The 144,179-nt window shown below is 35.3% G+C and overlaps 3 protein-coding genes across 9 annotated transcripts; 2 read left to right on the plus strand and 1 right to left on the minus strand.

Moving 5' to 3' along the window:
- Positions 1–16,870: 16,870 nt before the first annotated feature.
- On the plus strand, positions 16,871–36,220 carry rtf2 (replication termination factor 2). Its single transcript, XM_028447724.1, has 9 exons — positions 16,871–17,048; positions 17,256–17,350; positions 18,531–18,624; positions 19,877–20,016; positions 20,677–20,755; positions 33,905–34,015; positions 34,164–34,206; positions 34,459–34,515; positions 35,924–36,220. Exons 1-9 carry the CDS (start codon positions 16,980–16,982, stop codon positions 36,112–36,114), a joined length of 879 nt encoding a protein of 292 aa, XP_028303525.1. The 5' UTR covers positions 16,871–16,979; the 3' UTR covers positions 36,115–36,220.
- On the minus strand, positions 23,938–70,428 carry gcnt7 (glucosaminyl (N-acetyl) transferase family member 7). 4 transcript variants are annotated; one of them, XM_028447720.1, is made up of 6 exons: positions 70,373–70,428; positions 30,860–30,990; positions 26,645–26,918; positions 25,175–25,916; positions 24,911–25,003; positions 23,938–24,453 (listed from the first exon to the last, which is right to left on the minus strand). In XM_028447720.1, the coding sequence occupies exons 3-6, from the start codon at positions 26,900–26,902 to the stop codon at positions 24,161–24,163; spliced, it is 1,386 nt and encodes a 461-aa protein (XP_028303521.1). In that variant the 5' UTR covers positions 26,903–26,918; positions 30,860–30,990; positions 70,373–70,428; the 3' UTR covers positions 23,938–24,160. The 4 variants fall into 4 exon arrangements, with proteins under 4 accessions (XP_028303521.1, XP_028303524.1, XP_028303520.1 ...); XM_028447723.1 differs by lacking the exon at positions 70,373–70,428 and having other exon boundaries at positions 25,175–25,641; positions 30,860–31,193; XM_028447719.1 differs by lacking the exon at positions 70,373–70,428 and having other exon boundaries at positions 30,860–31,193.
- A 1,520-nt stretch (positions 70,429–71,948) lies between these two features.
- tfap2c (transcription factor AP-2 gamma (activating enhancer binding protein 2 gamma)) lies at positions 71,949–85,760 on the plus strand. 4 transcript variants are annotated; one of them, XM_028447131.1, is made up of 8 exons: positions 71,949–72,053; positions 75,278–75,739; positions 77,620–77,671; positions 79,388–79,459; positions 79,904–80,126; positions 82,464–82,582; positions 84,188–84,329; positions 84,460–85,760. In XM_028447131.1, exons 1-8 carry the CDS (start codon positions 72,024–72,026, stop codon positions 84,752–84,754), a joined length of 1,395 nt encoding a protein of 464 aa, XP_028302932.1. In that variant the 5' UTR covers positions 71,949–72,023; the 3' UTR covers positions 84,755–85,760. The 4 variants fall into 4 exon arrangements, with proteins under 4 accessions (XP_028302932.1, XP_028302934.1, XP_028302931.1 ...); XM_028447130.1 differs by lacking the exon at positions 71,949–72,053 and adding an exon at positions 74,489–74,825 and having other exon boundaries at positions 84,460–85,759; XM_028447133.1 differs by lacking the exon at positions 79,388–79,459.
- The last annotated feature ends 58,419 nt before the right edge of the window (positions 85,761–144,179 follow it).

Here is a 144,179-nt window from a genome sequence, read left to right on the forward strand (position 1 = left end):
ATCTAGATGTTTTTTTTATGTATTAATTCATCCCCTGGCTGGTGTAACACTTGAAACGTTGGTTTCATTCCCTTGCCGACCCTTTGTCTTTGGTCACACTAGCAGAAAGTTAAAACTGCTTATACCTACAAACCTACAGTCTATGCACTCATTTGGACCTGTGTCTTGATACTGAGGCCATCAGCCTATTTGACCTAAAAAGGAAGCTTTCAGCAACACATCATATCCGTATTCATAAAGGTTTAAAACAATTGTTATGGAAAACTGCTTATATCACACAACAAAGGCAATGTTTTTATGTCTTTTGAAACTTCAAAGCTACAACGAAAGAAATAAAATGGAGGAACTAACAAATAATTTTTCTTATATTCAACTATTAACTTTTGTTTGCATTCATTGTTAATATTAAATGTAAATATCCATCCATCCATCCATCTTCAAACCCGCTAATTCCCGTTTATCAGGGTCGCAGGGGTCTGCCAGTGCCAATTTCCGGCTTAAATGTAAATATATTCTTTCTTTTTTTTTTTTTTTACCACCATACTCCACTGTTTGTAGTCCGCCAAGGAGGTTATAGTTTCACTGGCATTTGTTTATTTGTTTGTTTGTCTGTTAGCAGGATCATGTCAAAATCCAAAATTCCATCATTGGAATGTAATTGATCGATCTTTATGAAATTTGACTCAGTTATGTTGGCTTGGTTTGTCAATTAGTCCACTGAGACCTGCTGTATGGTTATTAATAGGGATACAAATTTCTTCCAAGCCTCTAAAGTGAAAATGATAATGGTATCATGATCAGGATCACGGATCCAGATAACAACAAAAATCTGTGCTCCTGTTTGATTTTAGTTTTTTTTCTTTCTCCCCTTAATATGGTTAAAGTAAGTACAATTTCATAATAAAATTAGAATAAATAAATCTATAAAAATCCACCCTGTTCTTATTATTTTGGTCCTAGATCATGCACTGTATTATGACTGAATTCTAACATAATCAATTCGCTAGAGCGGACATGGGCTCGTCTGTAAACGGTTGCATTTACAGACCTGAACGGGAAGAGATTCAAATTCTGATGTAGCTGGTTATGATTTACAGTCCGCATGAACAGGACTGAATCATAACATAACCTAACCGCTAGAGCAGATATGGGCTCGTCTGTGAACGTTCGCATTTACAGACCTTGTAGTCGCTGTTAGCTTACCAACAAATGGGAGGATATTTGTCACCTTAACAATAAGTATTGACTAGGCCACTGGGAGTGAGGCCCAAGGCCAAGGCAGGCTGACTTGATAATACTGTATCATGTTTTTCTGCAGTCAGTGCCTTCTCCTCCCCTTTCTCTCTCTGCTCTGTTTCAGGTGTTGTGAAGCTGGAGTTGACAGTTCCTGATCTGTGGTTCACGGCTCAACTAGTCTGGGACATTCTGATGTTCTATCTCTCTATCCTGTTCTGCTGGTCCTTCTGTTAACTAACCCCAACCAGTCGAGGCAGATGGCTGCCACCTCTTAACCTGGTTCTGCTGGAGATTTATTCCTGTTAAAAGGGAGTTGTTTCTTCCCACTGTCACTAAATGCTTGTTCATGTGGATCTTGTTGGGGTTTTTTTTTGTTATTATGAATTTTGTATCTTGATAAATGCATTGAGATGACTTTGTTGTATTTTGCGCTATACAAATAAAGTTGAACTGAATTGAATTGAATTGTTTGGGTGATAAGCAGTGACCACAATGTTTGACGTCAGTGTTTGGACATCTTAGACCTTTCAGGTACTTTCCATCTGTGCTCCTTTATCCCCTTTTTCCTCTTACTCATATATGGTTCATGTGTTGCAGATTTCCCCAAATTCCAGTTTCTGGACCCAAATCCTCCATCGTTTCCATTAAAATAGTTTGCTGGTAATCCCCAAACTGGATCCCACCTTAAAGCACCCAACACCATTATAGACTATTATAGATATGTGATATTTGTAATTTGTGTTTATTTTCAAGGTGCCAACCAACTCTGCACACACACAAAAAAACACACACACACACACACACACACACACGCACACACACGCACACACGCACACACGCACGCACGCACGAACGCACGCGACTTCCGGCTTTTTTTCCTTCCTGTCTGTGGTGCTTTTGATTGACAGCGCCTGCTCCTGGATTATGGTGGAAAATGTCGGGGGTTGGGAGAATCTTGGTCCATGAAGAGGGGTGGCAAGGTTTGAGGCCACGGTGAGGGAGAGTGAGACAGAGGACTGAGGATTAGGCCCACTGAGCTTCATTAACCTGAATGTTTACACAAGCTGATCCCTCGCGATGAAACCCTTTTCCTTCCCACAAGTGTCCCCTTCAAGAAACCACTGCACCTCTTTCTGTCCTCTCATTTCAACTGAACCAGGGATGCAACGTTCACTGCCTGCAAATCATACACAAAGTCCACCCTGACAAGAGCCACTACTTAGGGTGCGTTTGTGGTAAAGTAGTATCAAGAGGTCAATGACAATTACACCATCAGAAATAATCAATAGTGCAGGCATTATTCTTTTTTGCAATAGATAATTTGGTTTGACAGTGTGGTTTGTAACAGTCACTTGAATTAAAGATACAAACTTTCAATAGATTCAACATTAATAAAGTGTCTGTTAACAAACTGAGCTGACCACTGACTTCCATCTATCTTCAATATATAAAGCTACTACCCACGATACTCTTTTATTAGAGACAATCATAATGTAGGCCTCATAGAACAATGACTCGAATGTAATTTACTCTGAAAAAAAATGAAAAAAAAGTCTAAATTGCTATTCAAAAGTTTGTTTTGGTTTCCATTGTAAACACTCTCTTATTTTACATTTTTGGAAAAGCATTGTATATATATATATACTGTATATGTATATATATATATTTTTTTTTACTTCATTCTGACTGTGCATTCTTGCTTCCCCCAAAGTCTCTGCCAAAGTGATTTCCCAACAAGTTGTATTTTCACGGAAAGTAAGGAACAATAGAGAAAACACATTTCTTGCTATGGAAGAACATGGAAGCCTTGCTTAAATAAAAAATGACAATTGAATTTTTCCAGGAAAAAGCTTTGTGTCCAACCTACTTTTCTTTTTTTTTCTTCAAATTTAACCTTGGACTACACTTCCGAATCTTGCAGTTATCGGAACTATGAAAAAATACAGGAAGCAGATCAGAATTTTGTTGGACACCTTTGTCCATAATAAATGACTCTAAGGACTTTACATGAAAGCAGAGTCTTTGATGCTTTTGGCAAAGCACTTCCTGTTCCATCAGAGCTGAAAAAAAAATCACTGCTAATTCTTTGGAGCATTACATCATAATGTAATACAAATGAACAGAAAGGGTAAAAAGTCAGAAAATTAGTGCCAATCACAAGGCACACTTCAAACACCCAAACATGTGCCTTTGTTCCTCCAAGGACCCATTGAGCTGTTCAGAGCTGGACCTGAGCTCTAAGGACAACACTGGGGGCTATTTGCTTCTCAGATTAAAGAGGCAGAGTGAGAAAACCATCTGAAAGCCAGCAGTGGCAGTAGAAAGATGAGCAGCAGAGGTTTCTCCCCCCCGAAGAGAAGTTATGCTGCCGGGATTGTTTAGCATCTTCCCAAAAGAGTGTTTTCTCTTAGCACTGAGGTGGAAAAGTAAGTTAGTGTTCACTCTGTTCTTGGCTCTGACTCTGACAAACTGAGATCGATGTGTTGACAGCCACCAGAATGCTCTCTTCAAAGGGCATTAGCTAAAGGGACATGGCTCATGCCTAAATCAACAGATAAGTCTCAAGCTCTTACTTGAATAGGCAGGTTGTGGCACGTGTTTCAAAATCACCATGACGTCAAGGCCAACAGGTCAATGGGGAGGTTCATCTGAAGGAGGGACTTTTTTTTTTTTCGCAAAATCTGCCATGTGAGTTTTATTTTTTTCCCCCCATGAATCATTGTAAATGCAACATGGGGTTTCTGCGGATCAACAACTGCTTAAGAAAAACGGGAATTCTAGAAACTGAAAAGAGTGAAATGTTGGAAAATGAGGTTGAAAAGTAAAAGTCAAAAATATTTGACAAGAAAGCCAAATCAAGGCTGCTCAGGACCAGACGTCCACACAATCCCTGACAGGAAAGAGAATGTGGGGGGAAAAGGAGGGGAACAAGAGACTGCAAAGAGGGGTGCTGTGAGGAAAAGAAAGAAACAGTTTTTTTAGAAGGACATCTGGCTTTGATTAAGAGCGGTGGTTTGGACAAGCCAGCCTTTGCTGCTTGTTTTGACTGGGCTTTTCTGTGGAAGTAGATGTTGTTTGTTTTTGAATGGCAAGTGGCTTGTTAATTGATGAATACAATCCACCTTCAATCACCTTCGATCAGAGATTTTGGATCTGATGGTGTTTACCTATTTGTGAATTTATGTTCATGTACACCCAGAATAAGTGATTACTCCATAGGCAGATAGAATATAAAATAAAATAACATATTTTCCCAAAGTTAAGGTTCACTGTTAAACCTCAGCTCAGTTAGAACCTTTCAGTCTCTTGGAAGCTCAAAGAGAGACAAAGGGCAATAGGAAAAGTTGAAATTGATGCTGCAATAGAGAAATGACAAAGACTGGAATCAAACAGAATCAAATAAACAGGAACAAAACAAAACGCACAAAGACAAAGGACAGATTTAACAAGACCAGATGAGACCACATCGGCATGACTTACAGTAGTTGTTGATCTAGTGCTGAACTGCAATTTATCCAAGAAATAGTGACGGAGGTGGACCTGGCTGAAGAAGAAAATGATTATTGTTCCAATCTTGAGGCAAAGGCAAAAAAAATTCAAACCTTCGGTCGGCCAAAGTGGGATTCAAACGTCTTCCATGTCACGTCTCTTCAGACATATTGAGTGTGAGGGGAACCTCATGGCACAGCGTCCTGCACCACTGAATATGAATAAACCATCAAATGCAGAGACTTGAGCCAAGCCAAACTCAGCACACAGGCATCACAGCAGAACCGGACAGGAGGCCCTGGAGCTCTCAACTGGAACACACCAACTGCAGCTCCGAGATTCAATTACTCATCAAAAAATCACCATGGAGCAAACTTTTCTAGGCTTTTTTGTGTTATTGTTTGGCTGACATGCAAGGGAGTGGAGAAAACTGCACACTGCTGTCTGAATAAAGAGGAACACGAAGGAATCCAATGGTGTTTCAGAATAGAAACAGGAGACACCAGCATGCACTACTAGATTTCAGAAGGCTTTGAGGTTGTGATGATGATTCGAGGTGATATCTACTTGCTAACTGCTGCTTCTGCCTCAAGGGCAGCTGTAGAAAACTCAAAGATGCTTTTAACGTTGTGCTCTGGCACAGTCCAATAAGCGAAACCTAAATTTGAATGTGATAATTGGAGATATTTAAACAGTTTCCTCATTAAATATCTTTTCTGTACTGTCATAAGAGTTTCAGCGCCAGGTGTAAATCAAATAATCACTCTTATCCTTCTTTTTTTTATTATTATTATTTTGACACCTCATCAGCTCTCAGCTGTGTTGGGTTATACCATATTGTGGTCTTGGAAAAATAGTTTGTACTGGCTATCATCGACAAGGCAAAACAGAGCTTATTTGTTTTAAGAAAAATGTGGCATATTATATAACTTGAAATAACCACCTTATTCTAGTAGAAGCTATTAAACATAACTTTCTTTGCGTGATGAACAAATAAAATACAAGCCTTTTGAAATAAGAATACTAGATATAAAAGCTCTTGTTGGTGTATTTATCATACAGGAAGTTGCATAAATAAGGTGAATTTACTGTTTGTGTGCATTTGTGTGCACGTGCACGTGCTTGTGCGCTCCATTTGCAGTGTACAATAACAACGACAGTTTGACAACTCAACGTACCACGTCACATTGGAATCATGTCTTTAACGTTCTTAACACCCGCAGTCTCTCTTCACTGTTTGAGCTCCCGTCAGGCATTGGATTCATTTTGATAATTAGGCAATTGAGCAATTTAGCACTAAAACAGACAACTGCAGGTTGGACCTGTGGCTGTCTGTCATTATCACATCATCTCATCAATCACACAAACCCACTGCCTTGTGGGGAGTATTTGCCAATAGGCATGCAGGTGAACCTTTAAATCAGCTTTAATTGGGCTGAGGAGTAACAAGCAGAGTTGAAAGGTGTGGGAAAGTGAGACTGGTGCCTGTGAACTTTACACGTTTTTGACAGAATGCAGAGCTGATGCTGTAGTGTTGACCCACTAAAAACAAAATGAACACATTTTCATCTTAAAGAATATTATCAGTTGCTTTTTCACTTCATAATCCTTTAATTGTTTTCCACTTTATGGTTGCAACCATTTTTTTGTGTGAGGTTTGAAGATAATAAGGTTTGCTGTACTATGTACAATATATATATATATATATATATATGTGTGTATAAAGATAAAATCCTACAATTATATTCACTCAGTTGACTCACATCAGAGTTGGGCTCAATTATACTTGGTAATTAATGACAATTATGACATAATTATAATTGTGATCATAGTCGAAAAAATATGTTGCTGTTATAATTGTAATTTAATTGTAATTGAGTTCAGATAATTGGCTTTTTAATTGTATTTCGCATGGAAAATATATAAAAACTGGGGAACCATGTTACAGTTCAATGGCTTACAAATACATAATTAATTATTAAAATATATATTCATATCAAGTTTACCAGTTGGTTCTCTTCAGGATCATTTTACTATTTAAAAAGAAATATAAATCTAGGGGTATACTGACTGCTCAGATGCCCACACCAAAAATATTAATACCAATATTTTTAATTGATTAAGAAGCCTAACAAGGTAACCAAGAGATGAAAAACAAATTAAATGATAAATTATATTTTTTAGTGTATTTTACAACTGATTTAAAACTGACCCGTGATCATAAGAGATGCGAACAAAAAGCTAACACAGAGGAAGGTTATGTTTTATGGACTTATTTATCAAAGGCTCAGTAATTGTGATTAATTGTAATTGAACTTCAGTAATTGAGAACATAATTGTAATTTAAAAATGTAATTGACCCCAACCCTGACTCATATACACAACCAAATAGTGCACATCATTTGTTCTCATCACACAGGGTTTCTATTGAGTTACACTGACACCTGTACAGTAGCTTACTTGTTTAACAAGATCCATTGTTTCCGTCATGCTGCACATTGTACATGTTTCTGTCTAAAAGAACTGCATTAACTCGTTCTCTCTCAGTCAGTATGCCCTGATATTGCGTGGTCTAATAACACACCTTACTCTGGTAAAAGTCAATCTTTTTGGCATCCCTGCTGTGGGTACTTCTCTCAGCTCAACACTGCAAATTTATTGACAGCTTTAAAAATGAATTTACTGCCTCATTTCCTCTCCCTGAGGGCACCAAGTCTGTAATCTCCCAACTCATTTATTAAATCATTTGTCGAGGCCTTGAGGTTTTCTTCTGTCTCTTTTTTTTTGCCCCCTTAATCATCTGCTGTTTTCACTTTCTTAAAGGTGTGTGTGTGTGCAGGGCTAAAGGTGTGTTGGTGGTACTGTGCATGCATGTACGTATATGAGCCACTTCCATGTAGATGTAAGGAGAAAAAAAGAATAAATGAGACATGGGGTACATTGGGCCCTCAGGAGAACACCCTCTCGTGCCCCTCTTCCTTTTTCAAACAGAATTTACAGCTGATTAGGCCCCACCGTAAAGCCAAGCCCCAGTTCACAGAAGGAACGCTGCAAAACATTTATGCAAGGCCAGACGCAAAGACCCCTATTAAAAACATATGTTAGTCCAAAGAGCCCTCAGAGAGACATCGAGGAGGAGAATGAATTTTAAAACCTTGCAGATGGGTCATTTTTCAGCACCCAACTGTTGCACCACAGCGTTAATGACAGATGTTACAAAGAGACACCAATAAGACCCAAAGAAATAACTGAATTGGATTTTTTTTGTTTTTTGTTTTTTTATTGTAGCACAAATTATGTATTAATCTGGGTTATTACTGTAAATGTAATTTTTTTTATTCGGTTCTCGTCGCCTCGGTTTGGGAAGTAGTGGGTTGTCCACTAATCAGAGGTTTGGCAGTTTGAAATCTGCTCCATTCCAATCACGGATGTCATCTCTTTGGCTAAACCAGTGAACCCACATTGCACTGTGCAAATGTGAATGTCTTTGTGTGAATGAATTAACTGGGATTTGGAGAGACCATTGTGTGCAAATTAGCAGCAGAATTAACATAGCTCCACCAGTTTGACTGTTGTGTCAATGGTTAATGTAATCTGTAACGTGTTTTGACAGTCTAGGAAAGTAGAAAAAACAACAACACTATGAATCCCTAAAAACACCGTAACTTTAAATTTTTACACCTTGGTTTTACAAAGCCGATGTGAATATCAAATATCAATATCAAACTTTATTTTTAGAGAGCTTTTGATATATAATATATCATCTAAAGTGCTTTACATCATTAAAACCTTACATAGAATAAAAAATACCACAAGCAAACAATCCCCAAAAAACCCCAACGACATCACACAAACTCACACACACAGACATAGATAATGGCACATGAATATGGAATTAAAAAGTTGGTAAATGTTTAACTTGTCAAGTTGAAGAGAATGGAGGATTCCCTTCTGAGAAAGACACTTGGTGGGGAGTTCAGTTGAGTTTATACACTCCAGTACAGTAGGTAGCAATATGCACCTATTCACGTTGGTTGCAACACGCCAATAGCCCAAAAAGATCATCTTAATACCAGAGCAGGCTGGTACTTAGCACAAGCTTATATGAATAGACAAAATGATATAAACTAATGTGAGCGTAACTCTTCTGAGAGCAACATGATCAATATTCATGTCAGCATTTAGAACAATGACCAATCTCAGCATTAATAAAGGGAGAAAAAAGGGTTTTGTCTTTGTAATGTTGTTTAGTCAGTTTTTAGCCATTTTGTGTGTTTTTTGGATTATGTGTGAGGTTTTTTGGTGTGTGTGTGTGTGTGTGTGTTCATGGTATAATTTTGTGTATTTTTCTGTCATTTTATGCATTTTTGTTATGGATTTGTGCATTTTTGTTATGGATTTGTGCATTTTTGGGGTCACTTTCTGTATTTTTGTTGTTGTTTTCAGTATTTTCCTGTCATTTTGTGTCATTTAGTGTTTTTGTAGTCATTCTGTTTGTTTAAGTGGTTATTGTGTCTGTCATTGTTGTTGTCATTATATGTGTATTTTTGTCCTTTGTGAATTTGTGTACTTTGTGTATTTGTGTATTTGTGTAATTGTGTATTTGTGTACTTTGTGTACTTTGTGTACATTGTGTACTTTGTGTATTTGTGTATTTGTGTACTTTGTGTACTTTGTGTATTTGTGTACTTTGTGTACTTTGTGTATTTGTGTATTTGTGTATTTGTGTACTTTGTGTATTTGTGTACTTTGTGTACTTTGTGTATTTGTGTATTTGTGTATTTGTGTACTTTGTGTACTTTGTGTATTTGTGTACATTGTGTATTTGTGTATTTGTGTATTTGTGTACTTTGTGTACTTTGTGTATTTGTGTACATTGTGTACTTTGTGTACTTTGTGTATTTGTGTATTTGTGTATTTGTGTACTTTGTGTATTTGTGTATTTGTGTATTTGTGTACTTTGTGTATTCGTGTACTTTGTGTATTTGTGTATTTGTGTACTTTGTGTATTTGTGTACTTTGTGTACTTTGTGTATGTGTGTACTTTGTGTATTATGTTGGGCTTCATATTCCTTCTTACTTCTTGAATTGCAATTGTTGGTGATTTGCTTTGGCTGGCCGCAAAAAAATCGACTGAGGACCACATGTGGCCCCCTGGGCCGCCAGTTGCCCGTGTCTGCACTAATGTAATGCAATGTATAGTAAATATACATTGGCAATTACTTGTAGTTAGAACAATTTAAAGACATTTCATTTCAGTTTTTCCAGATATTAGTTAATTGATGATTTGTGATTTATTTAAAATAATAGCTTTTAGCTAATCATTGTGGTAAGCTAGGTTGACCAGACGTCTCGATTTTTCCGGGACAGTCCTGGTTTTCAGAGTTACGTCCCGTGTCCCGGTCGATTTCCCCCAAATCATCATGTTGTCCGGGTTTTTCACAGCTCAGTCCCGTTGGTCCCGTTTATTAATAAATGAACGTCTGTTGCCGCTGACAGAAAAGACCCTGAAAGCAGCAGCGCATTTAGCTTAAAAATGTGATCTCTGTGGACTGTAAGCTGTCAATCACAGCAGTTGCCATAGTAGCGCTTGCAACATGAACCACTTTAACAGCTCAAAAGTCTTCCACGTGTTTGCAACTCAATGCTGATTGGTCGATGGCATTGACAATATTACTCGTTCGTTTCCTCACGCTTTCTCCTTCAACATGCCAAAAAGAAAAACTAGTTTTTTTTTGATTATTCAAAATAATTTTATGTTAACTTAAAATGCTGCTTTATTTTTTTGACTAATGTCCACTTTAAATTTGGTTCAGTCATTGCAATAACACATTTCATCCAAAAGGAAGAAAAAAGAAAAGTAGTTAATGTGACCTTTTTTCATTATAAATAAAAGCATATGCAAATGGTTTGTTTTGAAAATCTGTCATCTTCTTTGGTTAAATTAAGGTCCCGGTTTTGAGTTTTAAAAATGTGGTCACCCTATGGTAGCCTCCTCTCAAGATACCAAAATAACTTTGAGGGTACATGTTTGAATTGAAACTTGCAGGAATAGGTTTCAAGGGAAAAACTTTTGAAGTCGTTACGTAATTAATGTGAACGTGAGATGTACGGCAAGACATCGGCTAACGTTATCCAGACGGTTAGCGTTAGCGTTAGCGACTTGTGCTGCCAGCTACTTGTGCTGCCAGCTACTTGTGCTTACTCTGCTCCTTGTGCCCGCAGCATAGCTACACCAGTAAGCCACAGGTATGTCCCCATCTTCCCAGGCCACACCAGTCATAGCCAGGATGCTGTCAGAACCTTTTGGGTACCCCATCACTTTAATAAGATGTGACTAAGTGCGCGCTGCCAGCACAGAGGCAATTGTTACTATCCACTGATGTATGGAGACGTTTTTTCCCCAATCACAGCCATTACTCAGTGACCTTGGGTTGTGAATGTGTGTTATTGAATTACCTGGGTGTACAGACATGGTTGCTGAATGTATCTATGAATGTATGCACGTGTATATGAGTCAATTTATCAGGTTTTTTTTTTTCTTTTTGGTGTGTGTGTGTGTGTTTCTGTGGGTGTTCAGGCTGGTTCGCCACAGTGGAAAAGATAATCATAAAGTGGCTGTCTGTTACTGTTACTCACAAATGCATCCAGGTGGACTGTGGGTGTGTGGGACACCCTGTTGGGTTGGCAGGACTCAAAAAGATCTCACTACTTCATGGAGATTGTGGTTGAATTACTGCACACTTTGGCACAGGCAGTGGATTTCACATGTCTCTCGTCAGACTGATGCAAGAAAGAAAAATATCTGTGTGTGCAGTGCAGCAGCATAATAATAAGGCACACGTTTGGATACACTGAATGGACGAAAACTGATATTAACTAATGATAATTTATCTATTCATTTAAACTGTACCGGTATTTATCATTTATCAATACCTTTTACTAATTTTGGTCTTCAGAATCTTTAGACCGATGAAAAAAATGAGACCCAAAGAAAAACTCTCTCAATTCTCACTGTCGAGGAAAATTAATGTGACCAGTTATACGTGCCAATTTTGAGCTACGTGAGTCTGAACTCAAACAGAGAAAACGGTGGAAAAAAAAGGGGAAAGTAATGCGTGGTTGCCTGTTTCACGTTGAATGTGGTCTGCTTTTTCCAAGGTTGAAGATTTCTCATCAACATGTTATGTAGCCTGAGACCTACATGCACTTGCTTAATATACTGTATATTGTTTTAACTTACTCAAGTAACACTGTTCCTTTTTTAATACAACAGTATTCTATAATTAAATCAAAATCCAAATAATATAATAATAATAATAATAATAATAATAATAATAATAATAATAATAATAATAATAATAATAATAATATAATAATAATAATAATAATAATAATAATAATAATAATAATAATGATAATAATAATAATAATAATAATAATATATTTAATTTGTTACAACTTAACTCTGGTAATCGTGAAATGTCTTTGCAGCGGCCTTTTTCTTGTAAGAATTATACGTTTTATGTGTGTGTGTGTGTGTGTGTGTGTGTGTGTGTGTGTGTGTGTGTGTGTGTGTGTGTGTGTGTGTGTGTGTGTGTGTGTGTGTGTGTGATGACGAGTGTGTGTACATGTGCTTGCTAATCACAGATTTCTTTCACGTATCATGTGATTTCCAGTACAACTAGTTTATACAAGTGATCCTTCTTATAGACTTCTATAGTAAACCATTGCCTGATTAGTTTAATTATATATATATATAAAAAAAAAGATTGGATTGGATTAGGTTAATAAGAAAAGTGCAACACACTTCTTAACACATGTTTTTCCACAGAATGCTTCTGGTCTGACATTATTTTTCTTTGAAAAATGTAATTGATTGTCACAGGTCCAAACACATTTTGAGGTCAAACATTTCTTTACAAATGTACACATAGGCCTGCTGCTATTTCCCCTTTTGTGCCTTCATAAATAATCTGGTAAAGCTTTCACTTTTCTGTTCGAGACAATTTCCTCAAGGTCTATGCAGATATCCTGAGAGACTTCTGGATGGAGGCAGTATGGTTTTCCTCTTTAGAAGAGCTTTACTCTGGTTAGCTCTGGGGGCCAAGGGTCCGGCTCTATCAACTAGCGCCAATGTAAACACAGCAATTCCTCTCCAATTAGAAACGCTAAATGCATTGGACTCGGTGCAATTCCAGCACCACTCGATGCAATTAATTCAGGCTTAGTCTCCACTGGCTGCTCTGGATGGTTGGGATGGTTTAAGATGTATACAGTTATAGTTGAAGGCCAATCTTTGCATGTCTGATTGGGCAGGTTGGACTCATCATGGAAGTATAAACATGAGGTTGGACGGGCTCTTGGTGGTTGGGGTTTTCTCTGGGTCACCCGTGCTGGGTAGCTCACTAAAGGTATGTGCAGAGTGGAGGTCAAGCTGCTTCTTAGTTGTCTAAATTCGTATTGTTTTATAAAGACACAACACAGACAACACATTAATACAAAATCCTGATTTTAAATGAGAAATTTTAATGAGAAAATCAATGTTTTTTTTGAAGTTTTTTATTTATTTCTTTTTCTTTTTCTTTTATTTTCCCCCTCTTTTTTCCACTTTTTTTCTTTTTGAAGTTTTTTATTTATTTATTTCTCTTTTTTCCCTTCTTTTTTTCTCTTTTTCTTCTTTCTTTCTTTCTTTCTTTCTTTCTTTCTTTCTTTCTTTCTTTCTTTCTTAAGAGAGAAAAAAAAAATGGTCACAAAGACCAGAAGTGTAAAGAGAACTGATATATCCTACTCAAGTAGAAGTAGTGTTACTTGATCGCAAGTAAGTCATACATAAAATACTCATGTACAAGTAAAAAGTATCTGAAATAAATAGTACTCAAACTAAAAGTTACTAGTTACTTTCATCCTCCCACGTTTATTATTGGTAATAAATACTGCAACGGTAACCTTGCATACAGTAAATATCTCATGTATAAACTCTCTAAAAAATCTTGCACAATTGGAACTTCATTTATTTTCCACAAAGATATCTGTATAAAATAAAAGGTTTGTCAATATGTACAATTATCCTTTTTAAAAATAAAATAACACCAATTAATTTAATACAAAACACAAAAAAAAAAAAAAAAAAAAATACATCAGGCTCTAAGTATAGCTTAATTTAACTTTAAAACAGTGCCATGCCAAATGCGCCATGTGGGTAACAACATACGGTAATAGGTAGAAACCCCAACCTGAACCCAAGAAAATGGTTGTGCGTTGTTGAGAAATGGCACGACTAAGAACATATGAATTATGTTCAATGTGCCATGTAATGGAAATAAAAAAAATTATCACTAACGGTTGGGTGCAGAAATGTAACTAATTACTTTACTTCTTTTAAAACACAGCAAAATCTGCTTTTTCATAGGTGAGAATGTATTCTAGCTTGAATTTAAGTCAGTTCTTTAATACTATAATAAGCCAAACATGCAACTCAGGGATAGAGGATCATTGTCCTGTCTTTCTTTTGTGTCCACTGCACATTGACTCTATTGTGTATGTTGGAGGTGTAGGTTTGCACAATCAGCCTGGAGGAAGGAGGGGGTCCCGCCTGTCTCCAAGATAGTTTGCTAACAGAGCTTTCACTCCAATGCCTTTAATGAAAATCCATACGAAACATTTAGCTCCGCGTGAGAGAAGAGGGGGAAATTCAATAAGACACATAACACAATTTATAAATTGCAGGAAGAACCAATCGAAACAAAATGCAGACAAAAGGGAAACAGCGTTCACGATTTCGTTTGTTAATTCAGCAAACATTTCTGAAACCACTTCCTGTGTGTAGCCATGATTAAAAAGGAAGGGTGAAATGTGTTTTCTCGGACAAAAATCAGGTGCAGAGCGGTGTTTTTAAACTCGTTCTTCTTTTGCGCACATGATATAATCAGCCATGCTGTGAGAGATGTCTCCACCGAGGTATTCCCCAAACTAATGGTCGCTCTTGGACAGCATCATCGATAGTAAACTAATCTGTAGCCTGTGAGGCACAGGAAACAGATCTCATTAGTGCTCACTGAACTATCTTCCAAGAAAACTTTCATCTTTAGACCACTCTGACAACAGGCCTAAAAGCCATGCTAATGTCACTTACTAGTTCTTGGTTTAATGGCTAACTTAAAATCTGTCAAAGATGGATGGATGGCAAAAGAGTAACGTAATCACTCCTCTCTCTCTCTCTCTCTCTCTCTCTCTCTCTCTCTCGCCATTGTGTTGCCTATGTATTACTGGGAAAAATTTAGAACACTTTACTTGAATTTTTATACATAAGGCTGACATGTACTGTCAATATCTGTCTATAGCATGAAAAAGGTATCATGAAGGCTGTCATTAAACGCCGTTCGTTAAATTATGACACCTTTGGAGCTATGTTGGCATTTTTTAAAATTAGGTCAGGGGTCTGCAACCTTTACCCTCAAAGGAACCATTTTGCCTCATCTCACCTGGATTAAAGTTCTCTCGGGGCCAAAAAAAACCCTTCTCAATGAAGACAATACAGTGTATTCAATTCTATACAGTTAAAATTATATAGAATAATGTTTGATTTAATTTGATTTGATTCATATTGATCATGTAAATGGAAACTTAAAAACAGTATGAAATAAAATAAAAGTATCTTGCATTTTCAAATTGTTATGCATCTCAGTTTACATGAACGCAATGTTATATAAAGAAGATTAGTTTTTTAGTTAACGTATTTGAAAGGCTACAAAAAGTTGATTTTCATGATTTGATTATGTGGTCAACACATGCTAATTGCTAATTTCTTGCCATACATAAAGCATGCATTTTTAATTATTTATTTCAATAGTTTTTTTTTTTTTTTTTTAAAGCTATATAGGTAGCCATTGCAAAAGAGTCAAAGACCCATATTAGGCTCCAGAGCCGCAGGTTGCAGACCCCTGAGTTAGGTGGAGGGATCTTGTGGGGTTAGGGTTATGGTTTGGGTTAGGGTAACAAACAACACTTAATGACAGCCTTCATGACACCTTATTCGTTCTAATGACAGGTGTCCTGTCATAATAATGACAGCATAATATTAGCTTTATCTATAAAACTTCAAGTAAAGTGTTACCAAAAATGTGGTAATGTTTCACAAATGCAAATACACGTTTTAAAGGCTCCATTTTTTACTTGCAATTTGTTCTAATTCTAGTCCATTTAATGTCATTCTATCTCCTTGTATACTTGTTTCTATAGAAAAAGCAAAAACAAATGCTATTGAAAACAATGATTTTTTTTTTTGCTTGATGTTCCTCAAAACTTTAGTCTGAAAAATAGATTTAAATTTTCATTCAAAAATATTACATTCTGAAATGCTTCCACGTGCTTTTATCCATTAAATCACAGCTTGAGTGCAGGATATTAGACAGAGATGTAAATGTAAGATGTTGGTCCCTAATTTAGTTTCTCTTTTTCTCTCATGTGATAAAAAATCATGGAAAGAGACATTTAGTACATGTGTCTCACTAGAGAGTATAGTATGTACATTTTGAAGCTTTTTTTTCTCTCAGTTTATATCAAAATATATAGGCTAATGTAATTTTCTTTGGCAAACATTTGTTTTTACTTTGGCCAGATATGGAGCTTTTTTGTGTATTTCTAATATGAAGGAATGAACAATTTTGCGCATACTGGAAAATGATAATACATTTATTTATCTATTGGTTTCGTTGACACCCACATACAGTTAAGGTTTATATGCCTGTAAAGGAAATGCATTGTAAGGCAACAATGAACAGAAGATGTCTTTTATATTTTAATGCTTTATACCTGGATCACAATATATTTTCACTTGACAGAAAAAAAGTTTCCAAAAGTCACTGAACTAGAAAAAAAAAACATATTGACAGACAGACAGGTAGAATCGTATTTTTCCACTTTAGAATGTTTAATCATTCATTTTTTAGGGTTCATGATGTTTATATAGTAATTAGAATAAATATTGAATATGAAGAAAATATCAGCGTCGTAACTTCAATCTAGAAAGATAAGTATTATGATGCTGTCATCTTGTGGCCAGAACTATAAAACGCTCTGTTCATGCCTTTATTACTTGAACCACTATAGTGCGTCATCTGTTGCTAAGGAAATCTCGCGGGTTTTTTCGAACTCTCGTTGTGTGCTTCAAGTCAGGACGCTTCCGGGCTGTTAGCTGTTATTTACGGACCAAGCTAACTTTTTTCATTTCACTTTAAACATCAGAGTTCACGATGGGATGCGACGGAGGCACTATTCCCAAAAGACACGAGCTGGTGAAGGGTCCCAAGAAAGTGGAGAAGGTTTGCTACGTTTTTATTAGCCCTGTTTTTTAACTAAAGTATAGAGTCATGTGATTGCTAATGCTAAAAGGCTAATCGGTTGTGTCTTCTCTAATCGGGACAAAGCATTTTTTTCCTTTTAGTTAGAAATATTCCTTGTTTCAAACCTTACTTATAAGATACGAATCATAATCGACGTTTAATAGTTAATGTTTTGGCCTCTTACAGGTTGACAAAAACGCTAAACGAGCTGCAAGATGGAAGTACTGCGCTCTTAGCCAGGAGAAGCTCAGACGACCTATCGTTTCCTGTGAACTGGGAAGGTAAGATATGTGTGTAATGACATGTCAGAGCTTGGATTACACCAGTGGTTTCGAATTGAACGAATTATATTGTCAGCGCTTTAGTTAAGTGGATAGCAATTCTGCTTTACACAACGAAAGCCTGTGGTAGAACCCTGGTGATGGACCTGGTTCTTCTATATACACAAGTGCATGTTCTAATTCCAGCAATGTGATTTTCTCTTCTTTTTTGCATAATATTTTAAGGTTTCATTTATTCAGACAAGTGTTCCTTAGGAATTCCACTTTGATCTCCACTTTGTTTGACTGACAACTGCCAGTCTTCATCAGAGGCGTCTGTTGATCGCTTTGGTGCTACCTTGACTTCCGCATAATAATTCCAGCAAGATGATTTTTGTTTTCTTCAGTAATATGTTAAGGTTTCATTTATTCAGAAAAGTGTCTATTGATACGGAAATGTATCAATAGCCTTTTTGGACTATGGGTACGTGTAATGTGCCTGTGTTTTGTTTTCAGGATGGCCAAGTGGCTTAAGGTGTCTGACTCAAGGTTTTTTTTCCTTGTGCTGCCATGGGTTTGAATCCCACTTTTGTCATATATATATTTTAATTTTAACATATTTAACACGGCAAATTCCACCTTTAAAAATACATATATGGGAAAAAAAAAAAAAAACATTTTAGGGTATTTCCTGGGTTAGGGATAGGGTTGTGGTTAGGGATAAAATAAAAAAGTTAGTTAAAAATAAACTTGTTAAATTACAACTGACGGAACTTTAAGTCACGTGGTGCACCTATCACTCACCTAAACTGGCCAGTGAGGGGTGCTGCTATGCATAGAGTGGCAGTCTGTTGATATATATTCGTATCAATAGCCACGGCCATGAATGAAACCTTACAAAATATATATATATATATATATATATATATATATATATATATATATTTGCATGTTCTGTCAGTGCCTATGTGGGTGTTTTATTCCAGAAACTCCTTTTTTTTTTTTTTTTGCACTGCACTAATTTGCAGTCCAAACCCTAACTTCTCGTGTTGTGCTTTGCTTTGGATAAAAGTGTCTGCTAAATGAAATTGTGATTCATTGTGATTGTCATTTTTAAATTCCAATGTGTGATAGTAAGCCTGCCATAACTAACCAAATCAATGCAGCTTACCCTGAGAGCCATCTCTGTGTTGTGTTTCAGGTTGTATAACAAAGATGCCATCATTGAATACCTTCTAGATAAGTCTGCTGAGAGGCCCAATGTTGAAGCTGTGACCCACATCCGTGGGATCAAGGTTGGTTAAGTGATCATTTTTAAAAAAAAAAATAAAAATCATACTTTGTAGAAATGTTATTTGAAATATTTGCAAAGACGGACACATTAAAAAAAAGAATATATATATATATATATATATATATATATATATATATATATATGTTTTTGTTTATAAAGATAGTAACATATCTAATGTAAACTATTTTCAATGAACCAAGAAATTTTCTGGCTTTTTAAGACAGACATTTGGCTGAAAATAGGTATTGTACGTCAAATATTAGTATTACAGGGTCCCCATGGTCATGAAATTCCTGGAAAAGTTATGGAATTTGAAAAACAGATTTTCCAGTCTTGAAAAGTCATGAAATGTTTTAACTGTTTTGGAAAAGGTTATATACCCTATTTTATTTTAATGTTTAAAATATTTTAAACATCAGGCATGTTAATCGTTATCTCAAAGGGAAAGTGCTGCATATCGGCAGCATAATTGAGTGGGAATCACGAGATAATAATTAGTGATAGACCAAAAATTCGCCAGATATTATCGGCCGATTTTTGTGTTTTTTACGTGTTTCGACATCGGCCGATGCGGGCTGCTGGGTACGCCGATCCGCATTATTTACAGAGAGCAGAAATATTTTTTACTTGTTCTATATCATGTTTTTAATACTTGTTAAATATTTTTACTTGTTGTTCTACCTCACCTTTAATTTCAATAAATGTTCCTTTTTTAAAAATTGAGATTTATACTATTTGTTTTCATCATTGTGTAATTTTTATGATGTAAATTGAGGGAGCAAAAGTACTATCAGCTCAAAAAAATCAGTCTGTATTGGCCATCAACTACGGCTGATGGAAAAAAAAATTGGTATTGGCATCAACCCTAAATATCCCATATCGGTCTATTCCTAGTAATAATAATAATAATACATACATTTTATATAGCGCTTTTTTGGGAACTCAAAATCACTGTGCTTAGGTAAGATCACTTCAGCTGGCGTACTCTAAAAACCAGGAAATGCATACGTAAAAAAAAGATCTTAGCTTCAGAACTAAATCATGGAAATTTGGTCAAATATTTTGGAAAGGTTTTGAAAGATTATTGTGAAAAAAGTGTGGGAACCCTAGTATTATGTTTTTATATATGAAACATAAGCAGTGTAACTAGGCTTTTTTATGAAAAAAATGTTTGCATGCAAAAACAATAATGACTGATTTAATACATGTCCAAATTGTAATTGCTCCTGGCTTCTTATTACTTTTCTTTGTAGGACATAAAGGAGCTCAACTTGACTGATAATCCTGAATGGGAGGGAGAGAGAAGAAACACCAAAGGTGACCGATATGAAGACATCCACTGTGGCATGTTCATTTGCCCTGTGGTTGGACTGGAGATGAATGGCAAGCACAGGTACACTCTTTCGAGCCAATTTAAACTTTGTAATACTTAGTAAATTGCAATCATCATTCATTTAATTTAGATTTTAGTTTTAATTACAAATTGGAACCTGGGAATATATTTTTCTAATGAAAAATAGCTGAAAGAGGAGACTCATGGATATCTTTCATCTTTAGACATGTATTAAATGATGCAGTAGGGAAACCAAACACTCACAGTTTAATGTTCTAGTGTAGTTTGTAAAATTATTAGAAACCTGGATGTGCCCATGTTTTTACTTTGTGTATCAGTGGGATTCAAAGACCTAGTTATACCTAAACGTTAATAAATTAAAGCTTAAAGCAGGTGCTGTGACCTGGCTATGGAATGAAAAAAAAAAAGCATGATTCCCTGGATTAAATCACTAACACACTACAAGAATATATGAACAAGCATCATTAAATTATGTCATTCAATGTTCTCTGTGTTTTTGATGTCAACTCTCAACAATGTGTGTAGTATAAGTACTTTGACATGCTGAATAATTAGTCTTTGCAACAAAAGCATGTGACAGAATTGGCTGTTATCAATGAAATTCATTTGACTTAGAATTGTTTGGTGAAGATATGAAACCGTTTATATATACTGTAAATCCAAGAATCTCATGAATCTATTTGTTGTTTTCCTTTTCAGGTTCTGTTACCTACAGACCTGTGGTTGTGTATTTTCTGACAGAGCTCTGAAGGAAGTCAAGACAGAAATCTGCCACAAGGTGAGGGATTATCATCTATTTTTAACTTTTTTTCATCTCTCTCTTGATGCTTATCTTCAGCTTTATATGGTTATAAAATTAAAAAAAACATGTCCACACAAACAAGCATAAGCAATAATAGAAAGAAAATGGCAGAAGAATTAGACCTAAGTTTTAAGATTTCGGGAATGGGAGCGAAAGATCTTGAACTGTCTTGAACCTTTAATTGATGGGTTGATTCAATGATTGTTTGAAAAAAGAAGTTACAGTATTTATTAGAAATATTACATTTTTCTTGCAATTATGTTTTTCTGTGTAATTTATACAAAAAGTAGCAAAGAAACACATTTATTTTTTGGAGATACAAACAAAGTTCACTTTTCAAAATCATAAACATAACAATCACTTTAACTTAAAAGATGGATAAAATTGATAATCTATTCATTTAGATAATAATCTATTTTATGCATAGATAATAATTTTTTTTTATCGATTAGGCTTAGCCGAAGTTCCAGATCAAATAGAATTTCTTTAAACTCAAGGGGAACTTCTGTTCAAGTTCAAAGTGAGATCATCCACAGCAAAAAGAGTCGCCTTTCCTTTGTGTGTGTGCTTTGGCAGATATTCCAAAATGTGTTTGTTCATTACTTTTAATGCCTTTGATGGAAGCGGATGCATGTTCCGCTCATTCTCCACCGATTGTTTTAACTAACAAAAAAAAGTCATGTCCCCGAATGACCATGAATAGACCCACGTGGGAGTTGTACAAAAGCTCTACAACTTTATTTTCGAGCTAAAGACGGTCGTATTTTCCCAAGCAAATTCTATTTTAAGGTAGGGGCCGGCTGCTCTTCTCAAAGTATGTCACATTTGTCTATTGAGATTTTCAGAAATAGGGCATAATAAAACCATGAGAAAAAGCTACAGACTGTGGGAAAAATTCTCGGTTTTAAAAAATAATACATTTTTAGTTCATTGAGCTTTTTGTGAGGAATTTAGTTTACTGTTTGCACGATGTCCAGTGGATTTATTTATGGCTTCAGGAGATGAGCAGACATTGGTCAGTCTCAATGGGCATTGTGTTGTTGTTGTTTTTTTAAAAACTTAGCATAATTGTATTAGCCAGCAGTTTATGATATATAATAAATTACAAAATACGTAAGAAACTGACCATATCTAAGCAATAAGTGATCTTCATTTTAAATTTTCTAGGTTTTGTGACCAAATTCTATTAAAATAAAGGAAATATTAAGTCATAATTTGAGGAAAATGTAACCATTTGGCAAGAATTTTGAGTTTTTTCAACTGTTATTAGTGACGTGAACTCCCGGTTGGGAAACATTTCTCTTAAGTAAAACAAAAAATCTGCCATTATATCAGATTTGGCTTTGTTTACTCACTCCAGCAAATTTAGTTTTATTTTGCTACTCACTGGTTACCTTTTGCCTTCATACTATTATTCATCTTTTCTTCTTTAACGTCGTAATCCTACCATGTTTTATGTAATGCTCATACTTGTGGGGCACTTTAATTGTTAGATGTTAGATTGAAGAAAAAAAAAGAAAGATATTCATTCTTCTGGTTTTCAACATGTGGTATATTTTAAAAATTGTCATGAATAAGTGAACAAGTTAGGCTAGTAACTTAAGTCGTTGGTAAATCTATTTTGTGATGGGCTCTATTGCAACAATACCGTGTTTGTGTACGTGTAGATTGAAGCATTGCAGTGCACATTGTTATTTTTGGTGCTGGTATTCAACATTGTTTAAAACTCACCGGTGCTTCAAAGAAAGCATGAAGGGGTCAGAGAACAGTGGCAGGAATCCCTCTGTAGTGAGCCTCTGGTGACGCTGAACCTTGTTATTTCTGGCTCGAGCACTTTGAGTCACGCCACCAGTCATTTAGATGTAGATCAATAGAAGTGATGCACAGATATTTGTTTTTCCAATTAATATAATAACCGATAATCTCTGGCCCATAATTAAAGAAAAAAACTTTATATATATATATATATAGTACAAAAATACTTTTTGGATATTGAGGAACTAAAATATATATATATATATATATATATATATATAAGCTCCTCAATATCCAAAAAGTATTTATTTATTTTTTTTACTAATCTTTCTTACTTGCATACTTGCATACAAAGAAAAAAAATCTATCAAACTATAAGCTAAATCCACTTTATACTTTGATTGGTTTTCTTCCACATGATCAACACTTTTTCACATAAAACATAATAATGAAAACAAAATGCATCAATTAAAATTATATATATATATATATATATATATATATATATATATATAATTTTCTCCCACTAAATAAGCAATTAAGTTGTATTTGACATGCTACTATTTAACTGTTAGGCCGTAAACCAAAATGGAATTGAAAAACATTTAATCTTTTATCTACTGGAAGATTTTTACTCTTCTTCCAGAATATCTGCATTACATTTATTAGTATGTGTGATGTTTTCCTCAGACTGAGAGTGTCCCACATGTTTTGGTTAGGTTAGCGCATAGCTCGCTAGCTAAGCGGAGTCATAGGTTGTGTTTGAAATCGCATACTAACATACTACTACTCATACTAAGTCTGACGTCAAAATGGGTATGTTGTGTGTTCACATTAGCTAGTATGGAAAGATTGAGTGTGCAACAAATACCTGGATGTATACGATATTGGGTCATTTTTGAAGTATGCACGGTGGGCACACTAGTCATACTCAACCGCCCCATGACGCGTTGTGAGGGGAATGTAAAATCTTCCTGAGACCGGCATCATGCTAAAAGTCAAACAACAACTTTTCAAAACAAAATTGTTTTCCATTAGTTTTTTGTAAATAGGGCTCTTGTTTTGAAGCTAACAGGAAGTTTAGTCAGTAGAACATTGGTGGCTCTCTGAAAATCTCCAAATTGTCCGAATGAAACGCACAATAGGAAATTTGGGAGGTGGTAGTAGAAGAGGCGAATCGAAATTTTCTTGAATTCCATCAAATGTTAATGTCAAAATTATAGATCACTCGTGATGTCTGCTAGCGCGCACAGTGAAAGTTGCTTTCTATATTACATATGAAAACCGAAAAACAAGCAAATTCTCAAATGTTTCTCCTTGGCACAAACTGGGAATAGTTGAAAAGGATAATGTCTAATCAGGTTTACACCTTATATTTTCTGCATTTTGAAATGAGAGAAACATTTACCAATTTACAAAATATTTTATTCATTTTTTGCTGCTCATAAAGTTGTACAATTAGACAACATACATCAAAATAATGGGAATTTATTAAAATTTGACCAATTTCAAAGTTCTTAAATAGGAAAGGAATGCACTTATGTATATATTGTTTCATAAATATCATACAAAAACAGACATGTACAGTTTGGGAAATAAATTAACACATGCAGCTCCACAGTTCAGTCACCCCGCCCCTCTCAGTTGTGTTTTCTCCCAACTCAACAAAGACAGCCACCGAATAAGTGGAAACAGTTTGCTGCTGCTGCTTTGTGGTTTTCTCTGTGTGGCTAACAACCATGATGGCTTTATGGGAGTAGTTGCCTGGTTCAGCACCTTGTTTCTGTGCCACTGCTCCAGACAATCCAGGGCCTCGGGAAAGATTTTACTTCCAAACTTATTGGCGAACATATGGTTTCCTTTGATGATCCATGGCAGGTCTTCTACTCCATAGACACAAATATCTCGTACGTAATGTCCTAAAAAATCAAAAACAAAACTGACATGTCAGTTACTGTTACTGCCTTGCTTTAAAGCCAAAAGTTTTTTGTTGAATTGGTGAAGGGTCACGCTGAATGGAGTTAGTGACTCATGCTTGGTACAGGTCTGGCACTAATAAATAATAAACATTGTGTGGACAAGAAATAACATTTTATTTAAACGACTGATTTTAATGAGGTATTATATCGGACCCACAGTAATATTCTGACAGCTATGGACACGCTGCTCCCCCCCCCCCCCCAAACTTATTAATTTTGACATTATGAAGCACACCGTTTATATTGGACATTGATCATGGGTTACAAAGCAAAGAATGCACTCAATAAAGCTTTAATCGGGCCTAAAAAAAAGACCTGACTGAAGTGAAGCTGATTGAAAGTTAACATCACCCTTGCAATTTTGACATTGTATAAACTTTACAGCAATGTAATGTACCTTTGCATCCATTGTGGACAGATCCCTCTTGATCTCTCCACTTGATCGCCCGAATGTCTCCTGCCCAACCTCCATTGATGTAACTGCCTGGAGCTTATTTATGACATAGGACCAGACAAAGTTACTAATTAAAACTATTACTTTTCATAACAGTCAACATTGAGCTTCTGATTATTGCAAAAATGGGTGGTGGTAAAAATACATTCCTAAAGTTCTTTGCCAAGGTGTTTGTGTGTGCGTGTGTGGGTTGTGTAATAACATTACCTTTGATGTGGTTGAGCGTCACCCAATAGTGTTCATCTGGACTATAAGTGTCTTTCGACCACTCTAAAAAGTCTCGAGCTATTGGACTTTCTAGAACAAAGTCAACAAATGCTCTAGTGAGAGCGTAGTATGCTGTTCCAAAGTAAACTTGCAGATTGTGTGGTGGGGGGGCTTTTTTTAGGCCATTTCCTTTCAGGGCCACGTGTGACCCTGTGATCTCCTTATACTGCAGTTTAGTCCTGTTCTCCATAGACACTGGCTGTTTGATACCAGGCGTCATGTTTCGGTCCCTCCACTCTTTGCTCTGCAGGTACTGTACCAGTTCCAGGTTACTTTTGACTGGGAAATCTTGTCCACAAAGGTTTACCACTTTTCTCCAGCGAATCTTGGACTTCACCAGGTCCTTCATGCAGTGCAGGTCAGCTTGTAGGCGAGAAAACCCGCCATAGGTCACTCTCTCACTGCGGCTAGAAAGAAAGGCATTATCAAAGCAGCTAAGTAGTCCTTTTATGGCTTTCTGATACTCCTTTGGAGCCTTGGTGTCGATATGAATGCAGTAGACGTTCTGTGGCATGTAAATTGCCCGAAACATGCGTATAAAAACCTCCAACTCATTGTGAACCGTCACAATGAAAGCTAATGGATAGTCTTCCTCTTCTGGACTCAAAGGCTTCGTGATAAAATGTAGGTCTGTGGGTAAATTTGAACACTGCAGACCACTCTTCACAATATAGCTTTTCACCTGTGAAAAAAACATTAATGAGCATAATTTGATTGGTCGAGTTTTGTCTTTTCTTCGATATCAAACAAATGTGTGGAAATAGTTTGATTTAAATGGGTACAGCCAGCAGATCTTTAACCTAAAACTTATTATTGATACAAATTCACAATAAATTATGAAATAAATATCAAAAGTTAAAACTCAGGAGCGTGAAAACTTAAATATTATGCATTGATCAAATTGTATCCTTAGGATTGGGGTTGCTAATGATATTTGATCGACACAATTAGGGGTGTCTCGATCCAATATTGGTCTGATATTAGCCTGGAAACGAATATCTGATTCAAATTTCTGGATTTTTTTATTTTTTTAAATTTTTTATTAAATTCATTCTAAATTCTTTTATTTAATTGTAGAATACTGTAGATATTATGTTAAAGGTAAAAAATTATGTAACCAATTTGTTAATAATAAATGGGTCAGTTTTTCTCATACCTACTGTTGCTGACTATTGTTCTCCGTTTGAGTAACATCATTTGATAAAGCTTTTTCTAACATTCCACACTACAAAATAAGTTATTATTATTATTTTTTAATTAAAGAAAAGAGAGAGAGAGAGAGAGAGAGAGAGAGAGCAGGTGCTGATACGCAAAGTTGCAATATCGGTATCATATCGGAAATGAAAAAGTTGTATCAGGACATCCCTAGACACATTTAGCACATCATAAGCAAAAGAAAGAAATACGTACTTCACAATCCCTGCGGTCCCATGTTTCTTCATCTGTGCCAGGCAGAATTTCTTTACAGTCGTTGGGAAAGGCTCTACACTTATTGGTTTTGTGGCTGTAAGCCTGTGGGCTGTTTAGTTCAGCAGGCATCATTGCTTTAAAATAAATTACTAAACATATAATGATACTAATCCAAATGCACAACAGAAAATGGACTTTTGTGCCTTTGAGCAGGGACATCATAGCTCTTTTTATCTGTAGTCCCCAGTTTGGCCACATAAGGAAGAAAACGCCCCTGAAAGAGATACAAAACGGTTGATTACCTGCATGTTTACCATGGCATCTTTTTTAAAGAAGTGTTAGTAAAGTAAAGTTATGGTATTTTAGTTTGAGTTTTATAGTAGTTTTGGGTGAGGTTTCTAGTAGAAGTATTGTGGTTGTAGACTTTGGTAATAACCATGTGGTCATTGAGTCTCCTTGGAGAAGGGCAGTTATCAATGGTATTCCCCTTTTGCATATTCCCATCAAGAGCTAATAGATCTTGCTCTTTCCCAAAGTTGCTTGGATGAGATGCAGCATTCCAGAGAAACTGCTGAAGAGGAGAGCAACACGTGTCAGAGTGAAACGGAGCAGGAGGCAGAGGAAGGAAGCCTGGAGAAAGTCTTAAAGACCGACTCTCCTGTCTGTTATCATTAGCTGCACGTTTGCTCAATGGCCAATAAGATGAAGGAGCTTGAAACCTGGTGACTACAGGCCTGTAGCCTTTAGCTTCCATCAGGGTTGGGGTCAATTATGTTTTCAATTATCCATGTTCAATTACAGTGACCAGCAATTTTTTCCAATTACAATTAAATTACAATTATTTTTTGTCCTTAAAAAGTCAATTACAATGTTGTGTTAGCTTTATGTTTGTATTTCTTATGATAAAGGGTCCTAAATCAGCTGTAAAATACACTGAAAACAAATATCTATCATCTAATTTATTTCCTATCTATTGGTTACCTTGTGAGGCTCCCAATCAATGAAAATATAGGTTTTAATATTTTTGGTGTGGACGTCTGAGCTTTTTTCTGTCAGTACACCCCTCGATTTAAATTTTTTTTAAATGGTAAAATGTGGGAAAGCTTGACATGAAACATTTAATAATTAACTACATATGTGTACAACTGTACTGTACATAGAACTGTAACAAGGTTCCCCAGTTTTTGCATTAAATTATAATTGACAATTTTTATAGATTCATTTTCATGTCAATTACACAGTCAACTATCTGAACTCAAATACCATTTCATTATGATTACAACAGAAAAATATTTGTAAAACTACAATTATAATTGCACCATAATTTTAATTGATTTATCAATTGCACAATTACATTGGTAATTGACCTTAACCCTGGCTCCCATATTATGAAGACTTTTGAGAGACCCAATTGAAGGGCCAGAATGAGAACCCACATGGATGGTTCAGATGGGTACATGTGATCTGATGTGACTTTGGCATCATCCAATTATGAAAAGATGAGAGGATGCAGGTGCAGTCAGCACTGGTCTCCTGGGTCGTAGACTGGCCATGCTACCTTGGTGTGGTGCGTTGGGGGCAGGGAGCCTGAGTTTGGGATTGAAACCGGCTTGACAAACTTCTTAAAAAGCTCTGCTGTTGGTGATGAACTAGAGACAGTCCATCAGGTGGCTGAGATGAGATCGCTCAGAAAACTAAACAGTATTTTCATTTATGAATCTCACCTCTTGCACAACCTCAGGCTGTTTCAACAGAGTATCGTCAGGGTTCAGCTCAGGGCAGGACTGAAAGGAGTAGGAAGTTTTTCCTCACTGAATTATTTTATTGAGCTGTAGTAGAAATGTTTCTATCTCTATGTTTCTTTATATTCAGATATTTTTTGTGTGATGGTGAGGTTCGGGGGTATGTTTTTGCTGCTGCTGTAACACTACAATTTCCTGCAAGGATTAACAAAGTTATTTCTATTCCATAATCAGATGGATCCCTAAGGAATACTAAACATGTGGGCTAGAGCTAGTTTATACAGTCATGAATGTAGTCTATTAATAACTTTTGCTTCAAAATGTATTAGTGGAGCTAACAGTTCCTTTATTATCCAGAAGAACTGTGTGAGATTTTAACTGTTCTATTACACATTTGCATTTAAAGGTAACAGTCTGTTAATACACAAAGTGAAGTCGTGTATATATGTAGTTCTTCTGTAATTTCAAGAATGCATATGTTTCAGTGTTATACTTTTACCTTCCACTCCAGTTCTTTTTGCAAATGACTAAATTAAGTTGCGTTTCCATTACCCTCGGAAATGCGCAAAATCTAAATAGCGCAATAAAAACTGGTAATGGAAACACCCAAATTTAAAAAAAGACCACAAATATCACAAAAAAGATTTTACACTTTTGAGGAGATATTTTAGTTGTTTGATATTGAAATGTGTCGCGCCATGGAAGCACAGGACGTTCCTGGTCACATGACCACATCTTTCTGAGTAAACATGACGCAGTATGTGTGGACAGAAGAGGAGACCAGAACATTTCTTAGCGTTAAATTATTAGACAGTAAACAGCAAAGGAATACAGAGTGTTATAAGGTGGTTCTGAGCGTCCGTCTTCCTGCACCGAAGTCTCGCGGGATGAGATTTCACGGGAGTTACGAGGTTCCAGCCCAAAACAACATTCAGTGGAAACACGTTCAAAGCGTAATTATACTTTGTCGACATTTAGAAATAACTCTTTTATTTTGCGTAAATCTGTAATGGAAACCCAGCTAGCTACAGTCTTAGAAAAAATCCAGTATGAACAGTATTGTGACAGGTTTGTTTTGTCACTTTCATTGACTGTTTTCTGAATCATATCTTTTCACATTTGTTTTTTTCCACTAAGATTTACATAGTTGTTTTTAACATATTGTACGTGTTGTGGATGTGTACGGCAGAGAAAGCTGAATATTATATCGGGCCAAAAAAAAAATTGCATGTTGGTTTGCCTAATGTTAGTTTTTAAAAAGCCTAATATTTCAATATTTCCCACCGGAATTATAAAAATAATATCTTAACATTGCTTAGTTTTGCTTAAAATTGAATGTCACTGTGACTGTTCTGCTTTTAATGGTGATGCTTCTGATTTTCTCTTCTGCTTACATTTTGTTTAAACTGCTCCACAATGTTTGACAAAAAGGGTTTTTGCAAACAAGAAAAAGTCTGAAGATTGTATAAGTTATGTTTACTATTTTTTTTTTTTTTTTTAACCTAAATAGTAGACAAAGCTCAGTAGTAGTGATCAAATAGTCAATGAATTTTGGAGCTTTGGGCAAAGTACAATAGATAGCATTGCAAAAACAAGCTGTCAACTCTTAATGGGTGAAAAGCCAGAAACATTAAGTCTGAAACTTTAAGGTCTGCTTTAAATAAGTGTTTATTATTTATTATTATCTTTTCATCTAATGAAGAAATAATTGAAGCTGTGAAGCAATATACCTGTTTTTGTATAAACGCCACAGTCTGAAGTCGGTAGACAAACAGAATCGAGCAGGTTTTGCCCCTTGAAACAAGCTGGTATCATTTGCATAATTTTTGTATAATATAGGCTATATTTGATGTTTTGTGAAGCTTGGATTTGTTTGCCAAATCAGTTAAAAGCTGACATTGAACTAAAACCTGCCCGCAAAAGTAAATTTAGTCCTAGCTAAAGACTGTTACTAGTTTTGATGCAAATTTATAATACATCTAAGAAATCAAAAAGCATTTGTTTATTTATCTATTTATTTTAGATATTTGCTGCTTATCATTTTTATTCCATTTTGATGCGTTTTTACGCGCAAGGTTCATGTTTTATTTTTATAATTTCACCACAAAAATAAATGCATTACTTTGATTATCCTTTAGCAGAAGATAATATAGAGTTTAGATTATGACTAATTTAAGTATTGAGTGTTTCTATATATTGCAGTTTTCTCAAAGATAAACAATAGGAAAGTCTAGCTAGCCCTCTTGGTTCTGATGCTCCTGTGAGAAAAGAACTAATGATACCAACCTCCACTGGGCAAATGTTGTAATATGTAATATGTTTCCTAATCATCACACATTATGCTACGACTGCCAATACCGACACCAAGTGGGAAAAAAAACAGTGTTGCGTTTTATTAGCATAAAAAACTGAGCGTCTTCCATCAGTGTAGCACATGTAAACACAAGCCTGTGAACCATTTGAAGTAACTTACCTTTTAGTTGGTTCCTCTGTCCTCCGTGTGGTGAAGAGGTCAAACTTTACATATCAGCTCCACAAAGCAGTGCTGCTAAAGTCCTTTTGGTGAACAGACGTAATCCCCGTTGGCTTCATCAGTAGCATCAACTGCAACCAAAGCAGAGTGTGGAAGATGTTCCAGCTATTTTCAGTTGTGTAAACAGCATCTTAGATTCAGTTTGTTTCAGGATTGGTGTTGAGCAAACGTCTGTCTGTGTGTTTCCTAAGCTCAGCTCATTGCTGATTATAAGTCACTCCTCCCATTCAACCCCATGAGATAGTGACAGTCTGGTTACCAACAGTAACACCCTGTTTCCCGCCCTACACATGTTCATCATCATCATTCTCTCAGCGGACTTCCATCTTTGTTCTACATTGTGATTTAAACGGGCTCATTGCTTCTGTAAAATATGTTAAACATGTTAAAAGCACATTTATTATCCCATCAGAGGATGTAAATAGACACGTAGCCACATTGTTTACTGATGAGATGAGACTCGTTTACTTGCTGGTTTCCTTGGTGACCTGTTTGTGTCATTTGTGGAGTGAGTGACTTCAGAGCAGCGCTGAGTTTGTTTGCTGCTTGGTCAGCTTCTGAGATTAACATCTCTTGTGTTGAACAGAGCACATGTTCACGCCCACTGAGCTCACAGCAGCAACACACAATGACTCCCCCGCTGGTCTCTGTCAGGGGACTTTTTTCCATTTCTGTTGCATCCTTTGCATCTACAATTTGTTTTAGGAAGGCACCAACTGACACTGGCCACATTTACATGGAAGCTTTAATTCCTCTTTAAAGCAGAATAAAAGTTAATTCCTCTTTAACCTGACCTTGTAAACAGTTCCGAATTAAACTTAAATCCGAATTATGTGGCTGGTTTATTCCAATTTTAATTCCGAATTAGATAATTACTCTTTCTTGTAAACATTTAACTTGGTTAACGCCGCTTTAAGTTAATTTGGGTCGTCTTGCGCGACTTGCGGCGATGACACGCTTGTGATGTCATAATCCAAGATGGCGGCGGCCCGGACTCCAGCCTAGACTTTTCAATAAAAGCCTTAAAAGACATGGATATAATGAAAAGAGCAGACTTTCACACGGACACACACAGACTTATTAAACACACCCGATAGACATGATACATCATGTTCATCCCCCTGTCCAATCAGAGCCTTCCCAACCCCCAGACCTAAAGCAGAATTAACTAAAGCCAAATAAACCGGTTTTCCATTTAAACCTCAGTTCGGGAATTACTATTTCTATGTACACACGAAGCAGAACACTTGAATTCTGAATGATTTAATTTGGAATAACTAATTCCGGAGGATGCGTACAGGCAACAGGCTAATGTATTTCTTTCTCAGTTATGCATATTAAAAAGAGTTTAAACAAGTCCCTTTTGTGTCCAAGTGTACAAAAATTATTATGATGATACCGATTAAAAAGGGAAATAACAACAGAAAAGCCCCCTGGTGTTTCAACCAGAGTAGGGGGCTTTTCTGTTGTTTTTTCTTTTTTTAATCGATACATCACACCTCAGGGGACCAAAATCACAGCGCTGGGGGCCCGTAGGCTCAACATTGCTGGCGCGAACCCTGTAACATCATGTTATTCCCTGAATGGGAATAACTGGCATTTTTAGTGGAACATCATATGATATTTGTTCCTCTTTACTAATCCGCTCTAATTGTGGTACTTTGTGTGTGCTTCTTTAAATGTCCCAATCAATGGGATTTATTTCTGCTCAAAAAATTGAATCTGCTCTTTTTCTGTGTGTTCTATTTCTGTTGTTAATAAATCTAATTCTGTTCATGTTTGACTAACTGAATTATCCTCCTCCCCCCCTTCCACCCTGCTTCAGAGTTCACTGTGTTTTTCCAATTATGCTTTATGCAAATAAATGGTGGAAAATTCATGTGTTGCTGCACAGCAAAGATTAGTTTTTCATTGTATCAAGGTTTGGTTTCAGCAGTTTTGTTTGCATGTAAAAACATTTTCACAGGATAAAGGATCGTCCACCAAATGATTTTTGAATATTTCCATTTACAAGATAAACAACCATTGCTTTGCAAAGCAAAGGACGGCAGCCCTACTCCTGTTTTCACACCCAAGCATCACTCGGGCAATGTCCTAATGACTTTTGCATATACATTTAAAATAGAAAACACTATGATTTGGGCTGCAGGTGTCAACTATTCATTTTTAAGTATTTTATTGAAGATTAATAGTGATTAACAAAGTGAGTGATTTTTTTTTAAAAATTTTTTTATGTAATTTAAGTTTCTGAGTTGAGACAACTATGTTTATAGTTCAGTTTAATTCTCTTACCCTTAGGGATGGGAATCGAAAACCGTTCCCTGTAATCCAATCCCTAGAAATCGTTTTTTGCTTGCCTGACGATTCCGCTTATCGGTTCCTCTTACATCGCAAATACATAACGATAAACTCCTCCAGGTCCTGTATATTGTGTTTATGCTAACACTAAGTGAAGCCCCTTCCACCATATAGTTATTTGCTGTTCACCGCGGAGAATCCACCTCCTCCACCCACAGCTGTTGCTACGCTACTCACTTCTGGGTTCTGTACACTTGCGCTAAACTTTCTTCTTGCACAGACCTCGTTGCCAGTTAATGTCCTCATAACAAGTAATCAAGTAATCAGACACGGGAGACGGACTGGTACTGATTGTTGTCTTTAGTTTGATCTTTCACACTGGTGCACACACATGGCTGATGACGTCACATGTAACAATGGGGACGGAGTCTCTGAAGGTCCGTTTATAGAAATGTAAACAAAGAGAGCTGATATTCCTGCATGAAATTGAAGAGACAAATAATATAATAGAGTTAAAGCAAACAAATCCATTTGTATTATTTAATTCCCTCACCCAATGAGAATTGATAAGGAATCGAATTGATAAGGAATCGAATTGATAAGGAATCGAATCGATAAGCAGTATCTATAATGAAATCGGAATCACTAAATTCTTATTAATATTGATTCCTACATTGTTTGTTTCAGTGTGGTGATCCATTCAAAGATGAGGACCTTGTGGTGCTCAATGGCACAAAGGAAGAGGTTGATGAGCTTCAGGAGAAGATGGAGGAGAGACGAGCCAAAACCAGAACAAAGGTAGGCTTACTTAGTATTTAGATGGTGCTCTGTTTTTTTTACATTTAAAAAGTCATTGTCTCCGATCTGGTTAGATTAACATTTTTTCACAAATAAAGTAGCTTCTTTTTGTCTTATTGGGTAATTATTTTTCTTTTTTTTTTTTCAGAAATCCAAGAAGACCAAGGCTGTCAAGACTGTCCCTGCAAAAGGTATGTGTGTCAGACTGAGTTCAGACTTTGTTTGGACATAAACAAAACCAATACAAAGACTTTGTCTCATTTATCTTTCCTGAAACCAAAATACAGAAGAGCTGTTGATGCATTTATGGGCATATGTTATACATCAAATACAAAAACCTAAAAGTTGTGTTTTGTAGTTAAGTTTGTTGTTTTGTCCTGAAGTTACAAGTAAACAAACATAAACCTTTCCATCATATATTTTTTATTCTCGTCTTTCCACAGAAGACTCAAGTTCTCCACCAGTGGAAGCTGCACAGGGGAGCCCACTTGAAAATTGTGGTACCCAATAATATTTGCTAATAATTCCATTCATTATCCTTCCAGCTTCAAACTGCATGCCTTCATTGGTGAAATGTTTGATTTATTCCTCAATAGCTATTCATTTTACAATAACCTCTCTGAGATCCTGAAAACAAGCTCAGGCTTGGTCACCCTGTAGCTGGCCACCTTTGATGAGGGTGTCTATTGTTAAAAAGGCCAAAACACCCCCTGATGATTCAAAGGAACTCAAGTGTTGATGTGTCCCAGAATTAATTTACATCCTTCCCATATCTGAGACACAGCTCCCACGCCACTCTCAAATGGTAAACCTCATGTTACTACCATCTTTTGGCACAAAGGACAATTTAACATCACGTCCCATGTATAATGATTCTGAATTGTAATAGCCAGGTTTCAACCCATAGAAGGCAGTAATTCTTACATTTAAAATACATCAAATTGAAATACTTGGACTTAAATGTTAAGAGTTGGACCAGGATCAAACTTCATTCCCAAGTACATTTGATTTCAGCAACAACAAAATAAATTGAGTCTGCTATTCTCGTTTCAGACTAGAATATCTGAATTATGAGACCTTTGGAGCTATGTTGGCATTTTTTGGGTTAGGGTAATAAACGACACTTAATGACAGCCTTCATGACACCTTATTCATGCTAATGACGGGTGGCTTGTCATAATAATGACAGTGTAATGTCAGCCTTATGTATAAAATGTTTTAATAAATATGGTAATACATTTCCTATTTTATCTTTTTTTTCTTTCTGAAAATATCCAACTGTATTGATCTTGTGATCTATTTAAGGCCAATGCTGCTCATGCTTTTTTTCCCATTTTTTGTTGAAGAGTAACTAAACCCCTGCTATCTCCTAACCTGCCACTCAGAGGGAAAATCAAAAATGTCCCATGGGCGGGGCTCCTGGAGCAGTTAAGACACACCCACTCTACTATGTTAACTAGCTACTCATTACTCAATATGCCTCTCTTCTCACCACAGATTCTAGAGCCCTCAGGTGCTAGTTTTTATAAAAGGGGCGGGGCTAACAGTGCTTGTTTGTGATGCAAGATGGTCCCAAAATGTCACATGATCTTGTTCTCAGCCAATAGCAAAAATCAATTGTAATATCCTGGTTTCAACCCATTTACACTCACTCTGACATTTTACAACAAAATATGCCAAATTGAATACTTTGACTAAGATAAGAGAGTTGGACCAGGATTAATCAACAGCACTACTTCATACACAAATACATTTATATTCAGCAGAAAAAAGTTTTGGGGTTTAGTTCTTTAAACAAAGTTGTGGTTTTTCAAGTCACCGTGACAGTGGATCTGGTTTATCCTTTTAGTCATGTCATTAATAATTCTTTGTCTTTCTTTTCCTCCTCCCATCTTTTTTCTCACCCAGCTGTAGCCGGGCCGTCGGGATCCTCCACCAACGATGTTAAGACCCTTTCAGCTTCCAGCATCAAGAGATCGTTCCAGGACATGCAGGGAAAGTCTGAGGCCTTTAAGTCACTGTTCACCACTCACAGCTCTGCCAAGCGCACCAAAGACCAGACATCCAACTGGGTCACTCACACCCCTTATCACTTCTAGACCTTTTTATAGAGGATGACGCTCCAGCTATGAGTTAGTCTATCTTTTCAAGCTACAGATATGTACCTACATAACCTCTAATAAAGTGGCTGATGTGTCGACTCATTTCCAATTTTTCTCTTCAGTCCCCAGATGTTCAGTGTTTACAAGCTTTAAACATTTTCAACATTAACTGCTCCCTTGACTGTTCACGCTCTTTGCAGCGCAGCCTAATTCCTCCCTCATGGATCCCTCTGCACCTCAGTGTTCTCACTCCCTAGTGCTTGGAGGATCAATGCTTTGGCTACTGATTGATATCTGCTGCCACCTGGTGGACTGCGATACAGTGAAGAGCTTTGTAACCCTAAAGCGTCACTTTTTAAGCATATCTGACTTGTTTTTCCCTGTATTCTGGCTTTTATTTCTTTTGCATCAAATTGTGATTTTCATGACTCGCTGACCTTTGTTTTGTTTTGACTGGTTGTCTGTTAAAACATTCTTTGTTCTACTAAAAGCTCACTTTACAAAATCATATTGTTTTTATTTTGCGTGAACTTGATTTTGTAATAATATTTAACATATTATTACAAAATTAAGTTCACGCAAAAGAAAAAAAATATGATAGACAACTTTTTTCAGAAAATTTACTTGAATCTCCTAACATGCTTCAACTTCCAACTGTCAGTCTTCATCGGAGGTACCTACTGTTTGCTTAGAAGAGTCCCAGGTGTGGGAGAGTACAAATGTTCCCTCATCCCTGTCAGTGTTGATGTTAAATCTCCACTTCCTGATCTCGATCTTTCAAATTTCTAAGTAAATTTCCTGAAAAAGTTGCCTGAATAAATGAAATCTTCACACAAAAAAAATTCAAACACCTTAAAACAAAGATAAGGATATAGTAAGGCCTAAAAACGAGCCAAAAAATTAAAACCTGTCAAAATGGTGTTAGCGCTTTAGTCGGTCATAAAAATGGTGAAAAAAATCAAACGCCTCAAAACATAAGTAAAGCTATAGTGAGGCGTAAAAGTGGTATAAAATAAAATAAAATTCAAACGCCTCAAAACGGAGGTAAGGCTAAAGTAAGGCATAAAATTGGGTGAAAAATTTTCAAACACCTCAAAACGGAGGTAAGGGTTAAAAATCGGTGAAAATTTTTCAAACGCCTCAAAACGAAAGTAAGGCAGAAAAATGGCAGAAGAATTTTCAAACTCCTCAAACCGGAAGTAAGGCTAAAGTAAGGCATAAAAATGGCAAAAAATTTTCAAATGCCACGAAACGGAAGTAAGGCATAAAAAAGGCAAAAAATTTTCAAATGCCACGAAACGGAAGTAAGGCATAAAAAAGGTGAAAAAAATTCAAACGCCTCAAAATGGAAGTAAGGCTATAGTTCGGCATAAAAAGGGGCGAAAAAATTTCAAATGCCTCAAAATGGAGGTAAGGCTATAGTAAGTCACAAAAATGGGCAAAAATTTGCAAACGCCTCAAAACGGAAGTAAGGCTATAGTATGGCATAAAAATGGCAAAATCTTTTCAAACGCCTCAAAAAGGAAGTAAGGCATAAAAATGACAGAAAATTTTTCAAACGCCTCAAAACGGAGGTAAGGTTATAGTAAGGCATAAAAATGGATGAACATTTTTCAAACGCCTCAAAACGGAGGTAAGGTTATAGTAAGGCATAAAAAGGGGCGAAAAAATTTCAAACGCCTCAAAACGGAGGTAAGGTTATAGTAAGGCATAAAAATGGGTGAACATTTTTCAAACGCCTCAAAACGGAAGTAAGGCTATAGTAAGGCATAAAAATGGGCAAAAAAATTTCAAACGCCTCAAAACGGAGGTAAGGCTATAGATCTGCGTAAAAAGGGGCGAAAAAATTTAAAACGCCTCAAAACAGAGGTAAGGCATAAAAAGGGGCGAAAAAATTTCAAACGCCTCAAAACGGAGGTAAGGTTATAGTAAGGCATAAAAATGGGTGAACATTTTTCAAACGCCTCAAAACGAAAGTAAGGCTATGGTAAGGCATAAAAATGGTGAAAAAAATTCAAACGCCTCAAAACGGAGGTAAGGCTATAGTAAGGCATAAAAATGGGTGAAAAAATTTCAAATGCCTCAAAACGGAGTTAAGGCTATAGGAAGGCATAAAAATGGTGAAAAAAATTCAAACGCCTCAAAACATAAGTAAGGCTATGGTAAGGCAGAAAAATGGCAGAAAAATTTTATAACTCCTCAAACCGGAAGTAAGGCTATAGTAAGGCATAAAAATGGGCAAAAAATTTTCAAACGCCTCAAAACGGAGGCAAGGCTATAGTTAGGCATAAAAAGGGGTGAAAAAATTTCAAACGCCTCAAAACGGAGGTAAGGCTATAGTAAGGCATAAAAATGGGCGAAAAAATTTCAAACGCCTCAAAACGGAAGTAAAGCTATAGTTAGGCATAAAAAGGGGCGAAAACATTTCAAACGCCTCAAAAGGGAGGTAAGGCTATAAGTAAGTCATAAAAATGGGCAAAAAAATTTCAAATGCCTCAAAACGGAGTTAAGGCTATAGTAAGGCATAAAAAGGGGCAAAAAAATTTCAAACGCCTCAAAACGGAGGTAAGGCTATAGTAAGTCACAAAAATGGCCAAAAATTTTCAAACGCCAAAAAAACGGTGGTAAGGCTATAGTATGGCATAAAAATGGCAAAATCTTTTCAAACGCCTCAAAACGGAAGTAAGGCATAAAAATGACGAATTTTTTTTCAAACGACTCAAAACGGAGGTAAGGCATAAAAATGACAAATTTTTTTTCAAACGACTCAAAACGGAGGTAAGGTTATAGTAAGGCATAAAAAGGGGCGAAAAAATTTCAAACGCCTCAAAACGGAGGTAAGGTTATAGTAAGGCATAAAAATGGGTGAACATTTTTCAAACGCCTCAAAACGGAAGTAAGGCTATAGTAAGGCATAAAAATGGGCAAAAAAATTTCAAACGCCTCAAAACGGAGGTAAGGCTATAGATCTGCATAAAAAGGGGCGAAAAAATTTAAAACGCCTCAAAACAGAGGTAAGGCATAAAAATGGGTGAACATTTTTCAAACGCCTCAAAAACGGAAGTAAGGCTATGGTAAGGCATAAAAATGGGCGAAAAAATTTCAAACGCCTCAAAACGGAGGTAAGACTATAGTAAGGCATAAAAATGACAGAAAATTTTTCAAACGCCTCAAAACGGAGGAAAGGCTATAGTTAGGCATAAAAAGGGGCGAAAAAATTTCAAACGCCTCAAAACGGAGGTAAGGCTATAGTAAGGCATAAAAATGGGCGAAAAAATTTCAAACGCCTCAAAACGGAAGTAAAGCTATAGTAAGGCATAAAAATGGTGAAAAAATTTCAAACGCCTCAAAACGGAGGTAAGGCTATAGTAAGTCACAAAAATGGGCAAAAATTTGCAAACGCCTCAAAACGGAGGTAAGGCTATAGTTAGGCATGAAAAGGGGCGAAAAAATTTCATAACTCCTCAAACCGGAAGTAAGGCTATAGTAAGGCATAAAAATGGGCAAAAAAATTTCAAACTCCTCAAAACGGAAGTAAGGCTATAGTGAGGCAGAAAAATGGCAGAAAAATTTTCAAACGCCTCAAAACAGAAGTAAGGCTATAGTAAGTCATGAAAATGGGCAAAAAATTTTCAAACGCCTCAAAATGGAAGTAAGGCTATAGAAAGGCATAAAAATGGTGAAAAAAAGTCAAACGCCTCAAAATGGAAGTAAGGCTATAGTAAGTCGCAAAAATGTTTCAAATGCCTCAAAACGGAAGTAAGGCCATAGTAAGGCAGAAAAATGGCAGAAAAATTTTCAAACGCCTCAAAACGGAGGTAAGGCTATAGTAAGGCATAAAAATGGGCGAAAAAATTTCAAACGCCTCAAAACGGAGGTCAGGCTATAGTAAGGCATAAAAAAGGGTGAACATTTTTCAAATGCCTCAAAACATAAGTAAGGCTATGGTAAGGCCTAAAAATGGCAAAAAAAATTTCAAATGCCTCAAAACATTTCAAAACTGGGAAATTTTTGTTTTTTGTCATCTTTTGTGCCTTATAGCCTTTTTAGCCCAGTTTAAGTACGTGCATTATATTTGCAGTAGTTTTTAGGGTCTAATGATGGTCCTAACTCAATTTTTTTTTTGGGAATTTTTTTGAAAAAAATGCCTTGCTATAGCCTTACTTTTTATTTTGGGTGATTTTTGTTTTTTGTCATTTTTTGTGCCTTATAGCCTTTTTAGCCCAGTTTTAGTACGTGCATTATATTTGCAGTAGTTTTTACGGTCCAATGATGGTCCTAACTCAATTTTTTTTTTTGGAATTTTTTTGAAAAAAATGCCTTGCTATAGCCTTACTTTTTATTTTGGGTGATTTTTGTTTTTTGTCATTTTTTGTGCCTTATAGCCTTTTTAGCCCAGTTTTAGTACGTGCATTATATTTGCAGTAGTTTTTACGGTCTAATGATGGTCCTAACTCAATTTTTGTTTTTGGAATTTTTTTGAAAAAAATGCCTTGCTATAGCCTTACTTTTTATTTTGGGCGATTTTTGTTTTTTGTCATCTTTTGTGCCTTATAGCCTTTTTAGCCCAGTTTTAGTACGTGCATTATATTTGCAGTAGTTTTTAGGGTCTAATGATGGTCCTAACTCAATTTTTTTTTTGGGAATTTTTTTGAAAAAAATGCCTTGCTATAGCCTTACTTTTTATTTTGGGTGATTATTGTTTTTTGTCATTTTTTGTGCCTTATAGCCTTTTTAGCCCAGTTTAAGTACGTGCATTATATTTGCAGTAGTTTTTAGGGTCTAATGATGGTCCTAACTCAATTTTTTTTTGGGAATTTTTTTGAAAAAAATGCCTTGCTATAGCCTTACTTTTTATTTTGGGTGATTTTTGTTTTTTGTCATTTTTTGTGCCTTATAGCCTTTTTAGCCCAGTTTAAGTATGTGCATTATATTTGCAGTAGTTTTTAGGGTCTAATGATGGTCCTAACTCAATTTTTTTTTTGGGAATTTTTTTGAAAAAAATGCCTTGCTATAGCCTTACTTTTTATTTTGGGTGATTTTTGTTTTTTGTCATTTTTTGTGCCTTATAGCCTTTTTAGCCCAGTTTAAGTATGTGCATTATATTTGCAGTAGTTTTTAGGGTCTAATGATGGTCCTAACTCAATTTTTTTTTTATGGAATTTTTTTGAAAAAAATGCCTTGCTATAGCCTTACTTTTTATTTTGGGTGATTTTTGTTTTTTGTCATTTTTTGTGCCTTATAGCCTTTTTAGCCTAGTTTAAGTATGTGCATTATATTTGCAGTAGTTTTTAGGGTCTAATGATGGTCCTAACTCAATTTTTTTTTTGGGAATTTTTTTGAAAAAAATGCCTTGCTATAGCCTTACTTTTTATTTTGGGTGATTTTTGTTTTTTGTCATTTTTTGTGCCTTATAGCCTTTTTAGCCCAGTTTAAGTATGTGCATTATATTTGCAGTAGTTTTTAGGGTCTAATGATGGTCCTAACTCAATTTTTTTTTTGGGAATTTTTTTGAAAAAAATGCCTTGCTATAGCCTTACTTTTTATTTTGGGTGATTTTTGTTTTTTGTCATTTTTTGTGCCTTATAGCCTTTTTAGCCCAGTTTAAGTATGTGCATTATATTTGCAGTAGTTTTTAGGGTCTAATGATGGTCCTAACTCAATTTTTTTTTTGGGAATTTTTTTGAAAAAAATGCCTTGCTATATAGCCTTACTTTTTATTTTGGGTGATTTTTGTTTTTTGTCATTTTTTGTGCCTTATAGCCTTTTTAGCCCAGTTTAAGTATGTGCATTATATTTGCAGTAGTTTTTAGGGTCTAATGATGGTCCTAACTCAATTTTTTTTTTGGAATTTTTTTGAAAAAAATGCCTTGCTATAGCCTTACTTTTTATTTTGGGTGATTTTTGTTTTTTGTCATTTTTTGTGCCTTATAGCCTTTTTAGCCCAGTTTAAGTATGTGCATTATATTTGCAGTAGTTTTTAGGGTCTAATGATGGTCCTAACTCAATTTTTTTTTTTTGGAATTTTTTTGAAAAAAATGCCTTGCTATAGCCTTACTTTTTATTTTGGGTGATTTTTGTTTTTTGTCATTTTTTGTGCCTTATAGCCTTTTTAGCCCAGTTTAAGTATGTGCATTATATTTGCAGTAGTTTTTAGGGTCTAATGATGGTCCTAACTCAATTTTTTTTTTTGGAATTTTTTTGAAAAAAATGCCTTGCTATAGCCTTACTTTTTATTTTGGGTGATTTTTGTTTTTTGTCATTTTTTGTGCCTTATAGCCTTTTTAGCCCAGTTTAAGTATGTGCATTATATTTGCAGTAGTTTTTAGGGTCTAATGATGGTCCTAACTCAATTTTTTTTTTATGGAATTTTTTTGAAAAAAATGCCTTGCTATAGCCTTACTTTTTATTTTGGGTGATTTTTGTTTTTTGTCATTTTTTGTGCCTTATAGCCTTTTTAGCCCAGTTTAAGTATGTGCATTATATTTGCAGTAGTTTTTAGGGTCTAATGATGGTCCTAACTCAATTTTTTTTTTGGAATTTTTTTGAAAAAAATGCCTTGCTATAGCCTTACTTTTTATTTTGGGTGATTTTTGTTTTTTGTCATTTTTGTGCCTTATAGCCTTTTTAGCCCAGTTTAAGTATGTGCATTATATTTGCAGTAGTTTTTAGGGTCTAATGATGGTCCTAACTCAATTTTTTTTTTTGGAATTTTTTTGAAAAAAATGCCTTGCTATAGCCTTACTTTTTATTTGGGTGATTTTTGTTTTTTGTCATTTTTTGTGCCTTATAGCCTTTTTAGCCCAGTTTAAGTATGTGCATTATATTTGCAGTAGTTTTTAGGGTCTAATGATGGTCCTAACTCAATTTTTTTTTTTGGAATTTTTTTGAAAAAAATGCCTTGCTATAGCCTTACTTTTTATTTTGGGTGATTTTTGTTTTTTGTCATTTTTTGTGCCTTATAGCCTTTTTAGCCCAGTTTAAGTATGTGCATTATATTTGCAGTAGTTTTTAGGGTCTAATGATGGTCCTAACTCAATTTTTTTTTTATGGAATTATTTTGAAAAAAATGCCTTGCTATAGCCTTACTTTTTATTTTGGGTGATTTTTGTTTTTTGTCATTTTTTGTGCCTTATAGCCTTTTTAGCCCAGTTTAAGTATGTGCATTATATTTGCAGTAGTTTTTAGGGTCTAATGATGGTCCTAACTCAATTTTTTTTTTGGAATTTTTTTGAAAAAAATGCCTTGCTATAGCCTTACTTTTTATTTTGGGTGATTTTTGTTTTTTGTCATTTTTTGTGCCTTATAGCCTTTTTAGCCCAGTTTAAGTATGTGCATTATATTTGCAGTAGTTTTTAGGGTCTAATGATGGTCCTAACTCAATTTTTTTTTTGGAATTTTTTTGAAAAAAATGCCTTGCTATAGCCTTACTTTTTATTTTGGGTGATTTTTGTTTTTTGTCATTTTTTGTGCCTTATAGCCTTTTTAGCCCAGTTTAAGTATGTGCATTATATTTGCAGTAGTTTTTAGGGTCTAATGATGGTCCTAACTCAATTTTTTTTTTGGAATTTTTTTGAAAAAAATGCCTTGCTATAGCCTTACTTTTTATTTTGGGTGATTTTTGTTTTTTGTCATTTTTTGTGCCTTATAGCCTTTTTAGCCCAGTTTAAGTATGTGCATTATATTTGCAGTAGTTTTTAGGGTCTAATGATGGTCCTAACTCATTTTTTTTTTTTGGAATTTTTTTGAAAAAAATGCCTTGCTATAGCCTTACTTTTTATTTTGGGTGATTTTTGTTTTTTGTCATTTTTTGTGCCTTATAGCCTTTTTAGCCCAGTTTAAGTATGTGCATTATATTTGCAGTAGTTTTTAGGGTCTAATGATGGTCCTAACTCAATTTTTTTTTTATGGAATTTTTTTGAAAAAAATGCCTTGCTATAGCCTTACTTTTTATTTTGGGTGATTTTTGTTTTTTGTCATTTTTTGTGCCTTATAGCCTTTTTAGCCCAGTTTAAGTATGTGCATTATATTTGCAGTAGTTTTTAGGGTCTAATGATGGTCCTAACTCAATTTTTTTTTTGGAATTTTTTTGAAAAAAATGCCTTGCTATAGCCTTACTTTTTATTTTGGGTGATTTTTGTTTTTTGTCATTTTTTGTGCCTTATAGCCTTTTTAGCCCAGTTTAAGTATGTGCATTATATTTGCAGTAGTTTTTAGGGTCTAATGATGGTCCTAACTCAATTTTTTTTTTTGGAATTTTTTTGAAAAAAATGCCTTGCTATAGCCTTACTTTTTATTTGGGTGATTTTTGTTTTTTGTCATTTTTTGTGCCTTATAGCCTTTTTAGCCCAGTTTAAGTATGTGCATTATATTTGCAGTAGTTTTTAGGGTCTAATGATGGTCCTAACTCAATTTTTTTTTTATGGAATTTTTTTGAAAAAAATGCCTTGCTATAGCCTTACTTTTTATTTTGGGTGATTTTTGTTTTTTGTCATTTTTTGTGCCTTATAGCCTTTTTAGCCCAGTTTAAGTATGTGCATTATATTTGCAGTAGTTTTTAGGGTCTAATGATGGTCCTAACTCAATTTTTTTTTTGGAATTTTTTTGAAAAAAATGCCTTGCTATAGCCTTACTTTTTATTTTGGGTGATTTTTGTTTTTTGTCATTTTTTGTGCCTTATAGCCTTTTTAGCCCAGTTTAAGTATGTGCATTATATTTGCAGTAGTTTTTAGGGTCTAATGATGGTCCTAACTCAATTTTTTTTTTTGGAATTTTTTTGAAAAAAATGCCTTGCTATAGCCTTACTTTTTATTTGGGTGATTTTTGTTTTTTGTCATTTTTTGTGCCTTATAGCCTTTTTAGCCCAGTTTAAGTATGTGCATTATATTTGCAGTAGTTTTTAGGGTCTAATGATGGTCCTAACTCAATTTTTTTTTTTGGAATTTTTTTGAAAAAAATGCCTTGCTATAGCCTTACTTTTTATTTTGGGTGATTTTTGTTTTTTGTCATTTTTTGTGCCTTATAGCCTTTTTAGCCCAGTTTAAGTATGTGCATTATATTTGCAGTAGTTTTTAGGGTCTAATGATGGTCCTAACTCAATTTTTTTTTTTGGAATTTTTTTGAAAAAAATGCCTTGCTATAGCCTTACTTTTTATTTTGGGTGATTTTTGTTTTTTGTCATTTTTTGTGCCTTATAGCCTTTTTAGCCCAGTTTAAGTATGTGCATTATATTTGCAGTAGTTTTTAGGGTCTAATGATGGTCCTAACTCAATTTTTTTTTTTGGAATTTTTTTGAAAAAAATGCCTTGCTATAGCCTTACTTTTTATTTTGGGTGATTTTTGTTTTTTGTCATTTTTTGTGCCTTATAGCCTTTTTAGCCCAGTTTAAGTATGTGCATTATATTTGCAGTAGTTTTTAGGGTCTAATGATGGTCCTAACTCAATTTTTTTTTTATGGAATTTTTTTGAAAAAAATGCCTTGCTATAGCCTTACTTTTTATTTTGGGTGATTTTTGTTTTTTGTCATTTTTTGTGCCTTATAGCCTTTTTAGCCCAGTTTAAGTATGTGCATTATATTTGCAGTAGTTTTTAGGGTCTAATGATGGTCCTAACTCAATTTTTTTTTTGGGAATTTTTTTGAAAAAAATGCCTTGCTATAGCCTTACTTTTTATTTTGGGTGATTTTTGTTTTTTGTCATTTTTTGTGCCTTATAGCCTTTTTAGCCCAGTTTAAGTATGTGCATTATATTTGCAGTAGTTTTTAGGGTCTAATGATGGTCCTAACTCAATTTTTTTTTTTGGAATTTTTTTGAAAAAAATGCCTTGCTATAGCCTTACTTTTTATTTTGGGTGATTTTTGTTTTTTGTCATTTTTTGTGCCTTATAGCCTTTTTAGCCCAGTTTAAGTATGTGCATTATATTTGCAGTAGTTTTTAGGGTCTAATGATGGTCCTAACTCAATTTTTTTTTTGGGAATTTTTTTGAAAAAAATGCCTTGCTATAGCCTTACTTTTTATTTTGGGTGATTTTTGTTTTTTGTCATTTTTTGTGCCTTATAGCCTTTTTAGCCCAGTTTAAGTATGTGCATTATATTTGCAGTAGTTTTTAGGGTCTAATGATGGTCCTAACTCAATTTTTTTTTTTGGAATTTTTTTGAAAAAAATGCCTTGCTATAGCCTTACTTTTTATTTTGGGTGATTTTTGTTTTTTGTCATTTTTTGTGCCTTATAGCCTTTTTAGCCCAGTTTAAGTATGTGCATTATATTTGCAGTAGTTTTTAGGGTCTAATGATGGTCCTAACTCAATTTTTTTTTGGAATTTTTTTGAAAAAAATGCCTTGCTATAGCCTTACTTTTTATTTTGGGTGATTTTTGTTTTTTGTCATTTTTTGTGCCTTATAGCCTTTTTAGCCCAGTTTAAGTATGTGCATTATATTTGCAGTAGTTTTTAGGGTCTAATGATGGTCCTAACTCAATTTTTTTTTTGGAATTTTTTTGAAAAAAATGCCTTGCTATAGCCTTACTTTTTATTTTGGGTGATTTTTGTTTTTTGTCATTTTTTGTGCCTTATAGCCTTTTTAGCCCAGTTTAAGTATGTGCATTATATTTGCAGTAGTTTTTAGGGTCTAATGATGGTCCTAACTCAATTTTTTTTTTGGAATTTTTTTGAAAAAAATGCCTTGCTATAGCCTTACTTTTTATTTTGGGTGATTTTTGTTTTTTGTCATTTTTTGTGCCTTATAGCCTTTTTAGCCCAGTTTAAGTATGTGCATTATATTTGCAGTAGTTTTTAGGGTCTAATGATGGTCCTAACTCAATTTTTTTTTTGGAATTTTTTTGAAAAAAATGCCTTGCTATAGCCTTACTTTTTATTTTGGGTGATTTTTGTTTTTTGTCATTTTTTGTGCCTTATAGCCTTTTTAGCCCAGTTTAAGTATGTGCATTATATTTGCAGTAGTTTTTAGGGTCTAATGATGGTCCTAACTCAATTTTTTTTTTGGAATTTTTTTGAAAAAAATGCCTTGCTATAGCCTTACTTTTTATTTTGGGTGATTTTTGTTTTTTGTCATTTTTTGTGCCTTATAGCCTTTTTAGCCCAGTTTAAGTATGTGCATTATATTTGCAGTAGTTTTTAGGGTCTAATGATGGTCCTAACTCAATTTTTTTTTTTGGAATTTTTTTGAAAAAAATGCCTTGCTATAGCCTTACTTTTTATTTTGGGTGATTTTTGTTTTTTGTCATTTTTTGTGCCTTATAGCCTTTTTAGCCCAGTTTAAGTATGTGCATTATATTTGCAGTAGTTTTTAGGGTCTAATGATGGTCCTAACTCAATTTTTTTTTTGGAATTTTTTTGAAAAAAATGCCTTGCTATAGCCTTACTTTTTATTTTGGGTGATTTTTGTTTTTTGTCATTTTTTGTGCCTTATAGCCTTTTTAGCCCAGTTTAAGTATGTGCATTATATTTGCAGTAGTTTTTAGGGTCTAATGATGGTCCTAACTCAATTTTTTTTTTTGGAATTTTTTTGAAAAAAATGCCTTGCTATAGCCTTACTTTTTATTTTGGGTGATTTTTGTTTTTTGTCATTTTTTGTGCCTTATAGCCTTTTTAGCCCAGTTTAAGTATGTGCATTATATTTGCAGTAGTTTTTAGGGTCTAATGATGGTCCTAACTCAATTTTTTTTTTGGAATTTTTTTGAAAAAAATGCCTTGCTATAGCCTTACTTTTTATTTTGGGTGATTTTTGTTTTTTGTCATTTTTTGTGCCTTATAGCCTTTTTAGCCCAGTTTAAGTATGTGCATTATATTTGCAGTAGTTTTTAGGGTCTAATGATGGTCCTAACTCAATTTTTTTTTTTGGAATTTTTTTGAAAAAAATGCCTTGCTATAGCCTTACTTTTTATTTTGGGTGATTTTTGTTTTTTGTCATTTTTTGTGCCTTATAGCCTTTTTAGCCCAGTTTAAGTATGTGCATTATATTTGCAGTAGTTTTTAGGGTCTAATGATGGTCCTAACTCAATTTTTTTTTTTTGGAATTTTTTTGAAAAAAATGCCTTGCTATAGCCTTACTTTTTATTTTGGGTGATTTTTGTTTTTTGTCATTTTTTGTGCCTTATAGCCTTTTTAGCCCAGTTTAAGTATGTGCATTATATTTGCAGTAGTTTTTAGGGTCTAATGATGGTCCTAACTCAATTTTTTTTTTTGGAATTTTTTTGAAAAAAATGCCTTGCTATAGCCTTACTTTTTATTTTGGGTGATTTTTGTTTTTTGTCATTTTTTGTGCCTTATAGCCTTTTTAGCCCAGTTTAAGTATGTGCATTATATTTGCAGTAGTTTTTAGGGTCTAATGATGGTCCTAACTCAATTTTTTTTTTTGGAATTTTTTTGAAAAAAATGCCTTGCTATAGCCTTACTTTTTATTTTGGGTGATTTTTGTTTTTTGTCATTTTTTGTGCCTTATAGCCTTTTTAGCCCAGTTTAAGTATGTGCATTATATTTGCAGTAGTTTTTAGGGTCTAATGATGGTCCTAACTCAATTTTTTTTTTTGGAATTTTTTTGAAAAAAATGCCTTGCTATAGCCTTACTTTTTATTTTGGGTGATTTTTGTTTTTTGTCATTTTTTGTGCCTTATAGCCTTTTTAGCCCAGTTTAAGTATGTGCATTATATTTGCAGTAGTTTTTAGGGTCTAATGATGGTCCTAACTCAATTTTTTTTTTTGGAATTTTTTTGAAAAAAATGCCTTGCTATAGCCTTACTTTTTATTTTGGGTGATTTTTGTTTTTTGTCTTTTTTTGTGCCTTATAGCCTTTTTAGCCCAGTTTAAGTATGTGCATTATATTTGCAGTAGTTTTTAGGGTCTAATGATGGTCCTAACTCAATTTTTTTTTTTGGAATTTTTTTGAAAAAAATGCCTTGCTATAGCCTTACTTTTTATTTTGGGTGATTTTTGTTTTTTGTCATTTTTTGTGCCTTATAGCCTTTTTAGCCCAGTTTAAGTATGTGCATTATATTTGCAGTAGTTTTTAGGGTCTAATGATGGTCCTAACTCAATTTTTTTTTTTGGAATTTTTTTGAAAAAAATGCCTTGCTATAGCCTTACTTTTTATTTTGGGTGTTTTTTGTTTTTTGTCATTTTTTGTGCCTTATAGCCTTTTTAGCCCAGTTTAAGTATGTGCATTATATTTGCAGTAGTTTTTAGGGTCTAATGATGGTCCTAACTCAATTTTTTTTTTTGGAATTTTTTTGAAAAAAATGCCTTGCTATAGCCTTACTTTTTATTTTGGGTGATTTTTGTTTTTTGTCATTTTTTGTGCCTTATAGCCTTTTTAGCCCAGTTTAAGTATGTGCATTATATTTGCAGTAGTTTTTAGGGTCTAATGATGGTCCTAACTCAATTTTTTTTTTTGGAATTGTTTTGAAAAAAATGCCTTGCTATAGCCTTACTTTTTATTTTGGGTGATTTTTGTTTTTTGTCATTTTTTGTGCCTTATAGCCTTTTTAGCCCAGTTTAAGTATGTGCATTATATTTGCAGTAGTTTTTAGGGTCTAATGATGGTCCTAACTCAATTTTTTTTTTTGGAATTTTTTTGAAAAAAATGCCTTGCTATAGCCTTACTTTTTATTTTGGGTGATTTTTGTTTTTTGTCATTTTTTGTGCCTTATAGCCTTTTTAGCCCAGTTTAAGTATGTGCATTATATTTGCAGTAGTTTTTAGGGTCTAATGATGGTCCTAACTCAATTTTTTTTTTTGGAATTTTTTTGAAAAAAATGCCTTGCTTTAGCCTTACTTTTTATTTTGGGTGATTTTTGTTTTTTGTCATTTTTTGTGCCTTATAGCCTTTTTAGCCCAGTTTAAGTATGTGCATTATATTTGCAGTAGTTTTTAGGGTCTAATGATGGTCCTAACTCAATTTTTTTTTTTGGAATTTTTTTGAAAAAAATGCCTTGCTATAGCCTTACTTTTTATTTTGGGTGATTTTTGTTTTTTGTCATTTTTTGTGCCTTATAGCCTTTTTAGCCCAGTTTAAGTATGTGCATTATATTTGCAGTAGTTTTTAGGGTCTAATGATGGTCCTAACTCAATTTTTTTTTTTGGAATTTTTTTGAAAAAAATGCCTTGCTATAGCCTTACTTTTTATTTTGGGTGATTTTTGTTTTTTGTCATTTTTTGTGCCTTATAGCCTTTTTAGCCCAGTTTAAGTATGTGCATTATATTTGCAGTAGTTTTTAGGGTCTAATGATGGTCCTAACTCAATTTTTTTTTTTGGAATTTTTTTGAAAAAAATGCCTTGCTATAGCCTTACTTTTTATTTTGGGTGATTTTTGTTTTTTGTCATTTTTTGTGCCTTATAGCCTTTTTAGCCCAGTTTAAGTATGTGCATTATATTTGCAGTAGTTTTTAGGGTCTAATGATGGTCCTAACTCAATTTTTTTTTTTGGAATTTTTTTGAAAAAAATGCCTTGCTATAGCCTTACTTTTTATTTTGGGTGATTTTTGTTTTTTGTCATTTTTTGTGCCTTATAGCCTTTTTAGCCCAGTTTAAGTATGTGCATTATATTTGCAGTAGTTTTTAGGGTCTAATGATGGTCCTAACTCAATTTTTTTTTTTGGAATTTTTTTGAAAAAAATGCCTTGCTATAGCCTTACTTTTTATTTTGGGTGATTTTTGTTTTTTGTCATTTTTTGTGCCTTATAGCCTTTTTAGCCCAGTTTAAGTATGTGCATTATATTTGCAGTAGTTTTTAGGGTCTAATGATGGTCCTAACTCAATTTTTTTTTTTGGAATTTTTTTGAAAAAAATGCCTTGCTATAGCCTTACTTTTTATTTTGGGTGATTTTTGTTTTTTGTCATTTTTTGTGCCTTATAGCCTTTTTAGCCCAGTTTAAGTATGTGCATTATATTTGCAGTAGTTTTTAGGGTCTAATGATGGTCCTAACTCAATTTTTTTTTTTGGAATTTTTTTGAAAAAAATGCCTTGCTATAGCCTTACTTTTTATTTTGGGTGATTTTTGTTTTTTGTCATTTTTTGTGCCTTATAGCCTTTTTAGCCCAGTTTAAGTATGTGCATTATATTTGCAGTAGTTTTTAGGGTCTAATGATGGTCCTAACTCAATTTTTTTTTTTGGAATTTTTTTGAAAAAAATGCCTTGCTATAGCCTTACTTTTTATTTTGGGTGATTTTTGTTTTTTGTCATTTTTTGTGCCTTATAGCCTTTTTAGCCCAGTTTAAGTATGTGCATTATATTTGCAGTAGTTTTTAGGGTCTAATGATGGTCCTAACTCAATTTTTTTTTTTGGAATTTTTTTGAAAAAAATGCCTTGCTATAGCCTTACTTTTTATTTTGGGTGATTTTTGTTTTTTGTCATTTTTTGTGCCTTATAGCCTTTTTAGCCCAGTTTAAGTATGTGCATTATATTTGCAGTAGTTTTTAGGGTCTAATGATGGTCCTAACTCAATTTTTTTTTTTGGAATTTTTTTGAAAAAAATGCCTTGCTATAGCCTTACTTTTTATTTTGGGTGATTTTTGTTTTTTGTCATTTTTTGTGCCTTATAGCCTTTTTAGCCCAGTTTAAGTATGTGCATTATATTTGCAGTAGTTTTTAGGGTCTAATGATGGTCCTAACTCAATTTTTTTTTTTGGAATTTTTTTGAAAAAAATGCCTTGCTATAGCCTTACTTTTTATTTTGGGTGAGTTTTGTTTTTTGTCATTTTTTGTGCCTTATAGCCTTTTTAGCCCAGTTTAAGTATGTGCATTATATTTGCAGTAGTTTTTAGGGTCTAATGATGGTCCTAACTCAATTTTTTTTTTTGGAATTTTTTTGAAAAAAATGCCTTGCTATAGCCTTACTTTTTATTTTGGGTGATTTTTGTTTTTTGTCATTTTTTGTGCCTTATAGCCTTTTTAGCCCAGTTTAAGTATGTGCATTATATTTGCAGTAGTTTTTAGGGTCTAATGATGGTCCTAACTCAATTTTTTTTTTTGGAATTTTTTTGAAAAAAATGCCTTGCTATAGCCTTACTTTTTATTTTGGGTGATTTTTGTTTTTTGTCATTTTTTGTGCCTTATAGCCTTTTTAGCCCAGTTTAAGTATGTGCATTATATTTGCAGTAGTTTTTAGGGTCTAATGATGGTCCTAACTCAATTTTTTTTTTTGGAATTTTTTTGAAAAAAATGCCTTGCTATAGCCTTACTTTTTATTTTGGGTGATTTTTGTTTTTTGTCATTTTTTGTGCCTTATAGCCTTTTTAGCCCAGTTTAAGTATGTGCATTATATTTGCAGTAGTTTTTAGGGTCAAATGATGGTCCTAACTCAATTTTTTTTTTGGAATTTTTTTGAAAAAAATGCCTTGCTATAGCCTTACTTTTTATTTTGGGTGATTTTTGTTTTTTGTCATTTTTTGTGCCTTATAGCCTTTTTAGCCCAGTTTAAGTATGTGCATTATATTTGCAGTAGTTTTTAGGGTCTAATGATGGTCCTAACTCAATTTTTTTTTTTGGAATTTTTTTGAAAAAAATGCCTTGCTATAGCCTTACTTTTTATTTTGGGTGATTTTTGTTTTTTGTCATTTTTTGTGCCTTATAGCCTTTTTAGCCCAGTTTAAGTATGTGCATTATATTTGCAGTAGTTTTTAGGGTCTAATGATGGTCCTAACTCAATTTTTTTTTTTGGAATTTTTTTGAAAAAAATGCCTTGCTATAGCCTTACTTTTTATTTTGGGTGATTTTTGTTTTTTGTCATTTTTTGTGCCTTATAGCCTTTTTAGCCCAGTTTAAGTATGTGCATTATATTTGCAGTAGTTTTTAGGGTCTAATGATGGTCCTAACTCAATTTTTTTTTGGGAATTTTTTTGAAAAAAATGCCTTGCTATAGCCTTACTTTTTATTTTGGGTGATTTTTGTTTTTTGTCATTTTTTGTGCCTTATAGCCTTTTTAGCCCAGTTTAAGTATGTGCATTATTTTTGCAGTAGTTTTTAGGGTCTAATGATGGTCCTAACTCAATTTTTTTTTTTGGAATTTTTTTGAAAAAAATGCCTTGCTATAGCCTTACTTTTTATTTTGGGTGATTTTTGTTTTTTGTCATTTTTTGTGCCTTATAGCCTTTTTAGCCCAGTTTAAGTATGTGCATTATATTTGCAGTAGTTTTTAGGGTCTAATGATGGTCCTAACTCAATTTTTTTTTTGGAATTTTTTTGAAAAAAATGCCTTGCTATAGCCTTACTTTTTATTTTGGGTGATTTTTGTTTTTTGTCATTTTTTGTGCCTTATAGCCTTTTTAGCCCAGTTTAAGTATGTGCATTATATTTGCAGTAGTTTTTAGGGTCTAATGATGGTCCTAACTCAATTTTTTTTTTGGAATTTTTTTGAAAAAAATGCCTTGCTATAGCCTTACTTTTTATTTTGGGTGATTTTTGTTTTTTGTCATTTTTTGTGCCTTATAGCCTTTTTAGCCCAGTTTAAGTATGTGCATTATATTTGCAGTAGTTTTTAGGGTCTAATGATGGTCCTAACTCAATTTTTTTTTTTGGAATTTTTTTGAAAAAAATGCCTTGCTATAGCCTTACTTTTTATTTTGGGTGATTTTTGTTTTTTGTCATTTTTTGTGCCTTATAGCCTTTTTAGCCCAGTTTAAGTATGTGCATTATATTTGCAGTAGTTTTTAGGGTCTAATGATGGTCCTAACTCAATTTTTTTTTTTGGAATTTTTTTGAAAAAAATGCCTTGCTATAGCCTTACTTTTTATTTTGGGTGATTTTTGTTTTTTGTCATTTTTTGTGCCTTATAGCCTTTTTAGCCCAGTTTAAGTATGTGCATTATATTTGCAGTAGTTTTTAGGGTCTAATGATGGTCCTAACTCAATTTTTTTTTTTGGAATTTTTTTGAAAAAAATGCCTTGCTATAGCCTTACTTTTTATTTTGGGTGATTTTTGTTTTTTGTCATTTTTTGTGCCTTATAGCCTTTTTAGCCCAGTTTAAGTATGTGCATTATATTTGCAGTAGTTTTTAGGGTCTAATGATGGTCCTAACTCAATTTTTTTTTTTGGAATTTTTTTGAAAAAAATGCCTTGCTATAGCCTTACTTTTTATTTTGGGTGATTTTTGTTTTTTGTCATTTTTTGTGCCTTATAGCCTTTTTAGCCCAGTTTAAGTATGTGCATTATATTTGCAGTAGTTTTTAGGGTCTAATGATGGTCCTAACTCAATTTTTTTTTTTGGAATTTTTTTGAAAAAAATGCCTTGCTATAGCCTTACTTTTTATTTTGGGTGATTTTTGTTTTTTGTCATTTTTTGTGCCTTATAGCCTTTTTAGCCCAGTTTAAGTATGTGCATTATATTTGCAGTAGTTTTTAGGGTCTAATGATGGTCCTAACTCAATTTTTTTTTTTGGAATTTTTTTGAAAAAAATGCCTTGCTATAGCCTTACTTTTTATTTTGGGTGATTTTTGTTTTTTGTCATTTTTTGTGCCTTATAGCCTTTTTAGCCCAGTTTAAGTATGTGCATTATATTTGCAGTAGTTTTTAGGGTCTAATGATGGTCCTAACTCAATTTTTTTTTTTGGAATTTTTTTGAAAAAAATGCCTTGCTATAGCCTTACTTTTTATTTTGGGTGATTTTTGTTTTTTGTCATTTTTTGTGCCTTATAGCCTTTTTAGCCCAGTTTAAGTATGTGCATTATATTTGCAGTAGTTTTTAGGGTCTAATGATGGTCCTAACTCAATTTTTTTTTTGGAATTTTTTTGAAAAAAATGCCTTGCTATAGCCTTACTTTTTATTTTGGGTGATTTTTGTTTTTTGTCATTTTTTGTGCCTTATAGCCTTTTTAGCCCAGTTTAAGTATGTGCATTATATTTGCAGTAGTTTTTAGGGTCTAATGATGGTCCTAACTCAATTTTTTTTTTTGGAATTTTTTTGAAAAAAATGCCTTGCTATAGCCTTACTTTTTATTTTGGGTGATTTTTGTTTTTTGTCATTTTTTGTGCCTTATAGCCTTTTTAGCCCAGTTTAAGTATGTGCATTATATTTGCAGTAGTTTTTAGGGTCTAATGATGGTCCTAACTCAATTTTTTTTTTTGGAATTTTTTTGAAAAAAATGCCTTGCTATAGCCTTACTTTTTATTTTGGGTGATTTTTGTTTTTTGTCATTTTTTGTGCCTTATAGCCTTTTTAGCCCAGTTTAAGTATGTGCATTATATTTGCAGTAGTTTTTAGGGTCTAATGATGGTCCTAACTCAATTTTTTTTTTTGGAATTTTTTTGAAAAAAATGCCTTGCTATAGCCTTACTTTTTATTTTGGGTGATTTTTGTTTTTTGTCATTTTTTGTGCCTTATAGCCTTTTTAGCCCAGTTTAAGTATGTGCATTATATTTGCAGTAGTTTTTAGGGTCTAATGATGGTCCTAACTCAATTTTTTTTTTTGGAATTTTTTTGAAAAAAATGCCTTGCTATAGCCTTACTTTTTATTTTGGGTGATTTTTGTTTTTTGTCATTTTTTGTGCCTTATAGCCTTTTTAGCCCAGTTTAAGTATGTGCATTATATTTGCAGTAGTTTTTAGGGTCTAATGATGGTCCTAACTCAATTTTTTTTTTTGGAATTTTTTTGAAAAAAATGCCTTGCTATAGCCTTACTTTTTATTTTGGGTGATTTTTGTTTTTTGTCATTTTTTGTGCCTTATAGCCTTTTTAGCCCAGTTTAAGTATGTGCATTATATTTGCAGTAGTTTTTAGGGTCTAATGATGGTCCTAACTCAATTTTTTTTTTTGGAATTTTTTTGAAAAAAATGCCTTGCTATAGCCTTACTTTTTATTTTGGGTGATTTTTGTTTTTTGTCATTTTTTGTGCCTTATAGCCTTTTTAGCCCAGTTTAAGTATGTGCATTATATTTGCAGTAGTTTTTAGGGTCTAATGATGGTCCTAACTCAATTTTTTTTTTTGGAATTTTTTTGAAAAAAATGCCTTGCTATAGCCTTACTTTTTATTTTGGGTGATTTTTGTTTTTTGTCATTTTTTGTGCCTTATAGCCTTTTTAGCCCAGTTTAAGTATGTGCATTATATTTGCAGTAGTTTTTAGGGTCTAATGATGGTCCTAACTCAATTTTTTTTTTTGGAATTTTTTTGAAAAAAATGCCTTGCTATAGCCTTACTTTTTATTTTGGGTGATTTTTGTTTTTTGTCATTTTTTGTGCCTTATAGCCTTTTTAGCCCAGTTTAAGTATGTGCATTATATTTGCAGTAGTTTTTAGGGTCTAATGATGGTCCTAACTCAATTTTTTTTTTTGGAATTTTTTTGAAAAAAATGCCTTGCTATAGCCTTACTTTTTATTTTGGGTGATTTTTGTTTTTTGTCATTTTTTGTGCCTTATAGCCTTTTTAGCCCAGTTTAAGTATGTGCATTATATTTGCAGTAGTTTTTAGGGTCTAATGATGGTCCTAACTCAATTTTTTTTTTTGGAATTTTTTTGAAAAAAATGCCTTGCTATAGCCTTACTTTTTATTTTGGGTGATTTTTGTTTTTTGTCATTTTTTGTGCCTTATAGCCTTTTTAGCCCAGTTTAAGTATGTGCATTATATTTGCAGTAGTTTTTAGGGTCTAATGATGGTCCTAACTCAATTTTTTTTTTGGAATTTTTTTGAAAAAAATGCCTTGCTATAGCCTTACTTTTTATTTTGGGTGATTTTTGTTTTTTGTCATTTTTTGTGCCTTATAGCCTTTTTAGCCCAGTTTAAGTATGTGCATTATATTTGCAGTAGTTTTTAGGGTCTAATGATGGTCCTAACTCAATTTTTTTTTTTGGAATTTTTTTGAAAAAAATGCCTTGCTATAGCCTTACTTTTTATTTTGGGTGATTTTTGTTTTTTGTCATTTTTTGTGCCTTATAGCCTTTTTAGCCCAGTTTAAGTATGTGCATTATATTTGCAGTAGTTTTTAGGGTCTAATGATGGTCCTAACTCAATTTTTTTTTTTGGAATTTTTTTGAAAAAAATGCCTTGCTATAGCCTTACTTTTTATTTTGGGTGATTTTTGTTTTTTGTCATTTTTTGTGCCTTATAGCCTTTTTAGCCCAGTTTAAGTATGTGCATTATATTTGCAGTAGTTTTTAGGGTCTAATGATGGTCCTAACTCAATTTTTTTTTTTGGAATTTTTTTGAAAAAAATGCCTTGCTATAGCCTTACTTTTTATTTTGGGTGATTTTTGTTTTTTGTCATTTTTTGTGCCTTATAGCCTTTTTAGCCCAGTTTAAGTATGTGCATTATATTTGCAGTAGTTTTTAGGGTCTAATGATGGTCCTAACTCAATTTTTTTTTTTGGAATTTTTTTGAAAAAAATGCCTTGCTATAGCCTTACTTTTTATTTTGGGTGATTTTTGTTTTTTGTCATTTTTTGTGCCTTATAGCCTTTTTAGCCCAGTTTAAGTATGTGCATTATATTTGCAGTAGTTTTTAGGGTCTAATGATGGTCCTAACTCAATTTTTTTTTTTGGAATTTTTTTGAAAAAAATGCCTTGCTATAGCCTTACTTTTTATTTTGGGTGATTTTTGTTTTTTGTCATTTTTTGTGCCTTATAGCCTTTTTAGCCCAGTTTAAGTATGTGCATTATATTTGCAGTAGTTTTTAGGGTCTAATGATGGTCCTAACTCAATTTTTTTTTTTGGAATTTTTTTGAAAAAAATGCCTTGCTATAGCCTTACTTTTTATTTTGGGTGATTTTTGTTTTTTGTCATTTTTTGTGCCTTATAGCCTTTTTAGCCCAGTTTAAGTATGTGCATTATATTTGCAGTAGTTTTTAGGGTCTAATGATGGTCCTAACTCAATTTTTTTTTTTGGAATTTTTTTGAAAAAAATGCCTTGCTATAGCCTTACTTTTTATTTTGGGTGATTTTTGTTTTTTGTCTTTTTTTGTGCCTTATAGCCTTTTTAGCCCAGTTTAAGTATGTGCATTATATTTGCAGTAGTTTTTAGGGTCTAATGATGGTCCTAACTCAATTTTTTTTTTTGGAATTTTTTTGAAAAAAATGCCTTGCTATAGCCTTACTTTTTATTTTGGGTGATTTTTGTTTTTTGTCTTTTTTTGTGCCTTATAGCCTTTTTAGCCCAGTTTAAGTATGTGCATTATATTTGCAGTAGTTTTTAGGGTCTAATGATGGTCCTAACTCAATTTTTTTTTTTGGAATTTTTTTGAAAAAAATGCCTTGCTATAGCCTTACTTTTTATTTTGGGTGATTTTTGTTTTTTGTCATTTTTTGTGCCTTATAGCCTTTTTAGCCCAGTTTAAGTATGTGCATTATATTTGCAGTAGTTTTTAGGGTCTAATGATGGTCCTAACTCAATTTTTTTTTTTGGAATTTTTTTGAAAAAAATGCCTTGCTATAGCCTTACTTTTTATTTTGGGTGATTTTTGTTTTTTGTCATTTTTTGTGCCTTATAGCCTTTTTAGCCCAGTTTAAGTATGTGCATTATATTTGCAGTAGTTTTTAGGGTCTAATGATGGTCCTAACTCAATTTTTTTTTTTGGAATTTTTTTGAAAAAAATGCCTTGCTATAGCCTTACTTTTTATTTTGGGTGATTTTTGTTTTTTGTCATTTTTTGTGCCTTATAGCCTTTTTAGCCCAGTTTAAGTATGTGCATTATATTTGCAGTAGTTTTTAGGGTCTAATGATGGTCCTAACTCAATTTTTTTTTTTGGAATTTTTTTGAAAAAAATGCCTTGCTATAGCCTTACTTTTTATTTTGGGTGATTTTTGTTTTTTGTCTTTTTTTGTGCCTTATAGCCTTTTTAGCCCAGTTTAAGTATGTGCATTATATTTGCAGTAGTTTTTAGGGTCTAATGATGGTCCTAACTCAATTTTTTTTTTTGGAATTTTTTTGAAAAAAATGCCTTGCTATAGCCTTACTTTTTATTTTGGGTGATTTTTGTTTTTTGTCTTTTTTTGTGCCTTATAGCCTTTTTAGCCCAGTTTAAGTATGTGCATTATATTTGCAGTAGTTTTTAGGGTCTAATGATGGTCCTAACTCAATTTTTTTTTTTGGAATTTTTTTGAAAAAAATGCCTTGCTATAGCCTTACTTTTTATTTTGGGTGATTTTTGTTTTTTGTCTTTTTTTGTGCCTTATAGCCTTTTTAGCCCAGTTTAAGTATGTGCATTATATTTGCAGTAGTTTTTAGGGTCTAATGATGGTCCTAACTCAATTTTTTTTTTTGGAATTTTTTTGAAAAAAATGCCTTGCTATAGCCTTACTTTTTATTTTGGGTGATTTTTGTTTTTTGTCATTTTTTGTGCCTTATAGCCTTTTTAGCCCAGTTTAAGTATGTGCATTATATTTGCAGTAGTTTTTAGGGTCTAATGATGGTCCTAACTCAATTTTTTTTTTTGGAATTTTTTTGAAAAAAATGCCTTGCTATAGCCTTACTTTTTATTTTGGGTGATTTTTGTTTTTTGTCTTTTTTTGTGCCTTATAGCCTTTTTAGCCCAGTTTAAGTATGTGCATTATATTTGCAGTAGTTTTTAGGGTCTAATGATGGTCCTAACTCAATTTTTTTTTTTGGAATTTTTTTGAAAAAAATGCCTTGCTATAGCCTTACTTTTTATTTTGGGTGATTTTTGTTTTTTGTCATTTTTTGTGCCTTATAGCCTTTTTAGCCCAGTTTAAGTATGTGCATTATATTTGCAGTAGTTTTTAGGGTCTAATGATGGTCCTAACTCAATTTTTTTTTTTGGAATTTTTTTGAAAAAAATGCCTTGCTATAGCCTTACTTTTTATTTTGGGTGATTTTTGTTTTTTGTCATTTTTTGTGCCTTATAGCCTTTTTAGCCCAGTTTAAGTATGTGCATTATATTTGCAGTAGTTTTTAGGGTCTAATGATGGTCCTAACTCAATTTTTTTTTTTGGAATTTTTTTGAAAAAAATGCCTTGCTATAGCCTTACTTTTTATTTTGGGTGATTTTTGTTTTTTGTCATTTTTTGTGCCTTATAGCCTTTTTAGCCCAGTTTAAGTATGTGCATTATATTTGCAGTAGTTTTTAGGGTCTAATGATGGTCCTAACTCAATTTTTTTTTTTGGAATTTTTTTGAAAAAAATGCCTTGCTATAGCCTTACTTTTTATTTTGGGTGATTTTTGTTTTTTGTCATTTTTTGTGCCTTATAGCCTTTTTAGCCCAGTTTAAGTATGTGCATTATATTTGCAGTAGTTTTTAGGGTCTAATGATGGTCCTAACTCAATTTTTTTTTTTGGAATTTTTTTGAAAAAAATGCCTTGCTATAGCCTTACTTTTTATTTTGGGTGATTTTTGTTTTTTGTCATTTTTTGTGCCTTATAGCCTTTTTAGCCCAGTTTAAGTATGTGCATTATATTTGCAGTAGTTTTTAGGGTCTAATGATGGTCCTAACTCAATTTTTTTTTTTGGAATTTTTTTGAAAAAAATGCCTTGCTATAGCCTTACTTTTTATTTTGGGTGATTTTTGTTTTTTGTCATTTTTTGTGCCTTATAGCCTTTTTAGCCCAGTTTAAGTATGTGCATTATATTTGCAGTAGTTTTTAGGGTCTAATGATGGTCCTAACTCAATTTTTTTTTTTGGAATTTTTTTGAAAAAAATGCCTTGCTATAGCCTTACTTTTTATTTTGGGTGATTTTTGTTTTTTGTCATTTTTTGTGCCTTATAGCCTTTTTAGCCCAGTTTAAGTATGTGCATTATATTTGCAGTAGTTTTTAGGGTCTAATGATGGTCCTAACTCAATTTTTTTTTTGGAATTTTTTTGAAAAAAATGCCTTGCTATAGCCTTACTTTTTATTTTGGGTGATTTTTGTTTTTTGTCATTTTTTGTGCCTTATAGCCTTTTTAGCCCAGTTTAAGTATGTGCATTATATTTGCAGTAGTTTTTAGGGTCTAATGATGGTCCTAACTCAATTTTTTTTTTTGGAATTTTTTTGAAAAAAATGCCTTGCTATAGCCTTACTTTTTATTTTGGGTGATTTTTGTTTTTTGTCATTTTTTGTGCCTTATAGCCTTTTTAGCCCAGTTTAAGTATGTGCATTATATTTGCAGTAGTTTTTAGGGTCTAATGATGGTCCTAACTCAATTTTTTTTTTTGGAATTTTTTTGAAAAAAATGCCTTGCTATAGCCTTACTTTTTATTTTGGGTGATTTTTGTTTTTTGTCATTTTTTGTGCCTTATAGCCTTTTTAGCCCAGTTTAAGTATGTGCATTATATTTGCAGTAGTTTTTAGGGTCTAATGATGGTCCTAACTCAATTTTTTTTTTTGGAATTTTTTTGAAAAAAATGCCTTGCTATAGCCTTACTTTTTATTTTGGGTGATTTTTGTTTTTTGTCATTTTTTGTGCCTTATAGCCTTTTTAGCCCAGTTTAAGTATGTGCATTATATTTGCAGTAGTTTTTAGGGTCTAATGATGGTCCTAACTCAATTTTTTTTTTTGGAATTTTTTTGAAAAAAATGCCTTGCTATAGCCTTACTTTTTATTTTGGGTGATTTTTGTTTTTTGTCATTTTTTGTGCCTTATAGCCTTTTTAGCCCAGTTTAAGTATGTGCATTATATTTGCAGTAGTTTTTAGGGTCTAATGATGGTCCTAACTCAATTTTTTTTTTTGGAATTTTTTTGAAAAAAATGCCTTGCTATAGCCTTACTTTTTATTTTGGGTGATTTTTGTTTTTTGTCATTTTTTGTGCCTTATAGCCTTTTTAGCCCAGTTTAAGTATGTGCATTATATTTGCAGTAGTTTTTAGGGTCTAATGATGGTCCTAACTCAATTTTTTTTTTTGGAATTTTTTTGAAAAAAATGCCTTGCTATAGCCTTACTTTTTATTTTGGGTGATTTTTGTTTTTTGTCATTTTTTGTGCCTTATAGCCTTTTTAGCCCAGTTTAAGTATGTGCATTATATTTGCAGTAGTTTTTAGGGTCTAATGATGGTCCTAACTCAATTTTTTTTTTTGGAATTTTTTTGAAAAAAATGCCTTGCTATAGCCTTACTTTTTATTTTGGGTGATTTTTGTTTTTTGTCATTTTTTGTGCCTTATAGCCTTTTTAGCCCAGTTTAAGTATGTGCATTATATTTGCAGTAGTTTTTAGGGTCTAATGATGGTCCTAACTCAATTTTTTTTTTTGGAATTTTTTTGAAAAAAATGCCTTGCTATAGCCTTACTTTTTATTTTGGGTGATTTTTGTTTTTTGTCATTTTTTGTGCCTTATAGCCTTTTTAGCCCAGTTTAAGTATGTGCATTATATTTGCAGTAGTTTTTAGGGTCTAATGATGGTCCTAACTCAATTTTTTTTTTTGGAATTTTTTTGAAAAAAATGCCTTGCTATAGCCTTACTTTTTATTTTGGGTGATTTTTGTTTTTTGTCATTTTTTGTGCCTTATAGCCTTTTTAGCCCAGTTTAAGTATGTGCATTATATTTGCAGTAGTTTTTAGGGTCTAATGATGGTCCTAACTCAATTTTTTTTTTTGGAATTTTTTTGAAAAAAATGCCTTGCTATAGCCTTACTTTTTATTTTGGGTGATTTTTGTTTTTTGTCATTTTTTGTGCCTTATAGCCTTTTTAGCCCAGTTTAAGTATGTGCATTATATTTGCAGTAGTTTTTAGGGTCTAATGATGGTCCTAACTCAATTTTTTTTTTTGGAATTTTTTTGAAAAAAATGCCTTGCTATAGCCTTACTTTTTATTTTGGGTGATTTTTGTTTTTTGTCATTTTTTGTGCCTTATAGCCTTTTTAGCCCAGTTTAAGTATGTGCATTATATTTGCAGTAGTTTTTAGGGTCTAATGATGGTCCTAACTCAATTTTTTTTTTTGGAATTTTTTTGAAAAAAATGCCTTGCTATAGCCTTACTTTTTATTTTGGGTGATTTTTGTTTTTTGTCATTTTTTGTGCCTTATAGCCTTTTTAGCCCAGTTTAAGTATGTGCATTATATTTGCAGTAGTTTTTAGGGTCTAATGATGGTCCTAACTCAATTTTTTTTTTTGGAATTTTTTTGAAAAAAATGCCTTGCTATAGCCTTACTTTTTATTTTGGGTGATTTTTGTTTTTTGTCATTTTTTGTGCCTTATAGCCTTTTTAGCCCAGTTTAAGTATGTGCATTATATTTGCAGTAGTTTTTAGGGTCTAATGATGGTCCTAACTCAATTTTTTTTTTTGGAATTTTTTTGAAAAAAATGCCTTGCTATAGCCTTACTTTTTATTTTGGGTGATTTTTGTTTTTTGTCATTTTTTGTGCCTTATAGCCTTTTTAGCCCAGTTTAAGTATGTGCATTATATTTGCAGTAGTTTTTAGGGTCTAATGATGGTCCTAACTCAATTTTTTTTTTTGGAATTTTTTTGAAAAAAATGCCTTGCTATAGCCTTACTTTTTATTTTGGGTGATTTTTGTTTTTTGTCATTTTTTGTGCCTTATAGCCTTTTTAGCCCAGTTTAAGTATGTGCATTATATTTGCAGTAGTTTTTAGGGTCTAATGATGGTCCTAACTCAATTTTTTTTTTTGGAATTTTTTTGAAAAAAATGCCTTGCTATAGCCTTACTTTTTATTTTGGGTGATTTTTGTTTTTTGTCATTTTTTGTGCCTTATAGCCTTTTTAGCCCAGTTTAAGTATGTGCATTATATTTGCAGTAGTTTTTAGGGTCTAATGATGGTCCTAACTCAATTTTTTTTTTTGGAATTTTTTTGAAAAAAATGCCTTGCTATAGCCTTACTTTTTATTTTGGGTGATTTTTGTTTTTTGTCATTTTTTGTGCCTTATAGCCTTTTTAGCCCAGTTTAAGTATGTGCATTATATTTGCAGTAGTTTTTAGGGTCTAATGATGGTCCTAACTCAATTTTTTTTTTTGGAATTTTTTTGAAAAAAATGCCTTGCTATAGCCTTACTTTTTATTTTGGGTGATTTTTGTTTTTTGTCATTTTTTGTGCCTTATAGCCTTTTTAGCCCAGTTTAAGTATGTGCATTATATTTGCAGTAGTTTTTAGGGTCTAATGATGGTCCTAACTCAATTTTTTTTTTTGGAATTTTTTTGAAAAAAATGCCTTGCTATAGCCTTACTTTTTATTTTGGGTGATTTTTGTTTTTTGTCATTTTTTGTGCCTTATAGCCTTTTTAGCCCAGTTTAAGTATGTGCATTATATTTGCAGTAGTTTTTAGGGTCTAATGATGGTCCTAACTCAATTTTTTTTTTTGGAATTTTTTTGAAAAAAATGCCTTGCTATAGCCTTACTTTTTATTTTGGGTGATTTTTGTTTTTTGTCATTTTTTGTGCCTTATAGCCTTTTTAGCCCAGTTTAAGTATGTGCATTATATTTGCAGTAGTTTTTAGGGTCTAATGATGGTCCTAACTCAATTTTTTTTTTTGGAATTTTTTTGAAAAAAATGCCTTGCTATAGCCTTACTTTTTATTTTGGGTGATTTTTGTTTTTTGTCATTTTTTGTGCCTTATAGCCTTTTTAGCCCAGTTTAAGTATGTGCATTATATTTGCAGTAGTTTTTAGGGTCTAATGATGGTCCTAACTCAATTTTTTTTTTTGGAATTTTTTTGAAAAAAATGCCTTGCTATAGCCTTACTTTTTATTTTGGGTGATTTTTGTTTTTTGTCATTTTTTGTGCCTTATAGCCTTTTTAGCCCAGTTTAAGTATGTGCATTATATTTGCAGTAGTTTTTAGGGTCTAATGATGGTCCTAACTCAATTTTTTTTTTGGAATTTTTTTGAAAAAAATGCCTTGCTATAGCCTTACTTTTTATTTTTGGTGATTTTTGTTTTTTGTCATTTTTTGTGCCTTATAGCCTTTTTAGCCCAGTTTAAGTATGTGCATTATATTTGCAGTAGTTTTTAGGGTCTAATGATGGTCCTAACTCAATTTTTTTTTTTGGAATTTTTTTGAAAAAAATGCCTTGCTATAGCCTTACTTTTTATTTTGGGTGATTTTTGTTTTTTGTCATTTTTTGTGCCTTATAGCCTTTTTAGCCCAGTTTAAGTATGTGCATTATATTTGCAGTAGTTTTTAGGGTCTAATGATGGTCCTAACTCAATTTTTTTTTTTGGAATTTTTTTGAAAAAAATGCCTTGCTATAGCCTTACTTTTTATTTTGGGTGATTTTTGTTTTTTGTCATTTTTTGTGCCTTATAGCCTTTTTAGCCCAGTTTAAGTATGTGCATTATATTTGCAGTAGTTTTTAGGGTCTAATGATGGTCCTAACTCAATTTTTTTTTTTGGAATTTTTTTGAAAAAAATGCCTTGCTATAGCCTTACTTTTTATTTTGGGTGATTTTTGTTTTTTGTCATTTTTTGTGCCTTATAGCCTTTTTAGCCCAGTTTAAGTATGTGCATTATATTTGCAGTAGTTTTTAGGGTCTAATGATGGTCCTAACTCAATTTTTTTTTTTGGAATTTTTTTGAAAAAAATGCCTTGCTATAGCCTTACTTTTTATTTTGGGTGATTTTTGTTTTTTGTCATTTTTTGTGCCTTATAGCCTTTTTAGCCCAGTTTAAGTATGTGCATTATATTTGCAGTAGTTTTTAGGGTCTAATGATGGTCCTAACTCAATTTTTTTTTTTGGAATTTTTTTGAAAAAAATGCCTTGCTATAGCCTTACTTTTTATTTTGGGTGATTTTTGTTTTTTGTCATTTTTTGTGCCTTATAGCCTTTTTAGCCCAGTTTAAGTATGTGCATTATATTTGCAGTAGTTTTTAGGGTCTAATGATGGTCCTAACTCAATTTTTTTTTTTGGAATTTTTTTGAAAAAAATGCCTTGCTATAGCCTTACTTTTTATTTTGGGTGATTTTTGTTTTTTGTCATTTTTTGTGCCTTATAGCCTTTTTAGCCCAGTTTAAGTATGTGCATTATATTTGCAGTAGTTTTTAGGGTCTAATGATGGTCCTAACTCAATTTTTTTTTTTGGAATTTTTTTGAAAAAAATGCCTTGCTATAGCCTTACTTTTTATTTTGGGTGATTTTTGTTTTTTGTCATTTTTTGTGCCTTATAGCCTTTTTAGCCCAGTTTAAGTATGTGCATTATATTTGCAGTAGTTTTTAGGGTCTAATGATGGTCCTAACTCAATTTTTTTTTTTGGAATTTTTTTGAAAAAAATGCCTTGCTATAGCCTTACTTTTTATTTTGGGTGATTTTTGTTTTTTGTCTTTTTTTGTGCCTTATAGCCTTTTTAGCCCAGTTTAAGTATGTGCATTATATTTGCAGTAGTTTTTAGGGTCTAATGATGGTCCTAACTCAATTTTTTTTTTTGGAATTTTTTTGAAAAAAATGCCTTGCTATAGCCTTACTTTTTATTTTGGGTGATTTTTGTTTTTTGTCATTTTTTGTGCCTTATAGCCTTTTTAGCCCAGTTTAAGTATGTGCATTATATTTGCAGTAGTTTTTAGGGTCTAATGATGGTCCTAACTCAATTTTTTTTTTTGGAATTTTTTTGAAAAAAATGCCTTGCTATAGCCTTACTTTTTATTTTGGGTGATTTTTGTTTTTTGTCATTTTTTGTGCCTTATAGCCTTTTTAGCCCAGTTTAAGTATGTGCATTATATTTGCAGTAGTTTTTAGGGTCTAATGATGGTCCTAACTCAATTTTTTTTTTTGGAATTTTTTTGAAAAAAATGCCTTGCTATAGCCTTACTTTTTATTTTGGGTGATTTTTGTTTTTTGTCATTTTTTGTGCCTTATAGCCTTTTTAGCCCAGTTTAAGTATGTGCATTATATTTGCAGTAGTTTTTAGGGTCTAATGATGGTCCTAACTCAATTTTTTTTTTTGGAATTTTTTTGAAAAAAATGCCTTGCTATAGCCTTACTTTTTATTTTGGGTGATTTTTGTTTTTTGTCATTTTTTGTGCCTTATAGCCTTTTTAGCCCAGTTTAAGTATGTGCATTATATTTGCAGTAGTTTTTAGGGTCTAATGATGGTCCTAACTCAATTTTTTTTTTTGGAATTTTTTTGAAAAAAATGCCTTGCTATAGCCTTACTTTTTATTTTGGGTGATTTTTGTTTTTTGTCATTTTTTGTGCCTTATAGCCTTTTTAGCCCAGTTTAAGTATGTGCATTATATTTGCAGTAGTTTTTAGGGTCTAATGATGGTCCTAACTCAATTTTTTTTTTTGGAATTTTTTTGAAAAAAATGCCTTGCTATAGCCTTACTTTTTATTTTGGGTGATTTTTGTTTTTTGTCATTTTTTGTGCCTTATAGCCTTTTTAGCCCAGTTTAAGTATGTGCATTATATTTGCAGTAGTTTTTAGGGTCTAATGATGGTCCTAACTCAATTTTTTTTTTTGGAATTTTTTTGAAAAAAATGCCTTGCTATAGCCTTACTTTTTATTTTGGGTGATTTTTGTTTTTTGTCATTTTTTGTGCCTTATAGCCTTTTTAGCCCAGTTTAAGTATGTGCATTATATTTGCAGTAGTTTTTAGGGTCTAATGATGGTCCTAACTCAATTTTTTTTTTTGGAATTTTTTTGAAAAAAATGCCTTGCTATAGCCTTACTTTTTATTTTGGGTGATTTTTGTTTTTTGTCATTTTTTGTGCCTTATAGCCTTTTTAGCCCAGTTTAAGTATGTGCATTATATTTGCAGTAGTTTTTAGGGTCTAATGATGGTCCTAACTCAATTTTTTTTTTTGGAATTTTTTTGAAAAAAATGCCTTGCTATAGCCTTACTTTTTATTTTGGGTGATTTTTGTTTTTTGTCATTTTTTGTGCCTTATAGCCTTTTTAGCCCAGTTTAAGTATGTGCATTATATTTGCAGTAGTTTTTAGGGTCTAATGATGGTCCTAACTCAATTTTTTTTTTGGAATTTTTTTGAAAAAAATGCCTTGCTATAGCCTTACTTTTTATTTTGGGTGATTTTTGTTTTTTGTCATTTTTTGTGCCTTATAGCCTTTTTAGCCCAGTTTAAGTATGTGCATTATATTTGCAGTAGTTTTTAGGGTCTAATGATGGTCCTAACTCAATTTTTTTTTTTGGAATTTTTTTGAAAAAAATGCCTTGCTATAGCCTTACTTTTTATTTTGGGTGATTTTTGTTTTTTGTCTTTTTTTGTGCCTTATAGCCTTTTTAGCCCAGTTTAAGTATGTGCATTATATTTGCAGTAGTTTTTAGGGTCTAATGATGGTCCTAACTCAATTTTTTTTTTGGGAATTTTTTTGAAAAAAATGCCTTGCTATAGCCTTACTTTTTATTTTGGGTGATTTTTGTTTTTTGTCATTTTTTGTGCCTTATAGCCTTTTTAGCCCAGTTTAAGTATGTGCATTATATTTGCAGTAGTTTTTAGGGTCTAATGATGGTCCTAACTCAATTTTTTTTTTTGGAATTTTTTTGAAAAAATTTCAAATGCCTCAAAACGGAGGAAAGGCTATAGTAAGGCATAAAAAGGGGCGAAAAATTTTCAAACGCCTCAAAACGTATGTAATGCTATAGTAAGGCATAAAAATCGCAAAAAATTTTCAAACGCCTCAAATCGCAAGTAACGCTATAGTAAGTCACAAAAATGGGCAAAAAATTTTCAAAAGCCTCAAAACGGAAGTAAGGCTAAAGTAAGTCATAAAAATGAGCAAAATATTTCAAACGCCTCAAAACGGAGGTAAGGCTATAGTAAGTCAGAAAAATGGATATAAGGTAAAAGTAAGGCATAAACATGGTGAAAAAATTTTGAATCCCTCAAAACAAAGGTAAGGATATAGTAAGGCATAAAAACGGTGAAAAAAATTCAAACGCCTCAAAATGGAGATGAGGCTAAAGTAAAGCATAAAAATGGGTGAAATTAGTCCAACGGCCAAAAACAGTGATAAGGCTAGAGTAAGCAAAAAAATTTCAAAAGGCAAAAAAATTTCAAAAGCCTAAAAACAGAGGTAAAACGGAAAGAAAAATTCAAATGTCTCAAAACTGAGGTAAGGCTATAGCAAGGCATAAAATTGGGCGAAAAACTTAAATCGCCTCAAAATGGAGGTATGGCTATAAAAAGTCATAAAAATGGGTGAATTTTTCTCGCCCTTTGAAAATTTTTTGAACGCCTAAAAACGGAGGTATGGCTATAGTAAGGCTTAAAAATGGGAATTTTTTTTTTCAATTGCCTCAAATTGGAGATGATTATTTGAAACGCCTTACAGCAGAGGTAAGGCTATAGTGAAGCATAAAAACGGGCAAATTTAGACCAATGGCCAAAAATGGAGAAAAGTTTATAGTAAGGCATAAAACAAGCTAAAACATTTCAAACACCAAAAAACGGAGATAATTCTATATAGTAAGCCGCAAAAAAGGGCAACACATTTCAAACGCCAAAAAAATAGAGTTAAGGCTATAGTAAGGCTTAAAAAGGGGGAAAATGTAAAACGCCTCAAAACGGAGGTAAGGCAATAGTAAGTGAGTAAAAAATTTAAACTGTCAAAAAATGGAGTTAAGGCTTTAAAAAAAAAGACACAAAAAAGAGAGTACAAAATGAAACCAAAAATGTAAAAAAAAAAAAAAAAAAACAACATCTAAAAGACACATGAACAACAAAAAACATACATAGAAACATGAACAGAAACACAAAAATTGTACAAAGATTGCATTAGACTAGATGACTAAAAATGCACAAAAACAAAAAAATATACAAAATGACAACAAAAATATGACTGATGTATCTAAACACTACCCTAAGCCTTAAAGAGGGATATTGTTGTCTTTATTATAATAAATAATTAGTTATTTGAACATAAGCACTACTGTTTTGCTCGGTGTAACACCCAGGTTTGGACGTTATTTTTGTTAAATTATTCATCTTTAGCAACACTGCCCAATGACTTCCACAGATTAGACTTGTAAGTCAAATAATAACGTGCTTAAGTGCGCTTTATGATACTCATTTAGTCATTAAATGCAGCTTTACAGAACAGCTCAATGTTTGGTAACTCAGGCTAAAATGAAAGCTGCATGCGCAGAATCTAGAGGAGTTCTTCTGACAGCACCAAGTACTGTCAGAAACGACCAGTAGATCTAAATCCTTAAAACGCTCTACAAAGAACGACCAACAGATGTCAGCAGAGAGCAATGTTTGTGACCAAAGGGAGTTTCTTGTAAAAAACAGTGATTTTCCTGGATTGCTTGTTTTATAATATTGTAAATTTAGTCAGAAAACCGATGGATGGATAGATAAATAGAAATACAAAATGGATAGAAATAACTTCAAACTGAAATAACAAAAACAAATCTCACAAAACTCAAAAGTGCATCAATGATACATATTTGATTAATAAAAAGTCACTCACTGAGTTTTGTGTTGTACGATCGTTTTGAAGCTCTTTTTTTTAATTGGAACGTTTTGACACAGACGTTCAAAGGTGGGCGGAGCTTCCCCCATTGGTCAGTAATGTTTGATGTTTTTTCTTTGATTGAAATGTTTTATTTTTAAATGAATAATAAAAACACAAATGTACTACATATGGCCCAAATACAAAAAGATGACTTCAATAAAAAATAAATAAAAATTAAATCAATAAAACGACCTTTTCAATCAAAGAAAAAAGTTCTTAAATGCAATTATTTTGGTCTCAAATACTTTTTGAACACTATTTTCAATCCAAAACATTTATTTTTGATTGATTCTTTTTTATTTTTTTTAAAGTTACGGTTTTTTTTTTTTTTTTTTTTTTTTAAATGAATAATAAAGGCATAAATTCCAGGATGCTGTCAATCATTGCAGCGTTACGTGCGCGGTCACATCACAGCTCTCTTTGGTCTCCTTCTGAACCTCACGGAATTGGCCTGAACTCCCCGCTAGATGGCTGCAGAGGCGTCTTTATTGCAGTATTTTTTAATTTTTAATTTTATTTTACATGAAAATAAGCAGACACGGCTAAATATTCGTAAAAATGCAAGACATAATACAAGTCATCTAATGACTATGGTTAAAAATCTAAATAAACCCACGGTATATTTCATTCTAGAACAACAATGGTGTTTGGTTTCACCTGTGCTTTTAGTTTGTTTATAGTAAAAATTTTCATTTTTAGGTTTATATTTTTTATTTTCCCGCTTTGGCAGCACAAACATTTCCAGCCTACTTTGAAGCTGCAATTGTGACAATTAATGTTGATGTTTTAACAGTTTTGTTTAAAAAATTAAATTAAATTAAATAAATAAATAAAAAGCGATTCACCATTTTGTATTTAGTTTGTTGTCTTTGTGAGTAAAAATACTTCATTTAGTAAGTGTTCGCTTTTATTTTCTTTTGTCTTTTGCACTGCATCACGTTCTCAGGTATACACACACACATACCATGCTTTGATGTGTTCATTAGTTGAAGATGAATTTGGATGAAGATCAGATAACAGAAGGTGCGTGTTTTTTTTTTTTTGTGTGTTTTTAATGGCTTTTGAAAGCAAATTCTTCTGACCTGCCTCAGGCCATGTGGCTTTTTTTCGGGGGAAGGGGTGGTTTTACCTCATCTTTAAATTCCGCCCACACCTTCTTCTTTTTTTCCCCTCCTTAGCTCAACAGTTGCCTCACTTGTGTTTTGTTTTTGTTTTTTTTTTTTATTTTTTCACAAACTGCATCATATCATTAGAAGATTTTTGCTTATGTAGGTTAATTCTCTTTTTTTTTTTGCCAGTCTGCGCATGCAGCCAACATTTTTCACCTAAGTTATAATAGGCTAATAATAATAATAATAATTAAAAAAAAAACAACAAAAAAAAAACATTATCATTATAATTGAGCTTCTTAAGGTTTTCTTTGGGCTATATTTTCCAGTGACTTTTTGTTTTTATACAGCAATGATGAGAGAACACTTCTTGGGTTGTTACGCTCAGGTGTTTTCCGCTGCAAAGCGCATGCGCACTGTAGGGCCCTCCGGTGAATCAGGTCCGTAAAGATTTGAAGGTTTCACTTCAGTGTTTGTGGCGTTCGGATCCTTTGCAGATGTCTCTGCTGGAGAGGATAGACTGGAGGGTGAGATGCATTTATATTTTTATTTTCCAATCTGCACTGATGTAACCTGGGCTTTATTTTGCTGCTGTGCGTTTGTTCTTTAGGGGTAAACATGTTGCGCTGCGGGGTTAATCTCAGTTAGGCCTGTACTATAACGTAATCACTCTTTCATTTTTTTGGGGTGAGATTTAGGATGCAAGGAGAAATTCTGGATGAAAATGAAATAAAAGGCTGGGCTTGGAAATAAATGTGTCCTTGTTATAAAATGCATTTAATAATTTCAAATGAAGGATATTGAAGTTGAAGCTATAAAGTATGGAACTGGACATAAAGCATATATAAATAAAGTAATTGTATATGCGTTATCATCAAACCTGAAACTTTACACCAGGGCCCAAGCAATCCAATATATTATAAAGATCACACTATTAAAAAGATTAAACTATTCTTTATTAAGATTTTTGAGATTAAACTATTCTTTATTATGGAACAAATCAAAAAATAAAAACGTAAAAAAAATGTTTACATTCAGAACAAAGCTGAAGGTCCATTCATACCTACCACATGTTTTAAATCATATATTAAAATAAACTAAGCCACTGTTATTTACAGGGATTACTAATGACTCATTTGTGATTATCGTTGCTGTTGAAGATCGGACCTCGTGTGGGCCCGCAGGCCGCAGGCCGTAAATCAATGCAACCCAGAAAACAAGAAAGAAAAGAAAAAAATCAAATTCCAGAGTTATAAAGAACATCTGGATTTATCTAAAGCCCACTTAGTCTGACTAATGATAGGACTTGTAATAGTTGAGTGACATTGTTATTTAAAATATTAAGATGAATATAAGGCACCTGTTTTACAAAGCATGACTAGAGCAGCAGTGTTAAATTAATCCTCAAATGCGCCAATAGCTTTAGATGGACGGACACTGACACTGACTGATGTCCCACAGCACAAATTAAACAAAATAAAGTTCAATATAATACTAATACATTGTGAAATAAGCAAAATAAATTAAAAAAAAAAATCGTAAATGTTCACTTAATGTTGAATTCTAACCTGATCAATTATTTAAAGCAGAACACTGCAGCCACTATCTAATATGAAATGATATCAAAGCATTACAGTAGCTTTGTTTGAACTGTGCAAATCTGTGCCCGGTGTGTATATGCAAATGAGGTGAATAAAGGCCTGTGTGTGAGGATCTGCTTTGAGCTTTGCAGGTTTCTGAAAGAATAATGCTGCTAAGCCCCCCAGGCTTTCTGTGGTTTGAAACCAACCATTAAACCACCACTGTGAAGCACCAACGATAAACTGCGATGGTTTACTTTAAATAACTGTTTTACACCGTTTAGAAGTGCAAACTGTATACACTTTAAGTTAATACTAAATACAAAGCTCCTTTTAAGGTCAAGAGTAATGAACTCAGGGGTCTGCATGCAAAGAATAAGCATAATAATAATAATAATAATTATTATTATTATTTACCATGATTACTTTTTTCCCCGTTTATACATTATAATTGTATATTGTGACTTTTGTTCCCATCCTGATGTTCTTAATATTCACTAAATCTCAAATAGTTTTTCCTTTCTTGTCAAATTTGGTTAGATAATAGTCTATTATTAGGCCTGATAATATTAATATGTAAACCTATTAGTATTTAAAATAAATAAATAAATCTTGATAATCTAACCCTGGAAACATCTGCATGGTGTTTTCAACCTAAGTATTTAGAAATAGCATCGTGAAAGCCCGTAAGAAGGGAATGTACAGTAATTTGATATATTTTATATGTATTCAGAATCAGAATCAGAAAATGTTAATGTAGAATTTTTAACAATACAAGGAAAGTGAGTTGGTGGATGGTGCAGATAAAACACAACAATAATAATAATAATAATAATAATAATAATAATAATAATAATAATAATAATAATAATAATAAATACAGAAGAGGGATACAGAAACAGCATTTTATTTTTTTACATTCACAGACTTTTTTCTCATCCATCAATAATATTTTGTGTCACAACTCTTTCTAAAATACACCAAAAGATGAAGTTTAAATTCTAAAACGAGCAAAAATAAAGGCTAAGGGGTACATGACACAATATAGTTTGGGAAACAGGGAGTTAATTCTAAACCTCAAGAAATAATTAATCATAGAATCACTGTAAAGATACAAATACTCAGGAAACACAATAGAAAATAAACTAAAGCTTGTCAAAACAACCAAATGTCAGGTGTTTTAATGATGATAGCCTATGGGCAATTTTAATTAAAAATAATAATAAATTAAAAACAAGTCCAAACCTAAACAACCTGCAGACGGACCGAGTTGTGATTGGACCATCGCCCCGCCAATCAGCGATAGCCCTATTAGTTACGTCACCAGGTAAAGATCCGCCTCTATGGAGGCTTTTCAGCATAAAATACAAGCGCTGAGCAGAGTGAGCGTTTATAGTTTTGTCCGTCAGAGGGAGTCTGTTTTCGCCCTTCTGCACGTTGACAGTCGAGCTGTGGAGCTCAGCGGGCGGACACGAGGATTCCCAGTTTCCCTCCCAGTACAGAGAGTGGAAACAAACCCAGTCCTTCACTTTCTACAGAGCAGCAGCTGGAGAACAAGCAGGATATTCATGTTCTCCGGGAAGATCCTCAGCTTTTCTTAAAGTGGACTAACAACCAAGACTAAAGATCGGGTTTTTTCTTTTTCTTTTTCTTTTCTTACTCTCGAGCAGAATGTTGTGGAAATTAGCGGATAACGTCAAGTATGAGGATGATTGTGAGGTAAGATTACACATTAAAATTGGACAGCGAGCAAAAAAATAAATAAAAGTTGTGGTTCAGTATTTATAATCATTAGAATGTCATTTTTAGATCATTTGTAATGTTTTTTCTCGGATTAAAAACAACAAAAAACAAACGTTACAACAGGCTGTAATTGCCCTGTAGTTGAAGAAAAGTTAGGGTGTTTAATAACAATATTTATAGAAATAATTCTAATAATAAAAAATCATCCACAAAGCCATATGAATACATAATATTTATAAATATAGATTTGTTTTTTTTAATTTTTATTTATTTTTTTAAAAAGGGTAAATTAGGAACAACTGAAAATAAGCAGGCCTTGTCTGTCCTATTATTATTAATTATTTGCGCTTGGATAAACTACAGGTTGAGTAAACAACAGCACGTTTTCCTGGGTGTTAAATATTCTCTATTTTTTTTTTATCCTCCAGGAAAGACACGATGGCAGCAGCAATGGGAACCCCAGGCTGCCTCACCTGCCTGCGGTCAGTCAGCACCTCTACAGCCCGTCTCCCTCCCTCTCTCACTCGGCCAGTTCGGACTTCCAGCCTCCCTACTTCCCTCCTCCGTACCAGCCCATATCTTACCAACAGTCCAGTGACCCGTACTCTCACCTCAGCGACCCTTTCAGTATTAACTCCATGCACCAGTCCCAGTCGTCCAACCAGCAGCAGCCATGGCCGGGCCGACAGGCCCAGGATGGACTGGGTGCACACGGAAGGGCCGGACTGGCCAGTCAGATCCTGGGGCTGGAGGGAGGCTCGTCCGGGGTGAGGAGGGAAGGCTTCCGCCGGCCGGAGCTTCTGGCCCCGCACGGTCACAGCCTGGAGAACTCTGTTATTGGGGATAATATGGGGATGCACGACCTGGGACACGGACTGGATGATGTTCAAGTAAGTGTTTGATGGATACAATGATTGAATAAAATAAAATAAAATAAAATAAAAATAAATAAATAAATAATAATAATAATAATAATAATAATAATAATAATAATAATAATAATAATAAAAGTAAAATAAATACATATATTAAAAAAAGCCCTAAAGAACAGTCTGAGGACAAATCCGCTTCCAACCAACCAAATGTAGTTTTTTAAAAAAAAATTGCTGTTAAAAACCACACATAAAATTATATATATATATATATATAAAAAAAAAAAAAAAGTTTAAAATCTATATATTTTCCTGTGCAACATGCATTTCACAGCATGCCTGTCAAAAAAAGAAAAAAAAAAAGTCAAGTCCAACATGAGAGAAACGCAGTAATTACTCATTTTTGACCCGCTGTCCACGACCCACCCATGACAGGTCCGCGACCCACTTTTGGGTCCCAACCCACCAGTTGAGAATGGCTGGTCTAGTCCTTTTGTGGGCCAACTTGTAAAATAAATATCCGACACAATATTACATCAATACCAAATCAAACTTTCATTATAGAGCGCTTTTCATGTATACAATATAATTCAAAGTGCTTTACATCATTAAAACCTTACATACAATAAAAAATATACCCCACACAAACAATCCACAAGAAACCCCAACATCATCACACAAACCCACCCACACACAGACACATAGAATTAAGAATACTGGTAAATCTTCATCACATCATCACATTTAGTTAAAAACTACATAACTATATGAGAATGATTCATTTTCCAATTTCACATCAAATAGATTCATAACAATGATGTGGGTCCAGGTTTTCTGGTTCATTCAAACTTAAACTGAGCCCAATGGGGCCCTGGTGTGAGTGACACATTGGCTTTTGAACAGGGGTGTCAAACTCATTTTAGTTCAGGGGCCAAATACGAAGCAGCTTGATCATAAGTGGGCCACAGATTCTATGCGGGCACATGAGTAATTTCAACATTATTGTGCCCATGTTTGCACTTCTACGTATACATAAAATAGTTGATAGTTATCATTCGCAACACGATCTTCACTTTAAATTTCCTAGTGTGACCAATTTCTATTAAATTAAGGGAAATTGTATGTTATAATTTGAGGAAAATTGAAGTAAGAAAGAATTTTGAGGTTTTTTTTTTTTAACAGTTTAGCATTAAGAAATAACTGGAATCATACAATAAAAGCACCGAGAAAACATTGAGCACCTAAAAATATTGAGAAGTTTCATTTACACAATGATTCATGTTTTTGTCTGTCATTTTTACTTTCTCCCGCCGGCCGAATTGGATGCTCCAATGAGCTGGATTTGGTCCCCGGATCATGAGTTTGACACGTGTGCTTTAGAAGAAAAGCCGTGCAGAAGGCATAAAGTCTTTGGCTGCAGTCGTTGCATGGTTTTTAAAAACAAAAAAAAGCATCTGTCAGTTGTTAAATCTAATGACAAAAAAGACTACCTAAACTTTCAGACCAAAAAACAAACAAAAGGAAAAAAAAGAAGAAAAATGCTTTGGATAAATGTAAATCATTTTCTTTTTGCTTTAGCAACGACTACATTTAAAATAGCCCGAAGCAGACATTCTCTGTAAACTGTCACATTTATTATGTTAAGCTTTCGTTTATTCAGAAAAAAACTTTTTTCAGGAAATCTTCTTTGTTTCCTTACCTTCATCAGAGGCAATCAGTAGAAGCCTCTGAGGAAGACTGACAGTTGGCGGTCGAAACATGCAAGGAGATTAAAGTAAATTTCCTGAAAGAAAATTGTCTGAATGAATGAAACCTTAACATGCTATCCAAAAAAGAAGACAAAATGAACTTAATTATTATGTCTGATTTATTATAATGTGCCTCCTTTTCCTTTTTAGCACTCTGACGACCACAGTATCATTATGGCGGACCAAACAGTCATTAAAAAAGGTGAGTTTTGTCGTGTCCGTGACTGTGATTCGACTGTCACAGTGAAAACTAAAACAGGATTTGTTTTGTTTTTTTTAAAAAAAGGCTTCTTGGGTACATGTGGCTGCACACAACAAAAGATGCAGTAATTACAGTAAAGGGTTGGAAACTTACCCTAAAGACCTTTCTGTGATGACTGTGTTTTTTTTTTTTTTTGCTCGCCCATACTTGAAAATGTTATACTTGTATAGTGGCATGTCAGGACACTCAGCACAAGAAGGATTCCTCTGTTTGCACCCGCAGTACATGCAAAGGTAATCCTTGTGGCATTAAGATGCACTTATCTAACCTCAGTGTGATCCTCTGCCTATTCTATTGGTGACGGTGATGTCCAGTGTGAAAAAAAACATTCACTCTCTTTTGTTTTTGTTTCTCAAATTCTGCAAAACTTGTCTTACATGGCATAAAAATGAAGCAGTATCACATCAAAAGTGTTCATTTTCGAGAAAGGGACACACTTTGGATCATCATAGGGATGTTAAGCACTGGCCCTTTTCTGCTCACGTTAACAGGAAATTATGAGCTGATCCCGAAGCTGTGTTTGGCTCTGCAGATCCCGCTTTTTTTGTGGGGTGTGGCGTGAGGCTTGCATGCGAGAGACAGTTTAGTAATTTGTTGAGACTTGAACTGTTTTGATGGAGAAACTCTATTTGCCATCAGGTTTTTATTAAAACAGACTTGAAGTAAAAGGTCACCCTGACCAATGCCAAAGTCTTTTATTAAAAGAGAATAAAACAAAAAAGTATGATTTTTCAAATTCAGCTGTGGTTATTTTGTTGAGGACTCTATTGTTTTAAGTGATGAAAATGAGATTGAGTATTTTAAAGACAAATTGTTTGTTAAACTAAACTATAATGATGACATGGGATGAGACAAAATCAATCAGATCTAAGTTTATTTTTTTGAAGGTATCCAATCAAAACTCTTATAAAAAATACTTATTGTCTCTAATGTTGGACCTGTCTTTTATTTTGAAAGATACTTTTCTTTTGACAGGCATGATGAGAAATGCATGTTACACTGGAAAATATATAGATTTATGTTTTAAAAAATATTATATATGTGTATTTTTCAACAGCTTTTTTTGGAAAAACTAAATTTTGTTGGTTCAATTCTAAAAAAAAAAAAACAAACAAAAAAAAAAAATGGGCAGCGATTTAATGACTGTGGCAAAATGTGGGTCCCAGGATGGGACCAGCTGAGAACCCCTGCTTTATATTTTAGTCGACTAAAATCCTAATGTCATTTAGTTGACTAAAACTAGGATATATAACCGAAATAAACCTGATGACTCAATTTCGATTAAAACTAAGTTGCAATTTGGCCAAAAAACTAAAACTAAATGAAAATTTGATGTCAAAATTAACTCAATTCAATTCAATTCAATCTAAACATTAGCTTTCTACCAAAAATATTACAAGCTAAACCAGAGATAATTACTATAGTTTTTTAAGACAATTTACACTAATCCTACAGGCAAAAAAAAAAAAATAAACCTACCAGTCTGCATTCGTTGCAACATTCAGCGATGGCTCAGTTATTTGGTTCCCATGCTCGAAGGCATGCCACGAGCAATCTAGGGTTTCCACTTGTAAACAAAGGCATGTCATTCCCAGTCTTGTGTCCCCTGGGGAATAAAGAATGCACTCACGTGACTCCTGATTTTTTTTGTCTCAGTATTAGGACTACGAGGTGGCAGGAACCTTGATCGCTTACAGAGGACTTATTATCAGGGGGGCATTCTTGCTGGTGAGGATACAGATACAGTAGCTGTTTTTGTATTGTAGTGTGCTGTACTGTATTGTTCTGTCTCATGACTGTCAGTGCTTCCTAAGGTGGCTTTAAAATATCAACCCTTTGAATTCCATTTTTCTAATCTTCGGTACATCTAAAGCCAAAAGCGTGGACTGATGTGTATCTGTGGTTATTATGTCAGGAAATGTGTATTTGTGGAGATCTGTTTGTTATTGTTTGGCATGTTGGCTTTATAGTTGTTTAGCCATCTAGAGTTGATGTTGTATTAAAAAAAAAAGGGGCACAGCAGTCGTTTCTTGCATCTTTGTACAGAAATCACTGGTTTGCTTAGTTTTGCTTTGATGAAAACACAGATCTTGTGTATATATATGTATACGGGTGTGTGTGCATATAAAGAGCAGATGTAAACTTGCACATTGTTTTGCTTTTTCTTTCCAGGACCTGTTACTCTACCAAAAGGCAACCACCTGAGCCTTCCCTTTCAGAAAGAGTCCCTGCTGGGTATGATATCGAACCCCACTGAGGTGTTTTGCTCCGTTCCTGGTCGGCTTTCCCTGCTCAGCTCTACATCCAAGTACAAGGTCACTGTGGCAGAAGTCCAGAGACGTTTGTCATCTCCAGAGTGCCTCAACGCATCGCTCCTAGGGGGTGTTTTACGCAGGTCAGAGCTTAGACTTATTCAATTTGCCAGCAAGCCTCGGATTTTATATTGTATTACATTTGCATCGATAGCATACAATGTTGAGTAAAAAAAATTCGTCAATTTTTATCTACTATGTTTTTCAAGTGTCAGTAATGAGACTTTGACTAATTAAGAAAATACATGTGAACGAAAACTATATAAAAAATAAATGGATATTTTCAACTACCGGTAATAAAAACAAAACTATTATTTTTGTCACATGGGACGAAATCCAATCCGACCTCATGCGGTCTTTCTTATTGATCACATCAAATCTGTCTGTGTATTTACAAGTTTACCATCCCACATCAGGTTGATAAATAGTAATTGAATCTTGAATTGAAACAAACCATGAACTTTTATGTTTTTTACATTTTAGTCGACTATATCTGTAACAAATTTAGTAGCTTCAAGTTTTTCATGTCATTAATTTGACTATGACTGAAATGATCTTGATGACCAAATTTTGACTAAAATGCAACTTCATTTTAGTCAAAAATCATTCCATCATTCAATTTCTCCTACATTGTTTTTTTTTCTTCTCTTTGTATTATTCTGTTTGGTAATGTATTGCACTGTTTTGCATTATTCTTTTTTTAATTGTAAAGTGTCCTTGGGTGGCCTGAAAAGCGCATGTAAACAAAATTAATTAATTATTATTATTATTATTATTATTATTATTATTATTATTATTATTATTATTATTATTATTAATACAAAATTATGACTAAATCTAAATCAAACTGTGCTGCTTGTCCCCCATCAACAAAAACCTCTCGAAATTATAATCATAATATTAATAATGATTAAAAAAAATTCAAACTTCATATGAGCCCCATTGAGCTGCAGAATAAAGGCCCACATTCCATTAGAAATGCTGTTTTAACACAGCATTGTTTTTCTGCTGTAGCCCCTCTTTATTTTTATTTTATGCAATGATTGTCACATTTCTTTGTGTGGTCTGCAATTTAATTTTCATGCTTCCTTTGGGGATGAGTTACATTAACACGGTCATTTCCTATCCAAAAACTCTTAGCGTGTGCATTTCAGTGTTTTAAGGGTTTGGAATAAGCTTAGCTATCTGAACAGTTGGCCTCCTTTACACTTGTGTTTATGTGGCAGTCTGTTGAGGGACTGTGGGGTTACAGTGCACACTCAACAGCCCTGTCTGGGGTGTTTTTGTGCTTGTGAATGTACATTTGCCACTTCCCATGTGCCAGTGTTGATGCTGACATGCACTCACTCACACAGGCAGAGTTTTAAAAAAAATGTAAATTTAAGTAGGTCATATGGCATGAGGATGGGAATCGTTAGTAGATGGATCTGAGGCAGAAAAGGATAAGGGGGTGGGGTACTCTCACAGACATGCCTCCCTAAAGATGCTTCTTCTCTCACCCAACATGCGCTTCCATGTCACTCATGCAGAAAACTGATTTGGCTGTGCCAAGTGGGCAGTTCCTTTGCCTCTGCAAATGACTGTATGAGTGTACTGCCCGCCATGTTTTTTGAGCATTCACTTATTTTGTGTTTTTTTGGTCAGAAAAAGGTGGTATTTCATTGCTCATTCGTTTTTCTTAAAATGTTATAGATAGGCTGAGAAAAAGCCCTTCTTTAAAAGATTATTATCTGTTTAACTATAACTTAAAGAGTAACTAAACCACAAACCCCTTTTTTTCTGCTGAAGAAAAAGCATTTGGGTATGAAGTAGTGTTCATTGATTTTTGTCAAACTCTTGACAAGTATTTCAATTTGGCGTATTTTGTTGCAAAAATGTAAGAGTGACTTCCCTCGATGGGCTATGTTTTGTTTTTACTGATCATTTTAATCTTCTTATTGATTTTTAAACTGTTAAATGTTTTCTGTTGCATTTTTTAATCATGTAAAGCACATTGAATTGCCTTGTCGATGAAATGTGCTTTACAAATAACTTTGCCTTGCCTAAACCTGGCTATTACAACCATATATTTTGGTATTGGCCGAGAATGTTGAATTTGGGATGTTTTGGTGGCTTCTTACGTCACGAACCACCTCTGTTGGCTCCGCCCCTCCTTTAAAAACTGGCATCTGTCAATTCTGCAATCTGTATAGAGTAGGTTGGATTGAGAGAATTGTGAATAGCGATGTATAGTGACTATTGAGTAGGTTGTTTTTTAAATTTTCAGCCTAGATGCCTGTCAGCCAAGCCCTCTTGGTTTAGTTACTCTCTTCAAATATTTTTGCAAGATTACAGAGTAAAGAATCTTTGTCTAAAACACACATATATATAGTATATACATGTTTTGGTTGAATATTCTCTGGTTCGTTTTCTCTCTGCAGAGCCAAGTCAAAAAATGGAGGTCGTTCTTTGAGAGAGAAGTTGGATAAAATCGGCCTCAACCTGCCTGCAGGAAGGCGGAAGGCAGCCAACGTCACTCTACTTACCTCACTAGTAGAAGGTATGACTTGTCACTCATAGGCTTCTAGCACCCTTACAGCTATAATTGCTGTTTGCATAGACTGGAATGTGGCTCTAACAGTGAGAGAATGTGGGAATGTTGGTCTCATCGTCATAGTATGTGTCTTTCAACTTTGGTACATTGTTCCAAGATATTTTGCCAACAACGGCCCTTTTGAAAGTTCTTGTTGATACAAAGAGGTTGCATTGACACGCATTCTTTTTCTTAAACCCTTGCTATTGGCGGCCATTGGCTTTTGCCTTTAGTGATTTAGAAAACATCCTTGTGACCAAACTATTAATTGAATCTAATAAGTATTTCTGCTGAAACGTTCAGACTTAAAACCATAGAAATACAAGATCTTCACCAAGCATGGCTTCACAGCAACAACTTGCCATAGTGATCACAGCTTTGCGCTGGTTCCACCTACCTGCCGCTGGCTAAAGCTGGATATTTTTTTCTGTCGTGCTCTTGACATGCCTAATTGTTATAAACGGGCAGATGATTTTGTGCAGGAGAATGACTGCAGGCTTGTGTTATTTAAAAACCTTCAAAGCAGAATTAAGCCTAGTTATCTTGTGTTCTGCTTTGCCAGAAGGGCCAGCTGACCTTAAAGCTTGTGCTTCTGAATATCTGCCTGCATCCCCAAGTGATGTGCATGTCTATCAATAAGCATTGCTGTTGGTGCTTTAGGCTCACTCTGCTAGCATTTTTCTACTTAAGCCCATTATGACCATGCGAGTCAATCCACCCTGAAGAGGGAAATACATTTTTTTCACTCGTGCTTACTTTCTTTGAGCTTTCTTTGCACAGCTCATTTTAAAACTGTTTAGCAGCTTTGCTTTTCTCACTTTATTTATGTATTTATAAGATCCACTACGTGATTGCTAGTTCAATGCTTAAACCTGATGCATTTTCAATTTAAATCAGTCTTTAGATCTTTGCGCAGAAATAATATTGCGCTACTTTTAGTCATTTGTGGTCGATAACAAAGCTAGCTTTAAAACCTCCTCCAAATAGGAAATACTTTCACCTTTGGTTATTTATTTGACTTCTAGCACGATTAGGTCAAAAGGGGAATAAGGGATTTTGACAACATTTTGACCAAAGTTGGACCTTACGCCAAGGAAGATTCCATTAAATTATGGAGAAGATCTGGATAATTATGCCTATTCTGGATCAGTTTGTGAAATCAAAAAAAATCCCTATCTCTCATCATTACCAAAATTTCAAGAATATCTCGTTTCGTAATTAACCTATCTTTATGAAATTGGACTTGGTTATGTTGGATTGGTTCCTCAATTACTACGATGGACTGGCCTTGTCCAGGGTTTACCGCCAACAACATCTGGGACAGGCACCGGCAAACTCCTGTGACTCTGAAAAGGAGCAAGCGGGTTGGAAAATGATGGATGGATGGTTCTTCCAGATCAGATCTGGATTATGAATTTCATTGCAATTTTTCTTACAAGTCTTTCATTGACCCAGATAACTGCCAATATCTGACAAAGAAGATATTTGGTGCTTGGCGGAGATTTGCGCTCTCCGAGTGCTCTTGTTGCTGTTGAAGCCATTCTAAATCTGAATGTTTGTTGTGTCTTATAGGTGAAGCTGTACATTTAGCCCGTGACTTTGGTTATGTGTGTGAGACGGAATTTCCTGCAAAAGCTATCGCTGAATACTTGGGCAGACCACATATGGAACGCAATGATATCACTGCTCGCAAGAATATGCTCCTTGCTGCCAAGTAAGTTCATTTCTCTATGTTCCAGAGTCGGATTCTTAGACGCAATGCAGAGATTTTACTTTTTTAAGCTTCACTGTTGAACTGGAGTTTGTTAGTCATTTTTTTTTACTACTGGGTTCTCACTTTTTAGGCAAATCTGCAAGGAGTTCACCGACCTGCTCTCTCAGGACCGCTCAGCCGTAGGTAGCACAAGACCTGCCCCCATCTTGGATCCAGCAATCCAAGGCTGCCTGACACACTTCAGCCTCATCACTCACGGCTTCGGCTCGCCGGCCATCTGCGCCGCCATGACTTCTCTGCAGAACTACCTAAACGAGGCGATCAAACAAGTGGACAAGATATACCTAAGCGGAGGAAGTGACACACAGGGATCCACTGACACTGGAAGCAAATCATCAGACAAAATGGACAAGCATAGAAAATAAAAGTTGAAAGGAGAATCTTGATGAATTGCAGATTCTAATAGTTTCTTGAACTTCTTGCTCAATCTGCCGTTTTTTGAGAAAAAAAAAGTTTTAGTACTGAGTGTGAGTGTGTGTAAGTGCTCCTGCATTGTAGGTTTATATATTTGAGAAGATAAAGATTTTTGACATTTTGTCTAAATTGGTTGAAACACCTGTTTTTACCTGTGTTGAATGCTGAGGACTGGAAGCCAATGTGAAAACAGCCTAACAACCCATTACTAAACACTATGCTGAGGCCAGGACTATAGGACCAGTCTGTAGACATGATGAGAAACAACATCTACATTCTGTGATTGTTTTCTTTTTACTCACGAGAGGACATTTCATCATCATTTCAAGATGAGTAGCTGGGGCTTTGAATTCCTCCCAACGTCCACCCCCGCCCCCACCCCCTCTCCGTCTGGAGGCAAATCCACCGATTTCCTGTGTCTCAATGGACTTGCAGAGGACAGTAATTGAATACGTTTTTGTGTCTGCTTGTCTAAGAAAGAGGGGAAAACTTGACTTTTTGCTTGATTTGTACAACAGTTGTAAAACAGCTCCAGTGTTGTACATTTTACATCCATGATCTGACCTTTGGACATTCGTTCACTGACAGTTTGTGTTGGGTTTATAACAAGAGATGATCTTCCATCGAGACCTTTACTGAGAGGATGCGATATTTCTGTGATCATTGTCCTCATCCAAAAGTATTAAAAAACACCTAACAGCATTCGACCACCAAGCCCTGCCAGACTGTGTGTGCATTTTGAGAATGTGTATAAATGTACAGTTTTTTTTTCTTTTTTTTTTTTTTTCTTATTTGACATTAAATTCAAAATGCAGAATTTTATTCAGTGTTTGTGCTCCTGATGTAAATATTTTCTATTTATATTGTAATTTAATGGGCTTGTGTAAATACTGGTATCATTCTGGTGTTTGGTTTGTTTTTTTTTAATGATGACCTGTGTCATTAATGGGTTTTTTTTTTTTAAATCAGAAGTGAGCATGACATCGCTTTTTTTTTTTTTTTTATTAAAGAAGCTGTTTTAAAGAAAGCTAGGAAAAATAAAATGAAAAATTAAATGCCTGATCTTTTGATTCCTTTTTTTTTTTTAAGATGGATGATATCACTGTGGAATCACAAATTATGAAAAAATATAAGCCGCTGAAAGCTATGGGGCGCCAATTGTAAAGTTGCACATGTTAAAATAAACTGCAACTTTTTGTAACATTTAGCAACAAACCGCATTTGTCACTTTTGTGAATTGTATGATATATTTTTTCTTGTGAAAATGTAATGTAAATGTTACAACTAAATGCTAAATGTTACAACTAAATGCTAAATGTTACAACTAAATGTTAAATTTAAATCTTATCATTAAATGTTAAATGTAAACCTGAATGTTAGATCTAAATGTCACGGGTGAAACTAGATATTTAGCTAATATGCAAATTCACTGGAATTAGCTTTTATGTTGGTACTTCAGTTCATTTGCATATTAGCTCAACATTTTGTTTCACCCAAGACATTTAGATTTAATATTTACATTTAGATTTACCATTTATATTTCACATTCATATTTAGATTTAATTTAAGATTTAAACATTGACGTTATACGACAAAGAAACAAAAAATATTGCTGTAAATCTTGTCAAAAGTAACGTAAAAAAAATTCACTCATTTCTTTAAAGGTTTGTTGCTAAATGTTGCAAAAAGTTGTTTATTTTAGCATGTGCAACTTTACAATTGGTGCTGCATAGAAAGCTGATAGAACATTGCTTTGTCATTTGACAACGGAAGAAATGTGTTTCACTCTTAAATGACACATATCTTGATGTGTTTAAAAAAACATAAAACATCAGTGTGGATTGGGTTTGCATGAGGCAGTGGGGAATTGAATCAACAATTACAATGCAAGTCAGGGTTGATTTGTACTTTCTCTTAAGTTTGTGCCTTAAAACATTGACAACACTGAATCATACGTGACTAAAACATTCCCATGCATTTGTACACAACATCATTTAAAAAGAAGGACCCTAATTTGTAAAAAAAAACACGTTGAGTCAATCCTGCTCTGACATTAGGCAACATCCTGTTTCCAGAGGTCAGTGAAACTAACAATTTGTGGCGCCTGATCTACAGGTTAAAACTACACCAACAGCAGCAGGAGATGCATAGCAGTTAAACAAGTATCAGCCTCTCCCCTAAGAACCAGTTTAACCAGAACTGTCAACTCCGATGGCTCACTGCCCTCACAGCAGTTGACTATAACTGCCTTCTGTTGCTTGTGTTTACTTGTATTATTATCCCTGAAACAGCAGGTTTTTAGGACGAAGAGAGGGTTAGAGATAAGACTCAGCGGAGGTTTATTTGAATGGCTTTAATTTCAGTTTAGCACTAGAGAATCATATTTTGGGTCTTCGCTCGACTCCTTCTTTCATTACGTCAAATGTTAACATCAGTTTTATTTGTTTGTCACGGCCGATGAAACATACAAAAATAACACACCCAACTCAAGTCCAAACCACTCACATCATCACAATCATGAGTAGGGCTGGGCAATAGATGTTGATTCAAGATATATCAAGTGTTCTACTTTGACGATGTAGAAAATGACAATAGCTGGGTTTCCATTACAGATTTTCGCAACATAAAAGCGATATTTCTAAATGTCGACAAAGCATAATTGTGCTTTGAATGTGTTTCCATTGAACGCTGTTTTAGGCAGGAGCCTCGCAACTCCCGTGAAATCTCATCCCACGAGACTTTGGCGCAGGAAGACCTACGCTCAGAACCTCCTTATAACACTCCATATTCCTTTGTTGTTTCACGCCTAATGTGGCAGTCATCATTTTTTAAGTATAACGCTAAGAAATGTGTCAGTCTCTTCTGTCTATGTGTACCGCGTCATGTTTACTTGGAGAAAAGTAGTCATGTGACCAGGTACGTCACATCCTGTGGAGTGTATTTGCGGGAAGAGGGGTTTCCGTGGCGCTTTTGCGACACATTTCAATATTGAAACGTCTGAAATACCTCAATATTTGAGTGTTCTTTCAAAATTTGGCTGTTTTTATTACCATTTTTATTGCGCTATTTAGATTTTGCACATTTCCAAGGGTAATGGAAACACAGCTACAGTCGTCAATATCGAGATATACAGTAAATGTGCCTGTGAGGCATTTGTCATCAGCAAATTTACCCCAGAATTGTTTTTATGGTCAAACTTTTTTCAGTTAAAAATATCAAGATTTATATTGTATATTGTCATTTTAAGAAAAACATTGAGATATGAGTTTTGGTCTCTATCACCCAGCCCTAATCATGAGCATGATTGATCATCTCTGAGTAAGATCACTGGTCAGAAGCTAAAAGCTGTCAGAACCTTAGCAGATGCAGAAAATGTAATTCACATGCGTCAAACTCATGGCCCGGCGGAGGCCAAATTTGGCCCTTCTGAGCATCCAACTCAGCCCACAGGAGAAAAATGGGAAACAAGAATAATTGTGTAAAAAAAAAACAAAAAAAAAAAAAAACAGTATTTGCAGGTGCTCATAGTTTCCCGGGTGCTTATAACGCATGATTGCAGCCATTTTTAATGTTAAACTGTTACATGAACTGTTACTTGCTGCTTAACAGAAGGTTTTCCTTGCCGCCATGATGAATTCATGTTGGGTGTGGGATACATATGTATGTGTATATACGTACTGTATATATGCACATGTGTGTATCCATAAAATGAAGAGTCCGTCCTTAAGACTGCTCTACTGTAAAGTGTCTTGAGATACCATTGGTCATGATTTGGCGCTATACAAATAAAAGATTGATTGATTGATTGACTTACATAATACTTCAATTTATGACATATTTTCCTTAATTGAAGAAGAAGAAATTGGTCACAAAATCTAGGACATTTAAAATGAAGATCCTACTAGAATTGATTTCTGTCACTTATTAGTAAACAAAGGAATAATAATGTTGAAATTACTTGTTTTTCTGCATAAAATCTGTGGCCCACTTGAGATCAAACTGCTCTGTATTTGGCCCCTGAACTAAAATGAGTGACTCCTGATGTAAATGGTCCAATGACGGCCCCAACCGTGGGACGATGTGATGAGTAAATTGCCTGGAAATGGAGACGAGCATGGACTTGTTCAGGTCCCTGTTAACTTTACTCGCTTTGTTAAAAACCAGTGAGTCTTTTATTCTTTGTTTTTCATTAGAAATAAAGGATTATGTTGCACTCACTAATATTTTCTTTGGATCTTATTAGAACGCCTGAGGCCTCCAAACTCCAAATTCATTGAACTGTGGTTGTATTTAATGCCAACACTGACTGAGTGACCTTTTCATGTGGGTCACAGCAAGTCATATGACAAAACTGTTACGGAAAATAGAAGAATACACAAAAATAGAAGAAATAGTTTGTCTCATTTGGTAGACATTCATGCATAGCATCTATTTTTTGGGTCAAGCTGTCTCAAGCTCATGAGTGTAAAAAAGTCCTAAAGGATAGTCTGTACATTAGTTTGACTTTTCCCACCTTAAAAATTCTGGTCTCAAATGTATCCAGATTTCTAGGACACTCGTTTATTCCTCTTGCATCTATTCAAGCGCTTCCCTTTGACGAGAAATCTTTGAAATCTGTTCTACGTTAAGGCTCATTGGTTGTCAGGCTAATCACTTGCTTACAGTTCACAACCACAGTGACCACTTTATGAGTTAAACCATGTTTAGAACATCCCGTGTCACCAGCAGTAAGTTACAGAGGCAGATTTTGTGAATTTGTTTCAATTAATTTGAACTGAAAGTTATTTCAAAAAATAAATCCTTTAAAAAGAAAAAAAAAAAAAAAAAAAACTCCCAAAAAAGTCCAATCTGTCACTTATTACTATTGTTATTTGTTTTTTTCTTCCGTCACAGAATTTAGCCGCGATTCAACTCCTCCAGCGTTTGACCGATTTTGACAATTAAAGCAGAACTAAGTAACTTTCTCACCTTAATAAATCATTCTCGTAGTCCTTGTGAGAGTAATACAAGTGTTTATGGGGTGATTGGGGGTCTTTCATCTCCCCCTGCTGTCTCTGGCCAGAAAACTGCACGACAGCCCAATACAAACTAATGCTAGATTATGACCAGCCCCGTGGCTGCACACGGTTGTCTACAAATTCACTTTTCTCAAACCTATACCAGGGCGGAGCCAGCAAAAAAAAAGACAGAGAAGATCTTTGTGCGAGGAACGGAGCAACTCCATGCAGTGACAGCTCAGCAGCAACACACAGCAATCACACACACTGTCGTCGCGGCAACAGGCATGCACACACACAACCCAGCGCTCCATCAGGCAGCACACACACAAATATCCATCCATCCATCCATTCATTTTCAAAGCCGCTTTGTCGGCACACAAACACATTTCCACACTCCCTTCCGTATTACTCCCACATCATTCATTTTTTTTTACTTGTTTCTTTTCCTCATACTGGTCACAGGGTCACAAGGGACTATACTGTATGTGTGAAAGCACCCTTAGTGTCACTGTTGTATTAGGATTTTTTTTCCAAATAAGGAAAGGTGGGAATCATAGTAAAGTTAAGGTCATTTATTCAGTACTGGTCCTTTTAGTGTTTGTTTGATTTGCAGGGCTTACTTGTTGATGGGAAGAACTTAGGTGTCTATAGCCAGGCTGACTCACTGACATTTAACTAAAACTGAGTCATAGTTGTTATTTGCCCTTGACTCAATTTGAGGATAGAGTCTAAAAAGTAAAAACCCTGAACCCAGAATGATTTAAATTGATTTAAAAACAATATGTTTTTTAAAATTACAAACTGTACCTGTATGTCATCCAAGTGTTTTTCTCATCCAGCGCTGATGCCACACCGCCAAAGTGACATTTTTGTTGTTTTGCATGGATTGAAAGTTGACAAAACAATTGCTGAAGTTGATGGTTTGTTTTTTCACGGAAACACCCAAACACGTCCAAAATCAGAGTGAAGTCATATCATGTGAAAACGATTAAAAAAAAAAAGCAGGACCAAAATATTGTCAAGCGATATTCTTAAATATCTATTTCCACAATGGCCTTTTTATTTCATAATGTCGTTTTTCAACAGAATGACTTCGGTTTGTCAATCAAAGCTAGTGGGTTGGACCTCGGCTTGATCCTTTAAGATCGATTAGTTTTCCTGGACATCAGTCATGGTCATTCTTTGACCGACACAGTGGTAGCAATGGGAGGGAATATAAATAAAAGTATTATTAATAATAAAAAAATAAAGCAATAAAAGTGCAGTGAGATGTGTCTAGCTTGAATGTATTAATTTTGAGTGAGGGAGCGGGTGCACGCGCGGTTTTTTGGCGTCAAAGGTTGTCAGAGCAACCACGGAATAATGTATGTTGTAACAAAAAATACTACAGATCGTTTACATAAACTGAATGGATACTATGAAATTTAAGGGTACATTTCTCACTAGAGATGTCATCAAAACATTTCTAAAGCCACAATCTATCTTGGAATAAGACAATTTGGTTTTAAAATATACGTGTCCGCCATGTTTTTCATTCCCTGTGGGTATAACACGGACCCTCAGTGTCGAAAATAAACAGCAAAGGGGTACCCCGTGCGTCGAACACTGACGCTAAGGGGTCCTGACCGATGGTCAATATGTGACGAGTTGAGAATTAGACTGTGATACTCTAACGTGTGATGCACTCGTGGCGCTCAGGCTTCTCAGCATTAGTGATAAATCTCCACGAATCGATACTGCAAGTGCTGCTGCTCATGTCTGTGTAAAGGATCAGCCAATCACTTCACTGGCTCCGCCTTATGTTCTTTGATTGACAGACCGAAGTCATTCTGCTGAAAAACAACATTATGAAATAAAAAGGCCATTGTGGAAAAGGACATTATGAAATAAAAAAGACCATTGTGGAAATATATATTTAAGAATAATAAAATGTATTTCATAATAATATGACCTTTTTTTTAACAATTTAATGGTCATATTATGTATTTGTCTGTTATTTATCAAAATGGTATTTATATCAAAACATTGTTTTTATTTATTTAATTGTGACTCTTTTGGGCTTCCATAGTTTGGTGATGTTGGAGAAAGTTTGTTATATACAATTTTTTATTTGTTTGTGAGTAAATAATCTTTGAATTTATTAATTTTTAATTTTTATGTATATTGTTATCAGCTTTAAAAATCCAAATTTAATGCATATAATTCTTTGACAAAAAACACAACAGCATTTCAAGTTTTAAAGCCAGTGAAAATCTAATGACAAATTTAGGGAAATTGTTTAATAGAACTAAAACAAAAGCAATGATCCATACACAGCTTTTAAAACATAATGGTTTTAATGACAGTAATCCATCAACACTAATCACAGTTAAGCGTTGTGTGTGGGTGTGTTTGAGCTGAATACTTGCGTGTGTATAGCAGGGGAGGGGGAAATGGAGGGCATCTCAATTCAATAATCAGAGTATTAGGCCACTACAGGAGGGGGTGAGTGGGGCGCTCATGTGTTTTTAAGTGTAGAAGGGAGGGGCAGCAGTGGGGTGGGGGTTGCAACCTAATCCCTGAGGAAAATGTGGAAGAAATTAATCTAAATTACAAGGATGAAGTTAGTCTGGAGTCTGAGGCTGTGCAGGGAAAGGAAAGGAAAGGAGGGTGAGAAGGAAACAACAGTTTATCCAGTTCCTTTCTTTATTTCAACAACATTCTTCTCTTTCCCTTTTTCTTTTTATGTCTACTTCAGCGTGTGGGAATGATGTCCTCTGTCCTCCGTAATGTTTGGCTTGCAACCCCCGCCCACCCCTCCTTAATTTGCTCTTGACTATTACCAATTAGTAGCAGTGTAGCTTTCCCCGGCCAGTGTGGATGGGATTCAGAAGAGAGCCCTCAATCCCTGCTCTCTTCTCACAGACAACAGATGTCTTGGTTTCTCAGGGAACGTTTTGTCTTGGTGTTGCCCTCTTACAGCCTCTGCTATGAAATAAAGCACCACTGCACTCCTTATGCCAAAATGCTTAGCTAACTGGAACAGGATTAGACATTTAGAAGGCCATTAAGCTCACCAACAAGCACATACAAGTTCATTCAAACACCACCAATACAAAAATCAACCCTCCTTTTTTCCTATTTACCCCAGCATAAAAAACAAATAAATTACACGTATCTAATGAAAAACATTTGGGTTTTTTTCTCTTGTTAACCAGCCCACTACCAAGACCTGCTAATCAGAAAAAGCTGTATAGTCAACAAACATGCCCGTAAACATAAAAAAGGACTCTACACAAAACAGGTTTACTTGAGTCAGAACACAATGTCTTTATCCATTCAGGCTTTTCCTCTACCAAAAGGCTTTGTCCACACTAAGTCTGCGGTGGCTCAATAGTGAACAGAAAAATTCCTGTAAAGCAACATTTGCTGCTAGTGTTAACAGGATTAGATTAGCAGGAATTATTGATTGGTCTGAGTCTCACTCTTCTTAATCAGTCTGCCTACATATGTTCTTTCCCAAGCTTAGAAATAGAGCAGCACATCGCTGGGTTTCCATTACCCTAGGAGATGCGCAAAATCTAAATAGCGCAATAAAAACTGGTATTGGAAACACCTGTATTTAGAAAAAACACTCAGATATCGCAAAAAAGCTTTTACGCTTTCATGAGGAAATATTTCGGATGTTTCAATATTGAAATGTATCGCAAAAGCCCGATGGAAACACTTTTTTTTTCGCAAATACACGTGACAACATGACGTACATGGTCACATGACGTACGTTCCTGGTCACGTGAAGTGATGTACCTGGTCACATGATCACTTCTCTCCAAGAAAACATGATACGGTACATATGGACAGAAGAGGAGACCGAGACATTTCTAGCCATTATACTCATTATAATTATTACTGTTACATTATACAGCAAACAACAAAGGAATACAAAGTGTTAAAAGGAGGTCAGGAGCGTCCATCTTCCTGTAGCGAAGTCTCGCGGGATGAGAGTTCGCAAGAGTTACGAGGCTCCTGCCCAAAACAACCTTCAATGGAAACACGTTCAAAGCGCAATTATACTTTTTTTGACGTTTAGAAATGTCGCTTTTATTTTGCGAAAATCTGTAATGGAAACAGCTGAAATACAGGATACGGCCGAAGAAATCATCAGACTATAAACCTGGAAAAGTAGGTACACAATTAATCTGCAGGATGGTATTCGTATAAACTTCAAAAGCAGGGTGGTGAAATAAAAATGATCTGCTCACTAATCCATCATGACATTATTGCATTGTGGAAAAAATATAAATCATACAAGGCATGAACAAAATACTGCTTATGAATACTGTTGCTATACTCACTTTCTTCTTAAAATTAGGCAATGGGCACTGTAAGCGCCTTTTGTTCGTTTGTTTATTTAAATAACAGTTTGTTATAGTGAGAATATTATGTCATGTACAAGGAAATAATATTGAATATTTGATTTCATTTACTCATGTCTCTTGTTTTGACGTTCTGCACTTCAATGTTTGCAACAGGAAGTAGTTGTTTGTGAAAGACTGTTGTTAATAAAGGAGTGATGGTTGCTGAGCAACACAGTTGTTTTACCGTTGTTCCACCGCGAGACATGAAGCCCACCTAACGCGTAAAACCAGTCTCTTGTCGTCACTGATGAAGTGGTTATATAAGCAAGTAAGTGATGAGTATGAGACTTATTGAAAAGACACTAGATAGCCACTAAAGGCCACTAAAGGTTCAGAACATTTAATAAATACATTTGTTGAAATATACCACATTTTTTATTGTTAAAGTTTTGCCTACTTCAAAACTCACCTTTTAAACTAGCTTTTAACTTATGATTGTTATGTATTTTCTGTATTTACCTTTATTGTTGCAGTTTCTTTTTCAACTTGTGTGTAATTGCTTTAACTGTAAGTCTTTGAGTTTTTCTTTAGAGGCACTCATAAATAGAATTAATTATTATTAGGGTCCAAAGGTCAGAATGGCCAGAAGGACCCTATTGTAATTGCTTTTATTAATATATATATATATATATTATTATTATTATTATTATTATTATGCACAGTCTGCCTTTGATTGCTGATTTGACCCCCTAAGAATAGCCAAAATCTCACCAAAACTTGCACGCACCCTAGGCCTGCTGAAAAATGTGATAATTTGATGCAATGAAAAAAATCGGTAAAAAAATGCGCGCACGGCATGCATCATAGGCGCCAAAAATGCGATGTGAAACCGAACGACCGGCAGGTTTGTCCCATTCATACAAAAATTGCCACATGTATTCTTGAACCCAAGATGAGCAAAAAGTTACATTATGACCCTGCCCAAAACCAAACAGGAAGTCAGTCATGTTGGGTCAAAGGTCAAAAAGAGCATTTCACCCTGCGCGAACTAGTCTGAAGGGCATCTAATTTGCTACAACTCGGCCAGAACACTTCGAAAAACGATATGTTGTGTTGACCTCAAAATACTTTTATATGAACCTAGACAAATGGAAACAGGTCGCTAACGAAGAAGAAACAGGCTGTGATCAGTGGGAGGGGCCTTTGATGGCACTGGAAAATACTTCGTCATTTCCTCGCAATCAAATTCTAAATGCTGTATCTTGGCTATTTTTCAATGGAGTCGCATCAATTTCACTGAGAGTGGTTTTTAACTGGTTTTCTCTTTATACTGGGTTTTAAACTAATACTACTGTGTAAACAGGCCTTCTAATTGGTTTTACTGGTTATACTGGTTTTTGTGTTCTACTACAATATCATTGCTATTGCTAGGCTAATGCTAGGTTAATGTTAGATAAATGCTATTGCTAGGTTAAAGCTAATGCTAGGTTAAAGCTATTTCTATGCTAATGCTAATGCAAGGTTGTTGATAATGCTAGGTTAATGCTAATGGCAGCCCAATGCTAATGCTTGGTAATGCTAATGCTCGGTAATGCCAATGCTAGGCTAATGCTATTGCTCGGCTAATGCCAATGTTAGATTGTTGCTAATGCAGGGCTAATGTTAATGTTAGCCCAATGTTAATGTTAGGCTAATAGTAATGTCAGGTCGATGCTATTGCTAGTCTAATGCTAATGCCTGGTTATTGCTAATGTTAGGCTAATACTAATGTTAGCCCAATGCTAATACTAGGTTAATGTTAATCTAGGCAAGGCAAGGCAAATTTATTTATTATAGCGCATTTCATACTCAAGGCAACTCAATGTGCTTTACATGATAAAACATTCAATTGTTTAAAATCAAAAAGAACATTTAAAATCATCAGTAAAATCAATTAAAATCATCAGTAAAATCAATTAAAATCATCAGTAAAATCAATTAAAATCATCAGTAAAATCATCATGACATCAACAACATGACAAAAAATCTCTCTCTCAATCATATGCAGTAGAGAAAAAAAGTGCCTTTAACTTGATTTAAAAAGGTTCACATTAGATGCTGACTTCAGCTCTGCTGGCAGTTTGTTCAACTTCTTTGCAGCATAACAACTAAAAGCAGCATCACCATGTTTACTGTGAGCTCTGGGCTCCACTATCTGACCTGTGTCCATAGATCTGAGAGACCTGCTGGGTTCATACCTGACTAACATGTCACTGATGTATTCTGGACCAAACCCATTCACAGATTTATACACCAGCAGCAGAACTTTAAAGTCTATTCTGAGGCTGACTGGGAGCCAGTGTAAAGACTTTAAAACTGGACTAATGTGCTCTGACCTCTTTGTTCTGGTTAAGACCCGAGCTGCAGCGTTCTGAACCAGCTGTAGCTGTTTGATGCTCTTTTGGGGGATTCCTGTCAGAAGACCATTACAATAATCCAGTCTGCTGGATATAAAAGCATGGACCAGTTTCTCCTGATCTTTCTGAGCCATTAAACCTTTCACTCTGGAGATGTTCTTTAGGTGGTAGAAGCTGTTTTTGTGATAGATTTGATCTGACTGCTGAATGTAAGATCTGAGTCAATCAGTACACCAAGGTTTTTGACCTGGTCTTTAGCTTTTAAAGATCGAGACTCAAGATAATTGCTGACAGCAGTCCTCTTTTCCTTGTTACCAAAGACAATCTAATGCTAGTGCTACATTAATGTTAATGCTAGGTTTATGCTAATGCTCAACTATTGCTAGCTAATGCTAATGTCAGGCTAATGCAGTTCTTCCACCAATTTTCACCAAATTTGATCAGACCGAACCCTGATCCCCAACATTAGGATACGCAACCTTGGGTTACCGACCCCGGTCCCTTCATCGGACCCTACGACGCCGCTTGCGGCTTAAATTATAATTATCATTATTAATAATTCTTAATACTCATTAAATTGAAACAAATCAAGCTTCACAATAATAGTTTAAAAATATATATATGTTAGTTGTTCTTTTTTTTTGGACCTATAACCTACATACATGATGCACCTCCTTGGTTGCATTTTTTTTTTAACTCGCATCATGCTCTCCACCACAGCTAAGTCTTTGTCATCCACTATGAAGCCCTTTGTGTGTTTGAAGTGACATCTAAAGTCACACGTGTCAACCTTTCCGACATGCTGCTGGTCATAAGGTCCAGGTCATAATAATAGTTGAATTGTGCTTTCACAGTCACATGAAACCTTTGTTTTCCCTTTGCAGAAGACTCGGAATGGCTCAACATCAATAACAACGCACAACACAAACCATCCATTTGAAAACACGATGATGATGATTATTTTTGAACAATTTCTAATGAGTATGAGGCTTGTTCGACCCCTTCCCATGTATCCTTAGCTTTCCTTCCACAGTGCTAAAACATGCATTATCTATGATGTAAACCTTGGACTGAAAAACACAATATTATCAGCAAAGAAGCTCCTCTCAGGATTTCAACATTTATATTAATGCCGATATTATCATAAAATAAGTTCATACAAACACGGACATAGTTATGTCATCATCATACTAAATGAGTATGTGGTCGTGTGAAAGAAAATATCAGCCTGCTTTCTTATCATGCTACCCCTCACCAGTGGCTAACTTTGTCCGGGCTCTTTCTTTGAAATCTGTTATGACTTGAAACAAGGTTGGTGACAGGAGTGAAAGTGAACAAAGGAAAAAAAAAAAAAAAAAAAAAAAAAAACTAAAACAAACCTTTGAGAGAGTGAAATCCCCAGTAGAGGTCATGTGTTTTTATTTTTTATTGTACTCCATACTCCACTGTTTCAACTTTATTCAATAATAAACTTAAAATCGCACCACAGGCTATGGACATAAACATTACAAAAATAATCACATGAACAGTTGAAAATGCAAAGAAAAAGCATGTGAATTGTGTTTGGTTTGAATAATGTATTTTTGTACCGAGTGTAGTTTTGTGCAAAGTACACACAAATCAGAGAAAAACATGACACTAAAACAGCACAAAACTTCTCCAATGATGAGACTTTGTACTAAAGATTTTAAAACATGGTTTTTTCCCACTGCACAATTGAAGTTTTTTCAAAGAACTAATTTTACCATTTTGATTGTTGGTAAAGTCAAGGCACATGTGGAGATGTGCAAGAAAAAAAACCCCCAAAAAAAACAACTGTAATTCACACACATTTGCATTGATCAATTATTTAAATTTGAAATTTGAAATTATGTTTATTTTCTGATTTAAATCTGAATTAACCCTATCCATTAACATTGTACCTATTCCCTATAATTTCTGTATTAAACCCATCCTTACAAAGCTGTTAACCCATCTTGTGTGTGTGCTAATCAGGCTAACGGCTAATTTTGAAGTTTGATATACATTTAATTTGACATTTCCAAAACACATTTTAGAGGAACCAATTTATTGTAATCTCCAAACCAACCATGCATACTAATCATTCAGAATCAATCAATAAATAATAATCCCATAATAACATTGTAATTGCACACTTTTATTCAATAAAATTGCACATTGCAAAACGTTATTAATTACAGTGAAGACTTTTGTGTATATCATATCTCAATGTTCCAAGCAGTAGCCACTTCAAGGCTGACAGTGCAAGTTTTGTGCTTAAAAAACTAAATTTAATTTGTAAAAGAAGTAGATTTGACTTGGTGATCCATAGTGATTTGTTATCTCAACACTGTGGGTGAGGTAGACTGTGTAGGTTTGTATAGAAACAAGGACTGGCTGCAGAAACACCAAGGAGGAGGAGGTACGAGGCAGCAACTGCTGGATGAAATGCTTAGAAGAACTAAGATCCAGGCTGAAGCTTTTCAGCCACGTCTCCTGGAGGTTTGATGGTGGTTTTTGCATGTATATGTAATTTGTAAATTAAAGGTCTGTCATAAAATTGTGTATTCATTCAAAAGAAACATTTCCTCAAACTGTTTCTGACTGATCTCAGCATTAAACAACTAGCAGAGTAATTCCACTTAGCTTACAGATGTAATCTATAGCACGGTGTGAAACATTTCAAATCAATTCAGTTGTTACAAAGACAACCAATAATCATGAACAGGAAATTTCACATAATCTGTCTTTTAAAAACATCACAGGACCAAGACCTCGGGACCAAACGTGTTCTTTACAGACTGAAGAATAAAGCTCCTCCCATCTCTAACTCTAACTCAGAGCTTGTTAGTTTTAGCTGTACATGATGAAGGGAAACGTTTAAGAGGCTGAGTGCGGTGGGGAGATGGAGCATTGACCAGGATGTGCATCTGTTTGTGTGTTGTCCCCATTTTAGAGCAGGAATGCTTATAGGCAGGAACCATTCTTTATGGTTCAGCTAAAGGTAAAGCTCATTACTCTGACCTCGGACTCTCTAACCAGCTGTACTTCATGGTATAAGCTTTGGCCTTAGGCACGTTGAATTTCAACTAATAAAGACAGCAAACATGTAGCGACGAGGGGTTTAGCAGAAAAGAAAGAGGGGAACGAGCTTTGTATGAAAAAAAGGGAAAAACAACAAAAAGAAAGAGTTATGCTTTTTTTTAAGCATTTCTTTCTCAAATAAAAAACATTGAAAAAAACAACTCATTACTTACATTTAATACAAAGACTTTAAAAAAGTACTTCCTCAAACATCTTAACTGGAATGGTATATGTAAATGGTATAAACCAGTCTTAATGTTAAGATGGATATCTTCTCGTGAGAGAAAATAGTAAACACGTGAAGTTGAAGCTGCTTTGAATGGATTTCTTTGGAGAAAAAAAAAAAGCGCTTCCAGTACGGAAAAACCACATTCATTTCCTGCCTGTGTTTATCCACAGAAGGACGAGATACAAAGCTGTCCAGACTTGTTTGCACTGTACAAAGAGCGAGATGCGCTCATCTCTGACAGGGAGAGGCCATACTTAGGCAACTTGTAACACTTATGTGAATTGTAGCTTGACAGCCTCCTGCTACTGAAGGATACCAAATTATTGGCAACCAAGGGCTCCATTTTACAACATAGGCTAGAAGCATGAACAAGAACTGGCATGCTTTTTAAATTTCCATGCATAATTAGTCAATGATTTGATTTAATTATTATTTATTCAAAAAAATAAGTTTTCACCTCTCTGTTTTCTTCTTCTTCGTTTTTTTTCCCCTCCATTCTTTGTTTGACAGGAGGCCACCACAAGCTTGCACGCCTCAACTGTTCTTGGTGCTTTTGTATTGGTTGAAAGAAAAGAAAAGAAAAGAAAAGAAGTTCTGTTTAAGTACCTTCACACAGCATCTGGCAACAAGCTGTGTTTTTGCATAAAGAGAGAAGCTGCTGATGAAAGATGTCAGTGTCCATTGTTTGATTGGTGTGATTTGGTCTCAAAACAATAGAAAGGGAGGATAGAGGGAGAAGAAGAAGAAGAAACATGACCACTAAAGGGAACATTCTGACATGTTACCAATTGTTCCATAATTATTCAGTGTGCACACATTTTTATATTTTTAGTTTGATCGGATTAATACTTTTTGAGATATGGACAATTTCTCAAAAATGACACCACATAGGAAGCTGATTTTTGGTATACAGCTCCACCTACTCTCTCAGAATATACAAAAATATCTGCTATACATTCTATCTGGTGGACATGGCAGCTCCTCAAAATTGGAAAAAAAGTTTGTCTGGGTTACAGCTACAATGACGTCAATGATGTAAAGGATATTCCAGATTGGTGAGTGGTGAAATACTTTCAAAGTTGGGGTCCAAAATAAGAAGTCACACGAAGAAAAAATGTTTTATATCCCAAGAAAGAAAAACTTTTATACTATAAATGAAAACAGAGATCAGATTTTTGCTTACATTCCCACATGCAGTTATGTGCCAATGAAAATAGTAAAAAAAAAAATATGTTTTTCAGATTTCAAAAGACTGTCATCCAAGAACCAATGCATATATCTGACTAATCATTAGTGATTTAAGCGGTCTATGTACATATTTCAAAGTTGATGAAATTACAGGGAGCTGTTTACTGAAGGCCTAAATATGTTCCAGCCCCAAACCCTGAGAAACTGTTTTCCAATTTTTGGGGGGGTGGCATGTCCAACAGATAGGATGTATAACAGATCTTTTTTGTATATTCTGAGACAGTAGGTGGATCTGTATTACCATACAATATTTCAGTTTCCGATGTGATGTAGTTCCTGAGATATTGGAAGCTGAAAATAGAAGAAAAATAAGGATAAACGTATTCATCCGATCAAACAAAAAATTTACAGTGTGCCTATTGAATAATCACAAAACAATTGGTTAAAAAAAAAAAAAAAAATTAGAATGAAGTGCGCGGGCCATTTGTTAAATGACATGGAATGACCCATTTGTCTTTTGTGTTTAAAACACACAGTAAAGAGTGTGTGTTTGTGTGCGCCCGCGTTTTCAAAACAGAAGTAGCTACATCAGCGTGACGGCCACACGCAAAGGTTCTGCTGATGCAACAGCTGCTGAAAATCACCGACATGTTAAAAACAACATCAAGAAAAACTAAACAACAACAAAAAAAAGACAGATGAAGTGCGCTAGGGAGAGGTAACGAGAGCTGAGAGAATCCCAGATGTCAGTGATATGATGGGGGATAAAGCTCATATCTCAGCATGTTTACACTCACAGAACTGCTGCTGTATCCTATCTGACTGTTTAGGGAAACAGCAGCGGCTTGTTTATCAAGGACTTCACTCATGCATCTCGTTGCACAGAGATCAGCAGGTGCAGAATACTCAATTGATCAGTAATCATTATAGGCACATAAGTGTGTCAGTATCAGATGCACTGACTAAATCTGTCTAATTTCCTCAACAGGCTGCTTTCACGTGACGTTACATTGCAGCATTGCGAGAGCGCAAAATTCAGATGCAGGGCAGGAAGAGAAGCAGCTTGAGAATCTGAAATAATGAAAATGCCCATGTTTTGTGTAGTTTACGGCTGCTTCAATCATTCTATCCGAGAAAAAGAAAAGAGATTTTATAGAGTCCCAAAGATTGTTGTTGTCACTGTAGCTGTTCCCACTCAACGTTCTTGAAGACAAAATACAGCGCTTAGGGGAGCTTCCGTCTTGCAAATTTTACATAATTTGGAGCCAGAGTCTGCGCAGTAGGGTCTTGTGGGAGGAGCCCTGGTAACACGCCCCGCCCATTTAGGACTTACCTAGCCCAGCTACACCAAGAACATAAGTATCTTTCCCGTCTTGTTGAGATTTTAGAGTTAGTACAAAAGCACATTATATTTCAAATCAAATATCTAGTTAAATGGCGTCTCGGCTTTCCTTCACGACGTAACTGCTATTCACAAAGAGAGCTACGCAAGATCCGCGCCTGTAAATCATCATCATATATGACCTAAAATCACGTTATTCAACCTCAAATAACTTATTGACAACAAACTTCACAGAAAAATTAGCACTTTGACCACAATGTAGGGTGATAATAACTACAGCAGAGTTTAGATTTGGAATTAAAAAAATTTTTTTTTAACTTTACTCTTTGACCCATTTGTTATCATTGAGAAGGCAGGGTTTATGACCTTTACTGCAGCCAGTCAGCAGGGGGAGCTCTAGAAATAAAAGCTTCACATGAATTAATATAAGAACAAACACTCACCCTGGTGAAGACCAAACAATAATCATCGTAGAGCCGTTTGGTACCGAGGTTGTGCACCCACCGGCTCACGAAAAAGGCTTTCATCTGTTGTTTGGTGTAGTAGGATGTCCATAGTAGGATGTCTATAGTAGGACCATATAGTAATCTTTAGATTCTGTCGAAAACTTACTCATCTTCATGAGATACGGGTCACGCCCAACCTATTTGTTAATTAATTGTTTGTATCATTGTCTTGAAACTGGCTCTAAATCAGTACAATACGTACTCTCTGCAATGGTTTCCTCCATAGGCTTATTCTCCATTTTTACTTCCTGCCGGAATGATTAAATACTCTGTCGTGCCAGTAGGTGGCAATAGGTAGCACTTAAATTCTGCGTACTCATATACATTGCTATATACTTGGCCAGCAAAGGCAAAACAATTAAAAATAAAATAAATATAAAGTGTTATGTAATTCTTTTTGTCTCATTCCGCAATATCAAATAAATATCAAACTGCAAAATCCAGTACTACATTGGTGCTCTAAGAAGGTTCTTTGAATACTTATTTAATATATGACAAATCCACAATTTAATGGGATTTTACTTTTATTTGCTGTTTTGTTTTGTTTTTTTGACAGGAGAGAAAAAATTTTGGAGGGCATCTGATCAATATACTGATTCTGGAAAACTTTAAAAAATTGAAAAATCTCATTGGTGAAATTTCAAACATTCATATCTTGGTTCATAATTGACCGATTTTTATGAAATTTGACTTCGTTATGTTGAGTTGGTTCCTCAATAGTTTCAACGAGTTTACTTCCGATTGGGTTGAGCATTTTATCGTGATTTATTGAAAAAAATGGGGGCGCCCATACAATTGCACCTATATTGTTATTAATGAGGATATACATGTAAAGTGTTAATGGTCATGGTACCATGATCAGGATCACTGACCCAGATAACTGCCAATATCTGACAGAGAAGATTTGGCGCTTGGCGGAGGTTTGCCGCTCTCTTGTTGCTGTTATTTGAAATGGATTTTGTTCAAAAACTTGTAAATACAAAACCTCAAGTATCAATGGAAGTTACAATTGAAATAAATGTTAAACATTTGTGCGTTAAGGCTTTTACTTATAGCATTATCATGCTTGCACTATGGCATTACACAAATCTCAAACTTTTTCCTCATAGAGGCATACAAATGTGAAATAATAATAATAATAATAATAATATAAATAAATAAATAAATAAATAAATAAATAAATAAATAAATAAATAAATAAATAAATAAATAAATAAATAGATAGATAGATAGATAGATAGATAGATAGATAGATAGATAGATAGATAGATAGATAGATAGATAGATAATAATTTAATTAAAAAGTAACTTTCACAGTATCTCTCTCTCTCTCTCTCTCTCTGCAAAGTTTAACCAGTTTTAAGAGTTTATTTGCTCCTTTGAAAGAGCAAAAAACCTAAAAGTGTGTAAACTTGAGTTTACATGTTGCATGTTAGACTGTGTGTTTGTAATGAGGTTCTGTCCAAACACACACACACACACACACACACACACACACACACACACACACACACACACACACACACACACACACACACACACACACACACACACACACTGAAATTCTCACAGGAAAAAATGTACAGCTGGAAATATCCACCTTGTTCTGACCTGTTGCAATATTGTCTCCTTGCACCACATACTTCACTCAAAGCAGGGATCAGATCACCACCAGTTGACCAGGCAACGTGTAAACAAGTTAAGTGTCATTGAATGTAATTGGTTTTTACATTTAATGAAAAAAAAAGGAAAATGACTCGGCATTGAATGTGTCAGAAAAAAACAATAGTTGCAATTAAAATTGATATGAAGTGGCACAAAAATATCAACATCCATCCATCCGATTTTTAATTCCTAAATAAATTTTTTCCTCAAGCATACCCTTGAATATAATTTAAGAATCTCAACCATAAAAGACACCAAAGACTTGATATGCTGTCTTCAACTTATTAAATCCATTAGACCAGTATTTTTCAACCTTTGGGTTAAAATTACAGTTTAAAAATACATTTTTGAAATGTTTTAATTATTGTTATTTTTCAAATTAAAACAACACACAATCTTAAACAACTACTACTACTACTTTCACTTTGACCAATTATACATTTCATTCAAATAAAATGCAATACATGTCTGAGCTGGCACTCAGATACAGTATTTGTCACTAATCCTGGGTACTCTGTATTTTTAGAGCAGTATAACAATCTCATTATACAATTCTCAAAACTAAAAAATACTAAATTCTAGAGAACAAATCTGTAGGGTTACCAGAAATAGTTGATATCAAAATGGGGTTAGGACGCGAAACAAGGTTGGGAACCACTGTTTTAGACATTCCCAAGGATCATAAACAATTTTAATTGTGACGTCTTCTTCCAATGCCAGTGAAATCGTAAATCAATTATTGGCATTCATGACTTGGCCCTGATTCTAAAAAACACTTAAGAAGGTAACAGTAGCTGTGTTTCCATTACCCTTGGAAATGCGCAAAATCTAAATAGCGCAATAAAAACTGGTGATGGAAACACCTGAACTGAAAAAACGCTCAAATATCGCAAAAAAGATTTTATGCTTTCATGAGGAATTTCAGAAGTCTCACGGGATGAGATTTCACGGCAGTTACAAGGCGCCTGCCCAATACGACCTTCAATGTAAATGCGTTTAAAGCGCAATTACTGTATATTTTGTCTACATAGCTTATATTTTGCGAAAATCTGTAATGGAAACCCAGCTAGTGAGAGAGTAAAAATGACAAAGGCAAATGTTGATAACCTCCCTCTGCTCAATTAACTCCATCACACAAGAGTGGAATGAAAATACAGTGTATTTACTGCATGTCAAATACCACGCGGGAATCGTGTATACGCGTGTGTTTGTGTGTGCATGTGTGAGAGAGAGTTGTGTGTGTGTATGTGTGTGTAGGTGCACACGAACATCCTTCGGGCAATGGGAGTCATCCTGGGAATATTTATCTCTGCTGGTAATGCAAAGAGGCAGCCAACCTCTAATCCGGCCCGTAGCTATTTTCTCCAAAATCTCCGATGGGGGGGGAGTGAAATGAGAAGAACATGGAAGTATGGAGACACAGTTCGGAGGTACAAAAAAAACATTTGGGATGGTGGTGGATAGAAGGAGAGTAAATGGAAAGGACAGCGCTTGTCTGGTCCATGTGCATTTGTATAACATGTGCATGTCTCTTGACATCCCTGTATGGGTGTATGGTGTGTGTATTGTGGGGAGTGTATAGGTGTCTTTGCATGTCTTCATGTGGCTATGTGTGTGTTCAGGCAGGTCAAGAGGGGTGGCCAGGGGCTGGGTGATCAGGCGTGTTTAGGGACCTTGTGTTTGGTGTGTCTCTGGGGCAGAAAGAGGCGGGGTATGAAGGTGTGTATGTGCACGATTGCCTATGTGTGTGTGTGTGTGTGTCATTGGCCGTGCCCTGCAGGCTGAGCTGCATCTCTTAGCATGCTTCTGATTTGAAGTGAATGGCAGTGTGCCGTGTGGCTTCATTTTAGCAAAATGACTTCTGACACGTCTCGCCTTGTTTCTTGATGTTTGAGAAAATATGGCCACACGCAAACGCACGCGCACACACACACAGACACGCACACACACACACTTGACATGACTTCTCATATTTTGGCCCCAGTGTCTGTTGGAAAAAAAAAAATCAACGGAAAATTTGAAGCCCTGGTGTCTCCCAAAGAAGGAACATGACAGTAGGTTGTTCTGTTTGCTTTTGTTTACCCGTATTTATTTACACCACATGTGCTTTTCTTTAACATCCCTGACCTACACTGGCAGAGGCTTCAGGGAGAACGAGTCGTCTGGTTACAGGGTTCACACGAAATACACGAGGGGAAGTGAAGCCGCTTCATCTTTATGTGCTTATGTTTTTACATGTTTACATGTGGCATATGTGAATCCATGTTCTCTGCGGGGACAGAGCCTTCTGTATTGTTGCCTCCTTCCTCTGGGAATGAGTCCCAAAATCCATCAGACTGTACCAACCTTCCAACCTTCAAATGCCAGCTTATAATGTCTGATTATACCTACAGGTGCTGGTTATATAATTAGAATATCATAAAAAAGTTGATTTATTTCAGTAATTCCATTCAAAAAGTGAAACTTGTATAATGTATACATTGATTTCACACAGACTGATATATTTCAAGTGTTTATATTTTTTTTCAATGTTGATGAATATAACTGACAACTACTGAAAACCCCAAATTGAGTATCTCAGAAAATTAGAATAATGTGGAGAGGTTCAATATTGAGGACACCTGGTAACTCAAAACACCTGCAAAGACCTTTAAATGGTCTCATGAGGAAGACTGCTGACCTGACGGATGTCCAAAAGACGACCATTGACACCTTGCACAACGAGGGCAGGACACAAAAGGCCATCGCTAAAGAGGCTGGCTGTTGACAGAGCTCTGTGTCCAAGCACATTCATAGGAAGGCAAAAGGAAGGAAAAGATGTGGTAGAAAAAAAATGTACATGCAATTCTTGCATACGCACAGATTTCAGCTGTCACATTGTGTGTGTCAAGTCACTCTTGAACAAGAGACAGTGTCAGAAGCGTCTTGCCCAGGCTAAAGACAAAAAGGGCTGGACTGCTGCTGAGTGGTCCAAATATTTTCATTAGTTGTCAGTTATAATCATCAAAATTAAAAGAAATAAACATTTGAAATATATCAGTCTGTGTGAAATTAATGTATATATTGTACAAGTTTCACTTTTTGAATGGAATTACTGAAATAAATTAACTTTTTCATGATATTCTAATAAAATGACCAGCACCTGTAAGTTGTTTTTAAACGCTTTTATGTTCTTCTCTTCTATATGTCTCTTATTATGTTTCTTCTATTCATGTCTTCTATTTTATGTCTCTGTTAAGTGTCTTTGAGAACCCTTGCAGAGTTGTAAGTGCATGCACAAGCCATTTGTCTTGGCTCTGGATGTGACCAATCGGGATCATTTCACCCACATTGCCTAGTATGAATAGTGTGTGAGTGAGTGTTGGTGGTGGTCGGAGGGGTCAATGACGCACTATGGCAGCCTCGCTTCCGTCTCTCTGCCCCAGGGCAGCTGTGGCTACAATAATAGTTTACCACCACCAAGTGTGGAGTGAAAGAATAATCCCTTGATTCTGTAAAGCGTCTTTGAGTGTTCAAAAAAGCGCTATATATAAAATGTATGTATTATTATTATTAGAAATTTGTATTTTGAGTGAATTCCAGTTTTTTTTGGTTTTATTTTCTATTTGGTTTTTGATTGTCATTGTTGTGTATTGTGTTTTGATCCATTTTTGTATACATTGTTTTGCCGGGGTTTTTCCTTTTTGACAATTAAAATATTTAACAAACGTCCTATAGTTGGTGTGCATTCAAATATCACGTCCCAGGAGCTCTGTCGTAAAGACTGCGAGTGAAGGATTCGAAAGGATCAGGCAGTGATACTCTGCTCCAAATGCAAGAAATTGCATATAATTTCTTCCTTTCTTTTTTTCTTCAGAAAAAAAAAAAAAAAAAAAAACCTACATACAAGAGCATGGGGTGAAAAACAGAGGCACGGCAACAAACCTTCATATATAGCACATGTTTCAAACTCAAGGCCTGCAGGCTACATTCTAGCCCTGTTGGAATCAAACTGGTCTAAACGTGGCCCCTGGACCAGAGTGATTTAGATACTTCATGTACTAGAAGAAGCGGTTATAGAAAAAAAATGCATGAATATCAAGTTTCCGTACAAGCCATTTGTCGAAATTGATTTTCAGTATATAAATAAATAGTAAATAGTATCGTACATTTCCACATAATATGAGTAATGTATACAAGCACCTTTTATAAAACATAAGACAGGTGCTCATGGAATCTGGAATTTGTTTCAATAAATACAGACAAAACAAAGTATATTTCACATTTAAAAAAGATGGCTACTACTGATGTTATAGCTTGATGGAAACACTGAGTTGCTTGTTTTACTGATTAAGTTCTATTTGCTTTATCTGCTTTGTGTGAAGCAGCCCCGGTGTGTGTGGGAGTGTGTGGACAAGCTCCTCAGTCATCAAAATCTTTTACTTTTATTCACTGAACCTGTTTGCACACAGAGGATTTATACAAACAGCATTCCTCTCTCTCTGTGTGTGTGTGTGTGTGTGTGTGTGTGTGTGTGGTGTGTGTGTGCTTGTGCTCTGAATTCCTTTAGTGGGCATACACAACACAAACGAGCTTTAACTTTATAATAGTGGTTAGGAAAATGTTTAACTAAATGCTATATGCCATTATTGGCAACTGTGCATCAATGCACGTAAAGGCTTATTAACGATTTCTGCCCCCTGACGTTATCGAACACGAAAATATTACTTTTCAACCGACACGCAGACTTTCCAAACAATCCACGCCTTACCTGCTTTACTGTCACACGCCTGCTAACTAGGCCATGACCACAAACCGCAATATAGTGGTTTGTTTCTGCAGATAGTCTGGCTCATTTGGCCTGGTGTGAATACACAACCAAACTCCGGTGTGGATCAAAGAAGTGGACTTTAGTCCCGATGAAATCAGGGTCTCTTTGTGGTTGCAAATGAACTCGAGAGTGATTCGTCTGAACACAAATGCTCTGGGCTTGGAACAAACATACAGTAGGAAAGAAACCAGATGTGAAGTAGAACACACTGCCTTATGGGCAGGAAGAAGAACCACCCACACATTAAACAAGAAAAAAAAATGAGTTGATAAATGATGAGTGGATTTTGTAAGGTTTTTTCTCTACCATATTCCTGGATCTTTTAATTGAAGAACTGAGAGGACAGATGTAAATAGTAGTACTATTTCATTGTGGTTTATTATAGTTATAGGACTAAGCACACATGCAGGTGGTCAAAGGAAGAAGTCTGTGTCTATCTATGTCTATTTCTATCTGTTCAAACGTTTAAAAACAGCAAGCACAGTCATCTTCTGGGCTGGGCCCTCCCAGTACAAAGCAGAGTCTGGTACAAATGTGATTTAGCCATATATCTATCACAGGGTAGACTAGCTTTGCTCTGTGACCTGGAGATCATAAGAAAACCTTGTCCAACTTGCGTGAGTGTTCAAACCAAAGCAACATAGTGTCATGGGCCTACATGGAATATCCAGAAATAATATTTGAACACCAACAAGGAGGTGTATGCAGTGTAGATATATGGATAGATGACAACACACTATTGCGTATCAATTAGTAAGTTCTCTTCTTTTTTTTTTTGCCTTTGGTTTGTTTCTATTTTTTCTATACTCCTCTTGAGTTGAAAAGGTCATAACCAGACTAAGAAGTATGTATGTAAGTATGTCAAGAGTTAAAGTCAAATAAGCATTGTTATTTTTACAACTGCACAATCATTTCTTTCCACAAATATCATATATCATATAGTGACGCATAGTCATTACACAAGGAAGTGCCCCATTCCCTTAAATCCAACTGGTTTCATGAGGTTCAAGGCATTCTTCCCTGTTTTCAGGTGTTTTAAGGTGTTCAGCTGTAAGATTCTTCACCACACCCCCTGAATCCCCCTGCACCTAAGTTGACCTCCATAGTAAAACCTTTCTATCTGAGAGGAAGCATTATTAAGTGTCTATTATTAATCCGTTGAGTGGGATCCACAGAGTTTCGGTTAATTTCCACAGAGAAACACCCAAATGACTGAGTAATCGTGAAACTGAACTGTGGGGTTATACTGGAGAACACATATTTCTGTTTTCATATTCCAAAGTAACATTGGAAACGTTTATTATGTTCTTATTCTTTTCTATGTAACACGTATGATACACAAATACAATGTTAGTGTTGTGCAGTAACTGAGGGCAAATTAAATACTTGTCTCTTTTAGTAAATATCACCAGGATGAGCTTCAGAGACGTCTGCCCTTCCCTCTAGCTCAGTGCAACCCATCTCCACAAAGCAGAAAGAAAAGCAAGAGAATGAACATGAGTAAGAAATGGACAAGATAATGGAGTTTGGGTTTGGGAAACCAAAGCCTTATAAACTCAAATTAAACACCTTGATGAAAATTATACCTCAATAAAAAGACATTGTTTCAGACTTAGTTGGAAACATGAGGATGTCTTCTCTAGTGGTGACTCATTGGTGAACTAGCTCTGCAGCCTATTTCTCTTCCTCTCTCTCTCTCTCTCCCACACACACACACACGCACACGCACACGCACACGCACACGCACACACACACACACACACACACACACACACACACACACACACACACACATCTGCACTGAGCGCCTTTGGCTTTAACAGGCGAGTTCTGTAAGAATTAATAAACCAATTAGTAGCAAAGCCCAGGGAGACGTTTAAGGGTCCAGTTAGTTGCTCATATACACACACAGGGTAAAAAACACAGACACAGGCCCCAATTAGGCTGGGATCTCTCTCTCTGACTGGAAGACGCGTCTCCAACAGTGGTGTTCATCTAGTGAGTGTGTAGGTGAGTAACCTTTTAATTAAATTACCATTCTTATCCTGATGTCCCCCATTTTCAGCCCCCTTCCGCCCCCTCCTCTCATCCTCTTCATTTCCCCTGAGGGCGTTTCTTGATGAAATTAAGGGGGAACCCCCTTATGAAAGATTAGGAGCTGCCGTTTATACACCCTCCTTCCCAGTTCAACGTCATCGCTCACTGGGCAGATGTGAGTGTTCATTCCATAGCTCCCAGCAACAGGCTTCAAAGCTTTGTGTCTGCAGACATACCTAGAGGGAACGTCCGTCTCACACTTAGACGCTTTATTCTGATGTCACAAAGAGACGTTGGTTGAGAGATGACCCCATGATAAACAAGTGTGCATTCTGTCTGTGTGTCGTGGCCTTGGTCATGCTCAGGCGCTGTCTTATCATTAAGGCAAAGGTAGGCAATTGCCTGGGTCCCCCAACCTGCAGGGTCCCCCAACCAGCTGCCCCCTCGCTAACCAGCAGGGGCCCGTGACCTCCCTTCTTTGTAAAAACAGAAAATTAAAGGAAAAAACATCAGAATGTCCAAATCGTATTTTCTGCCATCCCTCCCCCCCTTCGTACTATAATGGACTATTCCATGAGTCGTCATGATGCAAGCAGCCAGGAAGTGAAGGTTTGTTTACCCGGCTTTTTTTGAGTGTGGGAAAAATAAAGCGAACATATCCATGGGGATCTAATAAGAGAAGAAGCAGAGAGGAAACTGGAAAAAAAACCCCGCCAGTCTACATACAGTATATTAACGTGTTATTTTGCTGTGCCACTGCCACCACCAGTTGACACAAATAAAAACGTTGCAGACAGACATGAGGAGCAGCCTCAACAGGACTAGGGCTGCGTCCAAATAGTCGCCCCAATGTCCTTTACTTAACACTGTTTCTTCACCCCCGGAAGTGTTTAAGAAGTAGCAGTTGTAAAGAACGTCCGAGTTCTCTTTAAGCTTAGGAAAAGTGGCTCGATGCTTCCTTTATAACCTCCTTTAGCCTAGGAAACACTGATGCATTCTTTACCAAAGGAGAAGACATAATGCTGACCCACAATTCCTTGCGGCGACAACATTTAAAGTGAAACGCACACCAGAGCACTCGCGGAAACTCACGAAGATCGACAAGTAATGGGGATAAGTTACCAATGCAATAATATGCCTTGAACAACTTTAAATAAATAATCTAAAACCTATATTTTATCATATGTAAGACATATTATCAGATTATAACTGACATGAAACAGACACTCTGTGGAAGGTGAGTGTGAGCAATCATTCTCAATGTGACATTCTTTTAGTTTCACTTTTGTTCCTCGTAGCCTGGTAACCTCTTTTCCTTTGATTTACATTCAAACCGTGTGATTTTTGAGATTATATCAGTGGAAAGTGTTATAAATGTGCTTTTAGTCCATTTTTTTGGAAATTTGTAGTTTTTTTACCACGGCAGACGTCAATAACATTCGTGGTCGTCTGATTATTACGTCACCTAGTAAAAAAATAAAAAAAAAAATAAAAATGATGTTACCTTGTTGAAGTGCGTCTGACTGTCAAAACAAACGTGATGGCCCTTTTCTAACTCATCATCCATAAGGAAAAGTGGATAGGAAAGGAGATAGGAGGGACTATTCGGACGCAGCCCAGGACTCATGCTGTGGCAAAAATGAGCAAACCGAGTGGAGTTGGTGGAGAAGCTACCAATGAAGAATGATGATGATGATGATGAGGACGAGGATGTGGTGGTGAGTACGTCAAATATCCCTCCGTCTTCTGACAACAATAGTGACGTTGTTGACCTACTGCTTGTAGTATGCAGCCAAAACATACTGGATTCACTCGTGCTTTTACTTCTTTGACATTGATTTATTTGAGGATTGAGTCATTTCTCTTTTCCTTATTATCAGCAGCAGTAACGACGACAGTATCAGCGACAGGTGAAAATCTTCAAATAAAATAGAAAAAAACGGAAAATCACCAAACTTAGTATTTGCCTGCATGCAACCATTCTCTTTAATATTATTTTAACATTAAAGAAAATATTTCAACTTTTAACATTATATTTGAACTTTTAACATTTCATCATTTATATTTTTTTATTTTTATTTATTTGATCCTAATGAAAGCATACATTGTTTTGTAATGTTTTTTGTAATACATTTTCTACTGCTGCAGGCAGTAAGTACGCTGCCTTCAAAGTTCTCCGGTGGTTCTTAATTTGGTCAATGATTGAGTTTATCTTGTTGTAACTTGTTTTCAGCCCTACAACCATCTTTAACTCCTTTAATTCCTCCAATAAATAAGTTGTATCGGCTACTGAGGAGTTTGGTTTTGCTCGTGCCATGTTTGTCCTGCTGTCCATGCAAAACATGTTGACTCTTCAACCTGGACAAAGTGCTGGTTTGACAGCACTTTTGCTAATGTGCAAGGCAGCCTCCTGTTTCTCATTAATATAAAAACTACTACTGTAGTTGAGCATGCATGATGTAATTTTTTGCAATACATTGCACAGTGATTGTAGTTATTGTTATGGCAATTTCATAAAACTGCATTTTTGCCATTTTTGTAATATATCTATGCGAGTTAAGGGCTCGTTAATCTTCCTCCTGCGTCGACGTCTTTCTATTTTGATTCGAAGCCATGCTAATAGCGGTAGCCCAGCTAGTTCCTCTCCCCGCAACTACGAATGCGGCAGTTTTGCTTCGGCGCTTCTGCCTTCATCACACCCTGATATCCCGTCCTAAACCACAAAACTGCCTCATGATTGGTTCTAACCGTTTTGGTTCGGATTCGAAAGGCAAAGGCGGGAACAGAACAAGATGATTCGGGTGTTTGTGAACACCAGGAGAATCCATCTTGCAGGCAAAGTTAGTGTTACTGTGTATCTGAAACTTAATTCTCGCATTTCGTTCACTCTTTATTTAGAGTAAGTACTGACAGGTGCCTTCCTACTTTTTTTTGTGCTGTAAGAATGGATGTGGAGGGCCCCCAGCGAAGTTCTCCTTGGATCCCCAAACTGCAAAATCTGCCACTGGTCGTGCTCTCCTTCATTTGACTGGCAGGAGCCCAGATACTTTAGGACTGAGCGCTGTGCGCTGCTTTAGTTACAGTATGTTGTGTGTCAGCAATGACTAACATGATGAGGACAACCGCACGGACACAGCAGGGCAGAACCACCGATGCTGTTAGAGACAACATAATTACCACCCACCCCACCCCCACCCCCCTCCACACACACACAGCTCCATGTTTCCTTCGCACCACTGCAGCAAGTACATATATGTTGTGTAATATCATAGCTTCACCCTTTAGTTAAGTGGCTCCCAACCTTTTTTGGATTGTGACCCAATTTTTATATCACAAATTTTGTAAGTTTTAATTCCTAATATTAGTTTTTGATCAGTGTAATAAATACAGAGTAACCAGGATTAGTGCACAAAGTGACAAGATGCTCTGGTACTTTTATACTGTTTTTTCCTTCTTTTTTATCTTTCCTTTTCAGTTTATTATTTCATTTACACTGCATTTTATTTCAACTAGATTCATATCTGAGAATTTGAAAGTCCAGTCAGACAAGGTTGCGCCGGGTTGTAATTATTCATACAGGCGATTAGACTGGAAGCGCTCTCTAAGCACTTCAGTTTGGGGGAGGGGAAAAAACACGCGCAGAGTAACCAATCAAACGAAGAACAGACGTGACAACAATAGCGCAGCAAGCATAGTTGTTTTTCTCTAAACGAAGCCAGGAGACAAAAACAGCGTGTATTACTGTACAGACTTACGGTTTTAAAGCCTCTTCTTGTTGTGGTTTCAACAATACATCCAGGTCTTTTAAAACAGAGCAGAGCGCAGTTTCGAACGTCTTCTCAGTGTCGGCCACCATGTTTGTTTTGGTCTGTAAAGGAAGTGGGTGTGGCTTCGCCAGGCTAGGAGTTGACAGTTCCTGTTCTGTGGTTCACGGCTCAACTGGTCTGGAACACGGATGTTCTTTCTTTCTATCCTGGTCTGTTCTCCTCTTGCTGTCCACTAACCCCAACCAGTCAAAGCAGATGGCTGCCACCTCTGAGACTGGTTCTGCTGGAAATGTTTTCCTGTTAAAAAGGAGTTTTTTTCTCCCCATTGTAGCTGATGCATATTCATGCTGATTTGTTGTTTTTTTTCTTATGAATTTTATATCTTGATAAGTGCTACAAGATGACTATTGTTGTAATTTGCGTGGAATTGATCTGCATTGAATTGATTGATTGATTGATTGATTAATATCATCTGCTCTGCCTCGGCCTCCCATCCTATTTAGAAAGACATATATAGTTGCCTGACATACGCTCTCAATAACATTTCTGATGTTTCACAATACAAGTCAAAGCATGGATTAAATGCACATGTATATGTTTTGTTTACATGTGTAAATTAAGGGCAGGCCCGTGAAGCTTTAGGTTACAATGTTTTTGTTTTACATTTTTTGAAATGTTTTATAATGTTTTTTGTTTTGTTTTTGTTTGGACATTTTTGTTAGATCCCAGGAAGAATAGCTCTGCTGCAACTAATAAAGATCTTTATACATTAAACTAAATGCAACGTGAAAGTGTAGTGCTTTTGATAAAACTACACTACCGATCCAAAGCTGCTCTAACATTTAAACCACTGAGTAATAAAAACTCAAAAATGTTTGTGTATGTCTTAAGAACGTGTGATAAACATTGGCGCTCATGTTTATTGAGTGCTATTATTGTATTAACAAGTTGTTGTTTAAATAAACCATTCCCAAGCAGGAGGTTTTTAAAAATGTTTTAATGTCCTTTCCTGGTCTCATGAAGTGATAATAAATGATACTTGTTAGTCAGTAAACTTTGAACAAGTAGTGATTTAAAGGTGACATTAGTGGCCTGGCTGCGTTCGAAATTGCATACTAACGTACTACTCATTAGTATGTAGTGCGTTCACTTTAGAAAGTATGAAAAGACTGAGTATGTGAGAAATACCCGGATGTATACAATATATCGGGACATTTTTTAAGTGTACACGGTGGGCAAACTAGTCATACTCTACCCCCCCGTGATGCATTGCGAGCGGAAAGTAAAATCGTCCTGGGACCAGCGTTTTTCAGAGCAAAATCATCTCTTCTTGTCTTCCATTATTTTTTTAATGCTTTGGAAATAGGGCTTTTGAAGATAACCAGAAGTTCTGTTAATAGAACAATGGCGGGTCTCTGAAAATCTCTGAAATGTCATCATGAAATGTTCTGTGGATCAGATGACCACATGTTGATATTCTACTTGATCACTTTCTCGCTTAAAATGCTTTCAGAACTTTCAAAGGTGGAGAATTAACGGAGATACGTATATAGCCTGAGTGTGTTTCGGGTTTTTGTCATTTTAGGTTTGAAATGCATCTTGGGAAACTTGGAAGTATACTTCAGTGGGAACGGTCAACATGCTAATCATACTATAGTATATACTCATTGAGTTTGCATTGTATAGTATGGAGTGAGCCATTTTGAACACAACTCCGGTCTTTTCTTATGAAGGCCTCAGCCTTACATTAAAACCTAATCCTATTAAATACAGAAAGTATTTAGAGTTTATTTCAAGATAGAAGACGTTTAAGAGTTTAGGTTAGGATGAGCTTTGCACCGATACAACCTACATTTATTTTCCTTTAGGCTTTGACTACACGTCTCACATCTTAAAGCAATTCGTGACTTTGAAGAACTTCTATTCACTGTCAGCCAGTGACAACAAAAGGTTTTTGAGGCTTTTGCCATATGATCCAAATGTATCTCTGTTCCATCTGTTTGTGATCTCCATGTTTGCAGTGAATGAGCTCAAGGGAAAGAGAAGGAAAGTAGAGGTTTTACTGCATCCTGGTACATCCTGCCCTAATGAGCCCCCCCACTCTCTGTCTGCCCATCTGTCCCCAGCGGGATTGGCCACACAAGGCCCCCATGTTAGTGAAGAGAGAGAGCTGTGGGTGCAGGCCGTATGGATACGTGCTGAGGTATTTCAATGTCAAAAGTTTCCTGATTATTAGCTCACACTTGTTCAGATCGAAATCACAGTATATATATATGACTTTAAAATGAATGCAACATTTCAGCTCTCATTTATTTCATTTCTCAGTAAAATCCTGGTAAACCTCCAGAATTCCTTTCTGTCTCATTCAGCTCTGTCGTCGTTATCCCCGACACAGCCATCATTCTACCGATGACTCGTCTCTGTGGTGGAGTCTCATTAGCCTGAGCTACAGCGGCTTGTTAACCTCACTAATCAAAATGGGAATGAGCATAAAAGAGCCAAAGAATTTACTGCTTAGGTCCACACTTCAAAGGGACAGGAGGGTGGGGTGGGGTGTGGGTGTGCGTGTGTTTGTATTATCTAAAGTGGGAGAGCATGTATAGGTGTATACGCGCTTGTGAGGGAAACACTGATTAAGTTTATTAAGATTAACTCATGCGCTTGACAATTTGTTTCTCAACTTGTGGTAAAACTGGAATCTCCGTTTGTGGTGACAGAGAGAAGGACGCCGTCTAAGTACATATCCATCTTGGTGAATTTGTCCCAGTACCACCCACTCCATGATGTTCTGCTCAGCCACAGGAGCCCATTCAGCACCAGGTTGATCCCACCACAGTGCCCAACAGAGCACCACAAGAAATCATTCCTGCCTGTCACCATCAAACTCTAGGGGTACACAAATTGTCAAATGGGGTACGCAAATGAAAATAAAAAATTCAAACTCCAATATAAATAGAGCAGCAGTCAGAAGCCTCCAAGCATTGCCATAAATGACACATTGGTGTATGTAAGACTACCCATGGTGATAGAGAGACAACTGCATCAAGAAAGCACAAATATGATGAGAGCAACATTGCTTTGTGCTAGCCAAACATGCTGGATGACTTTTACCACCACGTACATTAATTACGTAATTTTTAGGGTTAGGTTTAGTCTTAGTCACGTGACCTAAACTGGCCAATGAGCGGCACTGCGTACGGAAAGATTGTCAGTATATTGATACGTCAACCGTACGGATAGCCACTACCTTTAATATTTCATCCTTTTTTGTGTGTTATTATAAACATTGTCTTGATCTTCATGTTATCTTTTACTTTTTATTCCTGTATGTCACGTGTCAAACTCAAATCCGGCCCTTTGTGGCATCCAATTCGGCGCGCAGGAGAAAGTAAAAATAATGAGAAAACATGAATCATTGTGTAAATGAAACTCAACAATATTTGTAGGTGCTCACTGTTTTCCCGGTGCTTATATCTCATGATTGCAGTCATTTTTTATGTTAAACATTTGAAAAAAAACTCAACATTTTTAAATATTCCTCAAATAATGACACAGTACTTCCCTTAATTAAATAAAAGCTGGACACAAAATCCAGGAAATTTAAAGTGCAGATAACTATCATTTATTGCTCGGATATGGTTGGTTTCTTACATATTTTGTATTTTATGTATACATAGAAGTGCAAACTATAGCACAATAATGTTTAAATAACTTTTCCCGCCTAAAATCTGTGGCCCACTTGAGATGAAATTGCTTCATATTTGGCCCCTGAACAAAAAACAAGTGTGACACCCTTGACCACCGCTGTATGTATCCTTGGTTTATGTTTCTTTTCACCTTCTTAAAATCATTTTAAACATAATATATTTTCCCCCTGGGATTATTAAAGTAATTCTGATTGTGATTACAGTAAACCAAAGATGTTCCACAACTGTCACAAAGAAAAAAACGACCATATGCCTGCCTTTTGTCTTTTGAATTTAACGGACACAACACAAAATATTTCCCAAGCTTCTGTGTGTATGTGCGTGTGTGTGTGTTCTTCACTCTGCTAGATCCTGTGTTGAATTCCCAGTTCTTTTAATAATACATGTGAAACACGGACATGCTGTGGCCTGCATTGCTTTCATCATCCTGAGTGGACCTGCCAACACAGATTTCCATAGAGCTCTGCATTTCCACCTCAGAAAGGATGCTTTACTTCATAGGTGTCATTGCTGAAACCGATATTTTACATGTGGAAGTACAACTTAGCTGCATTTTTGCTTCCTATTGTTGAAATATCGGGGTCTGGTATGCATGCACATCCCCATTCATGGGTTTATTTTTCTGAGTGCACGATCGAAAAGACTAAAAACCAAAGTGAAAATAGATTACAATATATATTGACATTTACTCTTAATCTTTGAAATGAATCATGTGGTTTTATTCGGGAAGTATTACTGGCTTTTCTCTTGTAAAGCGCTGGGGATCAGTCAGCACACCCCCTCTCCTGCACATCTATTCACTTGACTGGGCGTGGCAGTCAGCACTTGGCAAACTCCAAAATCCCAGAGGTGCAGAAAGCTACTTTGTCAAGGGGAACATGTAATCCATTTATTCTGTCATGCGTGTTTATCTTTAGGATTTGTTGTGTCACTTACACTGTGCATGTTTGCTTTGCGTCATTTTCTGTGTAAGCACAAACTACGCTTTTTTACAATATCTAAACAAAGTAAGGCGCTGTGCTTGGGTTAGGTAGACCAAGAAGGGGATTTGGCTCATCTTTGATTCATGGTTCACCACAATGGCTGGTATGAAATCTGTTAATACTGGCCCACTCACCTGAGTGGTTGTAGATACTTTCTTTGGTGGGAGCAGATAATAAAGACAGAGAAATAGTCAAAAGGCTATCAGATGCTTGTTTTGAAAACCAGACTTATTTGTACAACAGTTGATTGATTGGGATCCATTTGTAAATCAACATTAAGGTCAATCTAGTGCTTAAGCTTTTTTTATTTACATTCCATACCTGCTTATCCCACTTAAGGTCACAGGGTGGTGGAGCTTATCCTAGTGAAATAAACCCCCAGATAGGGTACACCCATGGCGGGTTTCTAGTCCATCACAGGGGCAAAGCACATACAATGAATGGGTGAACATTGCAAATGTAACATTTTCTATCCTAATAACAACTTTGCTACTTTTTGTCTCAATATATCAGTTTTATTTGTGTTAAATAATGGGATCTTGTGTAAAAAGTTGCAGTTGACTCCCGGCTGTGGCTGCTCTGATGCGCAATTAGAGCTCTCAATAACAGCTTCAGACATAGTACCAACACATATCCTTGTGTTGTCCGTAGAAATACATAAAATAATATTAACGGAAATGTGGGGAAATGCATGAAATAATAAAAAGGAAAGGTAGGAGCTAATTTAAACACTAAACTGGAATCAACATCTTAACGTCACATTTGACAGAACATATGGCTGCTCACCATGGATTGTATTTGAAGTATATCCAAAGTACTTCATAGTTTGTTGACTGGAAATATTCACATTTTATGTTATATACATGACTAGTACACATACCCTTTAAGTAATATTAACCAATGCAACAAAAAACGAAACATAAAACCATTGATGTTTTGTGGCTCTTATATCTAATAAGCTGCCAGGTGTGACAAACAAAACTATCGACAAAGCTGTAAGGTTGGTTTTGAATAAAAAAATGTTGGCGTTTATTGCTCTCAGATTTTTTTTTTACTGTCTGAGAGAAATATTTGGTAACTACTGCAGCAAACCAGGAAAGAACATGCAAATCAACACTGTAAGACATGACCTTCCTGCTGTGGGGTCAGCATTGTTTTATAACTTTTTCATTAAACGACTGATGATGGCAATTTGAGTTACTAAATCACTGGTGTATATATGTGGAGCTGTGGATTCCTAAAATGATGAATGGCCTAAATAAAAATAAAAAAATTCCTCAAAACTTGTCCTGTCATGATATGCTATCTGAAAATCTAAAATCAAGTTTAATATTATTTATAACACGCGCACGCGCACGCACGCACACGCGCACACACACACACACACACACACACACACACACACACACACACACACACACACACACACACACACACACACACACACACACACACACACACACACACACACACACACACACACACACACACACACACACACACACACACACACACACACACACACACACACACACACACGTTAATGTAGCTTTTGGCAGGAAAATAGAGACAAGGTAAAATGAATGAAGAACAAAGTTGAAAAAAATCAAGAAACAGTCAGGCTCTGTATGGTAGTGGGAGGTGATGATTTCAGAAGAATGTTAGTTTAAAGTTAAAGGTTTTACCACAGCTAAACATCCATGCTTTGTGACATTGGTCAAAGTTGGCCAAATGTGGTTAATTTTTTTTAATGACAATAAAAAGTGTACCATTGAGCCTTTTTGTCATGCCATGAGTACCCCCTCACTCATACGTGTTCATAATTCTCCAAAAGTAGAACATAGCACAATTGAATATTCAACACAAGTCATTTTATTTCATTTTCTTAAATTGAAAAAATAATATTCAGACATTATCTTCTTAGCTCGCATTAAACGTAACATTATGTTGCCTTCAAGGCAATAAAAAAATTATAAATATAAGAAATAATTTTATAGTAAATGTATTAATAATACTAATATATTCTGATTACATTGTTATTAAAGACAAATAACAAGGTTGAAATTAGAAAAAAATAAGAATAGAAATATGTAATATAAATAAATAAATAAATACAAATCAAATAATTAACCTGCCTGTGTTATATATAACTTTTATGACATTTACCACAAAAGGAGCTTCTTTGAATTCACCCTCTTTTATTGAAGGACTTATGAATTGACTGAGAATGTGTTTTATTATCTCGGAAATAAATTCCTAATTTTTCCACGTACCCCCTGCAATGTGCTCATGTACCCCTAGGGGTATGCGTACCGCTGGTTGGGAAACACTGGTCTACACAGCTAAGTAACCTCAGAGACAAAGTAGAATACATTAAATATATTCTGATTTTGAATTTTTTTTTAACACATTTCTCTTTCCTGAGCTACCATTAGAATTTTTTTCTTTATTAGTAAAGCTTACAGCTATTTATTTATTATTTTGCCTCTGGTACAAAGTGAGATAAACCCAAAAACAGATTCAAGTTGTCAAATACAGTAAAAATATTTTACACTTTTTTCTGTAAATGTTTATGAGAACGGAGCAGGTGTTTGGTGTTGCAGGTCTTGCATGTTCATCTGTAGACAATGCACAGCATGGGAAGGTAGCATGTGACATATGTGTTATGATTTTTTTTTTTTTTCCCCTCCAAGGAAGTATTATCTTTCATTAAAGTCAATTCAGAACAGGATGCTTTAGGGAGAGGGAGAGGGAGCCTTTGTAGTCAAGAAATATAACACTAAATAAAGCAAAAATCACCAAACAAATTAACCATAGCTACTGTACAGCAACAAATACTTAACATATTATTACAAAGGTAAAGATGACAGAATATATTGATGAAAAAATAAGGTTGCATTGCCAATTTAAGTAAGACGTTCACTGCCTTTGAATCGGTAGTAAAAAAAATAAGGCCAAAAACATGTCTGTTCGGTTTATTACAGTTTTACTTACGTGTAGTACTCAACACATCTGTGTGTGATTGTCTATTTATGTGTGACTTTTCCATTAGTAATGCAGAATTAGATGACACATTTAACCTTAAAGAGGGTAATGGATGCATGGATATGTAGATGGGTGAATGACGGTTATTCAGAAGATTTGGGTGCTGAAAACAAACCTCTTTGCTTTGAATTAGGAGTGTCTTTTTTGCAGTACTTAATACATATTATGATTAGAATGTAAGGTAATGCTCACAAAAATATGAGACTGTGGTAATATTAGAGACACATGGGTGTGTTTTGATTAGGTTTTTTTTTTTTTTTTTTTCTAGCTTGATATTTGAAGCAGACTTGGCTTTCAACTTCAAAAGAGCAGGATCTTCAAGAATGGAAATGATCTGCCTGAATGAATTGAAGTAATGAATCATGTTGAACTTTCTATGGGCTATGTATTAATGGGAATAATTAGAAAATGGAAAAAAAAGAGAAAAGATAATCATTGTGCTTTATTTTGCAGGGAAAGAAATAATAAATACATGTGAAGGATAGAAAGAAAATCTGTCTCTGCACTTGTCACTTTGTTGCATGTCAAGAGTGGTGATTGTATTCAGGCCTTTGGCTACGTGTGACCTTTTGTGGGGAAGCCCAGGCGCAGTTTCCCTAATTAACCCATCCTCCTCATGCACAAAGCCATTCGGATCAACACACCACAGTTTCGTCTTCATTAAACCGACGCAAAGATCAACAGATTAATTTAATCTGCATAAATGCAAATGTATTTATGACTTTGATGAGAGGAAAAGAGTAAGTCACATGTGCATTGGGCAATCAATATACTGCAAGTTATGGTCGGCATAAATAGGCACATTCAGTAAGTCAAATTACAATTACAAATGAAAATGTTACAGCAAGGACAGTCATTTATTAATGAGACACATATTAGTTGTGTTGGTTAGAGGCCTCATTACGACATTGAATATACACTCATTATCAGTGCAAATTAACCCAATTTTGAAGGTATGGTTAAGACCTTCCACATCTCTGTGACAGACTCCAGGCGTGACAAAAAGACACAAAGCCGTTTGTTATTAGACATGCAAAACAACTCAACACATGTTTACTCTCAGAGGCCACATGAACACGAAGACGAGACAAAAGGGAAACGGAAATCAAATCTCCAATGAGTATGTCCAACTGTGTTAGACCTCAGGATGAAAACAACCCATCAAAACAACTGTAACGGATGGATGGATGGATCCATAAAGTCCGCAAAATGATGGTCTGTTCTATGAATCTGTGATAAACACTTTTATTTATTTGAATAATATCAGCTGTTATCCAGGAAGTTTATCATTATTTGGGCCACAGTATATAGTCATCTTAAAGATGTAAATCTTTGTTTTAATCACAAATAAAATAGGTTAAAAGTGACCAAAAATGGTGGAAAACGTGGTGAAATGGGATTTTTAGAAGCACAGAAACTGTTCGATAGTTGCAAATTAGAGCAGCCAAAAACGGACAGAAAAAGTGGTTAAAAGGGTTCAAAGACTCAATATTTGCTTATAAGTGGCAGAAAAAGTAGGGCCAGTTAGTTTAAACTGGCAAATAATGGGCATGACAAATTTTGAATGTGGTTAAATTGGCAAAAAATAAACATGAAATATGGTGAAAAGAGGTTAAAAGTGACAATAATGGGTCAACAAATTCGACATTAGGTTGGAAAAGTGGTGAAAAGGGTTTATAAGTGCCAAAAATGTTTTGAAAATGGAAAAAATGTGCAGAAAAAGCATTGAAATTTGATGGAAAAGTGGAAAAAAGTAGGAAAAATGCATTAAAAGGAGCAAAAATATGGCAAAAAAAGTGATGAAATTAAATTAAACAATGGCAAGTTTGATGCAGTTGCAGAAAAAGGGTAAAAATTAACTAAAAATGGGCTCAAATTGTTCTTAAAATATTTTTTGTATCTTGAAGGCATCTGTTTTGCAACACCAAATGGGGTCCCGACCCCAAGGCTGAGAACCCCTGATCTATAAGACCTGCAGCAGCTCCTGCGCTGTGGTTTCATGGTTTCATCAGCGGTGCCTGGTGTGCATTTAACAAGTCCCCCTCTTGTGTTTTATTGACAAGTTTAAACAAACACGTCCTTTTCTGCACCTCCTGTTTGCGTCTCTTTCAGCGAAGCACAATGTGAGAAGGTGGACTCAGGGTTTGACTTTGAGAGAAGGAGCATAAAGGGGCAAGGAAGGTGTGGTGTTTAGCATGACTGACTGAGGGCTTTGCCTGTAGTGAATTCTTGTGTTATCACATAAGAATTGTTGGGTGAATGGGGGCTACCCTCCTGGAGAATAAAGGTACCACGCCTGTTCTCATTAGACTTCCCTGACCCATGCTCAGGGATAAAAGAATGTAGGGTAAATCCCTGGTTCACACACAAAAACAGGGTCTTTTTGAGTAGGTGTTTCCCTGCTGAGGTCCCTGTGAAATGGAAATGTATTAATTGCCATGACCTAAAGAATGACCAGCCCCTCTCTGACATAATGCTCCACTTTTCCTGCTGTGAGCACATTACCGACGGAGCCGATGGCCTTGGAGGAAAACAAGGTAACCCTGAATCAGTGACTGGCCACGTTTACATTGGAGCTTTGATTTCCCTTTAATGCAGTATTAAAATGAAATCCTCTTTAAACTGACCTTGTAAACACTTTACTCTAAATGAAAATGGCCATTCCGAATTAAACTTAAATCCAAAGGAAGTGGCTGATTTATTCCGATTTTAATTCCAAATGGAATAATTCCTCGATCTTGGCCCCTTCCATACAGAGACAGGTTGGAGTTTAAACGTTTTTTATAGTTTTATTTCCATGTAAATACGAAGCAGAACACTTAAATTCTGAATTATTTGATTACGAATAATTAATTCAGAATAAAAAAAAAACTAAAAAAAACATGTAACCGTGGCCATTGTGGCGCGGCCGATCTTCTCCAGTTTGTTTTAATCTTTAGTCAAAGTCAAAATCATCTTTATTATCAATTTTTCAACATGTGCTGGACATACATAGAAATGGAATAAAATGTTTCTTTCTGAGCCACGGTGTAAACTAACAGTAGAAAGATTTTAAAATATATACAAATACATACAATATATGCTGTGGAAAGACAAAGTAAACACTGGCATATTGTTTCTGACTTTCAACATCACATGTTAAGTATAAAAAGAGTGAAAAGGAAAGAGTAGCAGCAATAAGTCATCTCCTCCATTTATTGTTTTCTTAAACAATTAATTTGGTTGATAGAGCAGATTATATCACTTTCGGAAAAGCACCGACCCATGCCGGGTTAAGAACACAAATTATTATAAGTTCATCTGTCATTGAAGAAGCGTCTAAGGAGTGTGAACAACCTCTCTGCACTGGTCATAACCTTTCTGTAAATCATGGTAAGCAATACAGACATGCCTATGCATTCCTTCTCTCTGTTCCTTCAGCACAGTCCATTTATCCACTGCATGGAGGAGCTACAGGCTTGCTTTGCACTGTCCCTGCCCTGGGACAAAGCAGCTGTGCTAAACTACATGGAACTAGCTTGGCAGCAGACGTGTGTATAGTGCCAAGCTTGAGGCCTGGTTGTGTATGTGTACGTGTATGTGTGCTACTAACATCTCCAAATGCATGCACTACAAACCCAGGCTTGAGACGCTCACTATCACAGGCCTGTGTTGTGTTTGCTACGTACGCGATGGGGCTCCGAGGGAGCAGAAATCAGCCAAACAAATTTCTTGTTTCCTCTTTTGGCGCTCATCAGTTCGTGACTTGTAAAAAGCGCCAAAGTGAGGATTGTAAGTGAGCAGGACAGTCATCACAGGTCCACCCATGAGACTCAGTGACACCTGTCATCACTGCTTACGTTGAAGACCTGCTACACACCACCTCCAGCCTCGCCTCGGCTCCGACGCCGCCAAATAGGGGCAACGGAGAGGAGTGTAGTGAAGGGGGTGGATTTATGGATCCCACTTTTTTCTATGCGCTCCTACTAGTAGCGAGGTTAGAGGGCACAGAGCGGGACGGGAGAAGGGTAGGAGTGAAGAGAAAAGTCTGCCTGGTTTGCGTTTGTCCTTCAGATGAGCATGCTTCTCTGGCCCCGTGGCGATAGCTCTCCTTCCCGCCTGACTGCATTCTCAGGACAAAGAAACTGCATGTTCGTGTATGTATGAGTGCGTGTCAGTTTAAGTGCAATATATCATGCTTCAACAGTTTTTAATAACTCACTTTTCCCAATTGTATTTTAACATTCTTAAATGAATTACATATTTTAAAAAAGAAGGATCACCAATAACGGAAAGCAGTTATTGTTTGGTGTTTCATTACTGTACGCTAAACAACACATAAACAACAAAAAAAGAACAAAAAGAAGCAGAGAAGAAAAAAAAAAATCGAATGAGTAAAAAAAAAAAAAAAAGAAAAGAGGCTTGTTTGGTTCAGAAACCATTTAACAACTTCCCCTGGAAATTGAAAGAGGAAATAGTTTGGGGCTGGATTGCAGTAGACGGGAATGAAGCCCATATGAGGACCAGATGAAGCAGCCAAGCAGGACTGATGGTGAGAGAGGGAGAGACTGGGCAGCGGCTGGAGGTGCGGAGAGGAGGGGGGGGGGGAGCTTTTTGATGTTCTTCATTTACATCTCACAACAAAACAGAGGAAAAACAAACCAAAATCATTGTAAAACCGTGTCAACGTGGTGAGAAAGAGAGCAAGAGTGACAGAGTGAGAAAGAGAGCACGAGTGCAGCACTGAAGTGTTTATGAGGTCATTTACCAAACTTGTGTTTTCAACATATCCTACCCACTTACATTTTTTTTTCTTCTAAACTTTGTTCTCCTCTAATTACTTCCATCCCCATGTGATCATGTGTGTGTGTTTGTGACTGTGTGCAGGTCAATAAATGTGTGTTAGATGCATCATCGTGCCATTGAAACAGTGTTTATTGCAACACAGTGAATGAAACTGTGAAACCTCCTGTTTCTAATATAATTATTTTTTATTTGCATCTGAATGAAACATTTACATAGATGTTTATTCATGTCATGATAGTTATAGACTTCAATTATATATTTGCAGAGGAGAAGGTAACGAATTACAGTACTCACATTACTGTAATTGTGTTTCTTTTATGAATTTTGAGTATATTTCTAAATCAGTAATTTAGCTTGTACTTAAGTATGTTTTTTTAAAAAAAGTAAAGCAATTAATTACATTTCGACACCCAACCATTACTGAGTAAGTTATTTTGTTTTGTTTTAAAATGATCAATGGACATTGTGAAAATACAACTGTGAAATGCTTTATTTTGAAATGTATTTTTTTTTTTAAATACATTTTATTTTATACAGATGCCTTGTTGGAAAATACATAAAGTTCCAGTTGTGCAAGATTTGGTCTCTTCCTTTTTAAGTTTATACATGAGATGTTTACTGTATGCAAGGAACCGTGGCAAGATTTATTACCAAAATAAACGTAGGAGGTGAAAGTAACCAGTAACTTTTACTTTGAGTATTATTTAATTGAGCTACTTTTTACTTGTACTTGAGTACATCTCAATAAAGTAACAGTACTTCTATTTGAGTAGGATATATCAGTACTCTTTACATCTCTGTAGATATGTGTCAAATATATATATATTCGTGTATGACACCCCATTTTGGATGCGGAAAGCTGATAAGTGTAAAATCAAGTGTATTATAAAATTTTTACAAAGCCACACATACATAACATGTTTTCACACGTCTGCTTTACTTTGTAAAAAAAAAGCAGGTTCCTTTAATATATACCCTTTCAGTTTTCCCAAAAAGCTCCAGAATTGAACTTGTTCTGAACGGTTAGAAAGTTGATTGATGTCAGTCTTGAAACACAATTATATTTGTGCATTTTCAAGTGTCATTGCCAAAAACATTAAGCAAAAAAACCCCTCACAAAATGTGTCAATGTGATGTTAATTCAGAAGAAACAAACTCAAGCTGTCATTTCACTGTTGGCAGTTGCCAGATAGATTGCCGCTTGTCACTTTAAAGGAGAAGGCAGAGCCCCAAATTAAATCTTTGGTGAATTTTCCCATTTCATCTTTAACATTAAATTTAGTTATTATGCAGTCAGAGACATCAAGAGTGTCTTCTCTGAGTCATTTAAAGCTTCATTACATGCTTGAGCTTCTAACAGAATTGCCAAAGGTTTATCCCCTGAACACAGTGCTCAGACATGTCAGTCTTACGCAATCTGGTACATTACACTTTTCCCGTCAAGTGTTAATGACATTTAACTTTTGAGGACATTTTGCCTTTTAATCTTTTAACGTGAAGGATTTGCAACAGGGTCACCAGGTGCCATACCCAAGTTAACAAAGGTTCACAGCTAGAAGGTCATTGGTTCATACCGTGGTAAACCAACAGAGAGTATGAATGTTTTCCCCAAGAGCTTCAGAAGATAATGAGGATCTTGAGGCTATTGTAGAACAGCTTAATATAAAGACGAAGCATCCGTACGAACAGTCTCGAACACATGTTTTCATACTATAGATGGCCTGCAGCGGTAACCGTAAGTCATGATCTATCGATTGATTTACTTTGTTACCCCCCTTCTCACATATTCAGGAAACTATAGATGGTACAAGTTCAGCCACGTTACAACGTCTAAATTAATGTAAGTCTTTGTTGTCTGTCATGTCCAAGTTATTCATGGAGATGTCTCTAGTCGATTTGAAATGTAGATATTTCTCAAGTATTAACTTTACATCATTGGCTTCCTTTAAGATCTAGAATCGGTTTTAAAATAATCTGAAGACCTGGTAGTGCCCAAGTTTTTAAGAAGAACCATTTCCTTCTGGACAGCTAGGCCTGGCTTGCTGGATGTTCTTAGAGTTTTAAAAAGTACAAAATATAAAAAAAAATAATGATCAGCTAACAGGCTAGCTTGTAGAACCAGTCCTAGGTTTGAGTGAGAGGGGTTAGCTGGTACTTTCTCTATGACTATATATTTAAAACATTCCTATTCGACAGCGTGTGTATAAAGCTAGCACAGGTGGTTTAGTAGCATTTTTTGGCTATGTTGCAATAAGCTTGAAATGCTTTAAAATGCATTCCTCTTTTTTTCATGGTCTCTTGTTGTCCTTCCATCTCTGCTTTAGAATTGACAGTAATAGGTCATGTTAGCGTGGAGCAGGCGATAACTGGATTTGCTTGATGCTTTTGAAGTTTTTAAAGTCCGACTGTCTTAACTAAGGTATTACAATTGACATGACGTGAATAACTGAAATCATTCATAGACATCTCGCGGATCTTTGGTTCACCGTCAAACTAGCTTATAATGTGTTGATTCATGAAATCTTTTCCTCTTCTCCGTGTACTTTCAAAGCAACCCCAACCAGTCAGGCAAATGACTGCAAATTCTTTATGTACTGTGACTATTTTGTATTTAGTGCTTGTCAAATATAATTTACCAGAATGCATTTGAACTGAAAATTAAGTGTTTAAGTATTTTTTTAAAAAACTCAATATCATTTTTTGTAAAAACTAAAACATTTTTGTAATTAAACAACCTATTCATATCAGCTTATCAAGGCTGACAACTTAGTTTTTCCACGATTGAACATTGAATGCAATCTTTTCTGACTAAAACAACTCAAAATCTTAAACTTGTTTGCATTTGGCTGAAAGTTCCTCCTTCTCATTTGTTAATAGGAGAGCTTGTTTTCTGGAAGCAATAATACATCAGTGACAGCTGCTTGGCAATGCAGCCACTCTGGCATCACAGCATGACTAAAGAATGTGTTATGACATTCTGTGATATTTGCATATTCATTTGTGACATTAAGAATTCCAGTGTACAGCCTCAGGTGTTCCAGAGCCCATCGTAAAACACTGTGAACACAGTTCCTCATGTTGTTTCTAAGTGAACCTGACTGGAGAGCCCAGATGATAGTATATCTTATCGCCTTTTAGACCTTTCCTGAAAGAAGGAAGGAGTTTTTAGGGCAGAGTATAGGAATGCTAAGTGTGTCTGACTCTGACTCACCATGGCATTGGCTTTAATCAGGACGGAAAAGCTGTAGTGTTCTCATGCAATGCCAAATCTAAGTCCCACCCTGGACCTGCAGGGGGTCAACCACAATGCATGGAGAGGGGAAAAAAGGTGGAAAGCGTTTTCTTCAAGATTAACTTCTCTGAAGTTCAATTTACATTACAATACTATAGTTAACTTCTGCCCAGTAAGCTATATATTGTTAAATAGGAATATTTACAATCAAAACTTACATTGAAAATATATTACGCAAAATTTAAAAAAATCATAGTTCTAATGAACAGATTTTTATCAACTTTGACTCAGGTATGTCGGGTTGGTTCTTCAATTGCCCAACCAAGTTTCATCTGCATCGGATCAGGATTGCTCGTCTTTCAAAGCAGAAAAGTGATCAATGACTCTCTCTGTTACTGACAAGCTCGCTCTCCATGAAGAGAGGACCAGTGAGTTCAGACGTTCCTGGCCTATTGCATTTCTCAGAAATGTCTTAATCCTTTTCAGTGTCAGTTGAAAAACACCTCCCAGCTTCAGCTGTTGTCATGGGTGTGGTACAGAGTGACAGTCTCTGAAAAGGTCTCCAGGAAGTTGTAAATTTGATGAACCTGGTACAACGCAAGTGCACCACAGCAGCCATTAAATTGAGGATTGTCATAGAAGAGAGACAGTTCTGTCTTCAACTTGGCCTTGTTCAGCATTGGATATGCTCTCACAGTGGCATCCAGAGCCTCAGCAGGAATCGTACGGCAGTGCTGTTCAAACATCTCTGTCTGTAGTATAGTACTCACAAGGTGGTCAGTGTAGGAGTGCTCTTTAGCCGGAGCTAGGATGGTGTTGCAGATCTCCTTAGACATCCTTTCCTTTTCCCTAGGCCCTTATGGGTCTGCTGGTCCATGCCAGTGGGCGTGCACTGTAGCTGTTCTCACTCAACGTTTTTGAGGTAAAATACAGCACTTAGGGGAGCTTCCGTCTCGCAAATTTGGCGTCATTTGGAACCAGAGTCTGCGCAGTAGGGTCTGGCGGGAGGAGCCCTGGTAACACGCCCCGCCCATTTAGTGTACTGCCCTGATGAGTTATGCAGCCCAGCTATGCCAATAATCAGATCATAGAGGTTAGTACTAGTACTAGTAGCTCAAAAAGACAAAAAACCTGAACGAAAAAGTAAAATGGCATCTCGGCTGTCCTTCGCAACGTAATTGCTTATGCTATTCACAAAGAGAGCTACGCAAGACCTACAGATGCCAATTTCAACCTCAAATAACTCAATACTACAGGACACTGTGACATAGTCATTGTTATATTGTGTTACACTATATTCACATTGCAGATCTTAATGCACAATTCAGATATTTTCAAAAAATCAGATTTTTTTGTGTGATCGTTCATATTACATATTAAATGCATCTCCAATTGGTTTGGATTATGAACGAAATGCGACCCTGAAGTGACCCTCATGTGCAGAAAAGGTCTAAGTTGACACATGACCCCAAAGGACCTACGGCATTTACGGAAGTAAATATTGAGGTGTCCAGTGTAGGACTGTGTGTGGCGCTATGACATTTTCTGTCCAACAGAAGTCAGCACTTCATAACTTTTAGGAGAGTGAAAAAGAACAGAACTAGCTTTTTGGCTCTAGTCGTTTGCAGTGTGATGGCTGCTACATCTTTACAACAGTTGTTTTCCCATGTGGCTTCTCCTGGGACTCAGAATTGTGACGTTTTTGCATGGTGATGACGAAAGAGTCGGATTGAAAGTGCCTCGGCCATCCAGATTGCAGTTGCATTGCAAAACATTGAATATGAATTGGTTTTAGGACCACATATGAAAGTGACCTGCTGGGTTGGATTTGCAAAAAAATTGGAATTGTGCTGTTCAGACTGTCTTTAACAGATCAGATACAGGTCAGATTGAATTTGGGTGGCATTTGCCTGCAGTGTGAAGATGGCCTTTGTCACAGCATTGAAGTCAAGATGAGAGGTGAAACTTCTTGTAATTTTTTTTATAATGAATAGGGAAAATATAGTAAATAGCCAACGCAAACTTTCAGACATTTTGGAGTTTTGGACTATCGTACATCAATGATAAATGAGAGGAAGGAAACAGTTGAGAGGACAGGAAAGCGAGCAGTGATAGTGGGACACCCAACCTGAGCTTGTTGAGAGTGTGTGTGTGTGTGTGTGTGCGTGTTGGGTGTGTGCGTGCGTGTGTAGGGCCTAGTTTATAAAGGCTGCGTTCAGGGTTGCAGGTCTGGCCCTAAGCACCAGTGCTGTCACTAGGAATTAAAAACAGGCAAAGTGTGTAACATGCCTTAATGCTGTGGCAGTAAAGCCTGAGGGGGAGAGAACCCATGCTGGCTGCATGCAGTCACATTGGCAATACACTCCCTTTAAAAAAATATGCTTCTTTGTGGAAGCACAATAGAGCAGTGATCAGACGACTTCCATCGTGTCATCTCTGGCTGCTGCTAAATTATGAGCTCCGTTAAACCTCTTTTTATTATATGTAATCCTAAATGATGCAGAACAATATCAAGTTCCTGTCAGTGCTTAAGCAGATAAATGTGTTTATAATCAGACCTCATTCATCCACAGACTGAAGGATCCATAATCTAAGATTTACAAAGGGTATAGAGAGATATTTGTCTCATTTTTGTCTGTCTGTTGCTTCACTTTTCTTATGTAATTACATTAGTCAAAATGATTCTACTTTACTGATTATTTGTATAAAAACACACTTGAGAGCAACCTTTGAGATCTCAAAGACGCAAACATGTTTCAATAGACGATAAATACACGTTGTAAAAAAAACAAAAAAACACATTACTTATGCATTATACTGTACACATGAGATATAATTATCTTATATACATTTATCAAATATAACTGTGCTTGGATGACACTTTAAAAATCTTGCCATCCATACCAGAAAAACCACTACACTAGCAGTTAAAAAAAAGAAACAAAAAAACACTGCGCCCAGGGCAAATATCTGCATAATCATTTAATAATACCCACATGATGTATTGGACAGTAATCTGTGCCCATTACAAATACTTTAATCAAGAGGAAAACCCTGTTTTTGGATAATTTCAAGTAACTTGTTCAAAGTTGTGTGAATAATTACTCTTTCGGAAATAGATTCTTTTCCTTTCTGTCAGGAGTAATCACACTGTTCTGATGCAATAAAAGCAAAACATTCTGCTAGTAATTATAGTTTGTGGTTTACAGGATTTCCTTTCTTTGGGAATTTATCTCAATCGGAGATGCACTGAGTCCAATAAGGAATTTCATTGCTTTAAACAATATGGAAATAAAGTATTTTTTTTTAAATAAAGTGTTTGGACTAACTAATGATTTCAACATGATTATTTACTGCCTGGGATTCAAAGAGTGATTTTAAAAAATCGACTCTAGAGTATCTAATGTAGAGTTTTCCAACCTTGGGGTAGGGACCACATTAAAATGTGGTCGCCTGAAATGTCTAGTAATTGGAAAAAAAACACAAAAAAAAAAAAACAAAAAAAACTTAGGTAAAAAAAAAAAAAAAAAAACTGCTTAAATTTTTTTTTTTACAATTGTTTGAAATATTCTTCTTTTTCAAAGTAACGCGTCACACACAAATATCAAACCACTGTTTTCTGCACTTAAAATGGGGTCACGACCCAAAAAAGGTTGGGAACCACTGATCTAATGGATTGGAGCCTAGTGCACACTTTTGTTGGGGTCTGCTGCTGCAGCTTATCTTATCCTGGCTAACTCAAGACACATTGAGAGGCTCACCTTTTAGGTCGAATAGAAATACTGAATTGAAAATATATGCTAATGTTTACGTTTAAAAAGTCTGCAGTAATCCTCAGGTAGCTGTGGCAAAAGGGAAAGAAACAGAGCCACCTGGTGGTTTGTCAACATGCACACAGAGAGCACAACTTCTTAATGTGTCATAGATCAAAAACAAAGTAGATCTTTAAAACATCTTTTAACAATGATTCATTTTTTACTTTAAATTAAAAAAAAATATATGTATAAAAATTTACAATACACATCCATGCACCTAGAACCCTCCCCTTTAACACACATACACTCAGTACTATTGTCATGTAGGTTGGGCAGGGCTGCTCTATGCATCCAGACAACATGCCAGGCTAAGTGTTGGGTGTGGTGAGGTCACTGAGATCAGCATCTCTTTAACTCACCCAAAATCCCAGATGTTTTGATCTTCCTAAGATTCTTTCTCTCACTCTTTCATTCTTTCTTTCTTTTATGCTAAAGTAAAAAAAAAAAAAAAAAAAAAAAAAGAATACAAACAGGACAAAAGTTTAAACCCCTCCAAAAATGTGCCTCGATTATTTTTAATTGCAGCATTACACGAACAAACAACTAAGTGATGTCAATGGCTGGATAAGAAGGTGTAAATGCGTCAACCTTTTGAACCTACAAATATGATGCATAAAACACAAAAGGCTTAAATATGACATCATTTGTATGCCTTTCCTACTTCAGATCATGTATTTTCCTCAGAAAACTAAAATAAATTGTGTTTACATTCTCATGCAACATTATTCATGCACTGGACTGTATTTTAATGGCCTGGATTAAATTATTCAAGCTCTGACTGTAACATTTCATTGCAGGGATTTCTATGTAAAATTAATAGTTTTGATTAATTGTTACTTGTACTTTTTCACCTCCTATCTTTCCTCTGGGCTTCAGCCATCAGACAGGCCCTGTCATTAGTCCATTGAAAGATTCATCCACAGACAACAAAAACTACAACTGTCAAAACCCTCCTGTCATCTCTGTGGGCGGCAGAAGCTGTACTGCAACTGGTTAAAAAAATGGATTTTGTGCAAATCGTGCACATTTCTTTGCACACGCTCACACATTGGTCTCATGGGTTATGCCGTGCAGGGAAGAGGGAAAAAAAATGTGTTTCTTTTTATGCTATACTGACTTTTTTTAATAATACACCCCCCACTTTCATCCATAAGCAAATCAAACCAAACAAGAAACGACAGAGTACAATTGAAATCAGCCACTTTCTTTGTTTTCATGCATGGGCCTCTCAACAGTGTACGCTCATCTGGGATGGATTGCTTTGAAATTTAAATAGATAATTTGAAAATTAAAAAAAGCTTAATGCAAGAAAGAGTATACTGTGCAAGGGAAACAATAGCGTTCTGTACACTGTTTGGATTGTCGCTGTTTTTGGTTTGCTTATGTGGCAGTTCTGTCCTTAACTGGTGGTGGAGAGGGGGGGGTTAAAAGAGAAGGGTTTGTGCATTCTGTTTTAATCAGCAAGTGGAAAAAGAGAGCAGGCTAGGAATTGGAGCTTAAAGGAGAGGATGACACATCTTTTCTCCTGTGCAGATGCTCTTAAATGTTTCTTTCTCTTTGTCTTTTTTTCCGTTTGACATCTAATCAGCTCCGTCAAACAGAGGCAAGTCTCTTTCAGCTTTTGTTTTCCATAAACAACACAATAGGCATTACAAGGGAAAATGCCCTAGGAAGTCCAGGTTGCCTTAACAAAGACCAAAACTACTCCAGACATGGCATAATTACAAGTTGGTAAATAGCATTGGGAGTAACAATGGTGCATTTTTTTGAGGGGGGTGGTGTACATTTTATGGATATAAAGTCTTTATGATGAAAGTTTCCTGATATTGGAACATACAATATGATGAGGAGTGGAATGGCCATCTGGCATATCAGGCATCGTCCCGGTGGGCCGGTTCGGTCTGCTACGTTTAATTTTTTTTTTCTTAGATGAGTTAGTGGAGGCAAACATGGTAACAGGTAGCAAAAAATTGTACAGAAGTGGCAAAAACATGGCAAGAAAAGAGTGGAAAGTGACTAAAATGGGCCAAAAGCAGTTCAGAGTGCCCAAAAAATGGGCAAATGAAGACAAACTAAGTGGTATGTAATGGCTAAAGGTAGCGTAAATGGGCAACATGTGGCAAACAATAGTGAAAAAAGGCTAAAATGTGGAACAAAAAGAGGCAAAATGAAGGGAAAAAAGGAAACAAGCGGGATTTATTCAGTAAAAGTTAGCTTATTTGGATGAAAAGTGGCAAAAAAAAATCTCAGAAAGGATAAAAATTGGATAAAAGTGGCAAAAAGAACTTGCAAAAATGGACAAAAAATAGGGAAAAAGGGGATATTTAGTGCCAAAAGGAGCTAAAATCTGAAAAATGTGCGAACTTTTTGAAAAGGGGAAACATTTGTGTCCTTGTCCTCCCCTGAATATGTTCATAGTGTGCAGGCTGTTGCGTGACTGGTTATGTAGCTGCAGGGAAAATGAATGACAGGTTGAGTGTGAGGATGTTTGGTCAGGAGATATTTAACATAAGTTGAATCTCTGGAAGAATTTTCTCTCAGCATCGGCGTCTTTTTCTCCTGTGAATGAGTGGCAGTGGAAGCCTGAGGCAGACCAGGAGAAACACTTTGGGTCTGTGTGTGTCGGCCTCAACAGACAGGGATGATTTATTGACCTCATGGGTTATTCTTTATTAAGTTGTAATAAAGAATACCTCAGAGTTGTAACAATCAATAAATAAATAATTTTTAATAGCCTTTACATTTCTTTCTATTCTGTTCGCTGCACCGTAAAACATCCAATACAATGTATTTTATAAGGCAAAATGGTTTCAAGTGATTGCCTTGATTGAATAATAATGTTAAAGAATCTAGAAATCAGACTCCATAGTGACACCACGGTGGTTAGGGTAACTGCAGCCATCAGCTACGCTGCAGCGGGGGCATGCATCAACTGTTTATAGCTGATATTAAAGGATGGATACCCGACCGAAGCCCGACGGGACCCGACGACACTGGACGAGTCGGGTTTGGACAGATATTTAGAACAGGTGGTCGTGATAGGTCACATAGTGTCGTTTGCGCGCAGCGTTCTTCATTTCCTGCTGCAGCAGCCACAGCTGATGTAGCCCTGCAGAATGCAGCTTAAACTGGATAACAGTGAGAGATGTGATCCGCGGGGTAAGGAGAATGGAGCAGAGGACAATTTTAAAGGAATGCACTGTTGAAACATTACTTTTTCTCCACAATAACATGGATTATCCTTATCTTTGACACATTGATTATGTAAATAGATCCGATGGGTCTCTTGCGTGCACGCTGATCTGATGTTGACATTAACAGTTGTTTGTTAATAAAATTGGTGCTTACCACTAAAACAAACATAAATGTCATTTCTTTGAGAAAAACAACGAGGTTTTCACAGTTGGGTCGAACTCAGATGAAAAAACGAGGCCCGATCGGCACTCCAACTGTGACACAGATATTTATTTACTTGCCGTTCATGTGACTGTTTACTGCAAGACCTGTGCAAATGCCTCTGCGTGCATCTGCGGTATCAAACATCAGTTTAGTCCACCGTGCTTGTCTTCTTTCAGTGTCCAAGCCGTCTTCTTCTCATTCTGCTATATTTCCGTGTCCAAGCTGTCGAGAACGCGCACCAGCATCATTTATGTCACGTCCACTGAACTGCACGTGAAATAAGCCCAGAACAGCACTACAAAATGAATCACACAATCTTTTCAAGGCATTAGGGAGAAATGTGTGAGGACTCATTCTCTTTGGTTTAGAGTGCTTCATCACCCATCAGCATTAAAAAAAAAACTTAAAATGAATGTTTATTTTTTCTCAAATCCTGCCCTATGCTCTTTTAATAGAAAACTAATATAAAAGTTTAGCAAATAAAACCTCAAGCTGTCTTACTAATCGCTAAATCCAGAAACAAGAGACCCCCGGTAAATTAAAATAGATGACGAGTGAAATCTTGCCACATAAGAAAAAGTATTGAAGATTGAAATAAAAGTGTGTCAGGCTGCTGAAGTAGTAATAAATAAGTGCTATTGCTTTTTATTTTATTATTATTTTTTTGTTTTTAAAGTGAAGAGTTCAGAAGCTAAAGCATGGAAGCATTTAAACTGCTGTTATGCGTTACACAATCGGTTCACTCATCGCTGAATTTGTTCATGCATGCAGTTGCCAGGACAATTAATGTTGAACTCTACATCTGTTTTGAGCACAAAAAGATGATGTTAGTGTCAGAGCTATTGACAGAATACAGTAGTAAAACTGAGCCGGTTTGATTCCCACCAAAATCGAGTGATGTTGGTAAACAGCCAAAACCTCAGTAGAGGACAATAAGGAAGAAGAGAGATAAAAAGGATTCTTACCCTCAGGGGTTGTAGCTGCCATCTATGACTTATTCTGTGAATGCAAGATTGAGGAGTCAGTCACTTTCTATGGTGCAGAATGAAGGAGACCAATGAGTATTGCAACATCCTAAAAAGTTTAAAGGACCAAGAAGTGATGTGTACTGGAATTTGAACATAAGTGATGACTTGTTTTTCAATAACTCCCCTATGAAGTTCTAACAGTCATGTTCCTATAATTAACAATGATATATTTTACATCTGGTAAAGGGAATGACTATGTCTTGAATCATTGTTGTTGTCCATGATCCTTTAAGTCAACCATGTCTCATTTCGGCTTGAATTTACCCACAGTTCTCCATTCACCAAAATGGACCATGTTTACAATTTCAGAGGAAAGCCAAGCTCACTCAAAGCACAAGCATTTGTGATATAGAAAGTTTGTTTTTATCAGAGAAAATAAGGGATAAGAAAACACATGCACGCTCAAGGTAGATCATGCAAAATCTTTTCAGAGAGGCAGGTTTCTATTTGCACTATTGTTACATTTGTTGACTACAAATTTTCATCATAAGATTTCGTCATCGTTTTCGTCGTCCACATTTTTTTTATGTGACAATAACTGGACTATAACTGATTAAAAATAAATAAATGGAACAAAAATATATTGATATTTTTGCAAACTAAAAAAAACTACAATTTTGTCAGTTGGGCCAAAATCCAATCAGAACTCATGTGATCATGTGGTATTATGCATTAATCACATCAAATTTTTCATTCATACTTTACTTGAAGTTTTATACATAAGGCTGACATCACGCTGTCATTAGCATGACTAAGGTGACATGAAGGCTGTCATTAAGTGTCGTTCATTACCCTAACCTGAACCCTAACCCCATCTAACCCTAACCCTTCATTACTCTAACCCCTAACCCCACTAGGTACGAATAGGTAGCTATCCCTACCTAACCCTAACCCTTCTAGATCCCTCCACCTACACCAAAACATGCCAACATAGCTCCAAAGGTTTATTAAAGGTGTCATAATTTAGTGAATGACACTTAAAGCTGATATCTGGAGTTTCTGAAAAACGTCTCAATGTCACGCCCTAAAAAGCCTCACTTCCTCCCACTGCCTCTGCCAATCTACCAGAAGCCACGCCTTTGCTTATCTGCGGAACATAACAAGGTTGCATCAGGTTGCATTGATATAGGTCTATGGGTCAGATAAGAGCCAAAATCATATTTTCCTGTTTGCTGTTGTGACGCGCGGCTTTGTTTTCATGTACAGTTCCGAATTCACTTTGATTGACAGAGTCCGCTACAGGAAGTCGAAGCCTATTACCTGGGCGATCACTGCGCTCATTTCCATTTGTATGGGACGAAGGCGGGACTTATATACATTAATGTATATGAATGACCACCAGCAGTAGACCATGGTAAAAGTCTAGTTAGGTATTTTTTTTGCATCTCAAAAGAATCATACATAAACATAGATTTCTCAGAAACTCCGGATATCAGCTTTAATGACACCTTATTCATGCTAATGACAGATAATGACAGCGTAATGTCAGCCTTGTGTATAAAACTCAAATAAAGTGTGACCAATCTTTCTGTGTGTGATATATTTTACCTGGACCTGGTAAGTAAAATCTCAACTCTGAATCTAGTCAATTACGTGAAATATCTCGAAGTTGTAACATTTGCTGTAATTTAAGAATATGTCTATTCACACCTTTCCAATTCCATATTCTGCGAGTGGACACACCCAAATGCAAAGCTCTTTATTTGGGATGTTAGTAAATCAGGCCCTTACAGAGCAAAGCTTGGTGATCAAATTTTCATAGAGGAAACTGGAAATTTCTCTCACCAATAATAATCGATCCCACTGATTGGAAAAGTGGCTATAGATAATCCGCTAATTGCTAACCTGATCACTATAACTATCTCTGTGGTTCCAATCATAAGACCTCCCTGTTAATATTTTGGGCTAAAATGGTGGTAGTGATTAATTAATTTATGTTGGCAGTATGTGAATCTTCCCCTAATATGTCACTGTTCATCATCACTGATAGTTGAGGTGAACAACACTATACAGTATGTCTTTATCATTATCCATAAAGTGACCAATATTTGTGAAATACTAACTGTATAATGATATAAATTATTTTTATAATGACTTTATAATCTTTTCCTTTTTTATTCACGTTGTAAAAAAATATGAAAAGTGAAATGGGACCATGACGATCCATAGAAATATAAGAAATGAAGACTTGGACCTTTTTTTGACAAGGTCAATAATCTTCCCTGCAGGCAGAGAAGAAATCCTGCTTCTATGCAGTTGTCAGCGAGGACCAACAGTGCAGGTGAGAATGTGCTAATTACTGAAATAGATCATTACTGCTCGATTTTAAAAGGAAAGGAAATAGATTTAAGCTCATTAGGGTTGGATTAGAAGCTTTAGTCAAAAAAACCCCCCAAAAAACTCATGAAGCATAAATGGTCTTATTATGTTTGTTTTGTTTTACACTGTCACTTTTAATCCTATTCAGGCAAAATGTATAAGTTTTACTTACTTTTTTTTTTTTTTTTTTTTTTTTTTTACACACAACCAAACCTTTACATTCTTTTGTTTGGTTCAGATTGACATGTGCATTTCAACATTACTGAAGTTCTTTAAAAGAGTGATTTAGCATTTGACTGTGGACTGAACCCTATAAAGCTTGTTGGCTCTTTGGTTAAAGTACTGGTGTATTGGTGATACCTTTAAGAATTTATTATCCTTCAATGATGACACATGATTATTAAGACACATAGTTCTCAGACTCCTTGATGAACCTTCACCACGCTGACATGGAATATTGCACATGGAGGCAGATCCCTGCGGGCCATCTTTGAAATGTCACTCTGAGTTGATTTTTACTTATCTCACCCTTCGCCTGCCCCCATCGCTCTTTTTTGATGTTTCATCTGAAATATGACAAAATGTCAAAGCAGGCAGAATTCCAGAGTAATAAACTCATGCCATTTGAACAATGTCACACTGAGGCAGTTTAATAAAAATAAAAAAAATAAAAATGAAGAATTGTGAATGTGAATGAGCATAGATTTACTGAGACTTAAATGGATTTTGACTTAAGCTGCAAATATGTAGAAAAACAAAGATAAAAACAAAAGATATGTGGATTTTAACCTTTTTTCACCTCATACTAAACATTGTTTAAATCATTTCAATGACCAATCTGAGCATTAACACAGGAGAAAATATTTTTTTATTTTTTAATTTGTTATTGTTTTCTTTATTTTACTACCAATTTAGTATATTTTTGTTGTTTCGTGTACTTACGCTGTCATTTTGTGTACTTTTGTTTTCACTTTGTGAGTTTTTGTTGCCGTTTTGTGCATTTTGGAGTACTTTTTATGTTTTTGGTGTCATTTTCTGTGTTTTTGTTGTCATTTCGGGCATTTGCTCGTTTTTAAGCAATTGCTTTAGGGCAGTGTTTTTCAACGCTGGGGTAGTGACCCCACCTGTAATTAAAATGAGGTCGCCTGAAATGTTAAGTAATGAGTTAAAAAAAATATTGATTACATTTGTTTAAATTATTATTAAATAGTGATAATAACAACAACTGTATACTATAGTTTCATCAATCCATCCATTTTCAGACCTGCTTGTTCCTGTTTTTCAGGGTCATCTCCGGCTCACACTGGGCGCAAGGCGAGGGTACACCCTGGACAGGGCGCCAGTCCAGACTCCAATTAATAATAATAATTATAATAACATAATGTATTCATCACCATAGTGTAAATCTTCTCTGTACTTTTACCCTTGTAGCTGGGGTTAAGGTACTTGCTCATTATCCCACAGAAATGTGCCATGGGGAGATTCGAACCAGCGACCCTCCGATTACAAGCCCGCTTCCCAAAAACGCAACCCAGAACCTTCTTGCTGTGAGGCGGACATGCTAACCACCACTAAGCCATACTCCAACCATGATCTAATTCTAGAAAAAAAAAAAAAAAAAAAGTAGTATTTGCGGTCGTCTGAAAGTTGTGATAACAAAATGGGGTCCCAATCCAAAAATGGTTGGGAACCACTGCTTTAGGGGCTGCAATTAGACTGAGGGCTGCATGTACCATGCCAGTTTCCAACATCTAGTGTACATCATAGTGTCTAAATTTGAGTTTTTATTTCACTTTTTGAAGTCTCACTTCCCACAATTTCAACCTGACTGCATGTCGTCAAAAATGCACTACACTTGCAGATATGGCCAGTGGCCAGACATTCTCCTCTTTGATACAGCCATTTTTCACTTAAAACACACCTTGTGTGTTTCTAACCACACCTCAAATTGTTCAAGATTACTCCTTGCCATGGGCTACTTGTTGCGTTCCGTACAATTTAAAATTATACCCTAAAGTGAATGTTTTGAAGTTGCAGTTGAGTATTTAATGTCAAATGAGAAACATGACTGTGAGCTCACTTAAATACTAGTTCTTGAGTAATAATGACTAAAGCAATATTTGACATTTTTGCCAAACCTGAACGATCTTATGAAGAGTAGCCAGCCTGCATTGCTGTCTTAAAAATATTGCGCTTCTTGTAGTGTTGACCTTTGACAGCATATGCAGACAAAGTAAAAAAAAAAAAAAACAGATAAAAAATGGAGTAGCCACATATTTGATAATTAAATACACTAACTTTTATTTACCGATTATTAATGCAACCTTGTTTTATGCCACATGCATTTGAACAGTAAAATAGAACCAAATCAGAAATTTGTCACCTGGGACCTTGTTTTGTACAGTTTGAATGTTGTTTTTGCGTGGGTTTGCAAGGGTTTTTTTTTTGGTACTACAGCATTCTCCATCATCCAAACACATAAATGTCTCTTAATGGCCTGTAGTGAAAGGGTGTGTTTCAGTTTTAGTACAGTGGATAAATTAATGAATGTGAAGTACTTACCATTGTTGGTAACATATCTTTTTGTATATTTATAACTGCATATATATTATTGTGTGTATATGCATATGTATGGTTCTTGCATGTAAACTGTTTATCTGTTATGTTAACTATTTTGTGAAAGAAAGCAACCACTGATATGA

Source organism: Gouania willdenowi, chromosome 5 (genome assembly GCF_900634775.1).
Source record: "Gouania willdenowi chromosome 5, fGouWil2.1, whole genome shotgun sequence".
NCBI classification, from domain to species: domain Eukaryota; kingdom Metazoa; phylum Chordata; class Actinopteri; order Blenniiformes; family Gobiesocidae; genus Gouania; species Gouania willdenowi.

Bases quoted from the DNA above. Each gene is read 5' to 3' on its own strand.
- rtf2 (XM_028447724.1), top strand. From the start codon at position 16,980: ATGGGATGCGACGGAGGCACTATTCCCAAAAGACACGAGCTGGTGAAG. The intron at 18,625-19,876 runs GTTGGTTAAGTG...TTTTCTTTGTAG, and splicing joins CCCACATCCGTGGGATCAAG to GACATAAAGGAGCTCAACTT. The intron at 20,017-20,676 runs GTACACTCTTTC...TTTCCTTTTCAG, and splicing joins GAGATGAATGGCAAGCACAG to GTTCTGTTACCTACAGACCT.
- gcnt7 (XM_028447720.1), bottom strand. From the start codon at position 26,902: ATGTGGCCAAACTGGGGACTACAGATAAAAAGAGCTATGATGTCCCTG. The intron at 25,917-26,644 runs GTACGTATTTCT...TTTTTTTCACAG, and splicing joins GGGACCGCAGGGATTGTGAA to GTGAAAAGCTATATTGTGAA. The intron at 25,004-25,174 runs GTAATGTTATTA...GTCATAAATAAG, and splicing joins GACGCTCAACCACATCAAAG to CTCCAGGCAGTTACATCAAT.
- tfap2c (XM_028447130.1), top strand. From the start codon at position 74,778: ATGTTGTGGAAATTAGCGGATAACGTCAAGTATGAGGATGATTGTGAG. The intron at 79,460-79,903 runs GTGAGGATACAG...TTTTCTTTCCAG, and splicing joins TCAGGGGGGCATTCTTGCTG to GACCTGTTACTCTACCAAAA. The intron at 84,330-84,459 runs GTAAGTTCATTT...CTCACTTTTTAG, and splicing joins AATATGCTCCTTGCTGCCAA to GCAAATCTGCAAGGAGTTCA.